Source organism: Oncorhynchus tshawytscha, linkage group LG10, assembly GCF_018296145.1.
Source record: "Oncorhynchus tshawytscha isolate Ot180627B linkage group LG10, Otsh_v2.0, whole genome shotgun sequence".
Taxonomy (NCBI): Eukaryota; Metazoa; Chordata; class Actinopteri; order Salmoniformes; family Salmonidae; genus Oncorhynchus; species Oncorhynchus tshawytscha.
The window spans coordinates 45011047-45131511 of record NC_056438.1 but is presented as its reverse complement, the minus strand read 5'-3'; the positions used below and the strand labels follow the sequence as shown (position 1 = coordinate 45131511).

The following is a 120465-nucleotide window of genomic DNA, read 5'->3' as shown; positions in this document are numbered from 1 at the left end:
CTTCTTCCTTGCTGAGCGGCCTTTCAGGTTATGTCGATGTAGGACTCGTTTTACTGTGGATTTAGATACTTTTGTACCGGTTTACTCAAGCATCTTCACAAGGTCCTTTGCGGTTGTTCTGGGATTGATTTGCACTTTTCGCACCAAAGTATGTTCATCTCTAGGAGACAGAATGCGTCTCCTTCCTGAGCGATATGACGGCTGCGTTGTCCCATGGTGTTTATACTTGCGTACTGGTGTTTATACTTGCGTAATATTGTTTGTACAGATGAACGTGGTACCTGCAGGCGTTTGGAAATTTCTCCCAAGGATGAATCAGACTTGTGGTCTACAATTTCATTTCTTTTGATTTTCAAATGATGTCAAGCAAAGAGGCACTGAGTTTGAAGGTGGGCCTTGAAATACATCCACAGGTACACCTCCAATTGCCTCAGATGATGTCAATTAGCCTATCAGAAGCTTCTAAAGCCATGACAATTTTCAGAAATTTTCCAAGCTGTTTAAAAGCAGTCAACTTAGTGCATGTAAACTTCTGACCCACATGAATTGTGATAGAATGAATTAAGTGAAATAATCTGTAAACAATTGTTGGAAAGTTTCTTGTGTCATGCACAAAGTAGATGTCCTAACCAACTTGCCAAAACTATAGTTTGTTAACAAGAAATTTGTGGAGTGGTTGAAAAACACGTTTTAATGACTCCAACCTAAGTGTATGTAAACTTCCGACTTCAACTGTATGCCATTTAGCAGATGCTTTTATCCAGAGTTCTTATTCACCGCACCAGTGTCTGTGAAATCAGCATGTTTCTACAAAAAGATGACAGAGAATGACTCCTGATGATGTCACATGGTGAAGTGCCCCTTTAATAACGTGAGAACACAAGCCATGTTTAGTTTGTACTGCCTGCCTACCATCCCAACATCACAATTTACCTCAGGAGATTCAATCTCCCTTTTATAATCCACTGTGGGAAAAAAATTCTTTTCTTTTTTGTACTTCTGCTGTCTCAAAGTCTGGGCTAGGGCTTGATTAATTAAGGGCTGTTCTAGTGCTCCGGCACTGCAGTCACTGTGGCTGGGCTGAGTTACAGAGATGATCTGATCAGTGTCTGTGTTAGTAGGCCATCAATAGAAGAACAGGAACTGGCATTAGCAGCACCAGCAGTTAGCAGTGCACACATGGGTTAGGTAAAGTTAGTCTTACATGATAACCATAGAAACATAAATGAAAATTTTTTGCAATTTAATGATCCTAAGGGGATTATAAAGAAATGATAATAATCTGGGATAAAAAAAAAACCTGTCATATATATAAAAAAAATGTTTTGGAGAAATGCAACAAGTTAATGAGTTTACAGCAGCAAAACAATGGATTTGGGGGCACTTTGGGTTCAATAGTGGCCCAATGATAGAAAACATGATATATTGACAATAAAAGCACTCAAATGAAATGGTCTCTTGCCAATCTAGAGAAAATAACAAAAGCTGAGAGAAAAATGCACAAATGGCTCGCTCATTAACCAAATATGAAGTCCTCTTAAAATAAAATAACCGTTTGAGCTAGATGTATTGAAATGAGTAATATGTACAGCAGCTGAATTGTCTTCTTCCATAGTTTAATTACATCATGTGTAAACACTTCACATTCCACCTAGCAATAATCCAACTGGGTCATAGAGTCTGAAAACAAGTAAATAAGTACAGTATAAAACACTGAATAGTAGTACCACAGTCGTGAACAGGGTGTATCAGTCACCCAAGTCTATGGAGGCCACAGAATTTAGATTTTGTAAAAACGTCTTCAATTCATATTGATAAACTCCAAGATAACATTGTAGTCGACTTTTAATTTTAGACGGTTACATCATTTGAACACATAAAAAGTGGGACGACAATGTTCCCATAGACGATGACAGTAAAGTAGAATGAAAATACAAATAAAATGCAAACAAACAGAACAAGCCAATAAAAACCTGCCCTCTGGACGGAAAATACAAATCATGTGACCAGAAGTAAATGGACATGGCCAGCTGCCAAGTAGACTCATCTCCTGCCATGTGTCTGTCAAGCAAATCACTCCTGTGAACTTTCACCTGGAAGGAGAAAGGTAGTCCTGGAACTTAGATGCTGGTGGGAACATGCCCTATTGGCACTCTTGCACCAGGAAGAGGCAGCTTCCTGGTTCTGTCGGCTACTATGGAGGCGGAGGAGTCAGTGAAGCGGGCGACATTCAGAAACTGCTAACAACGTCTAACACAGACAGTTCCACAGATCCACTGATGATCTTAGGTTTTCCTCCTCTCCTCTGTCCTCTCCCCAGTGTGTGTGACTACGGCATGAAGCCTAGAGGAATGGTCCATCTTTCATGTGCGCTAGTTAGTTTTTGGGGTAGATCTTCTCGTAGAAGAAGTTCTGAGCCAGCAGGTAGAGTTCCCCGTCCTTCTCCCGGACTGCGTGAGCCCGGACAAACTGGAACTGCTCCAGGGCAAACTCGTAGAACTCATTTTCCATCTTCCAGATGGCGGACTGCTGCAGCTTGGCGCTGGATTCCTTGGTGGGCGGCTTCTTTTCACTTGTCTTCCTCAGGTGGGATTTCTTCCCTGTTGGGTAAGGAACATATAGTTTAGTTAAAGATGGTATGTAGAAATTGTCCAATATAATGAGCTGTTAGAGCTGTGAAAAAAAGGCGAGAATTGGTCTCTCACAGAGCAGCAACAAGTGAAAAGGTGGTTTTGTTTACACACTTAAAATCACCTCTCCTGTGACAAAAGCTGTACATCTACTGTACGTGCTTCAACATATTCAAAAGCAGGTATGTCGTCATTCTACATACAATCGGCTGACACTAAAATAAATGTAAAAAGCTGGAAAAAGACTTAAATCAATCTCACCTTTGTGATAAATAGTCCTGAATAAAGTCCTATTCTAAAACGTCCTCTCAGTAGGAAGTAGACATTGGTAGCGTACCCGTTTTGTAGAGCTCAGTGGCGCCCCTGAAGAAGCGCGGCAGCGCCGCCTCGAGCATCATCACAAAGTCCTCCAGCTCCTCAGTTACCCCTACCAGCAGGTACTCATTGACCAGGTTATACTTGGCCTGCTCCAAGGCCCAGTGGCTGCCCACGTTCCTATGGGGGGGGGGGAAGATTGATTGACTGTCTATAAAATGTATTTAGACGGCCCTTTTTAACACCGGCTGTACCTGAGATGTTCAGATTTACGTATAGGATGATTTCACGTTGGATACATTGGCAGCTCCGAGCTGAATTGCAGTACACAGCACAAGTATGGGAAAACAAATACAAAACATCAATAAACTGCATTTACAATCAAGCAAATGGGCTAGTCTCGCATTCTCGACATGGGGCAGAAAGACAGGGGGTAAATGATACAGATCACAAGAGAGGAAAAGCATGCATTTATTTATTTTACCTTTATTTAACTAGGCAAGTCAGTTAAGAACAAATTCTTATTTTCAATGACAGCCTAGGAACAGTGGGTTAACTGCCTGTTCAGGGGCAGAACAACAGATTTGTACCTTGTCAGCTCGGGGGTTTGAACTTGCAACCTTCCGGTTACTAGTCCAACGCTCTAACCACTAGGCCACCCTGGCAGGTATAATGGAGGTTAAAGGGGTTCAACTGTCCATATCCCAGCCCATTAAAGAAATGTGTTATAGGTTAAGAATGCAGGGTATGGATGTCACGTAAGGAGGGGTACATACCAGCATTCAGAGTAGTGACCACAGAAAAAGGGGATCTGCAGCCACAGCTTTTCCGGGGCGCAGTCGGAGCCACCCGCCGACACGCACTCATCAAAGGTCTGAATCACATCAACAAAAAATGTAATGTAGCATTACCTATGGAAGCGTGTTTTACGGTTCAAATACATTGTATATATTACTGCTAATAAATCAAATAATTCTAAGTGGAACCTTAAAGACGGAATCCGCATTAGGCGGAAACAGTCCTACTGTCCGCCCCAGCACCTTTGTTATCGTTTTTGTTTTGTGGACGAAGTGGAGGGGAGGTGCCTCGAGCAGTAGGCAGGGGGGCAAAAAAACAATGGCAGTAGATATTTCGCTGTTCTCCCGCGCACAAAAAAAGATGTACTGTGGGACTGACCTTCTTATCCCCCTGTTTCCGGCGCCGCAGGCCGGGCCGGTAGTCGTCCCCAAAACGCAGGAAGTAGTAGTAGGACACCAGGCGCTCGATGGGGTCGCGGATCACATTGATGTAGACGGGCTTCTTCTTTACTCCAAACCTGCGTCAAAACAGAGAGCTCGTGTTAGAATACAATTGTATCGTGACGTCCAACCCGACCCGAATATTACACATATATTGTCTAAGATCACCTATGAACAGACAATGTCTTAATATCGCGGGCCTGTTCAATAGGAGATGGTGTTGTCATTTATTGTATAAGGACTTCCGTCGAGCATAGAGATGCTAGAAATTGCATGTCTAAAGTGACCTATGAACACATCACAAGTTGCAAAATCTAGGCCCTGTTCAATAGAACAGTGTTGCCTTCAACTTGCCATTACGACAGCCCTTTTCATATGATTTAAAGCCGCATCCCTTCGATAGAACCCAACTCTTATCTGTGACGGTCTGAATGTTGCGCAATAGTGATGTGGTATTCTATAAGGCCACAAGGGGGAGACTGCAGCAAAAGTCTATCTGGTAGGATGTGTGCTGTAGTGTGAGGGGTTCTCACTTTGTAAAGTCCAGGAAGGAGACGTGGCCGTGGTAGAACGCCGGCTTCATCTCCCCCCACTCTGTCACGTTCTTCACAAACCGCACCTGAGCATGTGGACAACGGCAATTAATACATGACATGTGCCTATCCCCCTCCTCAAGCTCTCCCTCCCTCGCTTCCACTCTCCCCTCGCATTCACTCTTGCCGATTTTTTAAAGTGACACCAGCTGCCACTCGTCGCCCACTGTTTACATGCTGCCAGAATTATAATGTAGCAATGTTCTGACCTCTGGAAGAGTGAGAGAGGTATAGAGTCACTCTATACCTCTCTCACTCTTCCACAGAGGTCAAAACATTGCTACATTCAAATTCTGGCAGCATGTAAACAGTGGGCGACGAGTGGCAGCTGGTGTCACTTTAAAAAAATAATTTTTTAAACAAAAAACAAAAAACATCGGCGTATGGCCTCATTGCAAAGGTTGGAGTGGATTATGGAAGAAACCATGTGTGTGGAGCCTTTATATTCATTCCATTCCAGCCATTACAAAGAGCTACTCCTCTGAGCTCTCCCTCCATCAGCATCCACTGTATGTAATATTTTCCTCCAATCAGCTACATATAGAGGGACGTTAAACCCTTGACCTTTCTGGCCTCACTCGCTCACCTGGTCCTGCATGGACATGACCGGGTTGTTCTTGGTGGTGTTGATGTGCAGCACGTGGTAACGGTTCTTGCCACACAGGTCGTAGGCGATGTTAGTGAAGGAGGTGCTGGCCGTCTTGGGCACGCGGTTGTAGATGACCACCACGTCCTCACTGCCGGCCGCCGAGGGGGCCTCCCGCTCCCGCAGGCCTTCCTGCGTGTGCCTCTCCTCGATCTCGTGCACCTCGTGCCTGGCGATGGCCCGCTCTGCCCAGAAGAAGAGGAGTTAAAGGGTTAGTCCACCATATTATAGACAATTTTTTCACTTAAAAAATGTATGCCAAACAAAAACCATCGACTTCAAAGTTTTACTAGAAGAAGAACGGTGCAGATGCAAAGTCTGGCAACAGAATTTTGGTAAAGTCTCGTATTTCAAAAACTCTTAAAATATCTGCTCAAAATGAAAGATTCACAGATGTCTGCAGAAAGAATGGTGTGTCGGCTATGACGTGACACCTTGAGTTTAATTTTAAAAAATATATATTTTGGTTATCGAACCACAGTAAGTGAATTGAATTTACACGCGGTAGAATAATTGTTTTAATTGAATTTCATCTTCGGGCCCTGATCTGTACTACACAGAAATGCATAATTCTGGATATGAATGTCATTCTCTTCATGGCGATGTGTCCTAAATTTGCTGCACAAAAAATAAATAAATAAATAAAAAGTAGAAATATGCAAAATCCTCCTTTGCATATTTGGGTATTATTACACACACTTGCTATTTTAAAATGAGCTCCATCAACAAACAAGGCCAAAGTCGGTTGGTCCGCATCAGATCAAATCTGAACAAATATTTTTTATTCATTTAGCAGATGCTCTTATCTAGAGCGACTTACAGGAGCAATTAGGGTTAAGTGCCTTGCTCAAGGGCACATCAACAGAGCCTTGTCGGCTCTGGGATTAAAACCAGCAACCTTTCAGTTACTGGCCCAACGCTCTAACCACTAGGCTCCTTGCTACCCAATCATAGATGTACGTCTATGTTTCACAAGTTTGAACATCAAAGTAGAGCTCGGTAGAGTACAATATAGCACAAAACTGTACAGTACAGTCAAGCAGAGTATAATTCAGTACATTATACTGCCCTACCAAGCAAAATTGGCAGTAATTGCTCATTTGGTCGAAAATGAACGAGTCCTTTTTGCTACATTAAATACATGCTTCATCATGTGGACAGATATCCTGCCTCTATTTTATTGTGTTTTGGAAAAAATGGGGGTCATGTTAGCAGTAACTGCAAAAAGTTACTGTGAAACCAAGGTATATAAAAAGCCATTTTTTTCAGTTCCACGCTATGAGCAGTTACTGCCTTTTTGCTTGGTAGGGCAGTATAGTGTACTCAACTCTAGTGTGCTCTGTGTACTTTACTCTATTGAACTATACTCTACCTTTCTTTACTCTACTGTGCTGTCCAAACGTGTGCAACATAGAAGCCTATGATTGGTTCAGATTTGGTCCGGTCCAAATCTGAACCAATCATTGACGTCTACGTTTAGGCCAAATGAAGACCGGTCCAGATGTCTGTAGATGTTGAAATCAAGGCCAGGGTAGAATGATAAAATGTCAATGTCCACAGAAGTCTTGTGCTCAGTGGGTGAGGAGACCACCAGACGACAGAAAGAAAACAGGTATGAGCTGAGCATAACAGTATGCCAGTGGAAGGGAAGACCGTAGCAGGTGACCCAACTGTGGTTTGTGACTACGATTTCCCATTGTATCATATTTAATTGCAGAAATTCCGTTACAGATTTTTCTGAAATTCTGTTACCAATTTGGTAACAGAATTTCAAGTGTTAATCACTTCATTCAAAATGAATATCAGTTAAAACACTAACTAATAGATAGGGTCTACCTTTCATTATCCTCCCTAATGAGGGAATGAAAAGAGAAAATATCTAAAAGATGTGGGCAGGGGTCTTCACTTCAACATTGTGTATTGATGCATTTCTAATAAAGTTTAAGACTTTCTGGTAGATGTTTTCTTTGAAAATAAATCAATGCCTTTCCTTATTTCCTCATTTGTAGGACATGTATATGCGCCTTAATTCCTCAAAAATGTAGACTCTGATTTCATTTAACACCCAATTTGATATGCTCCTATTCACAAGGAAATGACCAGTAGCAAAATATATATATAAAAAAATATATATATATGTTTTTTAACTCTACGGGTCCATAGGACACTTTCTATTTAGGTAAACTATCCCTTTAAAAAAGGGACTTCAGCACCTACTATAAAAACAATTGTGTGACTAAAACAAAAATAGGCTTCTGTGTCAAATCAGTCTCAGATTGACTGGTGGTGACAATGGCTCAGATCAGTGCTGGAACACAAAAACACTCCAGCACCTAATACTCGTGGGAACGCAGAGCCAAGTCGAGCCCAGGTCATGCCTATCCATGTAGACACGCTGGCACCTGGTAGAGGGGAAATTAAGATGTAATCTGTGATCACTCTGCTTCCTCCCCTGCCATTCCCACATACACCCCCCCCTTCCCAGGCATCTGCTTATATCCCACTGATCAAAGCTAGCGCTAACCAACCGCGCTAACAACTGGTGCTAGCCACGATACTGGGCTGTGACAGGTGGCTGTCTATGGTCGTCTGTCATCATGACCATCGATAAATATGGTCATGAGTAACACCCAAAATAGCTAAGTGACACACACACCCCCCACCTAAAGCACATAGCCATAAAAGAGCTGTTATCGGACCGTTACAATTTCATAAATCAGGGCCCGTATCCACAATAGGAGTGCTGATCTAAGATCAGTTTAGCCTTGTGGATCAACATTTATGTGATTATATGGACAGTTGGGTAGCTGATCCTAGATCAGCACTCTCACTCGGAGATGCTATGTATGTGGATTTGAACTCAGATCTCTAGGCCTAGAACCGGGGTGAACAAAAAGCAGCCCGCGGGCAAAATCCATCCAGTGTGACATTTTTGGGACCTCCAAAGTTGTCCATTTTTTTGGGGGTAAACGCAGAGGAATTATCAGGAATTCAACCCCCTCCGAAAAATAAAATGACAGTGCCTTCAGAAACTATTCATACCCCTTGATTTATTCCACGTTGTGTGTTACAGCCTAAATTCAAAATGTATTTGATTTTCTCACCCACCTATACACAATACCCCATAATGACATGAAAACATGGTTTAGACATTTTTGCAATTTTATTGAAAATGCAGAAATACAAGTATTCCCACCAGTCAATTCATGTTAGAATCACCTTTGGTAGCAATTACAGCTGTCTTTATGGGTAAGTCTCAAAGAGCTTTGCACATCTGGATTGTACAATATTTGCACATTATAATTTGTCAATTTAAGTGCTGTGAAGTTGGTTGTTGATCCTTGCTAGACAGCCATTTTCAAGCCTTACCATATATTTTCAAGATGATTTAAGTCAAAAATGTAACTAGGCGACTGAGGAACATTCAATGTTGTCTTGGTAAGCAACTCCAGTGCATATTTGGCCTTGTGTTTTAGGTTATTGTCCTGCTGAAAAGTGAATTCATCTCCCAGTGTCTGTTGGAAAGCAGACTGAACCAGGTTTCTCTAGGATTTTGCCTGTGCTTATCTCCATTCTGTTTATTTTTGTATCCTGAAAAACTCCCAAGTCCTTGCCGATGACAAGCATACCCATAACATGACGCAGCCACCACCACGCTTGAAAATACAAAAGAGTAGTACTCAGTGATGTGTTGGATTTTCTCCAAACATAATACTTTGTATTCAGGTCATGAAGCTCATTTCTTGCAGTTTTACTTCAGTGCCTTATTGCAAACAGGATGCATGTTTGGGTAATTTAAAAAATTCTGTACAGGCTGCCTTCTTTTTGCTCTCTCAACTATGTTCGTTTTTTGGAGTAACATCCTCAGTTTTCTGTAACGGTTGTAAAGTCACCATTGGCCTCGTGGTGAAATCCCGGAGTGGTATCCTTCCTCTCTGACAGTGAAGTTAGTCATCCTTCCTATCTAGTGACTGGGAGTATTGATACACCCTCCAAAGTGTAATTATTAACTCCACCATGCTCAAAGGGATAGTCAATGTCACATTTTTTACCAATAGGTGCCCTTCTTTGTGAGGCATTGGAAAAACTCCCTGTTCTTTGTGGTTGAATCTGTTTGAAATGTACTGCTCAGCTCAGGGATATGTATGTGTGGGGTACAGAGGTTGTTATTCAATTTTTTGTTGTTAAAAAAAAAAAAAATCACTATTATTGCATATTGAGTGAGTCCATGCAACTTGACACATTTTTACTCCCAAACTTATTTAGGCTTACCATAACAAAGGGGTTGAATATTTGACTGAAGATAGTGTTCATTTGTAATTATACTGTACAAAAACAAAAAGGCAACCACTTCAATGATTTTACTGACAGTTACAGTTCATATAAAAGGAAAATCAGTCAATTGAAATAAAGTCATTAGGCCCTAATCTATTGATTTTACATGACTGGGCATAAGCCCACCCATTGGGGAGCCAGGCCCAGCCAATCATAATGAGTTTTTCCAAACAAAAGGGCTTTATTACAGACAAACACTCCTCAGTTTCATCAGCTGTCCGGGTGGTTGGTCTCATGATCCTGGAGGTGAAGAAGCCGTATGTGGAGGTCCTGGGCTGGCATGGTTACACGTGGTCTGCGTTTGTGAGGCTGGTTGGACGTACTGCCAAATTCTCTAAAAACGACATTGGAGACAATTTCTCTACAATAGACTAACATTAAATTCTCTGGCAACAACTCTGGTGGGCATTCTTGCAGTCAGCATGCCAATTGCACGCTCCCTCAAAACATCTGTGACAAAACCGCACATTTTAGTGGCTTTTTATTGTGCCCAGCACAAGTTGCACCTGTGTAATGCTCATTCTTGATATGCCACACCAGTCACGTGGATGGATTATCTTGGCAAAGGAGAAATGCTCAATAACAGGGATATAAAACAAATGTGCACAAAATGAGAGAAATAAGATTTGTGCATGTGGTACATTTCTGGGATCTTCCATTTCAGCTCTTGAAACCAACACTTCACATGTTGCGTTTATATTCTTGTTCAGTATAATTGGAGAAAAATTGTAAAAACATAATTACACTTTGACATTATGGGTATTGTGTGTAGGCCAGTGGCAACCTCATTTTAATCACGCTGTAACAACAAAAATGTGGCAAAAGCCAAGGGGTGCGAATACTCTGACGGCACTGTATGTGATCATGTCACAATGTAATCAAAAGCATGAAATGATTGAAAATAACAAACAATTTATTTTTGGGCTTAGTTGTGATCAATTTGCAGTGTGTACATTTATCAAATTATGTTCGGCTCACCCGCCGCTCTGAATAAAAATGGTCCGCGGGCTGAATCTAAATCTAGTTACCTACCACAGGCCTGAGCCTATTCCCATGGCATGTCCTAATATTGAAGACTACTCACCCTCTAACAACTGAATCAAGATCAGCTCTCCCTAGCACTAAAGCATAATGAGCTGAACTTAAAAAAAAAAAAACAGGCCTCAAACCAAAAGGGCATGGTGTTCAGTACCAACAACAAAGCATGAGTTACAGTCTTGTTGTAGTCCATGGTGTTGAACAAGCTTTGGGTAGAAACCCACTGTATCGGAGCAGAGGGCGCCAGACACTTTAATGGTCGACTCTGAGGTAATTTAATTACTGGACAAAGGCCCGCTCTTAAAAGAATAATCACTCTGGCCACACAGTGCGCTTCCATTCAGTTCCCATCTCCGTTGGTTCCCCCTCCTCTCCATACAATTCCAGCTAATTAATGACCTATGGCAGCAACACAGTCTTAAAAACACTAAACCAATACCCATTATTCTGAACACATTCTAAAACACCGGCCGAGATCGCAATAGGCTATTTACTACAATTTCAAGCTTAATTTGAATTTTCAAATCAATCATACTCGGCGGGAAATCCGCAAATATGACAGTTTGTCATATATTAAAAAACAGGGACGATTAACGTTTCTCCAGGCAGCTCATACATCCATCATACTCCACGGCTATTCATCCTTGTTAGCCCCCCGAGCCAAAGTCTAGGCAAAGGGGGTAATAGAGATTCAGGCTGGCGATAGCCTGAGAGGTAGATGCCTTGTATTGTTCTGCTTCAATAGCGCTGGATTGCAAAATCAAATGGAGTATGACAAGGAGGCGATCTAGGTTGCAGCTGTTAAAAAAAATGTCCCCCCCAACATTAGCTTTGCCCTGTGTTTCCTGGTGGATTATTAGGAGTGTGACAAATTTTCGCACATGCATTATTTGTTTACCCGTAGTACATATACAGCCAGGAGTGAATAAAATTGTGTGAGTAGTTGAGGCGCAAGATGAGAGAAACGCTCAGTTTCTATTAAAGACCTGCATAGACGTTATTCATGAAATGTCAAGCATATTGTATGAGGGACCCATGTGCTATCTTTACACAGCAACTCGAAATTTACAGGAGCCTGATCAACTAAACGCTTCAATGACTGTAGAGAACTCCAGTTTCAAACAAATGCATGACAAAACACAGACCAATAAAAACATCAGAATCTTGCAGTGTTTGTGAAGAAATGACAGTAAGTGAATGAGTTAAAGCAATTAAATTGTAAGTGCTCTTTTTTAGGCCAGATTACCGTAGCTGGGGGGGATTTTCCTGGCTTGGAGACAACTGCAGCTTTGATGGCCCATGAAAGCTCTCATTCACATCTAGCCTGGCAGTGGAGGTCTAGACATCGGAGAGAGTCAAGGGAGAGAGTCAACGAGAAACTACAAAAATCGGCTGGCTTGTACAGCCGAGCCCAAGCAAGTGCAGATATTTCTCTGGTGTCAGAGTTGAGGTGGCAACCGTGTAACCAAGCGCTCAGATGCCCCATTTCCACATGCCAATACAAATCTGGTATGTGGAAGTAGCCTATTTCTTGGTGGAAAGGTATCTTGTTAAGCGGCCTATTTTCCTCATGGGAGTTCACACAAGCCTCTACTGTCAGTGAAGCGAGACAATACAAACAATCTGTTGTCAGCAGACAAAACCATGCCCTTTTCAGTTAGAGAAGGGCAGAAGGCAACCCCTTTTCAGGCAGTTGAGGGAAGTTGTTTGGGGAAAAAAAGGTCTTGTGATGGTATGATTCTAGCCTTATGACGGGGTAAAACAATTTTGTTTTTAAAAAAGGTTACATTACATGTCGGGATATTATTTTTGACTATGTCGCAATATTTTTGCGCCAGTTGGCTGTGTCAGCGGCAAAATGCCAGTATTTTTCATCCTACAGCTTGTTCTCCATCTTCTTTTTAAAATGGTAAGACAATCTGTTGTCAGCACTTTTATTTCCATGAATATTCAAAGCTCATTTTCTCATGGCTCTCATCCCTCTGCTGCAGACATGCAGTGAGAAATACATGTATAGAACATCGAATCGCAATATCGACATGCCTTCATGTTTAAAAAAAAACAAAAAAAACATTAGATTTGCAATACATATTGTACCGCACATACGTACAGTTGAAGTCAGAAGTTTACATATACCTTAGCCAAATACATTTAAACTAAGTTTCACAATTCCTGACATTTAATCCTAGTAAAATTTCCCCGTCTTAGGTCAGTTAGGATCACCACCATTTTAAGAATGTGAAATGTCAGAAAAAGAGAATTATTTAAGCTTTTATTTCTTTCATCACATTCCCAGTGGGTCAGAAGTTTACATGCTACCAAACACTAAGTGAGTGTATTGCCTTTAAAATTGTTTCACTTTGATGAAATGTTTTGGGTAGCCTTCCACAAGCTTCCTACAATAAGTTGGGTGAATTTTCACTCATTCCTCCTGACAGAGCTTGCGTAACTGAGTCAGGTTCAGGCCTTCTTGCTCGCACATGCTTTTTCAGTTCTGGCCACAAATTTCCTATAGGATTGAGGTCAGGGCTTTGTGATATCCACCCCAATACCTTGACGCTGTTGTCCTTAAGCCATTTTGCCACAACTTTGGAAGTAGCTTGGGGTCATGGTCCATTTGGAAGACCCATTTGCGACCAAGCTTTAACTTCCTGACTGATGTCTTGAGATGTGGATATATTGAAGCAACATCATTTTCCTTCTCATGATGCCATCTATTTTGTGAGCACCCCCACAACATGATACTGCCACTCCCACGCTTCACAGTTGGGATGGTGTTCTACGGCTTGCAAGCTTCCACCTTTTTCCTTCAAACGTAACGGTGGTATTATGGCCAAAGTTCTATTTTTGTTTCATCAGACATTTCTCCAAAAAGTACGATGTGCAGTTGCAAACCATAGTCTGGCTTGTTTATGGCGGTTTTGGAGCAGTGGCTTCTTCTTTGCGGAGCAGCCTTTCAGGGTATGACGATATAGGACTTGTTTTACTGTGGATATAGATACTTTTATACCCGTTTCCTCCAGCATCTTTACAAGGACCTTCTCTGTTCTGGGATTGAGTTGAATGTATTTTGGTGAAAAAGTGCATCTCTAGGAGACAGAAGATGTCTCCTCCCTGAGCGGAATGACAGCTGCGTGGTCCCATGGTGTTTATACTTACGTACTATTGTTTGTAAAGATGAACGTGGTACCTTCAGGCGTTTGGAAATTGCTCCCAAGGATGAACCAGACATGGAGGTCTACAATTATTTTGAAGTCTTGGCTGATTTCTTTTGATTTTCCCATGATGTCAAGCAAAGAGGCACTGAGTTTGAAGGTAGGCCTTGAAATACATCCACAGGTACACCTCCAAATGATGTCAATTAGCTTATCAGAAGCTTTAAAGCCATGACATCATTTTCTGGTATTTGCCAAGCTGTTTAAAAAGGCACAGTCAACTTCTGACCCACTAGATTTGTGATAGTGAATTTTAATTGAAATAATCTGTCTGTAAAGAATTGTTGGAAAAATGTACTTGTGTCATGCACAAAGTAGATGTCATAACAGACTTGCCAAAACTATAGTTTGTTAACAAGAAATTTGTGGAGTGGTTGAAAAAAAAAAAAAGCAGCATTTTAATGACGCCAAGTATGTAAACTTCAACGTCAACTGTATCGTGACAATATCGTATTGTGAGGTCCCTTACAGTATCATTACAGGTATTCACAATGGAGATCTTTCAACCTAGCTGGCCTTAAAATCTGTTAGAAAAGATGGAGACCTTAAAGATGAGCATCACTAGCAGTCTGTTCTTTAGCCAACTCCTCTTTATGTTAGGCCCAAGTCTTCCATGTAGTTCAGTGTTTAACCTCCGGTCCGTGGGATGCTGCAGATCACATCCCTGAGATGGTTCTGCTAATTTAGTCAGCTCTAGTCTACATACAGTAAGCAGCCCATCAAGGAAGAACAACAAAAAAGGCCGCTTGCTGCCAGCACTTGACTCAAGAGGGAGCATAGCTTGCCAGTCCCTAGTACAAAGAAGAAAAAAATAATAATTATTGAGAATGATAAACAAGTTCATTGTTTTTTTTAACCACTGGTTAGGCTGTGGCCCAACACTGGTCTCTAGGATACTAGTCCCGCAGATGGTTAGCGTAGCGGACAAGGATTTAACACGTTGTGTTTCTTAACCACTGGTTAAGCTGTGGCCCAACACTGGTCTCTAGGATACTAGTCCCTCAGATGGTTAGCGTAGCAGACAAGGATTTAATCCGTTCTTAAGTGCTAGTTTTAAATTTAAGCGATCCTCCTCCTCCAAAAAAAAAAGGAAGTAACATAGCATGTCTAGAGTCTACAGTACATAAAGTATGGTACCAGGCTACTATATCACTGCAAGCTTAACAGACACTTCTAAGGGTACAAATCATAGTTGACAGTATGAGCTTACCTTGTCAGTTTAGGGAAGAAAAAAAGAAAAATAAAGCTTCCATCACATCAACACCCCCCCCAAAAAAACTGCCAGTTACACAAGAATATAGAGCAATTTACACAGACGGCAGGCCATAGAGACTAATAATTCAATGCCTTAATGGCTGCTCTGTGGAGTGGACAATTGATTTGACTGGATCTCTTTGCAGGACTCGTCATTAACTAAGCAGGGGAATATCTTCTCAATAACAGCAGAGATTTTTCCATGGCCACCACCGCTTAAGAGATGGTAAGGCAAACTGATCATGTGGGAAACCACACTAGCGTCCGCTGTCCAAATAAGTTGTTTAAACCCCAGAAGAAAAAAAACTGTTTATATAAAAATGCAGCTGTACAGTGCCATGGAAAAATATTTGCACCCTTTCTGATTCTCTATTTATACATAATTCAGTGTAAAAAAAAAAAACATTTTATTTTATTTTATCAGATCTTAAACCAAAACTTAATATTAGATAAATGGAACCAGAGTGAACATTAACATAATTATTTATCAACATTAAGAGGTCATGCAACACCCAATGCCTGTGCGAAAAGTAAATTGTCCCTTACACTCAACTGGTTGTGCCACCTTTAGCTCCAATGTCTGTAACCAAACACTTCCTGTAGTTGAGGAGACAGCCTACAGGAGAGGTCAGTGCCAGGACAACAATCTCCCCCTCAAAGTCAGACCAAGGAGCCAATTGTGGACTACAGGAAACGGGGGGCGAGTACACCCCCGTCCACAGGGCTGCAGTGGAGCGGGTTGTGAGCTAAGTTCCTCTGTTTCCAAATCACTAAGGACTTAAAAAAATAAAAAAAAGTACACTCAGTCGTGAAGGCGCGACAGCACCTCCTCAGGAAGTTGAAAAGTTTTGGCATAGGTCCACAATTCCTTAAAAAGTTGCACCATTGAGAGCATCTTGATTGGCTGCTTGGTATGGCAACAGTACTGCCCTCAAATCGCATGGCGCTACAGAGGGTGGTGCGCACAGCCCAGTACATCACTGGGGCCAAGCTCCCTGCAATCCAGGCCCTCTACATTGGACGGTTTGAAAGGAAGGCCCGGAAAAGCCATAGTCTGTTCTCTCTAATCCACACGGCAAGCGGTACTAGGCTCCTGAACAGCTTCTATCCCCAAGCCATTTAACCACCTTCTTGCCGGGATAAGCCTTTTAGATCTCCCGTGCCCATGGCGGCAAGTTTAGGAGTGGCAGTAAGTCTGTCTATTTTAATAAATCCATTGAATATACATCACAATGAAATCCTTTATTACATTTGTTATAGGCAAGTCCTAAGAAATATAAAAGACTCATAAAAATGTATTTTTTCAAAAGAATCGAATGGCATATTGAGATTAAATGTTTGGTCTGTGCAGTTTATAGGGTACATGGCTGTGCCATACACATGAACTCAATAGTTGTTTTGTTCATAAAAATAGAAGACACATTTAGCCTATCCTGATCAGTCAACACACATACTGTATAATTTTCTAGTAGGCCATATGAAATAACAGAAAATACAAAATAAACATTTTCCAACACAACTTGCGTTTCAGGCAACGTGTGGAACCGCCGTCATATAAATGTGAGATTTTTAAAAATAAATAATTTAAAACAGTTTGTCTTGCCCTCCCGCCGCTTTGTTAGGGAGACAGCGTAGGGTCTTACATTGAGAGCATCTTCATGATACCGATTGCCATTTTCAATGTCTACTTTCAAAAGCATGCAGTGTCTGAGTGTCTGCAGGTCTTTGCTCTTCCCTTGTACTTGATGAATTAAGGTCAGTAATTAGTAAGGAACTCCCCACACCTTGTTGTCTAGAGCTTAACTGAAAGGAAAAATACCTGCAGACACTAGGCCTCCATGGAATGAATTTGACACCCCTGCTATACACGCCCGAGCAAAACGAAGACCCGCACTTGATTTAGGCTACATTAAAGCATGTTAAGACGCATCTGATCAGTGATAGATGAGCAAAATGTACACAAACGCCACTTACTTGCCCAGATAGAGAATTAACCAGATATACAGCTGGAGATTCAGTAAATCAAAAATCACACTGATTGAGTAAGACGAGTCACCCAAGCGTGTCAGGAGTAGTGGATCATTTCCCTTTACTCACAAAGCGTTTAGTAGGCCCAGCCAAAGCCTACTATCAGAACATTTTTGCCAGCAAATTATGATCAGTGCTAACAAATGAGCCAACGAGACGAGATGATCATGTGCAGCACTCACCTTGTCGAACACTTCCACAGCCTAATTGTAGCCTAACCCGTCTCCATTTGGATATATCGATTTTTCCTAGACGAGTCCCCACGCTTGCCTCAAAGCAGCGTGAAAAAGGTGCTGAAATAGTTGACCACACGCACGGGTAAGCTATTGCTTGCTGAAACTTGTATTATAACAAGTTTAAGCAAGCAACAATGATGCCTTCAATTGCATTAGCCTACTTTATCATAATATTTGTCAGTGATATTTAGTCACAGTCATTCTTTATGGATCCATCCAGTTGTGGTTAAGAACACAGTGCATGTAGTAGCCAAGTTGAAGACAGTAACTATCCTAGGATGTATTTTTAAACCTACGCTGCCTAGCAACCATTAAGAGCTTGAGAGTAGTGCGCATAGATGCAAAGCAGGGTTCTATCATATATCCTGACACCTAGTCAACCTCATGCACTGTATGTGTCGGCCTTCGGAAAGTATTCAGACCCCTTGACTTTTTCCACATTTTGTTATGCTAAAGCCTTATTCTGAAATTGATTTTTTTTTTTTTTTAAGTGTGCAAGCTACACACGATACCCCATAATGACAAAGCAAAAAACAGGTTTTTAGAAACTTGATAATTTATAGAACTATAATGTGACATTTACATAGGTACTCAGAAACTTTACTCAGTACTTTGAAGCACCTTTGGCATCGTCTACAGCCTTGAGTCTTTTTGGGTATGATCAGTTTGGCACACCTGTATTTGGAGAGTTGCTCTCATTCTTCTCTTAAGATCCTCTAAAGCTCTGTCAGGTTTAATGGGGAGCGTCATTGCATTGCTATTTTCAGGTCTCTCCAGAGATGTTCATCGGGTTTAAGTCCGGGCTCTGGCTGGGCCACTCAGACATTCAGAGACTTGTCCCGAAGCCACTCCTGCGTTGTCTTGGCTGTGCGCCTAGAGTCATCCTATTGGAAGGTGAACCTTCTCCCCAGTCTGAGGTCCTGAGTGCTCTACAGCAGGGTTTCATCAAGGATCTCTGTACTTTGCTCCGTTCATCTTTCCTTCAATCCTGACTAGCCTCCCAGTCCCTGCAGCTGAAAGACATCCCCCCCCCAACACAATGCTGCCACCATGCGTCGCCGTAGGGACGGTGCCAGGTTTCCTCCAGATGTGATGCTTGGTATTCAGGTCAAAAAGTTAAATCTTGGTTTCAGACCAGAGAATCTTGTTTCTCATGGTCAGAGTCTTTAGGTGCTTTTTGGCAAACTTCAAGCGGGCTGTCATGTGCCTTTTACAGAGGAATGGTTTCTGTCTGGCCACTCTTCCATAAAGGCCTGATTGGTGGAGTGCTGCAGAGATGGTTGTCCTTCTTAAAAAAGGTTCTCCCATCTCCACAGAGGAGCTCTTGGTCACCTCCCTGACCAAGGCCCTTCACCTCCAATTGCTCAGTTTGGCTGGGCAGCCAGCTCTAGGAAGAGTCTTGTTGTTCCATACTTCTTCCATTTAAGAATGGAGGAAACTGTTCTTCACACCCTTCCTCAGATCTGTGCAGACACAATCCTGTCTCGGAGATCTACAGACAATTCCATTGGCCCACTGTGCCATAAATAAATTCTTTAACTCAACAACACTTGTGGATTTAAGCATTAACTGCTTGTTTCAAGTCCTGCCACAACATCTGAGTTTAGGTCTAGACTTTGACTAGGCTATTACAATTATTATTTTTGGTTGCTTTTCAGCCATTCTGACGTAAACTTGCTTGTGTGTTTTGGATCAATGTCTTGCTGCAATACTCGGCTGGACTTCAGCTCACAAACGGATGACCCGACATTCTTATTAGAATGATCTGCATACAGAGCAGAATTCAGGGATCCGTCAATGATGGCAAGTCATCCAGATCCTAAGGCAGGAAAGCATCCCCAAACCGTCACACTACCACCTAGGGATGGTCATGAGTGAGAGTACTCAAAACCGACATCAAAACTTAATTTTTTAAATATAAAAAGGAGCAATCAGTTGCTACATAACTTTAATTTCTAAGCCAAAAAAGTTATGTTCTTCAATAATCTATGGGTACATAACTTTTAAATGCCTCAAGCTTAGTTCAACTGTCGTACACAAACAGAACCAAAATATAACCTTGGTTTCACTCCATGTTTGTAAACAAACACTTTATAGCCTCAAAACATGCTAAAACTTATTTTGATGTCATGGATGGTCAGTCCTTGAATCCATAGCTCGGTCTATGAATTTGAGAGGGTCCTCTCCAGCCCCATCCCTCAGTTTTACTGAACCAGGGAGGCAGCGTTGCTATCGTTTCTACTGCAGTTTGCCGCATATATATATATATAATGTTTATTTTTAATTTTTATAAAACTGTAAAACTATTTGGTGGACTGTGCTTTGTGGCTCTGAATGGGCAAGTGAAATTGTCTTGAAGACAATGTTCATTTGCTTTGACTCTATTCTCCTATTTGTACATTTGCCGGGCACAACCAAGCTGAGCACCAAACCATTCTTCTCCCCAAATTCCCTTTCCCCTCAGTGTCTCGTTCACTCAATTGCATTCCTACCACTCCCTCCACACAAGTCTATTTTTCCTCTTAAGCTACTTTGCAAACTGCTAGTGCAGACCGGTTCCACACTGAACATATGCAAGAAGATTATTTTTTAAACTAAGTGTATTTTCATCAGAAGCATATGCCTACCCACCAGATGTTGTGGCTGTAATTCATCAACATGCAGTGTTCAACGTGGGATTGTTCATCCATTTAATTTTTTTTTTAAACTCCAAAACAGGAAGAATACACTAAATGTCTGTATATTGAAAATAAAATGTTTTTGGTTTGTAACCCTGAAAAACATGGTCTTGCCAAATTGAGCCACGTCTCAAAATTATCCTTGAGAATAACTGTTCCAGGCACGAATTGTGCATCACGTCACACTGGCAACTTTTTTCATTTGCAAAAAATATTCTGTTATGTTTTTGAAAAATTACTATAAAATAGGTGTCTTGACTGTGAGAAGGGCTCGTCTGCTAAATTAACAAAACTCTGCCATTGCACAGACATAGGCTTCTACAAGAAAGCGCAACGGCTGAGGTTACTGCCTTTTTGAAGATTGTGTTCCACCATATAATATAACGGTTTCAATAAATTAATCTTAAAATGGCACTTGCTTTTTTTAATTCACTGAATATATTGTACATGGGGCAATTTAGCAATTAGGATTTGTTATCTGTAATAGTTATGATAAATTAGGCATTGTTGCGATCTCTTGCCTAGTTCAAAATAAACACATGAAGTGTAGCGAAGCTGAAAGACCCCAGACTTTCTTCATATGCACAGTTTATTTTTCGCAAAGTTGTGCACAATTATTTTTACATCCCTGTTAGTGAGCATTTCTCCTTTGCCAAGAAAATCCATCCACCTTCAGGTGTGGCATATCAAGGAGTTGATTAAACATCATGGTCATTACACAGGTGCACCTTGTGCTGGGGACCACAGTGCCACTCTAAGATGTGCAGTTGTCACACAACAATGCCACAGATGTCTCAAGTTGAGGGAGCGTGCAATTGGCATGCTGACTGCAGGAATGTTCACCAGAGCGGTTGCCAGAGAATGTAATGTTTGTTTATCGCAGAGAAAGTGTCACCAACGTCATTTTAGAGAATTTGACAGTACATCCAACCAGCCTCACAACCACAGACCACACCCAGGAGCTCCACATCATGCGGGATGGTCAAAGACTAGCCATCCAGACAGCTGAGGAAACTGTGGGTTTGCACAACTGAATAATTTCTGCACAAACGGTCTCAGGGAAGCTCATCTGTGTGCTCGTCATCCTCACCAGGGTCTTGACCGGACTACAGCTCAGCGTCGTAACCGACTTCAGTGGGAAAATGCTCACCTTAGATCACCACTGGCACAGTGGGGAAGTGTCCTTCACAGATGAATACCGGTTTCAACTGTACCGGGCAGATAGCAAACCCGCACAACGCCATACATGCTGATGTCGACGTTGTCAGAGTGCCCCGTGGTGGAGTTGTGTCATTCAACCGCCACCGTCACCTCATGTTTCAGCATGTTAATGTATGGCCCCATGTCACAAGGATCTGTACACAATTCCTGGAAGCTGTCCAGTTCTTCTATGGCCTGCATACTCAGACATGTCACCCATTGAGCATGTTTGGGATGCTCTGGATCATCATGTAAGACGGAATGCTCCAGTTCCCGCAACCATTGAAGAGTGGAACAACATTCCATAGGTCACTATCAATTGCCTGATCAACTCTATGCGAAAGAGATGTTGTGCTGCATGAAGCAAATGGTGGTTATACCAGATACTGACCGTTTCTCTGATCCATGCCCTAACTTTTTTTAAAGGTATCTGTGACCAACAGATGCATATCTGTATTCCCAGTCATGTGAAATCCATTGATTAGGGCCTAATGCATGTATTTAAAATTTGACTGATTTCTTTACATGAACTGTAACTCAGTAAAATCTTTGAAATTGTTGCAAGTTGCGAGAGAGAGAGATATAACTTCAGTCTGGATAAACGCACACAATTTTTCCCAGCACAGGCCTCGTGTTCTAAATTATAAAAATGTTTCTCCCTTTTGGGTATGGGCAACAACAAAAAATGAATGTGAGTACTCAAACAGTCAAAAGCACATCCTTATTACCACCACAATGCTTGACTGTCATTCTTACTGTGGAATTCAGTGTTTGGTTTTTCACCGTGATTCATGTCGTCCAAAAAAATTGATTCAAGCCGAAAAGTGCCTAGGGGCACCTGAATTATCGTAAAGACTCCTGGAAGAATGTTCTATAGACAGATGAGTCAAAGAGAAACTTTTTGGACGACATGGTTCCCATTATGTCTGGCAAAAAAAAATAAAAAAAAAAAAAAAAAAATGCATTCCACAGTAAGAACCTCATACCAATTGTCAAGCATGGTAGTTTTGGTTAAACCAGACTGAACACTGCACACTATTGTGAAGTGAAACAATGACAAGCATCCCATTTAGTCTGGTTTAACCAGGCTACATGAATAGCAGCAGCAGCTAATGAATTGACAGAGATCATTCAGGAACATCTTGAGTGTTCCAACTGGCCTTTCTATGACACACCACTTCTGTGGTAAGAGGCTGTCCCTAGGCAGTTTCGTGACAATGTACCAGACTGGCTGCACTCACAGTACACTGCAATTCTGAGGAGAAAGTCTGCCAGAGCAGTAGAGAAACTCAGTTCGCCCTAGAGCTGAGTGGGATTCAGTTGCTGTATAGAAGGTGGAAATATGCAAGGCAGGAGGAAAGCAGTGGAACAGTTCTGCCAGACTGCCTTATCCTACTATTCTCTGATAAAATTGGTTGTAAAACGCTGCAGACATGTGTCTCTCCCCTCCTTTTGTTAAGGCTTACGATGAGTGCTACCAGGGGTTTAACTATTTTTGTGTTGAGATGAAAATGTAATCCCCCCCCTTTTGATACAACTATAAGCTCTGAAGCAGGAGATAGAAGTCTGAAATTGGGAGAGACCTATCCAAAGGCTGTTTGGCCACAGGGGATTATAATCTTGCACTGCGGTAGCATCCCAGACTCCAGAAAAAAAATAAAAAGGTAATTTATGGTTATTGACTAGCAAAGGAAGGTCTCCGCTGAAAAGTAATACGATTAGCCGTTATGACAGTTCCGGTCTACAGAAGCTGTTGTTTCAGCTGGGTCTCTCATAGGGATGTTGAGCAGTGTTATAAAAAGGGACAGTCAACCGCCTCGAATAAACGACACCTGCTCCCCCCCTCATGCTTAACCACACCGGCCCCGCGTCGCTCGTCAAACCCCTTGGAAACCGACAAGGGAACAACATGCGCGCGAGGAGAGCGGTCTCAACTACACTCCGGGTTGCGAAACAGTTCACAGCACCGTGATTAGCCTGTCAGTCATCGGGTCACAACTGTGCACAAAATGTAGCGCAGAAGTTCACGGGAAGACATTCTTCTTTAATGTCGAAGCCAATGTCCATAAATACACCAATCAGGGCCCTAACTGCTCGAGACTAGGGCCATTAGCACTCTGCCTACAACAAATCCATTCCTGACACCTGCATTTCCACAAATCGGATCCAATCCATTAGGCACTCAAGTGGCATGTTTCAGACTGGTGAGGGTGAGACTTAGAAATGTACAGTAGCCACTGTAGTGACTGCCAGCCAATTAACATGACTCAGGCCTTTTTATAACCCCGAGAGGCTAAAAACGGCTCCATGGTGTCAAAAGGAGTCGGAGTGCGCTGGATAATGGCGATAGAGAGCGAGCAAGCACAGAGTTGAACTTGGAGAGGAGTCAAGTTCGCCGCTCCTCAATTAACAAGGCTAAATTAAATGATCCAACCAGGCCTCGACCAGAGCCATATATTTGCATACACAGCTCTGGCCTATCCTATACAAAAAGGCTATATTTTCAGACTCTTGATACCTGTGTGTAATTGACTGTTGACACCAATGAACGAGTTGGTGTTAGAGTAACAGTTTGTGTTATGCAACCTCACTTCAGTTACAATGTGATAAAAACAATTCAATCAAGCTCTGGCCAGCCAACCAACCACACGCACTGGCTCTAACATTACTTGGTGACTAACTTAGCTCATTGCTCCTCAGGGAACATATGGGGACCATAGTGGAGATGGGTGTAGGAGTTAAACTTCGATACAGAGCCTAGTTAGTGACATGTGACATGAGGTGACAGGTTTATAAACAGAGTTTCTATTTACGAGGCTCTCAGCAAGCATAGCATGACTCCCCTCTAGAGTTACGGCCATTGGGGAAAGCATCCAGTCAGCCCCCCCGCCCCACGTGCTAATGCACTTTACGTTTCTACAAAATATCTGTGCCAACCTTACCTGGCATAAGAGGACGCTAAGAATATGTTACCAGATAACACCGATGACGCTAGCCACAGGATACACAGATCGTTAAAGGCAGAGCTACCAAGCCACTAACAATATACCTGGAAGACAATCTAAATAATAGGAAAAGTGATTCAACCTCTGAGTAAAGTAACAAGATTTGAATGACACAGGGAGCAAAAAGCAGATCAGAAAATTAGTTGTGAATGGGTCATATTTGAGTGTGCAATAAAAATGGGCCATATAAATATACAAAACCTGCTTTCACAATGTAGACAGAAGAAATGCATCAAAACCTGGTTAGACAGCCAGGGGTGTCCATCATGTTGCCCTGCCTCAAACCATTTGACTATGCAACACAGTGCAGTGCTTCAGTGTACAGAGACGTTTGATCTGTGGACGGAACAATCAGACATATTGCCAAGTCAACAAATTATTGGAGTGCGCCGTAACGCTGGCCTACTAGGCAGAGTTCCTCTGTTCAGTGTCTGTTCTTTTGCGCATCTCAATCCCTTTTTATTGGCCAGTCTGAGATATGGCTTTTTCTTTGCAACTCTGCCTAGAAGGACAGCATCCCAGACTCGCCTTGTCACTGTTGACGTGTGCAAAGCAGTCAAGACAAAAGGGTGGCCATTTGAAGATTCTCAAATATAATTGGATTTGTTTAACACTTTTGGTAACTACATGATTCCATGTTTTAGGTCATAGTTTTGATGTCTTCCTTATTATTCTACATGTAGAAAATAGTAAAAATAAAGAAAACCCTTGAATGAGTAAGTGTTCTCTGTCAGAGTGACCATTGGGTTCTTTGTCACCTCCCTGACCAAGGCCCTTCTCCTCCGATTGCGCAGTTTTGCCTGGCAGCCAGCTCTAGGAAGAGTTGATGGTTCCAAACTTCTCCCATTTAAGAATGATGGAGACCTTCAACGTAGCAGAAATTCTTTGCTATCCTTCCCCAGATCTGTGCCTCGACACAATCCTGTCTCGGAGCTCTACTGACAACTGCGTCGACGTCATGCTTTGTTTTAGCTCTGACATGCACTGTCAACTGTGGGACCTTATATAGACAGACGCGTGCCTTGCCAAATCCTAACCAATCAATTGAATTTACCACAGGTGGACTCCAATCAAGTTGTAGAAACATTTCAAGGATGATCAATGGAAACAGGATGCACCTGAGCTCAATTTCAAGTCTCATAGCAAAGGGTCTGAATACTTATGTAAATATGCCATTTCTAAAAACCTGTTTTCACTTTGTCATTATGGGGTATTGTCTGTAGATTGATGAGGATTTTTATTTAGTTAATCCATTATAGAATAAGGCTGTAACGTAACAAAATGTGGAAAAAGTCAAGGGGTCTGAATTCTTTCCGAAAGCACTGTATATTATGACTACATTGTGACGTTTGTTTGGTTTTGGACACAGGCCGTTTGGGGGGGGGACACAATTTTTCCCTCGAGGCAAGCCGAAGTCGGTAGCCGAAGCCCCCTCATCGGCGATTGGTCAACAGTAGGGTTTGATCAATGAAGTGCCTGTCGTTAATCAATGAGAGACGAGAGGCTCGAACTCGGGGGAACAGAAATGGAGTCCCTGGAGATGGCGGAAACAAGATGGTGGTTAGGAATAGTGCAGTATTATGAAGAGACGTGTACTTGGAAAAAAAGAGAGGGTGAGAAGGTCTAAGAGAGAGAGAAGAGGGTGAGCTTGAGTCAGGTAAGAAATGGTGGAAAAAAGGGAGATGGTTTGTTAAAGGGAAGAAAGTATAAGCAGAGGGTGCTGAAGACAGGAGGAGAAATGGAAGTAAATGAGGGTGAAGTATCGGAGGTAGTAGGTGTGGTGAAGTTATCGGAGACCGAGTCTTGCACCGAGGGTCAGGATAAAGAAGAGTCTGACAGTAGAATTGAAGTTTATGGAGAAAGTGGACTCTTGCCTGATCCATTTGTGGTTTCACGGTGGGGGTCTTTTTTTTACATTTATTTAAAAATAAGTTAGGTACTGTGGAATCAGTGAAGGTAACCAGAATGGGTCGTGATAATTGTTAATGTTTCTGCTGGTCAGAGGGAGAAGGCGCTCGGAGTAAAAAACATAAAATGGGGGCAAGACAAGTGAATTGTTTCGCTTTCAAGAAAAGGGTGCCAATGAAAGGAGTGATAACTGGGGTAGCAGTAAATATAAAACTTGACCAGTTGAACTGAAAGATTCCCAGTGTATGTGATGCGACGCAGAAAGAGTGGCGAGAGTGGGGAAACAGAAGAGCCGTTGTCTGTTCTTTTGACTTTTGAAATTGAGCCTTTGCCCGCCAAAGTGAAGCTAAGATAGACAGTTGAAGTCGGAAGTTCCTAACTGTATGTGTTGGAGTCATTAAACTCATTTTTCAACCACTCCGCAAATTTCTTGTTACAAACTATAGTTTTGGCAAGTCAGTAAGGACTTCTACTTCATGCATTACAAGTAATTTTTCCAACAATTGTTTACAGACAGACTTCACTATCACAATTCCAGTGGGTCAGAAGTTTGCATACACCAAGTTGACAGTGCCTTTAAAACAACTTGGGAAATTCCAGAAAATGATGTCACGGCTTTAGAAGCTTCCAATAAGCTAATTGACATCATTTGAGTCAATTAGAGGTGTACCTGTGAATGCATTTCAAGGCCTACCTTCAAACTCAGTGCCTCTTTGCTTGACATCATGGGAAAATCAAAAGAAATCAGCAAAGACCTCAGAAAAAAAATTGTGGACCTCCACAAGTCTGGTTCATCCTTGGAAGCAATTTCCAAATGCCTGAAGGTACTACGTTCATCTGTACAAACAATAGTACGCAAGTATAAACACCATGGGACCACTCAGCAGTCATACCGCTCAGGAAGGAAATGCATTCTGTCTCCTAGAGATGAATGTACTTTGGTGCAAAATGTGCAAATCAATCCCAGAACAACAAAAGGTCCGTGTGAAGATGCTGGGGGAAACAGGTACAAAAGTATCGACATAACCCGAAAGGCCACTCAGCAAGGAAGCCATTGCTCCAAAACCTCCATAAAAAAGCCAGACTACAGTTTGCAACTGCACATGGGGACAAATATCATACTTTTTGGAGAAATAGCCTCTGGTCTGATGAAATAAAAATAGAACGGTTTGGCCATAATGAAGGGTTAGGGTTGCCAAACGACCATATTTCCAAGTTACAGCACTTGTTTACGTGACAAACAGATGGAAGACCGAATGGACTACCTGTGCTAATTACCTGTGTGTTAAGACAGACATCACAAATGCATCGTCACTGAAACTGTCAGCTGCAACTGTTAACAGTGTACAGTAAGTGTGTATTTGACATTTGTTCAATGATTTTGATGTGATAAAGTAGAGGGCTATATGTTTCCAGAACCGTACAGCAATTGAGAATCAGTTCACATTTCAAATAGAGTATTTGGCCGTTTTAGCTCCCAGAGCCAATTCACACTTTAAACAGAATATGTAAGGTCCTTGGACTGAGTAACCTTAGGCTCCTTTAGTCCAATATTGGGCTAAATGTAACCATGACTGCGTCCGGACATCAGTGCAGTTTAGTGTAAACAGCGTAAGTGTATGGTCGGTATCTTCTGGCAAAAACACAATCCGACTGTAAATTGGATATGTAAATAGATAGATATCACACACTCACACCTGGGTTTGCCCTCAAAATGCCAGTTTGTCACCTCACAGGCAGAATTGTCACAAGATAACCCTAAATTTACAACCATGCTGACAAACGCTTAGCAATGATTCAACCCCTATTGGATGTCAGACTAATTTTCCTTGTTGTATTACCGGCTGCGTGCAGCATGATTAACGTGGATAGTTTGAACGCAGTCTTACCTAGCTTCACCCGAGACTCCTCCAGCTTCTGGATTTGGTTCTCCAAGAAGAACATGGCCACTGCGAATGCCAAAAGCGCCAGAAGCTGAAACTTTGGCGGCATCATGGTCCTTAGAAGCCCCATCAAACAATCCAGTGAAAACAGGTCATTCCTTGTTTAGAAAATACAACATAAAAGGAAGTGGAACGTTGTCAATCACAGCGCGAATTTGTCTGTATGGCCCTGTGCATTTGAGTTGTTCTTGTCCAGTGTTTACATCCCTGGTTGTTCAATAGGGAACACACTCAGATCCAAATGATTTGTTTCATAGGATAATGTACACTCATAAAAGAGAACTGCATGAAACCTCAATACCGTCTTGACGTTGAGATGCCCCCCCCCTCACAAGGGTGTCAACAGAAACGGCCTTGTGTTCCTCGGTGTCTGCGATTCTCACTCTCTAGAAGCTGTGTCCCGTTCAGTTCACTCCGCACGCCTATCTTCGTCGGATGATTTATATTAGTTACAAAATCCCTATTGGTGGAACCAACAGTCCACTAAATTGGATAGGCTTTTCATTGGTCAACAGTCAAGTCTGTTGTAACGGGATTGGACACATTTTAAGCAGTTCTTGAATTTGGCTACAGGGGGCGGTGTCCACGTGCGAATGGAATGTAACTGTGTCTGATCAAAGAAGAAAAGTCAAAGGTGCCTTCCTTGTTAGCCATATGAAAAGAGGAAGATAAATTACAAATCACAACTTTTAGACAGATAATGATAAACAATCATATATTATTATTGCGAATATAAAATCACAGTGTGTTGAATGTAAAGAGAACCCAAAAAGCGTGTATATTGCAATTTACAGGACATCAGGCAGTTGGCAGTACTACTTCCTACATTTAATGGGTCCTCAATTTCCTTCCCTAACAAAGCAATCTCCAAAATGTCTGGGGAGGTGTATCTCCTGTGGCTTCTTTCTCTCATACAAACGGTAGGGTTATCAACAAAAATAAGAATATCCACACGTATACATAGCACAGCGTTTATCGGATGGCAGATTTTCTTTTGTTACACTCGATTTATACCCACTCCTTTGCCGCGACAGTGTAGTTATCTTGAAACGAATGATGTGGCTTATCAAAATCGCACCGGTTTACTAAAGTTGATTCGTTCACCAGCTAACGTTAGCTACAAATGACAAGACATCTCAAACCCTTACATACTGCACTTTAACGCAAACCCGATTTAACGCGAGTTGTGATAGATGAAAGACTGAAGTGACAAAGGGAAGAGCCAACCATGGCAAGACAGTCAGCAGCTAAGATTATGCAAACATTCTACCTAGCTAACCTCATTGTTGTACTTCTGTGAAGATGAACGCGATAATTTAAACGGGTTACATGCACACGACCCAATGATGTGTATATAAATTAATGTTTATGACCGGAATTTCCACAACACTATTTTGTGTTAGTAATGGATGCTCAATGAAAGGAACTGTCATGATTTGTCGTAGAAGCTTGCTAAAAAACTTGAGCAAGCCTTCCTTCATGAGCTGGTCTCTGTAAAATGGTATAGAATCAGCTTGATCCCCTCTGTCGAAGACACTTGGACCTTTTTTGACATTTTTCAGTGGTATTGTTACCAAACACGCCCCTATAAAGAAAATGAGAATTAAAAACAGGTTTACACACCTGGTTCAACCGTGATCTTGCAGAGTTACTCCACCTCAAGAATTGCATTTGGTGAAAGGCTCAGCACACACATACTCAGGCTGACTGGCTCTCGTTTAGGTAAATGAGAAATAAGTGCACTCAGGCTGTCCGGTAGGCCAAAGTTAGTTACTTTAAGGAGCAGTTCTCTCTCTGGGTCTAACCCCAAGAAGTTCTGGATAACTGTTAAAGACCTGGAGAATAAAACCTCCTCACAGCTGCCCATGTCCCTTAAAGTTGATGTGGTTGTTACTGACACGAAGCACATGGCTGAGCTCTTTAATCACCACTTCATTAAGTCAGGATTCCTATTTGACTCAGCCATGCCTTCTTGCCCGTCCAACATTTCCTCATCTCCCACCCCTTCTAATGTGACTAGCCACGGTGCACCTCCCTCTATTTCCCCTGCCCCTCTACAAAGTTTCTCCCTGCAGGTGTTCACTGAGTCCAAGGTGCTGAAGGAGCTCCTGAAACTTGACCCCAAAACAACATCAGGGTCACATGGTTTAGACCCTTTCTTCTTTAAAACCTCTTATGGGCAGGTGGGACGGTAGGGTCCCACCTGGCCAACATCTGGTGAAATTGCAGAGCGCCAAATTCAAAATACAGAAATAGTCCAATTAAACATTCATAAAAATACAAGTGTTATATATCAGTTTAAAGATTAACTTCTTGTTAATCCAGCCGCTGTGTCAGATTTCAAAAAGGCTTTACGGCGAAAGCATACCATGCGATTATCTGAGGACAGTGCCCCGCTTACAAAAGCATAGAAACATTTTAAAACCAAGTAAAGGAATTAATCCTCGGGTTGTCTATTGTCTAAGTAACCGATAATATTACAACCAGACAATAGTGTCTTCAATAGAAAGGAAAAATAGAAAGGAAAAACAACGAACGGTCAAACGCTCAAAACGGCTCTGGTTCATTCTAGAGTCCACTGAAAGAATGGTCTCATTCTTCCTCATTATTCAGAATACAAGCCTGAAACAATGTCTAAAGACTGTAGATCTAGTGGAAGCCATAGGAACTGCAATTTGGGTCCAATCCAAATACATACTGAATTTAATAGTAAAGTACCCACATCAAAAATATCCCACTTCCTGGATGGATTTTCCTCAGGTTTCCGCCTGCCATATCAGTTCTGTTATACTCACAGACATTATTTTAACAGTTTTGGAAACCTTAGAGTGTTTTCTATCCAATACTACTATGCATATCCTAGCTTCTGGGCCTGAGTAACAGGCAGTTTACATTGTGCACCTCATTCATCCAAAATTCAAAATACTGCCACCTACCCAAGAGAGGTTAATGTTGCTGTCTCTATCATCGCCAAGCCTATCTCAGACCTTTTTAACTTGTCTCTCCTCTCTGGGGAGGTTCTCATTGCTTGGAAGGCAGCCACAGTTTGTCATTTATTTAAAGGGGGGAGATCAAGCTGATCCTAACTGTTATCAGCCTATTTCTATTTTGCCCTGTTTATCAAAAGCGAAAACTTAAAAATAGTAAACTGACTGGCTTTCTTGATGTCTATAGTATTCTCTCTGTTATGCAATCTGGTTTCCGCTCAGGTTATGGATGTGTTAGTGCAACCTTCTAGGTCCTCAATGATGTCACCATTGTCCTTTGATTCTAAGAAATGTTGTGCTGCTATTTTATTGACTTGGCCAAAGCTTTTGATACAGTAGACCATTCCATTCTTGTGGGTCGGCTAAGGAGTATTGGTGTCTCTCTGAGGGGTCTTTGGCCTGGTTTGCTAACTACCTCTTTCAAAGAGTGCAGTGTATAAAGTCAGAACATCTGCTGTCTCAGCCACTGCCTGTCACCAAGGGAGTACCCCAAGGCTCAATCCTAGGCCCCATACTCTTCTCAATTTACATCAACAACATAGCTCAGGCAGTAGGATGCTCTCTCATCCATTTATATGCAGATGATGCAGTCTTATACTCAGCTGGCCCCTCCCCAGATTTTGGGATAAACTCTCAACAACAAAGCTTTCTTAGTGTCCAAAATGCTTTTTCTGCCCTTAACCTTGTTCTGAACACCTCCTAAACAAAGGTCATGTGGTCTGGTAAGAAGAATACCTCTCTCCCTGCAGGTGTGATTATTACCTCTGAGGGTTCTGAGCTCGAGGTAATCAACTCCTACAAGTACTTGGGAGTATGGCTAGACGGTACACTGTCCTTCGCTCAGCACATATCAAAGCTGGAGGCTTAAGTTAAATCTAGACTTGGTTTCCTCTGTCGTAATTGCTCCTCTTTCAACTCAGCTGACAAACTAACCCTGATTCAGATGACCATGCTAGATTACGGAGACGTAATTTATAGATCGGCAGGTAAGGGTGCTCTCGAGTAGATGCTGTGAAATTGTTTGATTACTTGTTAGATATTACTGCACGGTCGGAACTAGAAGCACAAGCATTTCGCTACTCTCGCATTAACATCTGCTAACCATGTGTATGTGACCAATACAATTTGATTTGATTTACCATTCGGCCATCAGATTTGCCACCAATACCCCTTATAAGGCACATCACTGCACTCTATACTCCTCTGTAAACTGGTCATCTCTGTATACCTGTTGCAAGACCCACTAGTTGTTGCTTATTTCTAAACACTCTTAGGCCTCACTCCCCCCTATCTGAGATATCTACTGCAGCCCTCATCTTCCACTTATAACACCTAGTCTGCCAGTCACATGACTGGAACGAGCTGCAACAAACACTCAAACTGGACCGTTTTATCTCAATCTCTTCATTCAAAGACTCAATCATGGACACTCTTACTGACAGCTGTGGCTGCTTTGCGTGATGTATTGTTGTCTCTACCTTCTTGCCCTTTGTGCTGTTGTCTGTGTCCAACGATGTTTGTACCCTGTTTTGTGCTGCTACCATGTTGTGTTGCTGCCATGTTGTTGTTGTGTTGCTGCCAGGCTATGTTGTTTTAGGTCTCTCTTTATGTTGTTGTCTCGCTTGTCGTGATGTGTGTTTTGTCCATTATTTATTAGTTGTTGTTTTTTATCCCAGCCCCCATCGCCACAGGAGGCCTTTTGGTAGGCCTATCCATTGTAAATAAGAATGTGTTCTTAACTGACTTACCTAGTTAAATAAATTAAAAATACATGTGAGATTCCTCCACATTACTGATTGGTATGCCAACCCATACTTTATCTTGTGACACTGTTGTGGCTAACTGGAAATGTACTTAAGAATAAGTGATGTAACAACCAATCCAATGTTTCCCATTGTCTCCTGCTCAGCTGTCGGCATATGGAGCCAACTTGTCCTCAGAGTCATGCAGGGAGCTGGGCTTTTCCAGCAACCTCCTGTGCAGCTCCTGTGACCTGCTGGGGGAGTTCAGCCTGAGCTCGATCCAGCCTGTCTGCAAACAGTGCTGCCAGCAGGAGGTCCATATGGAGTCCAGGAAGGTAAGACATTAGGCTGCATTTAGACTATCTATGGGTATATCAATTGTTGTTGTTTCTGTCCATTCATCTGCACTTATTGGAAAATCATTTTCAGGTGAAAATAATGTGCTGGAAGCTCATCAATAGCCTGAGTTTCACCCGGTTAGTCCTTGATTTTATTTTTTTTTGCATTTAGGGTTTACAAAGTGGGATTAAGATGGACTTAGTTGTTTTTTTTGTCAATGATCTACACAAAATACTCTGTCAAAGTTGAAGAACAATTCGAGCATTTGAAGAAGAAAAAAAAGATAAATAACTATCTTGTATTCAACCCCCTGAGTCAATACATGTTAGAATCATCTTTGGCAGCTGTGACTAAGTCTGGTTAAGGCTCTAAGAGCTTTCCACACCTGGATTGTGCAGCATTTGCCCCTTTTATTCGTTTAAAAAAAAAATCAAGCTCTGTCGAATTGGTTGTTGATCATTGCTAGACAACCATTTTCAAGTCTTGCTATAGATTTTCAAGCAGATTTAAGTCAAAACGTTAACTCGGACACTCAGGAACATTCACTGTCTCTTGGTAAGCAACTCCAGTGTAGATTTGCCCTTGTGTTTTAGGTTATTGACCTGCTGAAAGGTCCAAATCAAATTGTGTTAGTCACATGCACCGAATACAACAGATGTATTACAGATGACCTTACAGTGAAATGCTTACTTACAAGCCCCTAATCAACAATGCAGTTTACAAAATACGAATAAGAATAACAAATAAAAGTTACAAGTAGTTAAAGAGCAGCAGTAAAATAACAATAGCGAGACTACACAGGGGGTACCAGTACAGAGTCAATGTGTGGGGGCACCTGTTAGACTAGTTAATTGAGGTAATATGTACATGAAGGAAGAGTTATTAAAGTGAGTGTGCATAGATAACAGAGTAGCAGTGGTGGAAAATAATGGGGGGGCAATGCATTTGATTAGATGTTCAGGAGTCTTAAGGCTTGGGGGTAGAAGCTGTTAAGAAACCTTTTGGACCTAAACTTAGTGCTCCGGTACCTCTTGCCGTGCGGTAGCAGAGAGAACAGTCTATGACTAGGGTGGCTGGAGTCTTTGAGAATTTTTAGGGCCTTCCTCTGACACCACCTGTTATTGAGGTCTTGGATGGCAGGAAGCTTGGCCCCAGTAATGTACTGGGCCGTACGCACTACCCTCTGTTGTGCCTTTTGGTCGGAGGCCACGCAGTTGCTATACCAGGCCGTGACGCAACCAGTGCTCTCTTTGGTGCAGCTGTATAACTTTTGGGGATCTGTGGACCCATGCCAAATCTTTTCAGTCTCCTGAGGGGGAATAGGTTTTGTCCTGCCCGCTTCACGACTGTCATGGTGTGCTTGGACCATTCTAGTTTGTTGTTGATGTGGACACCAAGGAACTTGAACGTCTCAACATGCTCCACTGTAGCCCCATCGATGAGAATGGGGGTGTGCTCGGTTCTCTTTTTCCTGTAGTCTACAATCATCTCCTTTGTCCGGGTCACGTTGAGGGAGAGGTTATTGTCCTGGCACCACACGGCCAGGTCTCTGACTTCCTCCCTATAGACTGTCTTGTTGTTGTCAGTGATCAGGCCTACCACTGTTGTTATCGGCAAATGTAATGATGGTTTTGGAGTTGTGCCTGGCCGTGCAGTCATGAGTGAACAGGGAGTACAGGAGTGGGCTGAGCACGCACCCCTGAGGGGCCCCTGTGTTGAGGATCAGCGTGGCGGATGTGTTGTTACCTACCCTTACCACCTGGGGGCGGCCCGTCAGGAAGTCTAGGATCCAGTTGCAGAGGGAGGTGTTTAGTCCCAGGGTCCTTATCTTATTGATGAGCTTTGAGGGCACTGTGGTGTTGAACGCTGAGCTGTAGTCAATGAATAGCATTGAAATCATCTCCCAGTGTCTGGTGGAAAGCTGACTGAACCAGGGTTTTGCCTGTGCTTAGCTTCATTCCATTTTATTTATTTCTATCCTGAAAAACTCCCCAGTCCTTAACGATTGCATACCCATAACATGATGCAGCCACCACTATGCTTGAAAATATATAGTGGTACTCAGTAATGTATTAGATTTGCCCCAAACATAACACTTTGTATTCTGGATTTAAAAAAAAAAATGTTTGCAGTGTTACTTTAGCTTTTTGTTGTAATCAGGATGCATGTTTTGGAATATTTGTCTTCTGTACAGGCTTCCTTTTCACTCTGTCAATTAGGTTAGTATTGTGCAGTAACTACAATGTTGCTCCATTCTCAGTTTTCTCTTATCACAACCATTAAACTCTAACTGTTTTGAAGTCAAATCAAATCAAATCAAATTTTATTTGTCACATACACATGGTTAGCAGATGTTAATGCGAGTGTAGCGAAATGCTTGTGCTTCTAGTTCCGACAATGCAGTAATAACGAACAAGTAATCTAACTAACAATTCCCCAAAAAAACTACTGTCTTATACACAGTGTAAGGGGATAAAGAATATGTACATAAGGATATATGAATGAGTGATGGTACAGAGCAGCATAGGCAAGATACAGTAGATGATATCGAGTACAGTATATACATATGAGATGAGTATGTAAACCAAGTGGCATAGTTAAAGTGGCTAGTGATACATGTATTACATAAGGATGCAGTCGATGATATAGAGTACAGTATCTACGTATGCATATGAGATGAATAATGTAGGGTAAGTAACATTATATAAGGTAGCATTGTTTAAAGTGGCTAGTGATATATTTACATCATTTCCCATCAATTCCCATTATTAAAGTGGCTGGAGTAGAGTCAGTGTCATTGACAGTGTGTTGGCAGTAGCCACTCAATGTTAGTGGTGGCTGTTTAACAGTCTGATGGCCTTGAGATAGAAGCTGTTTTTCAGTCTCTCGGTCCCAGCTTTGATGCACCTGTACTGACCTCGCCTTCTGGATGACAGCGGGGTGAACAGGCAGTGGCTCGGGTGGTTGATGTCCTTGATGATCTTTATGGCCTTCCTGTAGCATCGGGTGGTGTAGGTGTCCTGGAGGGCAGGTAGTTTGCCCCGGTGATGCTTTGTGCAGACCTCACTACCCTCTGGAGAGCCTTACGGTTGAGGGCGGTGCAGTTGCCATACCAGGCGGTGATACAGCCCGCCAGGATGCTCTTGATTGTGAATCTGTAGAAGTTTGTGAGTGCTTTTGGTGACAAGCCGAATTTCTTCAGCCTCCTGAGGTTGAAGAGGCGCTGCTGCGCCTTCCTCACGATGCTGTCTGTGTGAGTGGACCAATTCAGTTTGTCTGTGATGTGTATGCCGAGGAACTTAAAACTTGCTACCCTCTCCACTACTGTTCCATCAATGTGGATAGGGGGGTGTTCCCTCTGCTGTTTCCTGAAGTCCACAATCATATCCTTAGTTTTGTTGACGTTGAGTGTGAGGTTATTTTCCTGACACCACACTCCGAGGGCCCTCACCTCCTCCCTGTAGGCCGTCTCGTCGTTGTTGGTAATCAAGCCTACCACTGTTGTGTCGTCCGCAAACTTGATGATTGAGTTGGAGGTGTGCGTGGCCACGCAGTCGTGGGTGAACAGGGAGTACAGGAGAGGGCTCAGAACGCACCCTTGTGGGGCCCCAGTGTTGAGGATCAGCGGGGAGGAGATGTTGTTGCCTACCCTCACCACCTGGGGCGGCCCGTCAGGAAGTCCAGAACCCAGTTGCACAGGGCGGGGTCGAGACCCAGGGTCTCGAGCTTGATGACGAGCTTGGAGGGTACTATGGTGTTGAATGCCGAGCTGTAGTCGATGAACAGCATTCTCACATAGGTATTCCTCTTGTCCAGATGGGTTAGGGCAGTGTGCAGTGTGGTTGAGATTGCATCGTCTGTGGACCTATTTGGGCGGTAAGCAAATTGGAGTGGGTCTAGGGTGTCAGGTAGGGTGGAGGTGATATGGTCCTTGACTAGTCTCTCAAAGCACTTCATGATGACGGATGTGAGTGCTACGGGGCGGTAGTCGTTTAGCTCAGTTACCTTAGCTTTCTTGGGAACAGGAACAATGGTGGCCCTCTTGAAGCATGTGGGAACAGCAGACTGGTATAGGGATTGATTGAATATGTCCGTAAACACACCGGCCAGCTGGTCTGCGCATGCTCTGAGGTCGCGGCTGGGGATGCCGTCTGGGCCTGCAGCCTTGCGAGGGTTAACACGTTTAAATGTCTTACTCACTTCGGCTGCAGTGAAGGAGAGACCGCATGTTTCCGTTGCAGGCCGTGTCAGTGGCACTGTATTGTCCTCAAAGCGGGCAAAAAAGTTATTTAGTCTGCCTGGGAGCAAGACATCCTGGTCCGTGACTGGGCTGGGTTTCTTCCTGTAGTCCGTGATTGACTGTAGACCCTGCCACATGCCTCTTGTGTCTGAGCCGTTGAATTGAGATTCTACTTTGTCTCTGTACTGGCGCTTAGCTTGTTTGATACCTTGCGGAGGGAATAGCTGCACTGTTTGTATTCAGTCATGTTACCAGACACCTTGCCCTGATTAAAAGCAGTGGTTCGTGCCTTCAGTTTCACACGAATGCTGCCATCAATCCACGGTTTCTGGTTAGGGAATGTTTTAATCGTTGCTATGGGAATGACATCTTCAACGCACGTTCTAATGAACTCGCACACCGAATCAGCGTATTCGTCAATGTTGTTGTCTGACGCAATACGAAACATCTCCCAGTCCACGTGATGGAAGCAGTCTTGGAGTGTGGAGTCCGTTTGGTCAGACCAGCGTTGGACAGACCTCAGCGTGGGAGCTTCTTGTTTTAGTTTCTGTCTGTAGGCAGGGATCAACAAAATGGAGTCGTGGTGAAATCCCTGAGCGGTTTCCTTTCTCTCCAGCAATTGGGTTAGGAAGGACCCCTATATCTTTGTAGTGACTGGGTGTATAGGTACACCATATAAAGTGTAAGAACTTCACCATGCTCAAAGGGATATTAAATGTCTGCTTTTCTTTGCAAGACATTGGAAACCTCCCTGATGTTTGTGGTTGAATCTGTCTGATATGTACTGCTCAACTGAGGGACCGGACCTTACAATTATCTGTATGTGTGGGGTACAGAGATGAGGTAGTCATTCAATCATTATAAACACTATTGAACATAGTGAGTCCATGCAACTTATTATGTGACTTGTTAAGCAAATATTTACTCCTGAACTTATTTAGGCTTTCCATAACAAAAGGGGTTAAATACTTAATGACTCAAGACATTTCAGATTTTCTTTATTAATTGTAAAAATGTTGAAAAACGTAATTCTACTTTGACATTATGGGGTATTGTGTATATGTGTAGACCAGTGACCAAAAAAAAAAAAAGTTTAATTAATTTTAAATTCAGGCAGTAACACAACATTTTTTGAAATAGTCAAGGTGTGAATACTTTCTGAATTCACTGTATATCAGCACATACCTGGCTCCACGATGGGGCAAAAGGGGGCGTAGCTCCCTCAGTTGAAACTTGTGCCCCCTCAGTTTTATGTCTTTGTATAAAAATATTTAAAAAGTTAAAATGATTGACTGACAGGTTAGTGAAGAGAATACAGATTTTGCGCCGTCAGCACAATGGACAGAGCGCCCCACAATGTGTGTAGGGGTGCTATGGAAAGCCACTGGGGCATAGAGTTTCCGTTAGCAGGTAATTGTTGGCTTTTGGCCAATAAAATAAATTGTCTGGGGCTGCTCTGCTGCTGAGGAGAGAGCGAAAGCGAGAGAGGAGCCTTTGCCTAGGCTAGTGTTGATTGCAAAGATGGAGCCCGTTTTCATTGAAGTGAAACAAAAGTTAGTGTATGCATATAGTGAAAAGCCTACAAGGCAGGGTTCCAGACTACAACCCTTTAGTCCTGTTTTGTGACCTTTTGACAACCAATTAATTGGTCGCATTTGTGTGGGCTGTACATTCACCTCACTAAAAACGGCCTATTTTTTTTCCCGGAGGCTAAAACCATGATTTAGTCCAACAGTAAACTACTTTATCATCGTGATTCCTGTAATGAAAGTGTCTGCCTGCCCATGTACCTGTTTCGCCGGAGCCTGCTGCTGTGTCGAGAGAGTCACACTCTCTCATTTCCCAGAGAGACAAATGCTCCTTAAGTGTTATGATTGAGTAACATTTTAAAATCCAATTGCTGGGGAAACGCAGCTATCCTCTTGTCACAGCTGGAAAGAGGATGCTCTCAGCTTTCTGTAGGTTTACTTTTAATTACTCAGCTCTTAGTTGGATAGCAAATGTACTGTTAGATTCATACATTGCTACTGTGTGTGGGTTTTATCTTTTAATTTGTGACCTACAGTGCATTCGGAAAGTATAGTACCACCAAGAGATTCAGTTATATGGATTTTTGTCTATATTGCTCAGCCCTTTTTATTATTAGTTCGCTGTAGTCTATGATTGCTGGGAAGATCATCTTTGGGTCTTTTCACCATTATCAGCTGACCAGTGGAGGCTTCTCAGAGGAATTTCCTAACAATTGTGAAAACATTTAAAGTCATCCTTTTTAGATAAAACTATACCAAATATATTCAATACACCAAATAATTGATTAAAACACACTGTTTTTGCAATGGTCTACTAGAGGTCGACCGATTAATCGGAATGGCTGATTAATTAGGGCCGATTTCAAGTTTCCATAATAATCGGAAATCGGTATTTTTGGACACAGGTTTAGCCGATTTTAAATATATATATATTTAATATTTTACACTGTTTATTTAACTGGGCAAGTCAAGATCTCATTCTTATTTTCAATGATGGCCTAGGAACGGTGGGTTAACTGCCTTATTCAGGGGCAGAACGACAGATTTTCACCTTGTCAGCTCGGGGATTCAATCTTGCAACCTTACTGTTAACCTCTCTAGGGTACGTGGGGCGCTAGCATCCCATCTGTCCAACATCCAGTGAGATTGCAGAGCCAAATTCAATTACAGAAATGCTCATTATAAAAATTCAGAAAACAAAACATATTTTACATAGGTTTAACTTCTTCGATATAGGGGGCGCTCTTTTCATTTTTGGATAAAAAAACATTCCCGTTTTAAACAAGATATTTTGTCACGAAAAGATGCTTGACTATGCATATAATTGACAGCTTTGGAAAGAAAACACTTTGACGTTTCCAAAACTGCAAAGATATTATCTGTGAGTGCCACAGAACTGATGCTACAGGTGAAACCAAGATGAAATTTCAAACAGGAAATGCCCCAGATTTTGAAGGCGCTGTGTTCCAATGTCTCCTTATATGGCTGTGAATGCGCCAGGAATGAGCTTACACTTTCTGTCGTTTCCCTAAGGTGTCTGCAGCATTGTGACTTATTTGTAGGCATATCATTGGAAGATTGACCATTTTACACTACATCTACCAGGTGCTCGCTTGGTGTCCTCCGTCGCAATTATTGCGAAATCTCCAGCTGCGTGTATTTTTCCATTTGCTTCCGAGGAGAAACCCAACTGCCACGAATGATTTATCAGCGAATAGATATGTGAAAAACACCTTGAGGATTGATTCTAAACAACGTTTGCCATGTTTCTGTCGATATTATGGAGTTCATTTGGAAAAAAGTTTGGCGTTGTAATGACTGAATTTTCATTTTTTTTTCTTAGCCAAACGTGATGAACAAAACGGAGCAATTTCTCCTACACAAATAATCTTTTTGGAAAAACTGAACATTTGCTATCTAACTGAGAGTCTCCTCATTTAAAACATCCGAGGTTCTTCAAAGGTAAATTATTTTATTTGAATGCTTTTCTTGTTTTTTGAAAATGTTGCCTGCTGAATGCTAGGCTTAATGCTATGCTAGCTATCAATACTCTTACACAAATGCTTGTGTAGCTATGGTTGAAAAGCATATTTTGAAAATCTGAGATGACAGTGTTGTTAACAAAAGGCTAAGCTTGTGAGTGAATATATTTCTTTCATTTCATCTGCGATTTTCATGAATAGTTAACGTTGCATTATGGTAATGAGCTTGAGGCTATGATTACGCTCCCGGATATGGGATTGCTCGACGCAAGAAGTTAAAGATTAACTTCTTGTTAAACCAACCACAGTGTCATATTTATCAAATGCTTTTCGGCGAAAGCATACCTAGCCCAGAACATACATAGCCCAGTTGACAAATTATTACAAACAGTAACCGGCCAAGCAGAAGCGTTACAAAACTCAGAAAGAGAAAATTAATCCCTTACCTTTGATCTTAATATGGTGGCAATCAGAAGACATTAATTTACTCAATAAATGTTCCTTTTGTTCGATGAAAGTCTCTTTATATCCAAAAACCTCCGTTTTGTTAGCTCATTTTCTTCAGTAATCCACAGGCTCAAACGCAGTCAAAACAATCAGACAAAAAATCCAAATTGTATCCGTAAAGTTCATAGAAACATGTCAAACAATGTTTATATTCAATCCTCAGGTTGTTTTTTAGCCTAAATGATCTATAATATTTAAACCGGACAATAACGTCGTCAACATAAAAGGTAAACGAGAAATGCACATGCGCATGAAAAAGCTCTGCGACACGGTAGGGTCCACTCGTTCAGACTGGTCTTACTCCCTCATTTATAAGAATACAAGCCTGAAACGATTTCTAAAGACTGTTGATATCTAGTTGAAGGCATAGGAACTGCAAATGGAGTCCTAAGTCAATGGATACTGTAATGGCATTGAATAGAAAAATAAAAAATAAAATAAACTTCCCGAATTGATTTTTCTTGGGTATTGCCTGCTAAATCAGTTCTGTTATACTCATAGATACTATTTTAACCGTTTTGGAAACTTTAGTGTTTTCTATCCAAATCTACCAGTTATATGCATATCATATATTCTGGGCCTGAGTAGCAGGCCGTTTAATTTGGGCATGCTTTTCATACAAAATTCCAAATGCTGCCCCCTACCCTAGAGAGGTTAACTAGTCCAGCGCTCTAACCACCTGCCTCTCTTTGCACTCCACGAGGAGCCTGCCTATTACGCGAATGCAGTAAGAAGCCAAGGTAAGTTGCTAGCTAGCATTAAACTTATCTTATAAAAAAACAATCAATCATAATCACTAGTTAACTACACATGGTTGATGATATTACTAGTTTATTTAGCGTGTCCTGCGTTGCATATAATCGATGCGGTGCGCATTCGTGAAAAAGGTACCTAACCATAAACATCAATGCCTTTCTTAAAATCAATACACAAGTATAATTTTTTAAACCTGCATATTTAGTTAATATTGCCTGCTAACATGAATTTCTTTCTGTCACTTCTCTTGCAACAGAGTCGGGTATATGCAACCGTTTGGGCCGCCTGGCTCGTTGCGAACTAATTTGCCAGAATTTTACATAATTATGACATATTATTGAAGGTTGTGCAATGTAACAGGATTATTTAGATTTATGAGATGATAGTTTCCGGATTCGACCATATTAATGACCTAAGGCTCGTATTTCTGTGTGTTATTATGTTATAATTAAGTCTATGATTTGATAGAGCAGTCCGACTGAGCGACGGTAGACACCAGCAGGCTCGTAAGCATTCATTCAAACAGCACTTTTGTGTGTGTTGCCAGCAGCTCTGCTGTTTATGACTTCAAGTTTATCAACTCCCGAGATTAGTTAGCGGGGTGTGTGCTAATAGCGTTTCAAATGTCACTCGCTCTGAGACTTGGAGTAGTTGTTCCCCTTGCTCTGCATGGGTAACGCTGCTTCTTGGGTGGCTGTTGTCGATGTGTTCCTCGTTCGAGCCCAGGTAGGAGCGAGAAGAGGGGCGGAAGCTATACTGTTACACTGGCAATACTAAAGTGCCTATAAGAACATACAATAGTCAAAGGTATATGAAATACAAATGGTATAGAGGGAAATAGTCCTATAATCCCTATAATAACTACAACCTAAAACTTCTTACCTGGGAATATTGAAGACTCATGTTAAAAGGAACCACCAGCTTTCATATGTTCTGAGCAAGGAACTGAAACGTTAGCTTTCTTACATAGAACATATAGCACTTTTACTTTCTTCTCCAACACTTTTTTTTGCATTACTTAAACCAAATTGAACATGTTTCATTATTTACTTGAGGCTAAATTGATTTTATTGATTTATTATATTAAGTTAAAATGAGTGTTCATTCAGTATTGTTGTAATTGTCATTGTTACAAAAAAAAAAAAGAAATTGGCCGATTAATCGATATCGGCTTTTTTCTGGTCCTCCAATAATCGGTATCGTTGTTGAAAAACCATTATCGGTTGACCTCTAGTCTGTAGACCTCTAGTCAGTAGTCTCCGCGGCACTCTGTAGGGTATCACCGTGGTGTAGCCGGAGGACAGCTAGCTTCTGTTCTCCTTCGGGTATATTGACTCTAATACAAAACCTAGGAGGATCATGGTTCTCACCCCCTTCCATAGACTTGCACAGTAATTATGACAACTTCCGGAGGACATTCTCCAACCTCAGAGATCTTGCAGCATAAACTGACATGTTGTCCACCCAATCAAAGGATCAGAGAATTAATCTAGTGTTGAAAGCATAAGCTACAGCTAGTTAGCACTGCATAGAATGTAGTGAGTAGTTGACTCAGAAAGCAAGAGAGACTATAGTTGGAAAGTTTTGAACAAATTCATTTAGAGATTTAAAAATATACACTGCTCAAAAAAATAAAGGGAACACTTAAACAACACAATGTAACTCCAAGTCAATCACACTTCTGTGAAATCAAACTGTCCACTTAGGAAGCAACATGGAATAGAAAACAGGTGGAAATTATAGGCAATTAGCAAGACACCCCCAATAAAGGAGTGGTTCTGCAGGTGGGGACCACAGACCACTTCTCAGTTACTATGCTTCCTGGCTGATGTTTTGGTCACTTTTGAATGCTGGCGGTGCTTTCACTCTAGTGGTAGCATGAGACGGAGTCTACAACCCACACAAGTGGCTCAGGTAGTGCAGCTCATCCAGGATGGGACATCACTGCAAGCTGTGGCAAGAAGATTTGCTGTGTCTGTCAGTGTAGTGTCCAGAGCATGGAGGCGCTACCAGGAGACAGGCCAGTACATCAGGAGACGTGGAGGAGGCCGTAGGAGGGCAACAACCCAGCAGCAGGACCGCTACCTCTACCTTTGTGCAAGGAGGAGCACTGCCAGAGCCCTGCAAAATGACCTCCAGCAGGCCACAAATGTGCATGCGTCTGCTCAAACGGTCAGAAACAGACTCCATGATGGTGGTATGAGGACCCGACGTCCACAGGTGGGAGTTGTGCTTACAGCACGTGACAGACGTGACCGAGTCTGGAGACGCCGTGGAGAACGTTCTGCTGCCTGCAACATCCTCCAGCATGACCGGTTTGGCGGTGGGTCAGTCATGGTGTGGGGTGGCATTTCTTTGGGGGGCCGCACAGCCCTCCATGTGCTCGCCAGAGGTAGCCTGACTGCCATTAGGTACCGAGATGAGATCCTCAGACCCCTTGTGAGACCACATGCTGGTGCGGTTGGCCCTGGGTTCCTCCTAATGCAAGACAATGCTAGACCTCATGTGGCTGGAGTGTGTCAGCAGTTCCTGCAAGAGGAAGGCATTGATGCTATGGACTGGCCCGCCCGTTCCCCAGACCTGAATCCAATTGAGCACATCTGGGACATCATGTCTCGCTCCATCCACCAACGCCACGTTGCACCACAGACTGTCCAGGAGTTGGCGGATGCTTTAGTCCAGGTCTGGGAGGACCTGCCGCCTCATCAGGAGCATGCCCAGGCGTTGTAGGGAGGTCATACAGGCACGTGGAGGCCACACACACTACTGAGCCTCGTTTTGACTTGTTTTAAGGACATTACATCAAAGTTGGATCAGCCTGTAGTGTGGTTTTCTTTAATTTGGAGTGTGACTCCAAATCCAGACCTCCATGGGTTGATACATTTGATTTCCATTGATAATTTTTGTGTGATTTGTTGTCAGCACATTCAACTATGTAAAGAAAAAAGTATTTAATAAGAATATTTCATTCATTCAGATCTAGGATGTGTTACTTTAGTGTTCCCTTTATTTTTTTGAGCAGTGTATATATATATATATATATATATATATATATATACTTTTTGCTAGTGAATGCAGCTAGCTAGTTTTGCCTACTCAAACACCAGAATCAGAGGGATGCTTTTGGTTTTATAAATATATTGCCATCGTTTCCCGCGGGTTTAACATGCTGTAACGGGTTTACTAATGTCTTCTAGTATGTTGACTATGACATGACAACAATGTAGGCTGTGTGTAGCAGTTAGCGGTTATGATATAAAGGTTTGGCTTGGAAAGTTGTTTTTGTCTGGTCACAGAAAGCTGATGTGCTGTGCACTGAAGTCCACAAGTGACAGCAGAAGGTGAGAGGAGGAGGATGCGTAGATAGTTGTGAGAAGGCATTATATACAATGAGCAAAGTGATCTTGGTGTTTTTATGTGGCTGCTATGAAAGTGAACTGTGTTTTGCGTGTGATCGGGTGAATTCATTCTGCCGATTTTGTTCACAAACTTTGCATGAACGGAAGCAAACGAAACGGGGATAAACATTTTTCGAATAGAAACTCTCATTTGCAACTGTTGGACTGATTACACCCTAGATCAACTAGATGTGGGCAAGAGTGCAAGGCGTATTAAATGTGTCACTGTCACTTTGATTACTCAAAATTCTCTCGACCTATGTTGTGTCATGACTGTCCTGTGAGGATCACAATGGGTCAGATCAGCTTGGCAATGGTTGACAATAACCGGACCTTCTCACCCACAGAAGATGGGAGGAGGGAGCTGTTGGGAAACCTCACGCCCTTTTGTAAATTTAAGTAGAAGAAGACTCTCTTTCCCGCTTCAGTATTTAACCAAGGAATGTTCTTTGTTAAGACTTTTCCCGCCAAAACTCTAACATGGTAAACCGTGAATAATGGAACAATCATTGGAAAACTATGGGGAAAAAAGCTATGGAAAACAAATTTTAATATTGGTTTTCATTTTGTGATGTCATTAACTGTATGAACAAAATACTTTATCTTGGAAAGTATATCCCCTTTATCTGTCAAGTTTCCATCAATACGTTGTGCATATGATATGAAAATGATGAAAGTGTTTTTGTTAAGATAGGAATGTGATTTTAGGAGGTATAATTGAATCTATCTCCTATAAACTGTACATAAGTAAGTAGCAACGCCCGACAAAGTCAGAGAGCTTGTCATGCTGAGGAACCGTCCCCTACGCTTCAAACTATACCATCATACTACGAGTCTCAAATCACCATATTCGCTGACTATCATCATCAATGGGAACCGTCAACACGGTTGTGTTGTGACAAGGTAGGGGTGGTATACAGAAGAGAGCCCTATTTGGTAAAAGACAAAGTCCATATTATGGAAAGATCAGCTCAAATAAGCAAAGAGAAACGACAGTCCATTACTTTAAGACATGAAGATTTGAAAGACAAGAAGATTGAAAGTTTCTTCAAGTGCAGTGGCAAAAACCATCAGGCGCTATGATGAAACTGGCTCTCATGAGGACCGCCACAGGAAAGGAAGACTCAGAGTTAACTCTGCTGCAGAGGGTAAGTTCATTAGAGTTACCAGCCTCCAGAAATTGCAGACCAATTAAATGTTCAAGTAACAGACACATCTCAACATCAAGTGTTTAGTGGAGACTGCTGAATCAGGCCTTCATGGTCGAATTGCTTCAAAAAACCCCTACTAAAAGACACCAATAAGAAGAAGCATTCCAGGTGAAGCGGGTTGAAAGAATGTGAAGAGTGTACAAAGCTGTCATCAAGGCAAAGGGTGAAGAATCTCAAATATAAAATAGATTTAGATTTGTTTAACACTTTTTTTTTTTTTGGTTACTACATGGTTTTATGTATTTCTTAGTTTTGATGTATTCACTGTTTTTCTTTTGAATGAGTAGGTGAAAACTTTTGACTGACTGGTAGTGGTTCATTTTCAGCAAAACTCATGTTGTAAAGATAAGCAATGTGAATATTAACAGTTGAGAAATAAATATAGTAGGCATAGCTTATAGAAAGATGATGGGATCCTCTTTCTAATAGAGGCCATTTAACTTGGTTTTCTCACGCAATCATAGCCTATAATTGTTGTGCAAATGACCTCGTGGGCTCTCTTTTACATGACATTTGCTTTGATGTCAAATTAGATAGACAATAGTGAAAGCAGGTTTGGTAGGCAAATCAACATTTTGCATTTGTGACTAAACAGACACGTTGAATTTCACTGCCATCATGACTCATGACCGCCGGTGGGCAGTCACTTTTGAACAGCCCTACTCCCTCATCTTAAACGGCAACGACCACCACTGCAGCTTACGTGCCCCAGTGTTTGAAACTTGGTAAAATGTTGCAGTTAAAGCAGTAGCACCACACTACCAACAGTGCCACTCTATTCTTAACAAGCCTTCGACTACTCAAATAGACTAAAAGCTGATTCAGGTGGTGGAGTACAAAACAACTGTCATTTCTGCTTGATTAAACTAAGCCCACGTGCTGTGGTATCCTAGCAACACTACTTAGGAGAGCAAGCCTACAGAGAGCAGTGTGAGGCAGCAGCACACCTCATGTCACTTCTTGATTATTACCTCAGTCCTGTGATGTATAATTATATGCCACTTGGCAAACACTTTTCCTAAAGTGACTTACAGTAAGTGCATACGTTTATACCCTGTATGGGAACCTTCAAGAGCGCCACCCTCTTGTCAACTGTGCCACAAAGGACAACATGTACTGTAAGGCTGTGGTTGCCATTTTCCATGTTGAGCTAAAAACATCACATTTCTGCCCCTCTTCTTGATCCGTAGGAGACCCGGGAGATGGCACTACTACATTCTGCTGCATTATTAATATTTGCGAACGGACTTTGTATTGTTTTAATGAGCCTCAACGAGCATAGAGGACATTTTGTCAATTAAATCTCTCTGTTTGCTCAGAAAATATCCTTCAGTTGCACCTACGGCCCTGCTGCCTCTCTGCCGGCTAATATTACTGTCGCTCCAGTTCCATTAGAGGAGCAAGCCAGCAATGGCCTTTTGGGTTTTGGCCCATTCTAATGAGTTTTTACTCAAAGCATTATAGAAAATGCCCCAAAAAATGGGCATGACATTAGGGATGGGTATGGTTATTTCAATATGGTACTACTACTACTATGGTACTTCCACTTATACCATGGTATAGTCTGACTCATGAAAATGTACCATGGTTTTAGCCTTGAAGTATGGTGGTAGTGCCATGCACAATAATAATGTTATTGCTTAATTTATACCATGGTAGTTGTGGATCATGGAAATTCCATGGTTTTAACCTGCATTATACATTCTGCCATGGTAATGCACAATTATGGAAAATGGTACCAATAATTATCATATGGTACCATCTTTTATTAATTGTGCGTTACCAAAGCACAATGGCAGTATAATGCATTAAATAAATAACCCCCCTCCCACAGGTCAAAATGGTTGGTATTGTATTGATTCATTTATATAATAGTATGGGCACATTTCAGATGAAGTCAGAGGCAGGCTACTATTGTTGGTCCTAGTTTGTCTGTAACATCAAAGAAAAAGGTCAATAGTTGCTGTGAAAAGGGGGTAGTAACTTCTGTATTAATAGTATTAATTATTGTATTAACTGTTTTTGCTCATGTTTGGGTTTCCTGTGGAGGGAGGGAGAGACCAAATATTTGAGCAGTTTGTAATTTACAGTATCTATAGTAAAGGGGCGTTGTGCCTGTTTTGGCCCGCAGAGGGAGCCGCTCCCTCTAGGCGTTGCATCACGCACTCTCATGCTAACCTGCCTAGTAAGTGAGTCAGTTGAATGAGAGCCAACTGAGAATTGTGTTGAAGAGGGAAGCACCAGATAAACTATTTCCTCACGGACCCTTGTAAGCGCAGAACGGAACACAGCTATATTCAAGCCTCGCGCCTTTACATCGCTCAAGACCGTGTACCTCTAGATAAAATTATTTGAAGGTTATGCCCAATATTACAGAACTCTTTTTTTTTTCTGCCGTGGATTTGTGCGCATGTCGTGGACCATTTTTGTAACTTTTTAATTTTTTTTATTAAACTAGACAAGTCACTTAACCTCCTCTAGGGTACGTGGGACGGTAGCATCCCACCTCGTCAACAGCCAGTGAAACTGCAGAGCGCCAAATTCAAAACAGAAATCCCATAATTAAAATTCCTCAAACATACATGTATTTTACACCATTTTAAAGATACACTTGTTGTAAATCCAGCCACAGTGTCCGATTTCAAAAAGGCTTTACGACGAAAGCAAACCAAACGATTGTTAGGTGAGTGCCTATTCACAGAATAACAGCCATTTTTTCCAGCCAAAGAGAGGATTCACAAAAAGCAGAAATGGAGATAAAATGAATCACTAACCTTTTGATGATCTTCATCAGATGACACTCATAGGACATCATGTTACACAATACATGTATGTTTTCTTCGGTAAAGTTCATATTTATATCCATAAATCTGAGTTTACATTGGTGCGTTGTGGTCAGAAATGCATCGTCTCAAACAAACATCCTGTGAAAGTGCAGAGAGCCACATAAAATGACAGAAATACTCATCATAAACATTGATAAACTATACAAGTGTTTTCATGGAAATATAGATAAACTTCTCCTTAACCTGTTGCGACGAGCAATCCCGTATCCGGGAGCGTAATTATAGCCTCAAGCTCATTACCATAACGCAACTATTACTATTCATGAAAATCGCAAATGAAATGAAATAAATATATTGGCTCACAAGCTTAGCCTTTTGTTAACAACACTGTCATCTCAGATTTTCAAAAAATGTTTTTCAACCATAGCTACACAAGCATTTGTGTAAGAGTATTGATAGCTAGCATAGCATTAAGCCTAGCATTCAGCAGGCAACATTTTCACAAAAACAAGAAAAGCATTCAAATAAAATCATTTACCTTTGAAGAACTTTGGATGTTTTCAATGAGGAGACTCTCAGTTAGATAGCAAATGTTCAGTTTTTTCAAAAAGATTATTTGTGTAGGAGAAATCGCTCTGTTTTGTTCATCACGTTTGGCTAAGAAAAAACCCAGAAAATTCAGTCATTACAACGCAAACCTTTTTCCAAATTAACTCCATAATATCGACAGAAACATGGCAAACGTTGTTTAGAATCAATCCTCAAGGTGTTTTTCACATATCTATTCGATGATAAATCACTCCTGGCAGTTTGGTTTCTCCTCTGTTCAAAATGGAAAAATGCACGCACCTGGAGATTACGCAATAGTTTCGACGAAGGACACCGAGCGGACACCTGGTAAATGTAGTCTCTTTTGGTCAATTTTCCAATGATATGCCTACAAATACGTCACAATGCTGCAAACACCTTGGGGAAACGACAGAAAGTGTAGGCTCATTCCTTGCGCATTCACAGCCATATAAGGAGACATTGGAACACAGCGCATTCAAAATCTGGCTCACTTCCTGTATGAAATTTCATCTTGGTTTCGCCTGTAGCATTAGTTCTGTGGCACTCACAGACAATATCTTTGCAGTTTTGGAAACTTGAGTGTTTTCTTTCCAAAGCTGTCAATTATATGCATAGTCGAGCATCTTTTCGTGACAAAATATCTTGTTTAAAACGGGAACGTTTTTCATCCAAAAATGAAATACTGCCCCCAGAGGTTCAAGAGGTTAATGCAACCGCTGTGTCAGATTTCAAAAACGCTTTACGGCGAAAGCACACTTTGCGATTATGTTAGCTAGCCACAGAAACGCATACAGCCATTTTCCAGCCAAGGAGTGTCACAAAAGTCAGAAATGGCATTAAAATTAATCACATACCTTTGATGAACTTCATCCGGTGGCACTCCCAGTTCTCCATGTTAGACAATAAATGTTTGTTTTGTTCGATAATGTCCCTCTTTATGAGCAAAAACCTCCTTTTTGTGCGCACGTTTCGTCCGTAATCCGAATGCAGAAGGCGCGTGCACTAATTCCAGGACAAAGTTTTTTTTAAAGTACAATAAAAGTTAGTAGAAACATGCCAAACGATGTTTAAAATCAATCCTCCGGTTGTTTTTGTCATAAATAATCAATAATATTTCAACCGGACAAAAGCTTCGTCAATAGGAAAGGAGAAACAGGAAAGGCGAGTTCACGATCAGGGCGCATGGCTGATGAATGGAAATTTCCATTGGTCACTGATTGAAAGTGCTGTATCGCCCTTATTTTTCAGAGTAAAAGCCTGAAACAATGCCTAGAGACTGGCCGCATGTAGAGGAAGGCACAGAGCTCGTGAACTGGGTCCTATATATATTTTTTCTATTGAATGCCTATATTGTATACGCATCCAATAGAAAAGTACCCACATCAAAAATAGCCCACTTCCTGGATGGATTTTCCTCAGGTTTTCGCCTGCCATATCAATTATGTTATATTCACAGACATTATTTTAACAGTTTTGGAAACTTTAGTGTTTTCTATCCAAATCTACTAATTATATGCATATCCTATATTCTGGGACTGAGTAGCAGACAGTTTAATTTGGGCATGCTTTTCATCCAAAATTCCCGAATGTTGCCCCCTACCCTAGTGACGTTAAGAACAAATTCTTATTTACAATTATGGCCTACCAAAAGGCCACCTGCGGGGACGGGGGCTGGGATAAAAAATAAAATAAAAATATAGGACAAAACGCACATCACGATAAGAAAGCCAACACAACACTACATAGAAACCTAAGATGACAAAGCATAGCATGGCAGGAACACATGACAACACAGTATGGTAGCAACACAACATGGTAGCAGAACAAAACATGGTACAAACATTATTGGGCACAGACAACAGCACAAAGGGCAAGAAGATAGACAAAAACACATCACGCAAAGCAGCGACAATTGTCAGTATGAGTGTCCATGATTGAGTCTTTGAATGGAGATTGAGATAAAACGGTCCAGTTTGAGTGTTTGTTGCAGCTCGTTCCAGTCGCTAGCTGCCGCGAACTGAAAAGACGAGCCACCCAGGGATGTGTGTGCTTTGGGGACCTTTAACAGAATGTGACTGGCAGAGCGTGTGGAGGATGAGAGCTGCAGTACGTATCTCAGATAAGGGGCAGTGAGGTCTAAGAGGGTTTTATATATAAGCTTCAACCAGTGGGTCTTGCGACAGTTATACAGAGATGACGAGTTTACAGAGGAGTATAAAGTGCAGTGATGTGTCTTTATAAGAAGCATTGGTGGCTAATTTGATGGCTGAATGGTAAAGAACATCTAGCCGCTCGAGAGCACCCTTACCTGCCGATCTATCAATTACGTCTCCGTAATTTAGCATGGGTAGGACGGTCATGTGAATCAGGGTTAGTTTGGCAGCTGGGGTGAAAAAGGACGATTACGATAGAGGAAACCAATTCTAGATTTAACTTTAGCCTGCAGCTTTGATATGTGCTGAGTACACTGTCCTTCGCTATCTAGCCATACTGCCAAGTACTTGTAGGAGGTGACTACCTCAAGCTCTAAGCCCTCAGAGGTAGTAATCACACATGTGGGGAGAGGACCATTCTTCTTACAGTGCCTTGCGAAAGTATTCGGCCCCCTTGAACTTTGCGACCTTTTGCCACATTTCAGGCTTCAAACATAAAGATATAAAACTGTATTTTTTTGTGAAGAATCAACAACAAGTGGGACACAATCATGAAGTGGAACGACATTTATTGGATATTTCAAACTTTTTAACAAATCAAAAACTGAAAAATTGGGCGTGCAAAATTATTCAGCCCCTTTACTTTCAGTGCAGCAAACTCTCTCCAGAAGTTCAGTGAGGATCTCTGAATGATCCAATGTTGACCTAAATGACTAATGATGATAAATACAATCCACCTGTGTGTAATCAAGTCTCCGTATAAATGCACCTGCACTGTGATAGTCTCAGAGGTCCGTTAAAAGCGCAGAGAGCATCATGAAGAACAAGGAACACACCAGGCAGGTCCGAGATACTGTTGTGAAGAAGTTTAAAGCTGGATTTGGATACAAAAAGATTTACCAAGCTTTAAACATCCCAAGGAGCACTGTGCAAGCGATAATATTGAAATGGAAGGAGTATCAGACCACTGCAAATCTACCAAGACCGGGCCGTCCCTCTAAACTTTCAGCTCATACAAGGAGAAGACTGATCAGAGATGCAGCCAAGAGGCCCATGATCACTCTGGATGAACTGCAGAGATCTACAGCTGAGGTGGGAGACTCTGTCCATAGGACAACAATCAGTCGTATATTGCACAAATCTGGCCTTTATGGAAGAGTGGCAAGAAGAAAGCCATTTCTTAAAGATATCCATAAAAAGTGTTGTTTAAAGTTTGCCACAAGCCACCTGGGAGACACACCAAACATGTGGAAGAAGGTGCAGTGGTCAGATGAAACCAAAATTGAACTTTTTGGCAACAATGCAAAACGTTATGTTTGGCGTAAAAGCAACACAGCTCATCACCCTGAACACACCATCCCCACTGTCAAACATGGTGGTGGCAGCATCATGGTTTGGGCCTGCTTTTCTTCAGCAGGGACAGGGAAGATGGTTAAAATTGATGGGAAGATGGATGGAGCCAAATACAGGACCATTCTGGAAAAAAACCTGATGGAGTCTGCAAAAGACCTGAGACTGGGACGGAGATTTGTCTTCCAACAAGACAATGATCCAAAACATAAAGCAAAATCTACAATGGAATGGTTCAAAAATAAACATATCCAGGTGTTAGAATGGCCAAGTCAAAGTCCAGACCTGAATCCAATCGAGAATCTGTGGAAAGAACTGAAAACTGCTGTTCACAAATGCTCTCCATCCAACCTCACTGAGCTCGAGCTTTTTGCAAGGAGGAATGGGAAAAAAATTCAGTCTCTCGATGTGCAAAACTGATAGAGACATACCCCAAGCGACTTACAGCTGTAATCGCAGCAAAAGGTGGCGCTACAAAGTATTAACTTAAGGGGGCTGAATAATTTTGCACGCCCAATTTTTCAGTTTTTGATTTGTTAAAAAAGTTTGAAATATCCAATAAATGTCGTTCCACTTCATGATTGTGTCCCACTTGTTGTTGATTCTTCACAAAAAAATACAGTTTTATATCTTTATGTTTGAAGCCTGAAATGTGGAAAACGGTCGCAAAGTTCAAGGGGGCCGAATACTTTCGCAAGGCACTGTACCAGACCACATGACCTTTTATTTTGGAGGTGTTCAGAACAAAGTTAAGGGCAGAGAAAGTTTATTGGACACTAAGAAAGTTCTGTTGTAGAGCATTTAACCCAAAATCTGGGGAGGGGCCAGCTGAGTAGAAGACTGTATCTGCATATAAATGGATGAGAGCGTCCTACTGCCTGAGCTATGTTGTTGATGTAAATTGAGAGGTGTGGGGCCTAGGATCGAGCCTTGGGGTACTCCCTTGTTGACAGACAGTGGCTGAGACAGCAGATGTTCTGTCTTTATACGCTGCACTCTTTGAGAGAGGTAGTTAGCAAACCAGACCTAAGTCTCCTCAGAGAGACACCAATACTCCTTAGCCGGCCCACAAGAATCGAATGGTCTACCGCTGGGGTGAAAGGTAACAGAAAGAAAGGTAACAGAACGACATTTTAAAACCACACACAAAAGCCCAGGAAAGTGATTTTCCAGCAAAGACTGAATTACGATTAAGAAAGGTACAAGAACAAAACAACCAACAACCAATCAACTGGCAGCGCAGAAGTCAGTTTTCACAAGGCCTGTGACCAAAGGGAAGGAGGCAACCATAGCATCTTGTCGGGTTCTTTCTAAGCATAAAAAAATGTTCAAAGATGGGGAGATGATCAAGGAAGCAGTTATTGAGGCTGCAGACTCGCTGTTTGGGGATTTTAAGAATAAGACTGAAATTATGGCTGCCATCAATGACATTCAATTGTCCAGAAATACGGTGACAAGAAGATTGGGGAATAGCGAAGAACCTCAAGGATCAACTGAAGAAGGATATTGACAACTGCCAGTGTTATTCCCTCCAGTTTGATGAGTCCACGGATATGGTAGATGTGGCACAGTTATGCATTTTTATCAGAATGTTATTTGACATGAGTACAAAGGAGGAACTACTCACCATTTTGCCACTGAAAGGACATACAAGGGGCGAAGATATTTTTCAAGCTTTTCTGGAGTTTGTTAACAAATTCCAACTGCCCTTTTGTCAGCTTGTCTCCATTACTACCGATGGGGCACCCGCTATGGTAGGTTGGTTCGTTGCATTGTGCAAACGAGATGATTCTTTCCCGGACTTTCTTCGTTTTCCCTGCGTAATCCATCAGCAAGTTTTGTGCGGGAAGATGTTAAACATGAAGGTGATGGATGTAGCGATGAAGATTGTGTGTTTTTATTCGAGCAAAAAGCCTCCAGCGGAGGCTAATTCCGTGCTCACTTAGAAGAGACTGAAGCGGAGCACACAGGCCTGCTGCTGCACATGAATGTGCGGTGGCTGAGCCGAGGTACATTTTTAGGGGGATTCAGTGAGTTGTTGCCTGAAATCGATGAGTTTCTCAAGTTCTCCAATGCAGAATATGCACAGCTGGAGGACACACGGTGGCTTCTGGATTTAGCTTTTCTCACTGACCTAACTTGCATGCTTTAATGAATTGAATGTAGGGCTGCAAGGAAAAGGCAAACGTGTAATCAACATGATCAGCTCTGTGAAACACTTTTTAAATGCCAACTACAACTGCTCACAAGAAAGCTGCAACGTAAGGACCTGCACTTTCAACACATGCATTCAGAACTTGAGCGTCAGGGCAAGGATACAGCTTGACAGTGCACGTTAACTGGAAGTCCCAGAGCATCTCATCTGAGTTTGACAGTCGTTTCACTGACTTTGCGTCACGTGAGTCTATTGCCACTTAAAATGTGCTTGCCGTTTGGCACAGACATAAGTGTGGAAGTCAGTGCCTCAAATGGGATCACTTTTTCAGTTGGACACAGCTATAGCAGAAACTGAAATTCTGACCCTTCAAAATGACATTCAGCTGAAATCCAGGGAAACCACTGAGATGAAGGAAGATTTCTGGGAGCTACTGCTAGAGGAGAAGTATCCCAACATTAGAAGATGTGCTCTCAACCTACCTCTGTGAGTCTGCATTTTCTCATATGAAGATAAAGTCCAAGTCCAGATCTACTATGACTGATGACCACCTTGTGGCCTGCAGGAGACCTGCAACAAGCTGCTACAGCCCTGACTATGAAAAACTACTTGCCTCCACCCAATGCCAAAAGTCACACTAAGGTAGGAAATTAAATTAGTTGCACTTACCAGAGATAATACTGTAGACATCAAGAAAGCCAGTCAGGTAATTATCAGAAGTGTTGGGAAAACGTGTCAATAAACAGGGCAAAATAGAAATAGGCCTATAACAGTTATGATCAGCTTGATCTCCCCCTTTTAAATAAAGGACGAACCATGGCTGCCTTCCAAGCAATGGGAACCTCCCCAGAGAGAAAAGACCAGTTAAAAAGGTCAGAGATAAGCTTGTTGACGATATGGGCAGAAACCTTAAAGAAGAAAGGGACTAAACCATCTGACCCAAATGTTTTTTTGAGGTCAAGTTTAAGGAGCTCCTTTAGAACCACCTTGGACTCAGTGACCGCCTGCAGGGAGCAACTTCGTATCGGGGCATGGGAAGAAAGGGGAGGCGCATCAGGGCTAGTCGTATAAGAAGGTGTGGGAGATGAGGAAATGTTGGGCGGGCAAGGAGGCATGGCTGAGTCACATAGGAAATCTGACTTAATGAAGTGGTGATTAAAGAGCTCAGCCATGCTCTTCTTGTCAGGAACAACCACATCAACTTTAAGGGGCATGGGCAGCTAAGCTGCTATTTTTTGGTTTGATAACAAATGACATTTTTAGCTAGTCATGTTACCCAGCCTAGTCAGTGGTAGCTAGCTAGGTACAATTTTTGGATGGTACAGGAACTGAAAAGGAATAGGCTACTCAAAGAGATGCTTCAAAGGTAGGCTGCATATGCAAGAGTGTGTGTGTGTGGGAGTAAGAGAGAGCAAGGGTGTGGGAGGGAGAGTGTGTAGGCCTATGTTTGTAAAGTTATTTGAACAGTATAGATGGTTAGTGTTTTCATAACATTGTTGACAAGTTATGTTTATTTTTATTTGTTTATTTTCCCTATAGTCACATTTAGAATGCCTGAAGCATGAACTACTGATGACGTTTAAACGCGTGCGCACACCTTTAAGAACATTGATAGGGACTAGGCCTACTTGGACATTTTAAAGCTGCAATATGTAACTTTTTGGCCGACCCGACCCAATTAACATAGAAATGTGTTACAGATCTGTCATTCTCATTGAAAGCAAGTCTAAGAAGCGGTAGATCTGTGCTTCCTGTTCTTAAGTTTAGTTTTTGCGTCTTTTACTTACGGTTTTGTACACAAGCTTCAAACAGCTGAAAATACAATTCTTGGTTACTGAAAATATATTTAACAGTAGTTTAGGTGGTACAATGATTCTCTACACTATACATTGCTATTTGAAATTATTCAAAATTTCGCTGCCAGGAAATGGCAGAGGGATTTCTGCATATTGCACCTTTTTTAATAGCTGTATGTTAGGGATGTTTGTGTTTATGGTGAAAATGCTATAAAAAAAATCTGATGTAGATCATTTTGTTTTCACCCCTTACAATCAAAGCATAGTATGCCTGTAACTCAATGCCGTGCTTTTTAAATAGAATAATCTTTCTTTAGTGTCAAATTTGAGCAAACTTCTTTTTTTTGAATGATTTACTAATACTTTCCAAGTGGGAAACTCGGCCCTCGTCTTTCTACAAGTTTCCAATTCTGAAATGTTTGTCTGAGTTCCGACTTGTCTTGAAGGACTGATCTCTTGTATGTCGTCACTTATAAGTCACTTGTAAACTTGACGCTCTTAAAGTGTAAAATGTTCAATGTAATGCATCTCAATAGGTAGTATGTAGAAACCTAATGACAAATGTTTTTTTTAATCATGTTTGCTTTTTGTAACAAACAAATGTCTTTACAGGGTTAAATATTAGTTTACAGGGCACATGTGATTTCAAACATAGCTAAAAATGTATATAGGCTAAATCTCAATCAATTTAGAAATCCTATTTTCTGGTGCTCCTAAACATTGTGTTGTGCTCACAACTTTAAAAAGTTAGGAGCACAGTTATACCAATGAAATTTTTTAATTTAGAGCTCTGTCTGTGTCCAAGCCTTTGTTGATATGCACCCATAATCAACAAAACTGTGACTTCCTCCCATGCAGTGTGTTGTGAGAATACATTTTGCTGTCCTGGCTTAAGGAAGCTTGCTGGTGTAATTGAATTTGTGTTCCCAGTAACAGCGTGCCTGTGAAATACTGCTGTGACACTCCAATTTCCGCTAAGTTATTGTGTTTTGGTGTGGAGCTTTGATTACCAGCAGGCCACAAAGCTGCCATCCGTCAGAACCCTTCCATATGCAGAGGCTCACAGTTTAATGACCCTGATGAAGAGCCTGTCTACCACGTTTATGAATCAGACTGCCCAGAATCACATTATCTCGACTCACCGCCAGGAGCTTCACTGTGGGTGGGCATCAGTTGTATATAAAAATGACAAGTCAGGAAGGTAGTTGGATTGTTTATTGGCCAAAGGATTGCGAAGATAAATCTCAGCATTGGTTTAGGACAAAGGTGCTCCAATTCTCGAGGGCCGTAGTCCTGCTGTTTTTTTTCTTTGTTCTTCGTTTCTCCCTGGCAATTAGTGAATGAATTAATATCGTTGACTGACCACTGATTGCTAGTTACCACGGCGTAATCAAGTATGTTTAAAAAGGCAAGGAGGAGAACTAGCTTGTGGCCCTTGACGTCTGGTGTCATTTTGCTGGTTTTAGTGATGAGCTGATATTAGTCAAGTTTCTTCTTTTTTATTTTTTATTGATGTGAGCTGAGCTCCCAGGTCTTAGTCTTCCTCCAGTAGAACAACATGGACATCCTGAGCCGCACCCTGACCATCCGCACACTACAGGACTTAACACAGTGCTTTCCCCTCCACAGCTCTACCCTGGGGCCATCCTGGAAGTGTGTGGATGAAAATTGGGGAGGTTCCCTCAAGTCCAAGGTGAGTTGTGTCAACATGTTGTCGCGGGACCACCCATCTTGTAACTCTTATTGGTGTCCGTTGTCATCTTGGTGTCCGTTTGCTGTGAAGGGTCTGTTATTGTAGCCTGCCTTTGTGTGGGGTAGAGCCTCGGAGCTCTCTGCCTTACGGCACCGTTTGTGCCTCGGACAGCTGTACGCTCGCGTTCACAACTGTGGTCCCTTTTAACTTGATTACCCGAATAATGTTTTCCCAACGGTTTCTGTTTACAAGCTTTGTGCAAAAAAATAAAAATAGAGCTTTCCATCAATTGATTAATTCATTAGACCTTTTGATATTGTTGACCTTTTGTGTCCACAGCTTTTGTCAGGTCTGACAAGCCGAAGATGTTCAAGGGTCTTCAAATTAAGGTACAACAAGAATTGTAGATACTCTTGCCTGTTGCGTACAATTCATTAGTTGAGTTAAATACAATAAAGAAGTGGTTGTTTCTCTGGCGGCTTTTTATACAACTTTGGAATGAAAATAACCACATAATCTCCTGTCATTATGGAATGAACCCTATGCCACACCATGATGTTTCAATATTGCACCTTATTATAGGGAGTTATTATCTTATAGGCATTACAATGGCTACTTTGTTTGGCTGTAGTCCTGATAGTCCTGTGTTTTTTATTCAGTATGTGAGAGGCGCAGACCCTATACTAAAGCTGCTGGACGATAACGGGAACATTGCTGAAGAACTCAGCATCCTCAAGTGGAACACGGATAGTGTGGAAGAATTCCTGAGCGAGAAGTTGGAAGTATATAATACCGATTTGTAGTACTCACCATTTTTTTGTGCACTGTTTTTGGATTTTATTGTTTAAAGGTACTGCACTATTGTATTTTTATTTTTTGTAGTACCTGAAAATCATGAACTTCGTCCGTAGATTTTGTGAACTGACATTATGTGCCAGGATGTTAAACGGCTGTTTTATAGATTTGTAAAGTACCTGAACTTACCTGCAAAATACCTGGCATTAACATCAAAATTGGAATGAAGTAGCCAAAGAAAGACTAAAGATGTTCACTGCTTGTTACCTTTTTTGTTCTCCCATCTGTCAGTTGTCTCTGTGGTTTAAAAAAATATATATTACTTGTGGGATCTTTGGGTGGGTGGGGTCCAAGTCGTTCGCTTCATGCAGATGTTTCGGGGAGGAACACATTAGTGAAGGCCTCACAGTAAACCACATTTTGGGATGTGAGACCCGATGTCCCTGTGTGTCACTCTGGGCATCTTGCAGTGGAGAGAGACTGGATTCCCCAGTGTGTGATTTAGAATTGGGGAGGAAAAACACTGCAATGAATAAATGGAAAAATGCATTTATGGGTTGTGTCATCTGTTCGCACACACGCTGCATTTAATTAATTGTGCTGTGTTGCATATTTCTGGTAGTCTGACAATCACGAAAACCAAAAAGGAAAGAAAGGCATATGTCTGACATGGAGGGTAGCTTTGATTTGCCAAAAGGTGTAACATTCATGCCATCTAGTGGAAGAAAATAGTATCACATGTTGATAATTTCCAGGTACGGTATGAGTACATTCTACTACTCAGTTTAACTCAAATGTTATGGTAGGCCATTTGAAATGCAGAAAATACGCTTTTGATACATAGAGGGGTTTTAAAGATTTATTTGGTTCATTACATTGTACAAATGAAAGCTTCATCAATAAACCAAGCTTGAAACGAATGGTTATTGCCAGTATAAAAATGGAGCCCACTTTCAACCACAACAGAACACATTTTTAAATAACATGCAGTAAAATGTATGAAAACTCTTCTATTGAATCTAGCACTATATTCGAGCAACATTTAAAGACCTACCCCTATCCTTAATGCAGAATATAACAAGAATTATACATTTTTGGTTGTCTCTCTTCCCAGCCTCTGGATGGTGGTGATTATTGACTGGCCTGTTGTGTGTGGTGTGGTGGGGGGGGCTTTGTAAGGGACTCCTGTTTTACTGTGGGAAAAAGTATTCACAAAATGTATATTTTTACATACTGAAAACCTAGAAAATTAGGAAAGATTTAGAGCTAACGTTGACTTGTCTGGTTGCAGTCCCCTGAAGGCCACACACTTCGGAATCCCACCCAATAACAGAAAGCTGCACCTGTCCAGGCAACAAAGAGGGCGGAGCCAAACGTGGCACAGAGAAGAAGCACAGTCAGGAATTAACTCGCCTGTCTATAGAGAGACCCTGACTCACCTGTCTATACCAAAACCCTGACCAAATATGGAAATACAGATACACGACATCCACTCTTACCTCTGCATCATATTCCCTCCTCCCATCCCCTTTCCAATCCCTCCTCTGTAGTTGGGGTTGTAGGCGGTCATCGTGAAACTGGCCACTATCGGGTTGACATAGATGGAAGCTCCAGCAATGGCACAAATACCTGAGAGGGGAAGAGAGGAGAATTGATCCGATCAGTGGCAATAGGAGTGTTTAACAAAGGCACGCTGCTAAAATTGGAATTGTACATTTATTTTAACAATTGATGTAGTGAGGACTTGGGTGGTTACACATAAATCGCCAAAGAAATTCAGAGAGAGAGATAGAAATAACTAATTGAATTGCTGTTCTCCAAGCAACATGCATTGATAAATAAACCTTTCTTGTCCCCCTACCTGCAATGATGAATGTGACCCCTGCAGTAAGGGTCATCTTGGCTTTGCAGGAATCCTCCATGCTGCCCATTTTATAGCAATTGAGCGAGAACAGGGCTATCATCGCCCCAATAACACCCAGGACTATGCCCACTACCGTCAGTGCCCTCACTGCCTGAAATGTACCTGGAAGGCCACACAAATCACACCAGATCAACATCAATAACAAGCTGCGATATCTTCTTCAGAACAGAAACATAATTTAGTCAGTGAATATGGTCAACTATGTATATTACTGAATATGAGCCACATAAATGTAGGAGTTTACCAGTCAAATTACTAGGGATCAAGGTTCCAATATGAATAACACACTGAAATGTATTCTGTTGGGATTTGAATCTGATTCTCTGTTATGTGTTTTGCCTGTGATAGTGGTGTTGACTGAACATGAGCCTGGCAAAGAACCATGACACACAATTGCATACTGATAGGAGCAGGTCAGGGCAAAGCGCGGGAGAGGACAAACTAAAAAGCAGAATGACTCAACTTTGAGGAACTGAATTGCTCTCCATACACTGAATCATGGCCACCCCAATTGGACCAGAGGCCCTCTTACAAGTCAATGTGTAATTAGAACCCTGAAAGACTGTCTCGGTAAAGCCACCACACCAACCTAAATGTAGACATGTTGGCATGCATCACCCAGGTGGGCTCTACTACACATTGATGGTGAGTGAATTCCCCCAACCTTACAATGTAAATCAGTTGGAAAAGGCTTTAAATGCTGTCTACACACGCAGGCCAATTTGGATCTATTGCCCAATTACTGGCAAAAGAGCTGATCTTCTCATTGGTCAAAAGACCAATTTGTGGGGAAACATGAGAATTGGGCTGCCTGTGTAAACGGGCATAAATCCCAAGTAATTTACCTGAGAAGCCCAGGATTCTGTAGAGGGGCTGGCACTCGGTGAAGCCTGAGGTGCCCGTCTCACAATTCTGCCACAGTCCCTTCTAAGTGTAGACCGAAGTCACCACCACATGCCCCTGGCGGTCCTTGACGCTCCAGTTGTTCATCCCCGTGGCAGCGATGATGGCGGCAGCGCCTATCAGGCCAGGACAAATCCACCAGTCTGGAGTGCTGTGGCCATACTCTCCGCCTGCTATAAAGGTCTAGAAATCCTGGATGACAGGAAGCTTGGCCTGATGTACTGGGCTATACGCACTACCCTCTGTAGTGCCTTGCGGTCGGAGGTCGAGCAGCTGCCATACCAGGCAGTGATGCAACCAATCAGGATGCGCTCGATGGTGCAGCTGTAGAACCTTTTGAGGATCTGAGGACCCATGCCAAATCTTTTCAGTCTCCTGAGGGCGAATAGGTTTTGTTGTGCCCTCGTCACTACTATCTTGGTGTGCTTGAACCATGTTCATTTGTTGCCGATGTGGACAACAAGGCACTTCAAGCTCTCAACCCGCTCCTCCACTACAGACCTGTCGATGAGAAAGGGGGCGTGCTTGGTCCTCTTTTTCCTGTAGTCCACAATCATCTCCTTTTTCTTGATCGTGTTAAGGGAGAGGTTGTTGTCCTTGCACCACACGGCCAGGTCTCTAACCTCTTCCCTATAGGCTGTCTCGTCGTTGTCGGTGATCAGGCCTACCACTGTTGTGTCATCGGCAAACTTAAGGATGGTGTTGGAGTTCAGGCCAAAGAGTTCAGTCTTGGTTTCATCAGACCAGAGCATCTTGTTTCTCATGGTCTGAGTGTCCTTTAGGTGCCTTTTGGGAAACACCAAGCAGGCTGTCATGTGCCTTTTACGGAGGAGTTGCTTCCGTCTGGCCACTCTACCATAAAGGCCTGATTGGTGGAGTGCTGCAGAGATGGTTATCCTTCTGGAAGATTCTCCCATCTCCGCAGAGGAAATCTGGAGCTCTGTCAGGGTGACCATCAGGTTCGTGGTCACCTCCCTGACCAAGGCCCTTCTCCCCTGATCCCTCAGTTTGGCCGGGCGGCCAGCTTTAGGAAGAATCTTGGTGGTTCCAAACTTCTTCCATTTAAGAATGGTGGAAGCTTCTGTGTTTATGGGGACCATCAATGCTGCAGAAATCTTTTCGTACCCTTCCTCAGATCTGTGCCTCGACACAATCCTGTCTTGGAGCTCTAGGGACAGTTTCTTCGACCTCATGACTTGGTTTTTGCTCCAACATGCACTGTCAACTGTGGGACCTTAGATAGACAGGTGTGTGCCTTTCCAAATCATGTCCAATCAATTGAATTTACCACAGGTGGACACAAGAGCGTTAGTGAGCTCGGGCACTGATGTTGGGCAATTAGGCCTGGCTCGCAGTCGGCGTTCCAATTAATCTCAAAGGTGTTCGATAGGGTTGAGGTCAGGGCTCTGTGCAGGCCAGTCAAGTTCTTCCACGCCGATCTCGACAAACCATTTCTGTATGGACCTCGATTTGTGCACAGGGGCATAGTCATGGTTAATTAGGAGAGGGCCTTCCCAAAATATTAGGAGAGGGCCTTCCCAAAATCGTCTAGAATGACATTGTATGCTGTGGCGTTAAGATTTCCCTTCACTGGAACTGAGGCCTAGCCGGAACCATGAAAAACAGCCCCAGACCATTATTCATCTTCCACCAAACTTTACAGTTGGCACTATGCATTGGGGCAGGTAGCATTCTCCTGGCAACCGCCAGGAGAAGCAACACAACAGATTGTGAATAGAAGCAATATTAACGTTAGTGTAAAGTATTCATAGGTTGCATCCCCGGGCAAGTAGCTAGCAATGCTAAAGTTGGCTAAAGTTGGCTAGCTGCAGGCTGCAATTTCGTCTTGGCGTGAACGTGCAGAGGAGTATGAATTGCGCGAGACTAATTGGACATTCATTTTGCACGATTCATATTTTGCATGCGACTGGTATGGACCTTTCATAATATTGGTTTGAATTGTAGAAGCAATTCTTAGCGCATCCCTGTTACTGGCAGGACATCTTTCAGTTGGCCAGGGGGCTCATTTGGACTCATGCTGATTTGTTAGCGACTCACCTAAACGCCTGCACCATTGGGCGACCAAAGAGCTGTTGATATAGGTGATATTGTATTGCTATTTGTAACCCCTATAATTGCACAACGGTGAATCACCGGCTAAGCGCAGCCTCGGCACCGCACTCTGGTTCACATTATCAAAGACCCAGGTTCAAACATTTATTGTCTGGCTAGTTATGGTTAGCTAAACAAATAACACAGTGGGTGATAATCATAAGACTAAACAGAAATATGGAGGAGCACAGTCCCATCCTATCTTTACACCACCAAATTGAAAAACTTTGTTCTGGAAACACCTTGTGTTCCTACGCTTTAGGCCCAGATAACGAAATTGAAAGTTCAAAGTTGGCTGCACCTTGGGGGGCTATCGCCACTGCCTGCCTAGCTTATTTATAGTACCGATGCTCAGAGATTAATTTGGTCCTAGCCATGAATCAGGGGAGTCCGTTTGCACTACTCCAAACACTCACCCTAAACTCTAAGAAAACATATCTAAAAAAGTTGTAATTTTAAAAAAAATAATTGCTGCTCCAAATTGTGTTGAGGCAAAAATATCACATGACGCAATTGCTAGAGTGAGCTCCCCTCGACCTTGACTTCATGGAGTTTATATGATCCCAAGAGTATGAAGTGTTAATTTCCATCGCAAGGCAAATTGAGATTCCCCTGGAAGTGCCCTTAGTGTGTTACATTGTTTGGTCACCAATTTCAATCAAGCTGCAGAAGAACACACTGTTGTTGAATTTGAGGAGACTACGTATCCCGACTCCTTTGCTTGTCCTTGCCCGTCCCATGTATTGCAAAGCTGTTGGGGGTATCCTTAAAAACAGTACACAGGCGCATGACAGAATGGGGACTCTCGTGAGAGCATTGTATAGCCCAGAGGTTCCCAAACTTGGGCTCGCGACCCCATTTGGGGTCACCTGATATGAAAATGTATATTGTCTTTGTATCACAAAATCCTTGTAAGGCGGTTAACCTTAAAAATCTAAATGAAAATGATTCAAATCTAAAAGATCAAATTCAATCAGAGAGTGCCCTTAGATCATGGGAAAAGGCCGCACTTGACCATTGCACTTGAATCATTCCCACGGTGAATGGCTAGGCCTGTTACGCTATGAAAGAAACCACACACACTATTGCAGAGACTTTGATATTACCGTCCGCAATTGATATGGTGAAAACATTGTGTGGGGAAGCTGAGGCACAGAAACTCACATCAGTACCTTTGTCAGATAACACTGTTAAACAAAGAATGCATGCTATTGCTAGCAATCAAGAGGAAACTAACTGAATGATTTCCCCAGCTTACGCTCTCCAAATGGAAGTTAGCTGTGAGGGCCGAGATGCAATCTAGTCACAGAGCATTTCGTATTATTCTGAACGTATATCCGAGACATTTTGTATGGTACGTAGTAATTTGTGGATGCCCATCACCGATTTCGTATGATATGTTACGAATTTGCGAAATGTACAAAATGTTATAAAATTGGAAAATGTACAATATATTATGAATTTCCAAAACGTATGATATGTTCAGAATTCTAACTAGGTGGCTAAGGTTAGCTATGCTAAGGGTTAGGGTTAAGTTTAGGAATTAGGTTAAAGCTTAGGTTAAGTTTGGGGGAAGGGTTATCTAACATGCTACGTAGTTGCAAAGTAGCTAAAAAGTAGTAAGTAGTTGAAAAGGTGCTTAATTAGCTAAAATGCAAAAGTTGTCCATGAAGAGATTTGAACTCGCAACCTTTAGGTTGCTAGACATTCGTGTTATATGCCCACCCAACATATCACCCTACTTTTTGCATTAAGTAACCACCGGTCTTATGTAACCATACCAAACGTGACATACTGTATCATAGTTATGAATGTGTCTCTGTCTGCCATATAGATGCATTATATGATACACCTGTCACACCCTGATCTGTTTCACCAGTCCTTGTGATTGTCTCCACCCCCTCCAGGTGTCGCTTATTTTTCCTAGTGTATTTATCCCTGTGTTTCCTGTCTCTCTGTGCCAGTTAGTCTTGTATGTTTTTAAGTCAACCAGTGTGTTTTCCTGTGCTCATTTTCTATTCTCTTTTTGCTAGTCCTCCCGGTTTTGACCCTTGCCTATTTTCTGGGCTCCATTCCCGCCTGCCTGACCGTTCTGCCCGCCCTGACCTCGAGCCTGTCTGCCCTTCGGTACCTCCTGGAGTCTGAACTGGTTTTGAACTTTTGCCTGTACACAACCATTATTTTGCCTGTACACGACCATTCTTTTGCCTAACCATTTTTTGATTTATTAAACTTCAAAGACTCCAACCATCTGCCTCCTGTGTTTGCATCTGGGTCTTACCTTGTGCCTTTATAGTACAAACTGGACATGACAGACCCAGCAGACTTGGACCAGCTCCGCCACGCTGTCTCCCTGCATTGGGAGACATGAGGAGCTGTTCCAGGACTTTCTGGAAGGGCTCCGTTCCTTGACGGAACACCACAACCAAGGGTTTTAGGCTATAATGGAGCAAATCAGGGAGTTAGCTCAGAGGCAGCCTGCCACCTCTGAGAAACCAACCAGTAACCTTTTCCCTATTTGTGGTGAGTTTGTACGGGCTCCCCGAGAACCCCACTTACCTCCTCTGGAGCGATATTCTGGGGATCCTGGTACCTGCCAGGGTTTTCCTTTTCAGTGCTCTCTTATTTTTGAGCTTCAGCCATCTTCGTTTCCTTCAGACCGATCGAAGATAGGGTATATTATCACTCTAATGCCAGGAAGGGCGCTGTCCTGGGCTACAGCAGTTTGGGAGCAACAATCCACCATTTGTTGTCATCTGGAGGATTTCATGGCAAAGGTGAGGAAGGTATTCGAGTCTCCTGTATCCGGGAGAGAGGAGGCCAGTAAACTTCTTGAATTACGTCAAAACTCCTGTAGTGTGGCAGACTACGTGGCTAATTTTCACACGTTGGCCTCCGAGAGTGCCTGGAATCCGGAGTTTCTTTTCGATACCTTTCTTTGTGGATTATCTGAGGTGGTAAAATATCAGCTAGCTGCTCGGGAATTGCCGGAGGACCTCGACTCCCTCATCGCCCTAACCATTAGAATTGTTGTGAGAGGAGGTCTGTCCTCAGGCACACTCGTTCATCTGCTATGGCTCACTCACCTTCAAAGAAATCCGGAAGTTCCCGAAGGCAGTTTTTCAGAGAGGATCCGAAGACACCCGAGTTCCCTCGTGAATCATCAACGACGGGTGAGTTGGATACTCCTGAGCCTATTCAATTGGGAAGAGCTAGGTTATTGGTTGGGGAATGCTCACTTAGGCTGACTTCTAACTGTTGTCTGTGCTGTGGAGGGGAAGGACATTATATAGCTACCTGCCCTGTAAGGAATCCCTGGTCTCTGGTGGGTACAAGTACTCTGGTGAGCCAGACTGGGAGTTCCCTAATTCCCATCACCCGCAAACCTTTTTTTGTGTTTTTGCTGTGGGTTGACCAATCTAAGTCTCCCCGAGTGCTCATTGACTCTGGGGCTGATGAAAGTTTTATGGATGCTACGAGCCCATTCCAGGACCCGGTTCACATGGATGCTAGGATTTGTAATGAATTTATTTGCAAATTATGGTGGAAAATAAGTATTTAGGGAAAAAAATACAATGCTGGGGGAAAAGGCCCAAAAAAACGATACAGACAATGCCTTCATCAAACAACACCATTTCACGATGCATCAGTGACATGGCAGGAGATGTTTTCAAGCAATTACTGCTTTGCATACAAGCCAGTGAATTCTATGCGTTACAGCTGGAGAGTCAACAGACGTGGTGGGCCTGGCACAGCTCCTGGTATATGTCCGTTACGGTTATGGGGGGTCAATTAAGGAAGACATCCTCCAGGACAACAGGAGAGGATATTTTAAAAGTATTGGACAGCTTTGTGACATCAAATGGACTTTGGTGGTCAAGATGTATCTGTACTGATGGCGCAAAAGCCATGATAGGGAGACATAATGGAGTGGTAACGCACGTGCAAGCAGTTAGTCCCGAGGCTACTTGGGTACACTGCAGCATCCACCGAGAGGCTCTTGCTGCCAAGTGAATGCCTGACAGCTTGAAAGACATTTTGGACACTACAGTGAAAATGGTTAACTTTGTTCAAGCAAGGCCCCTTATCCTACCTCATTTGCACACACTGTATATAGACTTTTTCTATTGAATTATTGACTGAATGTTTTTTTTATTCCATGTGTAACTCTGTGTTGTTGTTTGTGTCGCACTGCTTTGCTTTATCTTGGCCAGGTCACAGTTGTAAATGAGAACTTGTTCTCAACTAGCCTACCAGGTTAAATAAAGGTGAAATAAAATAAAAAAAAGATTCAGATCAAATTTTATGACCAATTTATGCAGAAATCCAGGTAATTCCAAAGGGTTCACATACTTTTTCTTGCCACTGTATAAAAGTGAATCCAGCAGAACTACAGTAATCTTTTAGCCAGATGTGTAATGCCAGTAGGCTGCTGAATCATTCACACACGTGGCCCAATTATGGTACTGGACCTGAAATGATTGGCCTCACTGTCTGATGAGGGTGGGAGCTCTGAGGATCTGAACCTGAGGTAGCAGCCACCGGAGAGGGAGATAGAACAGAGGACGAAGCCGCAGGTACCTCCAGATGCGATCTTGAATGGGAAGCCAAGAAGGAGGAAGGCGCCGGAACCTCTGGATCCAGGGCGGCAAAGCCGTTTCTGGTCTGTGTCAGGTCCAGGCTTAACATCTCTAAGGACACCCCCATTGCCAGAGTAAGCTTTCTTTGATTTCCACGGCGAGTGACGTATCTCCATGGCTGGTTGGTTGGGTCAAGAACGGCTCCATTCTCCAGGGAAGGGGGAGACCCTTTCAGGGATGAATCCCTGCTGAGCACCGGCCAGTCGGCTGTGGCGAGCTGACACGTCGGCATCACTTCTTCCAGACCAGAGCGGGGTCCGCCTACTGGGGTGGAAGAACAATAAAAAGTAGGCAGACGTGGATTCCCCAGTAGCTATTGTAGGTTTGCTACTTGCTTGCTAAGAGTAGCCACTTCACCCCTGTAGTCCTCCGCAAGGAAGCAGTTGCTACATTGAAAGTCAGCGTGGTCCACATTATCCCTGAACAAAGCAAAGTAAACACAGCTCCTGCAACGCTGGAAACGTTCAATAGCGACCTCCATTTGAGACCGCCGAGCCAACTAGGCTAGCTGGGTATCCATGTCTCTCCATCATTATATCATCATATAATCTGGCAGAATCCCGGGACAGAAAACAGAGCTCACATTAACTAAGCCCAACAGAGCCCCAGGATCCAAAATAAAATAAACTTTTATTTTATAGAATAAAAGAAACACTTTCACCTTTACAAAAAAACAATAAACCGAGATCTCTCGTTCAGCTTTCAGCGTCAGACAAAGGTTTGATTCTGTAACTCACACATGCAAGTGAAAGTTGCGCCCCTGTCCAGATCACTTGATTGACATATGATTTGCAACTGGTTGCATGCATCCACCGCCATATCTTCTTCAGAACTGTGGCCTCTTTCCCCTTCAACTCTCTTCACTGCCTCCACATAGGACATTTGCTGTACAGACACGATCCTTGACACCTCAACCTTTTTCACCCTGACAGTGCACTCAGGTAATACGATCCCCACCACAGTTGCAACATTTTACATTCACAGACTCTTCAATAACATATTAATTTTGTCTGCAAACACTTGACAAACTTTTTACACTTCTTGCATTGCATCGGGTTTTGCACAGAATGCTCTTACGGCGTATCTTACATATCCAAACTTTACACACGGTGGTAGATAATCTTCATTAAACATCAATAATACAGATCAACTTTGCTCATTTTTCCCCATTCTCCATAGGGGTCATGCGACATGCATTAACTACCCCTGGAATGTTTTGCCTAAGATATTGATTATCAATCTCTAACGGAATGCCAGAGGTATCACCTTTTACCTTTGCCCTGCTCCGAAAATCAAAGCTGTCCACTTCAAGGGCCGATAACTTCGCGCCACAATGCACACTCCTTTTGCTCTTTAGATACACATGATAAAACACCATAACCACTCCTTGTTACTTTGACTGCATCCACTTTTCCCAACGCCTTCTCCACCATCCGTGTGACTTTAAAATGGTTTCCCAAATGAGCATCCTTATCCAAAAAAACATACTCCATCCAGCTACGATTCAGACTCATTTTCCACAACAAATACCTGTTTTTGTTCCATTCTTTGACTTCACTGTTGTCCAATCATCTTTCACACTAACTGTCCTCGAGACGCTTTCATCTTCAAGCAACACTTCTGCTTTCGCCTTCTCAACTTCCTCCTGTCAAGCGCACGCTACAGCTCCACCAGAGCCTATCGTTTCCAATGGGAGCAAATGAATCGTAGTGGGCAAAACAAGTAAAGAGGTGGGCAGAGCCCAGCATGAGCTAGTGAGATCCTATTGGCGCGTTCTAGCATTTATTTGCACATTTCCGTTAGGGAACTCCTATGTGAAGTGGGCGTGTGCAGTAACTCAATTTACCTTTGCACTCCTCGAAACAATGCCATTTTTTGAAACTTTAGCAAAGAGTGAAGTCTACAAAACGCAGTCCACTCTGTGTATTACAGATACTAGTTTTGGAAAAAGAGAACGGTATATGGCGATCAAATGTTTCGTTGATGAGAAAATGTGCAGAATGTCAGCCAAAATCCATCTCACTCCATCTTCTCACACTGCCGGCCAATGGGCTTCCTCTCATCACCATATTTGGTAGTGAGTGGAAACGCCAACCGGATGCTTCACATTTATACATCCGGTGAAATATCTGGCTCATTGTTCTATTTCTGGCAGAGCTGTTGTGAAGTGTTCTTCTTCTTCTTTGGTGCCATGGCGATTTTGTTTGTGCATGCCGCCACCTACTGTGCGGCAGTGTGTGGTCAATCACTTTACATTTTGTGATACAAAATTTAAAAAGTAGGGGATAGGAAAAAAATTGCACCACCAACTAACCCTACACCACTATTCCAGCGTGAAAAACCCAACGGTGTTGCAGTTCTTGACACAAACCGGTGAGCCTGTCACCTGCTACCAAACCCTGTTCAAAATGGCACACATACACAATCCTTGTCTCAATTATCGCAAGGCTTAAAATTCCTTCGTTAACCTGTTTCCTCCCCTTCATCTACACTGATCGAAGTGGATTTAACAAGTGACATCATTAAGGGATCATAGCTTTCCCCTGGATTCTCCTGGTCAATCTAGTGTCCAGATCATGGAAAGAGCAGGTGTTCATAATCCTCTGTACGCTCAGTGTATAAAGGCAACTTTTTTCATTTGTCGTGTTTTATTGAACCTGAGCATTAAAAGAATACAAAGGGATTAATTTCACAAATAAACAGTAAACAGAAGCTACAGTATGTAAGAGTGAGAATTATGTTCACAGTTACATAAAGTGTATTTACCCTTGTTACCCATACTGTCATCATAACAATAATAATGCATTTAAATTGAAGCATAAATAATAGACACTAAACTGATCGAAAACTACCAATGAACAGTACTCCATAGTAATTCCGCGTTCACATGCTAGTCGGAACTAGGAAACTCACAAATGTTCGACTTGCTAACTGATGATTGTAGTTCTACACTTGCCACATTCAATGAATTAGCAAATCAGACATTTCTGAGGACCCTAGTTCCGATTAGAATGTTGTAACAGTTTCAACTTGAGGTTATTGTTTGTTAGGGGTGCCAGGTAGGTTGTGCCTACCAGAGAAAATATTGATTTCTCCTTTTTGTTTGTGAGGGAATGAGTCCCGTCTGGTCCGTCAAGTCAAAACCAATACAAAGTACTCATGTAAAAGTCAGTATGGAAATACAATTTTCATAAACCTTTAAAACATTGGAAATAACTTCAAAACCACTGTTCTTTTGCGTTTGTTGTATTATCACAATAATCACACAATCAATATAATAACAACAACAGCCCAAAAATAATAACAACCTTGGTTCACTGGTAAGTGTCCCATACCTAAAAATAAAATAAAAATCCAGCCCGGGATTTAAAAAAAATTCAGCCCGGTAAATCAGTGCAGCGAACCCAAGTCAAGCATGTGATGCATGAAACCGGTCTCAATCAGCACAATAAGATTGCAATAAACTCCAGCTCCACAAACAATAAAGAGTATCGGATATCTCAGTAATCTTCAAATACAACTGAACACATAATCCAACACAGTATAAATCACACTAAAACAAATGAAATACCATATGCAAAAAAGTTGGAGTCAGTCGGTCAGTCAGACAATCAAATCCGCCAACAGATCTCCAGCGGAGAAAGGCCACGGAAAACAGAGGGAGACCAACATAGGTCGGTAGTCCAACAATAGTAGATCTGATACTGGTTGATCTTGCGCAGTGGTGATTTTAGCATGTAAATCTTGGTAGGGCAAGAAAAAAAATGCGGGATGCATGCCAACAAAGCCACTACACAACTCAACACTAAACAATATATTAATTGCACTAAAACGGGCCTCCATAAAGCTGTCCCTGCAGCAGTCCACCACTGCTACACCTGACTATCAGCGGAGCCTTGTCTGGCACCAAAACAGTTCATTCAGCCTCATTTACTATCTTTAAAAAAAACATAGCTGATATGGCTGACTTGCTTAAACAAATGTGGTTTCGAATGACAATTGAGATGTACAAACTATGGCATAAGGGGACGACAAGCGGATTAGAGGCAATCCGCATGTACAGTAAACTTGATAACAAGTGTCTTTGATTGAAATCCAGCCTTAGGGCTCAATTCAATCCGTATTGCCAAAGTTCAGCACTATAAAAATTGAATTTTAAAGGGAATGTTTACGAAGACTGAGTTCACTGTAAACGCTGTATGTCGGCTCAAATTGGCGCTACGGATTGAATCGAGCCCTTAGTGACATAATCTGCCTTAATGTCTTTTAGAAACTAGTGGGTGGTATTCTTGCAGCTAACAGCTCATAGCATGCATTGCCAGTCGGCCTTCCCTTTCTGGGGACTGGTTTGCACAAAATGATTTTAAAAAAAATAAGACCTTCCATAACCATGGCAAGTACCTCCTAATCATTGACAAGACCCATCCTAGATCTTCTTGATCAGGTGTTGGGTCATTGTTGGATCTAGCTGATGTCCTGTTGCTGTCATGTGGCTGCGTATCTGTTGGTGTAGGCCTATCTCTTATTCGTCTCCGAATTGCATTCTCTTGCATTAAATTGTTTGTCATTTTGAACAGCTCAGAGCTGTAACATTCGCCATTGTTTTCTGCTACCATCTCATCTATTCTCTCTAGTAGATTCCTGACCTGCTGTTTGTTGGTCGCAGCTTCATTGTTAAAGACACAGTACCTGCCACCACACATCTCAACCATTTGTTTTAGATCCTCGTTTGCCTGTATTTTTCCTTCGATTGGTTGGTTTTTGAGTTTATCACCATGAGTGAAAAGAACCATTGCATATTTCATAGCATCAGCATTAAATAGCTTTTCAAGTAGACGAAGCATGTCAGCATCATTGCTTGTTACCCTCCCAATCTCAAACACAAAGACAAAGGCATGTGGCCCTTGTGCAGAGAGCAAAAAACCCTTCATCATCTCATCAAATAAATGCTCAGCAGAGTGTCTCTCATCAGAAAGACCAGGTGTATCTATCACAGTCACTTCCCTTCCTGCTACCGGTGCTGTTTTGGCCTCACTATGTGTGGTTACGGAGCCAAAGCAACAGTCAGACTTAAACTGTTCAGACCTTCTCAGATCCAGAATGGTGTTCCCTGATGCACTCTTCCCAACTCCACTTCTACCCAGCAACACGATTCTTCTGTCTTCTGTGTTTTCTGGGACACCTGTTGGATAACCATAGACACCCATGAAAAATACCCTTACTATAGATATAAGACGGTCAGCTTACCATTTGGTATGCACCCATGGACCTAGGTGTTGATAAACATGTAACTTTCTCTGGAGAATATGTACCCTACATTAATCTTAGATTCTAATTGCCTTGTGGTTTATCATATCAATCACTATTTTTCAGTTAACAAAAGGTCCCAAACAGTCAAAATCATGTTTTTCATGAAATTGGATGATATTTGTATGAAACCAGATCAAAGTCAGACAAATGACGGTTGCTTCTAAATTGACAAAGTTTGATAAAAAATGACTGGTCCCCTCCCCCAATGTCAAACGTGGATTTAATGAAATGTAAAGTTTCACCAAGAAAGACCCTTGAGTAAACCTCTTTTGCAAAGATGACCTGACAAATAATAAGATACTTACTCGATGTCAGGTATCCCGACTTGGTCAGAAGCTCCTCAACCTGATCTTGACTTCCAGTGTCATTGTTGAACACATGGTATTTTGCACCAAATCTCCGAACAACTTTTGGGAGCACACCCTCTTCATCTTCAAAAATGAAATCCTCTATTTTCATGCCTTTGAGAGCATCACCATTTGTGAACAGAATGTAACTCTTGTCTATTCCTTTATCACCCAAGATCTTCTCAATTTTCTTCACTATTTTCTGATCCTCCTCGGTGAACCTGTCTACCTTGAGTACTACCAGAAACAGACAGGGAATGGATGATTCAAGGGCATGTTGACACTCTGATTTAATTTGCTCTTCTTCAATTTGCTCTTCTTCAGTACTGGTAATTCCTGGTGTGTCGACCACCCAGATTTGTCTTCCAGAGACTTTATCAGTCTGCTCTGTACATGTTTTTGTCACAGCCTTGAAGCTTAATTTTGATTCAAAAGCTGACCTTCCCAGGATGGTGTTTCCTGATAAACTTTTCCCAGCTCCTGACTTGCCCAACAGGACAATCCTGAGGGATGATGTGTCCATCCTGGTTTACTATTAAGTCACTGGGAAAATGGAAGGAAAGTTATTGCAGCCTAGGTAACTGGTTTGAACATAACCTTGCTGTGTAATTGTAAGCTAAATCTCTAAGGTGAGTAGAGGTTAAAACACAATCAATCGGAGTGTGTTAATCTAATGCCTATTTTAAATGTAATATTTAGGGTAATTACACAAACCAACAGGAATCAAAGTTGACTATATACTAGTCTACCTACACTGCAAATTCACATAACTGAAGTGTAGCATTAAAATATATATAGAATGACATGAGACATAAAATGCATAGCTCTAGCTGCAAGAGACGATATAACGTCTTGATTCACATTTGTTTGCTAATTGGCATATTTCGCTCATTCCTGAGCTTTTAATCAAGATTGCACTATGCAAAAGAATCTGCTATATTTACAAGTGTTCTGGTAATTTCAATAAATTACTGATCATTTCAACAAATAACTGATCATTACTTAACCTTAACACATTCATGCATTTTATTTTATATTCTATTTCGGCTTAGCCTCCAGAACAGCACGACCATTTTACTTTGTTTTACTTTCACATGATATCGAAACTTAACAAAAGTGGATCGAATTTGTACTGAAATATTGATTGATGGTTTTAAACAGTCATTGTGTAGTCTAATAAATCGGATTTTGTGGGGAAAAAAAACAGTAATTTGTCTGGCATTACACACTTTAGCCTAGGCCTATATGCCTATCCGTCAACAACATGGTTTGATCTATACTCACCGTCTGTTGATTGAGAAGATTCCACTGATCATTTAATTTAGAAGAAAATCCGTGATTTTACCATTCCTGAACATAGCTTAATTCTCCGGTTAAAAACTGAAATTCTCTCAATTTCTTAAACTTGTCAAACGTCGTCAACAGGCTATTGCGCACGAGCTCAAGGGGAAGTCTGGGTTGTATTCGTCAGTGTAGCCGACACCGTATTAAAACGTAGCAAAACGTTCTGCAACGGAAAATTTAAAATGTTTCTTATTCGATAAGAGTTAACCGATTTAAACAGTGAGGGACTACGTTTTCTTCAATTTGGTAACTCTTTGGGTGCCTAGCGAATACAGCCCGTGGTGTATAAGAGACTACAGTAGCTTCCAGTGTACAGTAAAACAGGCGTTGAAGAGTTACACAAAAAAATATCATAAAGGACAAATATGTCCAAATAGATGATCCAAATGACTGATGAAATGAACACTCTAGGCACATCAAATACGTTTTAATGGTGACCAAAAAAATAGACAACACTTGGATTATAACATTTTATAAAAATGTATCAACAAGGCAACAATGATTTTTTCTTAGACTTAGGTTACAGAATTGCCATTTGCTTTAGAAAAATGAGAAACATGCCTACCAAATGTACACATATCATTTGTGATTCTGCTATTATTTAAAGATCATTCAAATTTACAGTCGGCCCTATCATCACGTTGTGCTACAAAGTAGTTTACCAGCGCATCAATTGTGCATTCACTGCAAATTACCACTACTTGGCCTATACAGTAGTTAGTTCCATTTTAAGGACAGGGTCTCTGGGTATTGCCCAACAATGTCATCAAAGTCCTCCGTGTCTGGCACTTGCTCTACAACATATCGCGTTCTCTTCTTTAAACCATCATAAAATCTCTTTGTCTCTTGAATGTGATTGTCCCTTCTCTTCAGAGTTCTCTCACGCTGTCTGTTTCTGCCCTCCTTTTCAGCCCCTTTTAGAGTCAGGTTTTCTGCCAGCAGTGCACACAGAGCTTCATCATATTTTGATTGAAGTGCCTCAACTTCTTCTTGCAGTTTCTTCTCATATACCTCCTTGAGCTTTGACTCTCTCTCCTCAAGCATTTTGGAAACTCTTTGGTATGTGTAGTTCGAGTAGAAGGCCCCATTGTTGTTAGCCACCATGCCATCAATCTTTTCAAACAGCTCACAGACTTGGGTACGGTCATTTGTTTTCATGTTATTGAAGATGTGGTACCTATTCCCGAATGTATTCAAAATCAGTTTGAGATCTTCACCAGCTTCCTCCACACATTTTTCAATGCCCCCTTTAACTTTGTCTCCATGGGTGAAAAGGATCATGGTGTATTTTTTAGCATCTTTCCCAAATATCTCCTCAACCTTTTTCACTGCACTTCTCTCCTCCTCTGTGAAGGTACCTACTTTAATCACAACTATGATGGCGTGTGGACCTGGTGCTGACATGTTGACACATTTAGCTATCTCTCTCTTTACTGTCTCCTCAGAGAGAGAAGTATCGAACAGGCCAGGTGTGTCCACTATGGTGACCTCTCGGTCCCCCACCTCCCCTGTCTCTTTAGAACATTCTCTGGTGACAGAGGACCCACTGACAGCTGATCTGAAGGCATCTCTCCCCAGGATTGTGTTGGCTGATGAACTCTTCCCAGAGCCAGTCTTCCCCACCAGCGCAATTCTGGACATGGACACTGAAAGGAAGTAAATGCAACCTTTCAGTATTGTGATTTGGAATTGTTTGAAATAGTAGTTTTCGGATTGTTGGATATTGTAGCGACCTTAACCCAAGACCTAGCAACCTCATCAAGAGTGCTTGGTACAATGGTTAAGGTGTTGGCTTGATGGTCACTGAACCCAGGTTTGAGTCCCGGTTGGAGCTATCCCCCAAATATCAGTCAGTTCATTCATAATATGATTTGGTGAACAAAATAAAACAAGACCTACTACGAAATAGCAAAAAATAATAGTAAACCAATAAATAGTTATTTAAATCATTATAACTTTGTCATTGAAAAGGAATGGTTCTAGGCTACTACTGATAGCTTTTATAAATATTGCAGTATTTCCTGTAGGCTATAGATAAAGTCATTCTTACTATTGGGACGTCTACCATCAATGCTGGACCTTCTCTGCCATGCTTTCAGCGGATAATCTTCTGCAGAAGAGAAACAGGTTTAGTCATGGAAATAATTGTTTTTGATAAGGAAAACTTTGATAGAGGTGGCATTTTAATTGCAATCTCGACCAAGTTTAAACATGTGCAGTCAATGACTGATCCAAATATGACATAGCTGATGCTGAGAAGCGAGAATGAGTGAATAGAGAACAGAACAAGGAATTCGGCTACTCAACCTCACGCAAAATGATGCAATGGGTAGGCCTAGCTATTAAGTAAAACTGTACGATCGCTTTACTTAGGCTTTACTTTCACTTCATATCTTAGGCTTTACTTTCGCTTCATATTGAATCGAAATGTAACAGCAATCTAGCGAATTTGTAGTCAAAAGGCCAGTTTGAACCAGACTGTAGAGCCTAATAAACCTAATGAGGAATTGCATGAGATAAAACAAAGACAGTCACTGACATAACAATCAACAACAATGTGTCATGGTTCTCCAACCCTGTTACTGGAGAGCTAACCTGATTTAACTAACCTGATTCCGTTTATCAACCAGCTAATTATAACAATTATGTACGCTAGATTAGGGTTGGATTGAACATTTACAGGATGGTAGTTTTCCAGGAACAAGGTTGGACAGGCGACGGTAGGCTATGCTCCAAATAAACCAGAAACATGAACATGCCAGTTTAAAGAAGAAATAGTCGCATTGTTTGATACTCACCATCTGTCGATTTAGAAGATGCCATTGATAATTTAAATAACAAATATCTGTGATTTTACCATCCCATCGGATCCTCTGAATAAATGGAGATTGAGGAAATAAAATGCTTAATTACTCGGCGTACCGCGGGAGTTCTGTTTGGCACGTACCCAGATAGGAAGGCAAGCTTCAGTGAGTGGGAAGATCACACAGCATGTAGCCTCCGCAGTGGCGACCCGTCATTCAGGACAGGTGGGGCTTTTTGAGCACCATAATTAAAATGTTTGGACTTGCCTGTTTTGCATGTTATGTTGGTATTAATACGAGTCACATATCAGTTTTAGTAAGGCAGCTCCAAAATGCATGTTTCAGTTTAGCTCATTGCTTTCCGTGGTAATGGGGCAAGCCAGCAGAAAATAAGAGCACTGCACCGTGATTGGCTCAGTGTTCTGTCACTCCTTGGGACACTACGTCATCGCCAAGTCTATGTCCTTAGTTAGGGTAGACATCGAACATTTAAGCCCTTTGGATCCTGCCATAGAGTTACATTATAAGTGCCCTTCCAAGAAGGCTCAAGGTCATTGGCCACAGATAAAATGAAGTCAAATCACGTTATATGTACAGTAGCTTTGATTGGACTGATCATGTCAACATCTTACTTTCAAAATCTTAGCTAGCAGTCATCATCGTGAATCTACTGGCAAATCCTTTTTAATCATTGTCATATGAAGAGAAATAATGAAGAGAAATTATAGATAAAACATATTGGTGCTCATCTGCCATTGGACATAAACATTACACAACAAGTTGGACATCGCAAATTCAACAATGAGTGGTTTGGAAGGAATCGGTGACAGTGGCTAACTGCAAGCATTGCAACTGGGAAGTTGGGAATAAATGAGCTCAAACTGGGAAAATACGTTTTAAACGGTCATTCAACTCGGAATTGTAAATCCGGCCTCTTTCTCAAAATCTGCCCACGATGGACCGTCATGCCACCTTCCTGTTCAAGTGAGCACATCACAAAAAGGAAAAAAATGTCTTATATGCTGCTGCATACATTATGTAATATGCCAGGGAGATAGGTATACTGTAGCTAAGAAAGTAATACTAAGTGTATGTTGTGTAGTAAGCTGTTAGTAACCCATGTGTCCCACCCTAATAATTTGGTATATTTCCACCTCTTAATTTAGACTACTGTTCTGACTTGGTGGTGCACATGTAGCCTAAAACCTGTTTTTGAGAAATGTAATCATTGAATATTGTAAGAGCTTTCATTGTTTGCTTGTATGCCCCCTTTATTTATCCTACGGTTCTGACTAGGTGTACTGAGAGTACACTGTAAGAACGGCCCATGTTCTGAATTCTGTCACTGTACATTTCAAAAGTGCTGAACAAATAGTTATATTGACTATGTCCGTCCTAGCTTTCTTATTAACATCTTAATCGAAATTGTGGATTGCCTCTTATCTGCTTGTCGTCCCCTTATGCCATATTTTGTACATCTCAATAGTCAGTAGAAACCACATTTGTTTATGCAAGTCAGCCATATGAGCTATGTTTTTTTTAAAGTAAATGAGGCTGAATGAACTGTTTTGCTGCCAGACAAGGCTCCGCTGATAGCCAGGTGTAGCAGTTGTAAGGTGTTGGGACTGCTTTTGGGACAGCTTTGTGTAGGCCCTAACAGTTTGTGGGCACCGTTTGTCACCGTTATAGTGACATTAATGTATTGATTAGTGTTGTGTTATGAAGTGGCTTTGCTGGAAGTCCATGCAGTCCATGCTGTCATACTTCTAGCCCGTCACAGAGCAGAACAGAGCTAAAGATTTGGATAACTAACCCAAGACACAGATAGAACAATGAGACAGATATTTCACCAGACGCAGAAATGGGAAGCATCCGGTTGGGGTTTCCACTATGGTAGTGAGTGGCCAGCAGTGGGAGAAGATGGAACGACAAGGATTTTGGCTGACATTCTGATAAATTACTCATCAAGGACACATTTGATCTCAATACAGTTTTCTGTTCCTAAAACCACAATCTGTTACAAACAAAGTTGACTACGTTTTGTAGACTTTACCCTTTGCCAAAGTGCAAAGGCGAATTGAGTTATTGCATACCCGCACTTCACTGAGTAGGCGTTCCCCAACGGAAATATGCAAAAACATGCTAGAACAACCAATACGATCTCGCTAGCGTGTGCTTGGCTCTGCCCATCTCTTTGCTTGTTCTGCCCATTCTGGCTTATTTGTTCCCATTTGAAACGACAGGCTGTGGTCTATCTTGGTTTAGTTTAAAAAATCTTTGCCCAAGATAGACCAGAGCCCGTCTTCTTCTTCTTTGGTATAATCACGTTTGCAACATTTATATGTGCATTCCGCCACCTACTGTACAGGTGATTAATAAAGATCTCAATAAGGAAATAATGCGAGATGAAAAAAATAAACAATAAATATATATAAAACAAATTCCATACAAACTATCAATAACGAAATGTCAATTAAACTAAATCAGCCTGCTTTTCTGTTCTAATCAAGTCCCTACACAGGCTCAGAAGGATCTTGTGAGGGCGGGACATTTTCTGGCGACAGTAGTGTCACGCCCTGGTCGAAGTATTTTGTGTTTATCTTCATTTATTTGGTCAGGCCAGGGTGTGGCATGGGTTTTTGTATGTGGTGTGTATGTATTGGGATTGTAGCTAGTGGGGTGTTCTAGTTAAGTCTATGGCTGTCTGAAGTGGTTCTCAATCAGAGGCAGCTGTTTATCGTTGTCTCTGATTGGGAACCATATTTAGGCAGCCATATTCTTTGAATTTTTTGTGGGTGAGTTTTTCATGGGCTCTGCAAGGAGCTGCCAGTCTGCAAGGAGCTGCCAGTCTGCAAGGAGCTGCCAGTCTGCAAGGAGCTGCCAGTCTAAGGAGCCGCCAGTCAGCGTGGAGCAGCCAGAGCCGCCAGTCAGCGTGGAGCAGCCAGAACCGCCAGTCAGCATGGAGCAGCCAGATCTTTCAGTCTGGCAGGATCCGCCAGTCAGCCAGACTCTTCCAGATCTGCCAGTCAGCCAGACTCTTCCAGATCCGCCAGTCAGCCAGACTCTTCCAGATCAGCCAGACTCTTCCAGATCCGCCAGTCAACCAGACTCTTCCAGATCCGCCAGTCAAACAGACTCTTCCAGATCCGCCAGTCAGCCAGACTCTTCCAGATCCGCCAGTCAGCCAGACTCTTCCAGATCTGCCAGTCAACCAGACTCTTCCATATCTGCCAGTCAGCCAGACTCTTCCAGATCCGCCAGTCAGCCAGACTCTTCCAGATCCGCCAGTCAGCCAGACTCTTCTAGATCCGCCAGTCAACCAGACTCTTCCAGATCTGCCAGTCAACCAGACTCTTCCAGATCCGCCAGTCAGCCAGACTCTTCCAGATCTGCCAGTCAACCAGACTCTTCCATATCTGCCAGTCAGCCAGACTCTTCCAGATCCGCCAGTCAGCCAGACTCTTCCAGATCCGCCAGTCAACCAGACTCTTCCAGATCTGCCAGTCAACCAGACTCTTCCAGATCTGCCAGTCAACCAGACTCTTCCAGATCTGCCAGTCAGCCGGGATCTGCCAGAACCGCCAGTCGGCCAGGATCCGCCAGTCGGCCAGGATCCGCCAGTCGGCCAGGGTCAGCCAGGATCTGCCAGATCTGCCAGTCAGCCGGGATCTGCCAGTCAGCCGGGATCTGCCAGTCAGCCGGGATCTGCCGAAACCACCAGCCAGCCAGGATCTGGTAGATCCATCAACCTGCCTGAGCTTCCTCTCACTCCCGAGCTTCCTCTCACTCCCGAGCTTCCTCTCACTCCCGAGCTTCCTCTCACTCCCGAGCTTCCTCTCACTCCCGAGCTTCCTCTCACTCCCGAGCTTCCTCTCACTCCCGAGCTGCCTCAGTGCTGATCTGCTCCTCAGTCCAGTGGGGTTCTGGGTGAGGACTACTAGGCCATGGTCGGCGGCGAGGGCGGACTATCCAAGGACGCGAGGAGAGGGGACTAAGACATTGATTGAGTGGGGTCCACGTCCCGCGCCGGAGCCGCCACCGTGGACAGACGCCCACCCGGACCCTCCCTATTGTTTCGAGGTGCGTTCGGGAGTCCGCACCTTTGGGGGGGGGGTTCTGTCACGCCCTGGTCGAAGTATTTTGTGTTTATCTTCATTTATTTGGTCAGGCCAGGGTGTGGCATGGGTTTTTGTATGTGATGTATTGGGATTGTAGCTAGTGGGGTGTTCTAGTTAAGTCTATGGCTGTCTGAAGTGGTTCTCAATCAGAGGCAGGTGTTTATCGTTGTCTCTGATTGGGAACCATATTTAGGCAGCCATATTCTTTGAGTTTTTCGTGGGTGATTGTCCTTAGTGTCTTGATGTCCTTGTTCTGTGTGTATGTGCACCAGTATTAGGCTGTTTTGGTTTTCGTTACGTTTATTGTTTTGTAGTGTTTGTATTTAGATTCGTGTTACGTTTGTTCATTAAACATGGATTGCAATCTACACGCTGCATTTTGGTCCGACTCTCCTTCACCACATGAAAACCGTTACAAGTAGTCCTTGCAGTGCCTCTGCAGTGCCTCTGCAGTGAAGTCTTGGAGGCCCAAAATCTTATCAAAGCTTCTTTGAATTTTTGGACACTTGTGCAGTACAATTAATAATGGTGGCTATAAATATTACAAACTCACCTCCACAATAAGTGTATCCAGATATAAGGGTGCAACTTTGGTTTTAGAAGTGGGGGGGGAATAACTTGTTTAAATGTTTGGGCATCTCAAGCTAATTTCCTGCATTTCTACACAATCTAATATGACTCATGACCCTTCTAGCAGTTTCTATTTAGAACAAAATGTAAGCAAAAATGCCCACAGTCATCAAGCTAGGTAAGAGATCATTATTAAATATGTTTAAGTGATAAGACTGAACTAGATCAATGATAATTCAATAATCAATATTGTGTTAAACCTGTAACCAATAGCCTAACAAATGAACTAGAGGTCAAAGGATTGATTTTAACACACCGATACCGATTATTGGAGGACCAAAAAAAATCTGATACAGATTAATCGGCCAATATTTATATATATTTGTAATGGATCTCGTCCTCCTCTTCTGAGGAGGAGTATCAAGAAGGATCGGAGGACCAATGCGCAGCAAGTGTCCATAATGTTTAATCAAACAGAACACTGGAACAAAACAATAAACGTAAATAAACAAAACAGTCCCGTGTGGTAACAAACACTGACACGGAAGACAAACACCCACAACTCAAAAGTGAAACCAGGCTACCTAAGTATGATTCTCAATCAGGGACAACGATTGACAGCTGCCTCTGATTGAGAACCATACTAGGCCGAACACGGAAATCCCAAATTATAGAAAAATGAACATAGACAACCCACCCAACTCACGCCCTGACCATACTAAAACAAAGACATAACAAAGGAACTAAGGTCAGAACGTGACAATATTTGTAATAATGACATTTACAACAATCCCGAATGAACAATTAACCCTTTTATTTGAACTTAATATAATACATAAATAACATGTACCTATGATGAACATTACAGGCCTCTCTCATCTTTTTAAGTGGGAGAACTTGCACAATTGGTGGCTGACTAAATACTTTTTTGCCCCACTGTAGGTGCTTCTTTTGCCATTTCTTGCATAAATAATTTTACTGACACAAAAGATACCACCTTGTCTAGCGTATGTTGTTTTGTCGACATTTTGAAAGTAAGTTTATCAACAAATTTGCTGTTTCCATCAGGCCATGTACTTCATGTGCGTTAAAAGGTTGGCTGATGGAAACCTGGTTCCTGAAACCCTATAATGACAACATACATTTCACGGATGTGAAAAATCACTCACTACCATTATGTCACATTTGTACACAGTATTAGGGCACTGTTTGTTTTTTTCACCACCAGCAGAGAATGTATTCTGAATTTAGATACTCATCTCATCTGGATTACTGTGGCCTCCATGGTCCTGAAATGACAACTAAATGCAAGAGGTGTCATGACATGTCTTGGGCTCCCGAGTGGCACAGCGGTCTAAGGCACTGCATCTCAGTACTAGAGACAGCACTGCATCTCAGTACTAGAGATGTCACTACAGACACCATGGTTTGAATCCAGGCTGTATCACAACTGGCTGTGATTGGGAGTCCCATAGGGTGGTGCACAATTGACAGGAAACATTGCTAAGGAAAGTGTAACCTTGTTTATATCACCTGCCAAAATAACAGTAAGGCCACATTAGTAGGTGACTGCCACGTCTTTTCAGGTAGCCTACCAAACATAAAACAATTATTACTTATGCCCACACTTTCCACAGTTCTCAAACTGCCCTTAAAAGATGACAGGCTCATAGAAACGCTTAACTGCACCCTCAATTGACATAATATGTGTAATTGTGTCTCACCTGACCCAGCCACCATTCCTATCCCAGTGTAATCAATAATAATCACAGAAATAATTCCATAGTCCTTGATGATTCTATTTATTTTGAAATGCTGGTAAATACTATCCCTTATCTGATCAAATGTATATTTACACTATTTTCCTTGATATTGAAATTACATTGATAGGACGGGGCAAAATGCCTGAATGTCCTGGGGGGGAGCAGATTTGTACACAACACAGAAACATTTATATTAGGATTAAACTTTCTAAAAATCTGGTCCCACGAGGGACACCTTTTTGAGGGGATAAGGGAAATACACCCCTCTTCGGGGGTGCCTCAATAGAAGTGGAAGACCCTAGTTCATTTGACAAAACCCTAAACACTTGAACCAAACAGATTATCACCATGACAAATCAAATCAAATGTATTTATATAGCCCTTCGTATATCAGCTGATATCTCAAAGTGCTGTACAGAAACCCAGCCTAAAACCCCAAACAGCAAGCAATGCAGGTGTAGAAGCACGGTGGCTAGGAAAAACTCCCTAGAAAGGCCAAAACCTAGGAAGAAACCTAGAGAGGAACCAGGCTATGTGGGGTGGACAGTCCTCTTCTGGCTGTGCCGGGTGGAGATTATAACAGAACATAGCCAAGATGTTCAAATGTTCATAAATGACCAGCATGGTCGTATAATAATAAGACAGAACAGTTGAAACTGGAGAAGCAGCACGGTCAGATGGACTGGGGACAGCAAGGAGTCATCATGTCAGGTAGTCCTGGGGCATGGTCCTAGGGCTCAGGTCCTCCGAGAGAGAGAAAAAAAAAGAGAATTAGAGAGAGCATATGTGGGGTGGCCAGGCCTCTTCTGGCTGTGCCGGGTGGAGATTATAACAGAACATGGCCAAGATGTTCAAATGTTCATAAATGACCAGCATGTTCGAATAATAAGAAGGCAGGACAGTTGAAACTGGAGCAGACAGATTATTATTTTATTTTTTACCCTGATAGACTTGGTACCAGTGGATCAGAGTTGGGAGTGGAGGGTATAATGACACTTAAACCAGAGTGGAGGCCTTCTTTATTTGAATCCAGCGCCAACCTAACATGGTTAACTCAACTCTATACATCAGTGGCACTGCAGGGCCACTTTAAAGACAGAAAAATTGATACTGGGGCAGAGGTTCTAAAGACGTTATTAAACCACGTGAAGGGTCCAAACTAGGCTTCCCCCGGGGACTGTGTGGATAAACTGCCTGGCAGCAGGGGTCAGTGGATCCACAGTAACCCCACAGCCACGTTATCTATCTGCTGTGGTGAGTTCAGTTCAGAGCTTCAGACACAGGAGGTGTTGACCATACAGCGAGGCTGATTGCTTCTCCAGAACAGGGTAATAAATCCTGTTTGTTTTTGCTTTAGGAAGGCAGCAGTTTGAAGGAATCAGTGAATGGATTAAAATAACAAAGTGTGTAAACACAAATTCAGGTAGTGTCACGCCCTGACCTTAGTTATCTTTGTTTTCTTTATTATTTTGGTTAGGTCAGGGTGTGACTAGGGTGGGTACGTTAGTTTTGTATTGTCTAGGGTTTTTGTATTCTAGGTGATTTGTATGTCTATGGTGGCCTGATATGGTTCCCAATCAGAGGCAGCTGTTTATCGTTGTCTCTGATTGGGGACCATATTTAGGTAGCCATTTTCCCTTTTGATTTTTTTTGAGGTACTTGTCTATGTGTAGTTGCCTGTCAGCAATCGTTTATATAGCGTCACATTTTGTTAGTTTGTTCAGTGGACACACACATATGTAAATAGTGCCAGACATGCACTCAAACCTGTACAGTTGGCCTTGCTGTTATGATTTTAGTCATCTTTGATGTCCTTTGTTTTTTTTGCATACTTTTCTGTTTTCTTTTGTCTTTTTTCTCATGAGTTCATTGTCTTAGTTGTTAGTGCATTGGGGGGGTTCTTGGGGGTGGGGAATGGAAAACATTTTATTTTTAATATATGTTATCTTGGGGGTTTGACTGTGGGAGGGGTCTCGGATTGTCGAGGGACAGCTATGGGGAACTGTGGGGGTATCTTGGAGGATTCTCGTCCCTGTTTTTTTTTTTTTTTGGGGGGGGCTTGTAGGAGATCTATCGACATGCCCTTGAGCAGGGCGTTGATCCTGGATGCTTCTGTGTGTCGCTCTGAAAGGTAGTCTGTTGGATGACTGATGTGGTTGTTGAGCGGCTTCACTGCAAGTATATGGTATGTTTTGGATATTCAATCAAATAAAATAAAATAATAATATAAAATAAATTATGCTGTCATCCAAAATTATTTATGCTGTATGAGGAAAGCTCTGAGAAATGTAACTACATGATGGCAGTGTTATGTGTTGTTTTCTGTACAGTCTGTTTGTGTAAGTGTTTGGTGTGACTATGTTCTGTGAGGACGGCATTTCCTCTCTAAAATTCGACAAAACCTTGGGTAAATAAGAAACTGCCAGAAGCACAAAATGGCAGACATGATCTGGTTACCATCCGGGCTCTGAAGATACTGGTCCTCGGGAGTCTATCTTTTTCTTGTTATGTCAAAACTGTCCCCCATTCACTCAGGTAGATTAAGAAGTCACGCTTTTGAGAGAAATTGACAGGTACAAAAGACCTGGGGGAAGAAAGTAAACGAAAGAGAAGAATAAAGAAGTTGGGGTAGCTGTACCTCAGGGCACCAAGAACTTTCTATTCGATAAAAGGCAAAAAACAGGTAACCACAGAGTTCAAAAAGTAAACAAGCCCTGCTAATTTTGAGTTAAATACTTGCTGCTCTATTCTGTTGATATTAACTACTAACAACTGGCATGTATCCCAATGGGCACACACTGGTTGAATCAACATTGTTTCAAACTAATTTGTCAATGTATTGTGACGTGGAATCAACGTGGAAAGTACATTGGATTTGGAAAAAAGTAATCAACCAGTAGACTGCTGTTTTCATCTCATTTCAACCTGCGTTGTAAACATTCGCTTTCACTTGGATTCACCTGGTCAGTCTACGTCATGAAAAGAGCAGGTGTCTTAACGTTTAATGGGTGATTGAAATTATACTGAATTACATATTTGATTAGATATATTTCATCAGCTTCCAAGCTCATTTGCGTAGACTACCTAAATAACATTAAATAGTTGAAAGTAACTCTAACTATTCTTACACAAGCTGTATGTGAAAGTAAATTCGGAGTGAGGTTGGATTTACATAGGCTACATTGACATCTGATTTTCCCAAAGGACACCATAATTTCAATGTGTAGAGATGGATGAATGAATGATAGTATACATGGTTGATTGGATCTTTGGAAGTTTAGAAGTAGTTACCATTAGCCCTATAAATAGGATGCCATATTCATGATATTAATGGATATTGCATTTTATAAATGTTATTTCTTCATAATGTTCACTGTGTGTACAAAACATTAGGAACACCTACACATGAACGATTGATATGCTGGATTCAAGTCTGCATCGCAACCAAAAAAAATCTCAGTTAGGGTTAGCACTTTAAATGCATTTCAAATAAAGTTTGATTTGATTTAATCCTTTTCTTCAACTTTGATTTTTGGTTGAGATGGAGATGTGAATCCAACATATTAATAACTTGTAATGAAATCAACCAACCATCCTTCATTGGGGTGGCAGGGTAGCCTAGTGGTTAGAGCGTTGGACTAGTAACTGGAAGGTTGCAAGTTCAAACCTCTGAGCTGACAAGGTACAACTCTGTCACTCTACCCCTGAACAGGCAGTTAACCCACTGTTCCTAGGCTGTCATTGAAAATAAGGTAGATTGTTCTTAACTGACTTGCCTAGGTAAAATATATATCGAAAGCTATTATTAATATCATGAATTTGGCATCCTATTTACAGGGCTAATGGTAACTACTTTCAACAATCCAATCAACCATGGATGAATGACAGTATACCTAGCTACATAATGGTGTCCTTTGTCTGGCAAATCAGATGTCAATGCAGCCTATATAAACCTAACCTCACTCTGAATTTACTTTCACATACAACTTGTTGAAGAAAAGTTAGAGGGCTTACTTTTAACTATTCAATGTTATTTAGGTAGTCTGCAGAAATTAGTATTTGAGCTGATCAATAGCTCAATGTGTTCACGTAATAGCTCAGCTGAAACCAACGCAGCTTGTTTCGAAAACCAAGAGTTCATGGACTTCACACATTGGACACATTGGAACATTGGACACATTGGAAAGAATGGTCCAAAAAACAGAGCAAACTAGAATGCTATTTGTCACTAAACAGAGAGTACACAGTGGCAGAATACCTGACCACTGTGACTGACCCAAACTTAAGGAAAGCTTTGACTATGTACAGACTCAGTGAGCATAGCCTTGCTGTTGAGATAGTCTGCCTACGGCGGCCTATGTCGTCGTTCTGCCCTTGAGCAAGGCAGATAATAACCCACTGTTCCACGGATAGTGGAGACTATCAACAACAAAAAAATCCCTTCCCCGGGTATTTCTTTTTAACATTCAACCTCCAGCTGCGCAAAAGGGTCAGCGCACTCTCAAATGTTGTTTTTTGCCATCACTGTAAGCCTGCTACACACGCACGCACGCACACACACTATACGATACATTTATTAAACATAAGAATGAGTGTGAGTTTTTTGTCACAACCCGACTCGTGGGAAGTGACAAAGAGCTCTTATAGAACCAAGGCACAATTAATCATGCGGGATAGATTTAAAATGTCTTGCAGTAAATTTAGTGCTGCTTGAAAGTGAAAGGTGTCGGCTATGCGGAGCGATGCTTTCCTTTTTAAATGGCAGAGTGGTTAAGGGCGTGAGAGTGCTCCCCAGTTGGATTAGCTTCAAATTCACTCCAGTTCATTTCTTATCCTCCTTGGTGAGCGTTCGGTTGGGGCACTCGACATCGGAGCGAACGAAAGCGTCACAACTCTTGACCATGATTCATGACTTTCAAACTAGCACAACTGATATCAACGTTAGTTGATTTAATATCCACCACAAATTACTCCTCATATTAAAAACAAAAAACAAAGTAGGTTGTGAATATGATATTGATCTTTCTCATGAACGCTATCAGTTTTGTGATAGGTCATCCTTCACCAACTCCATCATTTATGAACTACGGCATTTGAAACAGGGACCTACCAAGGGATAAGGTAAAGAGACACATGTTTTACATACAGAGTGACTTGTCCTCTTTTGTTGCAATACAGTTGTTTTCAATTGCTAACATGCATAGGTCAAAATTGAAGTCACATTGTCAAAACTCTTCACACAGTCAGCGAACAATCACAGACTGGTTTGCTGCATATCCCAGGATGTCAGTACTATACTTGCCTCCATACTCCCCCTTCCTAAACCCCATAGAAGAGTGACCGCCATCCATATGTCCTTAGTGTGTGTGTGTGTGAGAGAGAGAGAGAGAGAGAGAGAGAGAGAGACAGAGAGAGAGACAGACAGAGAGAGAGATAGACAGAGAGAGAGAGAGAGAGAGAGAGAGACCAAGGAGGGCCTACAGCAGGACCTAGATCTTCTGCACAGATTATGCCAGACCTGGGCCATGACAGTAAATCTCAGTAAGACCAAAATAATGGTGTTCCAAAAAAGGTCCAGTGGCCAGGAATACAAATTCCATCTAGACACCGTTGTCCTAGAGCACACAAAAAAACAAAACATACCTTGGCCTTATATCAGTGCCACAGGTAATTACCACAAAGCTGTGAGCGATCTGAGAGACAAGGCAAGAAGGGCATTCTGTGCCATCAAAAGGAACATAACATTCTTCATACCAATTAGGATCTGGCTAAAAATACTTGAATCAGTTATAGAACCCATTGCCCTTTATGGTTGTGAGGTCTCATCAAGAATTCACAAAATGGGACAAACACTAAATTGAGACTCTGCATGCAGAATTCTGCAAAAATATCCTCTGTATACAACATAGAACAACAAATAATGCATGAAGAGCAGAATTAGGCCGATACCTGCTAATTATCAAAATGCAGAAAAGAGACTTAAATTCTACAACCACCTAAAAGAAAGCGATTCCCAAACCTTCCATAACAAAGCCATCACCTACAGAGAGATGAACCTGGAGAAGAGTCCCCTAAGCAAGCTGGTCCTGGGGCTCTGTTCACAAACACACCGCACAGAGCCCCTGGACAGCAACACAATTAGACCCAACCAAATCATGAGAAAACAAAAGGATAATTACTTGACATATTGGAAAGAATGATCCAAAAAACAGAGCAAACTAGAATGCTATTTGTCACTAAACAGAGAGTACACAGTGGCAGAATACCTGACCACTGTGACTGACCCAAACTTAAGGAAAGCTTTGACTATGTACAGACTCAGTGAGCATAGCCTTGCTGTTGAGATAGGCCGCCGTAGGCAGACTTGGCTCTCAAGAGAAGACACACTGCCCACAAAATGAGGTGGAAACTGAGCTGCACTTCCTAACCTCCTGCCCACTGTATGACCATATTAGAGACACATATTTCCCTCAGATTACTCAGATCCACAAAGAATTTGAAAACAATCCCGATTTTGATAAACTCCCATATCTACTGGGTGAAATACCACACACAGTGTGCCATCACAGCAGCAAGATTTGTGACCTGTTGCCACAAGGAAAGGTCAACCAGTGAAGAACAAACACCATTGTAAATACAACCCATAGAAATGCTTATTTATTTTCCCTTTTGTACTTTAACCATTTGTACATAGTTACAACACTGTATATATACATAATATGACATTTTTAATGTCTTTATTATTTTATAAATTCTGTGAGTGTAGTGTTTACTGTTCATTTTATTGTTTATTTCCCTGTTGACAGAGCCATTGTGCCCGTTTCTGAGGTGGGCTGGATAGAGCTCAGCAATATTTTATTTTTTATTTCACCTTTATTTAAGCAGGTAGGCTAGTTGAGAACAAGTTCTCATTTGCAACTGCGACCTGGCCAAGATAAAGCATAGCAGTGTGAACAGACAACAACAAAGTTACACATGGAGTAAACAATTAACAAGTCAATAACACAGTAGAAAAGAAAAAGGGGGAGTCTATATACATTGTGTGCAAAAGGCATGAGGAGGTAGGCGAATAATTACAATTTTGCAGATTAACACTGGAGTGATAAATGATCAGATGGTCATGTACAGGTAGAGATATTGGTGTGCAAAAGAGCAGAAAAGTAAATAAATAAAAACAGTATGGGGATGAGGTAGGTAAAAATGGGTGGACTATTTACCGATAGACTATGTACAGCTGCAGCGATCGGTTAGCTGCTCAATACACAACACAGACAAAAGATAAGGGACTGGAAAATCTTGGTAATCCTCCTCTTTATCAAAACGTTCCTTATGAATGTGCCTCGTTGTTGTGTTTCTCTGAAGCATATTTCTTGCATTTCCCCCTGATTCCATAGTAAACACTGAGCAATGATGACCAAGACAGGAGACATGATAAAAAACACTAAGACACGACAGAAAGCCAATCTGAAAACAAATCCCAATGGCATGATTGGAGAAGCATCTAGATTTAGTGCAAGTTGGAGAAGCATACCAAGAAAAATCAATGCACACACTGAGGTTAGTGCTGACAATAACATGACATGTGCTTCTACATTTGCATTGTGTGCTGTTTGGGGTTTTAGGCTGGGTTTCTGTAAAGCATTTTGTGACATCGGCAGATGTAAAATGGTCTTTAAAAATACATTTGTTTGATTGATTGATTGATTGATTGATGTAAGGTGTAAAGGACCAGCAGCAGGCATTTACCAAGCAAAAAGGGAGTAACTGTTCATAGCGTGGAACTGAGAAAAATTGCTTTTTATATACCTTGGTTTCACAGTAACTTTATGCAGTTACTGCTAACATGACCCCCATTTTCTCAAAAACACAATAAAATAGAGGCAGGATATCTGTCCACATGACGAAGCATGTATTTAAGGTTGCAAAAATGACATGAACTCATTTTCGACCAAATGAGCAGTTACTGCCTTTTTGCTTGGTAGGGCAGATTAGGCCTACAGGTCATTTGTTGAAACTGCCAACGATTGCAGTACTGAAGAAGGCCAGAAGAGATCAGTTATAACAACAGTCATTCATTGGGCTATAATTCAGCAAGTAAGCTGTACATTTTTTTTGTCAACATTTGCAAATAGGTAAACGTGAGGTTAGATCCATCCCTGTGTTATTTCTGAGACAAGACATTTTCAAGTGTGATTAGGCCTACTTTCAGTCTTAGAGGTCACGGCTGGCAACATAATTAGTTAAGCCACCTATAAAAACACATTCCAGATCAAGATGCATTCATGGACAGACGATGCGAACGTTAGAGGGAAGAACAGTTTATGATAATTGGCCTGGCTACAACATACCGAAAATGTTGAATAAAATGTGAGGACTACGGTGGCAAAAAACGGGCTCGTCCGGGATTTGAACCCGGGACCTCTCGCACCCAAAGCGAGAATCATACCCCTAGACCAACAAGCCACTTGCGACACTTGCCGATGTTGATATATTACTACCAAGAGCATGACACTGTTTTTCGATGAATTTGTCTTCATCGTTGTTGTCTATACATTTATCCGGATGTTACCGGTAAATTAATAGCTTGGAAAACACAGACTTTCCTATTTTTTTTATTATGAAGAAAACCCTGGCTTACGTACCTCAATTTCACCCAACTTGCCTTAATATCTTGTAAAAAATGTTTTGTACACAAATTCTACCTCCGAAGTTTCACGAGCACTGATGTTGTTGATTCATTTCCTCATTACCGCGAGAAAGCTTGCTACATTGTTACGCTGGCTACAGAAGATGAGATACGTAAGTACACCTGAGCAGTGTTCGAATACCCATACGGTATACTACACACTTAATGAGTACATACTATTAGTTCATTTTAGTATACTGTAAACGAACGGTATCGTTTCAGTTGAGCACACTAGCGCTTCGCCTGTCTACCGGAAGTTGATGCTGTAACGGATTACAAAAACGGAAACTGTAATCCGTAACATTACCAGCAAAAATATTGTAATCAGATTACCGATACTTTTGAAAAACTAGATGATTACATCAAGGATTACTTTTAAATTCAGAAATAATGTTTTTGCAAAAAAAAAATCTGTGACACTTCTGTGTTTTCGCAATGACATTCAAATCACCATTGAAAAAAGGAGCACATTTAAGTTTGTTCCACCTCAGCAAGTCTGAACACAAGTCAGAGACCACTATGATGACACACCAAATATGTTTGATGGATCGCGGGAAAAGAGCAGGAATGGGTTTTTGTAGGCAACAGTACAAGCTATGTCTTCCAATGGTGCGACTGCTGTCGGCATCCAAAGATTATCCAATTTGAAAAAACGCTTGAAGGTAAGTATGACAGTAGTAGTGTAGTCTACGGTGATACGGGTATCATTTATTATTGATATCTCCATAGCGCAATGATGTGAATCACACTGCTGCTCTGTCATTTAGCTATTTTCGCCTTACGGATTGTGGTTGTGGATGGCTGTTCACAAATCTAAATGTACATTTGAAACCAAATATGGTTGAATTCAAGAATTTTAATCTGCCTATCAACAATTGTTTTTGAAACCAGTGGACAGACTGAAAAATGCAATCTTGCAACAGCTGCATAGTGCGGATCCCAGCCTATGGAATAAAAGTGGAGTTTTTATTGCTCGATCTAATTCGTGCTGATAAAAAAAAATCCATAGGCCTAATGGACATGTTCAAACTTGCACACTTTTGATAGACTTAAAGTGGCAATCTGTAGTTGCTACATCCATTTTTGGACTTATAAATTATTTTTATATATAAATTATATATATATATATGTATATATATCCATTGATTCTTGAAGAATATAACTTATAAATGCCTCACAAGTTTAGTTCAACTGTCACACTCCATGAGAACCCACAATATAAGCTTGTTTTTCTCAAAATTTTGTAAACATTGTAAATGTAAACAAACACTGTATAGCCTCATTTGATATCATGGATGGTCAGTCCTTGCAGCCATAGCTCTGTCAATTACAGTTTATTTTTAATTTTTACAATCGCTAGGACCCATTTCCTAATACTTAGGTCACTTTTTCAAAACTCTTCACACAGTTCTCCTAACCAACTTTCAGCTTGGCACAGCAGTTACTTTCACATCCAAAATGCACTAAAACTACCAAAACACTTCATACATGTCTCAAATCAGCTCATTCTTCCATAACACTAGCAAAGGTTGTCACCCAACATGCACACTTTGTCACTCATAAAACAATTACCTAAAAAACACTAACAACAGGCAGTGTACTTATTTTCCACCATAATTTGCAAATAAATTCATTAAAAATCCTACAATGTGATTTTCGGGAATTTTTTTTCTCATTTTGTCTGTCATAGTTGAAGTGTACCTATGATGAAAATTACAGGCCTCTCTCATCTTTTTAAGTGGGAGAACTTGCACAATTGGTGGCGGACTAAATACTTTTTTGCCCCACTGTATTTTTAAATAATGGGCTAGTATTATTATTAGTAGGCCCATAATCAATCCTATTAGATATCATAGTAGAAAAACTATACAGTTTTATTCTAACTTTAGGGACCTCTTCAAAATCAGGAGGCTGAAGAAATTTAGCTTGGCAACTAAAACACTCAAACTTTTACAGATGCACAACTGAGAGCATCCTGTCGGGCTGTATCACCGACTGGTACGGCAACTGCACCGCCCTCAACCACAGGGCTCTCCAGAGGGTGGTGCGGTCTGCCCAACGCATCACCGGGGGCAAACTACCAGCCCTCCAGGACACCTACAGCACCCGATGCCACAGGAAGGCCAAAAGATAATCAAGGACAACAACCACCTGAGCCACTGCCTGTTCACCCTGCTAGAAGGCGAGGTCAGTACAGGTGCATCAAAGCTGGGACCGAGAAACTCAAAAACAGCTCCTATCTCAAGCCCATCAGACTATTAAATAGCCATCCCTAGCACATTAGAGGCTGCTGCACTTTATACATAGACTTGAAATCACTGGCCACTTTAATAATGGAACACTAGTCACTTTAATAATGTTTACATATTTTGCATTACTCATCTCATATGTATGCATGTACTGTATTTTATTCTATTCTACTGTATCTCAGTCTATGCCGCTCTGATATTGCTCGTCCAAATATATATATATATATATATATTTAATATTGTGTTATTGACTGTACGTTTGTTCATGTGTACCTCTGTGTTGTTGTTTTTGTCGCACTGCTTTGCTTTATCTTGGCTAGGTCGCAGTTGTAAATGAGAACTTGTTCTCAACTGGCCTACCTGGTTAAATAAAATAAAGGTGAAATATATATATTATTTGTTATTAAAAAATATATTTATATATTCTCAATCCCATTCCTTTACTTTATATTTGTGTATATTGTTGTGAAATTGTTAGATATTTCTTGTTAGATATTACTGCACTGTTGGCACTAGAAACACAAGCATTTCACTACACTCGCAATAACATCTGCTAAACATGTGTATGTGACCAATAAAATTTGATTTGATTTGACTTGAAATTTCTTCTACCTCAGATGGGCAACTGGTGGTCCGCACCCCATTTTGCACCCCACCTCCAGAACAAATTTTATTTAAAAGAATTGGAACTCAGTCATGGTTCCAACTTACTGGTGCGAGTTAGAATAGTAGAATACACAAGGTCAAATGTAGAAATTTGGTTATCATGGTTAGACCGTCTGGAGGGCCCCCATTGATTTTGTCGTCAGTCTCACTCGGATATCATATTAAAAATTGCAAACATTTTTCACCACCCAATGGCAAATGTGTAGAATTGCAGGACATTATCTGTAACAAAGCTAATTTTCCTCTCTGTCCCATGGCACAACCTGTTCTCAGAGTATTTCGTATTATTCTGTAAGTAAAACCAGAATAGTCCTTTTATTACGCTTTGTTATGTTTCGTATGGTTTGTATTCATTTGTGGATGTCCGTCATCCATTCCGTAAGATATGTTACAAGTTGCAATTCATATAATATGTAATGAATTGCAATTTCGTACAATATGTTGCGAATTAGAAAAGCAAACAATAAGTTAAGAATTTGCAAATCGTATGATGTTACAATTCAAATTTGTTGCTAAAGTTAGCTAGGCTAGGTGTTAGGGTTGAGGTTAGGAGTTAGGTTAAAGTGTTAAGGTTAGCTAAAATGATTAAGGTTAGGGGAAGGGTTAGCTAACAAGCTAAGTAGTTGAAAAGTAGCAAGTAGTTGCAAAGTTTCTAATTAGCTCAAATGCAAACGTTGTCCGTGTTACACACTCATCCTCCCATCTTCCTTTTGTTTTGCCTTCAGTAACCTGTCTTAAGAAACCATATCAAAATGAACATGTCATACTTTTGTATGTTCTGTATTTACATGTCATGTCTAGTGTATGAGAACTGGATTTACTTTACTATGTAACATCTAGTGTATGAGTCCAGGTTGCATGGCAAAATTAGTATAATTATGTGAAATGAGTTATACATTCGCAAAATCTTCTTTCCACCCCATGGCAAAATGTATAGAATTTCTGCAAACATGCTTTAAAATTGCAACATCTTCTCTACACCGCATGGCAAAATGTGTAGAATTGCACGAAATTAATTCTCAAAGAGAAAAATGTGTTTATCTCTCTGCTGTCAGGTTTTGCTCGCAATGTGGTGGGGATGGATGTCGGTATGTAAGCAGTTGAGCCACTCATGATGAGTTTAGATTTTTTAAACTCTGTGATGATGATGGTTGGCGATGACGATGGTGGTGATGAATAGCGGTTGCATTACAAATTGTAAAGAAAATCGTTGGTAGTAGAATGACATGTGTTCAATTTTATTGATAAGAAAAATCAATGCATTATAAGAGGACCAATTTGAGGACAGTCAACGCCCAATGCATTCTGGTCCCTGTGCTGAAGAAGATCCGAAATTTGAGGTGTTGTTCGCCAGTCCGGCCTCCAAACCAATGACTGTATATATGCACCCAACCCACACGGTTTTCTTTCAGTGACAATCAAAACGGTAAATATTGTATTTATTAGCAATATTCATGACATTTTAAACTGTCTCGTTGAATAAGATACGTTGCTTTAACTTTCTACCTCTTCCCAAATAGCTTGTTAGCAAAGTAGCTAGCTACTTGCTAATTAGTTGGCTAGTTTTCAATGCTTGCGTTTAGACACCTCGTCGGTTTAATAGTCAGTGTTGGCTAGCTACCATTTGAAACCCTGTGATACAGAATCAATTTACAGTTTGTCTACACGGCCCGGTTTGAAATACTTGTTTGCCAGCTAGCTTGAAGGTGTTGATAAGATCATGTTTTGTGATATTATTAGCGTTAAATTAACTAGGCATATTTAATGTAACTGCAATGTTTAGTTGTATTTAATTCTTTGGGACAGCGCTTTCAAAACCTAACGCTAGTTTTTTTTATTTCAGACTTCCACTGCTCGGCGTTGAACAAATAAAAGTTCAGAGAGCAGTTAATGCGCTAACTAACTGTAGGAACTTTTGTTATCGCTTCAAGATTTTTATTTTTAGGTATACTGTAATAGAAAAGGCACTAACTCACTAAATAAAAGAACAGAATGGAAAGTTGAATTCAAGTTAAAAACCGACTTGTGTACATGCATATGTGAAGTGAAAGCGCGTAACAACATCTTTGGAAGGTAAGGCTGTCAGTTATTTGAGGTTAGATAATTCTTTCGGAAAGTCATTATTGAGCAGAAAGCAGACTTCCTGTCTCACGGTCCACTAAATCATGTAGGTAGGCTATCCTCCATTTTGTTAGTGTACACTCGTCATTCTCTTCCAAGTTATAGCTAGGCCTATTGATATAGTATTTGCATGCTCTGCTAACAAAACAAAAAAACAGGAGTACGTTACAGTTGACATGTAATGTTCTCTGTTCTCTGGCAGGTTGAAAGAGTGCAAAATGTCTCAGGCTGAAAAAATTAAGGTACGTTCCCGACCCAGCATAAGAGGATGCTGCTTCCTCTCCCTTTATTTAATCTAAGTAATACTGTCAGGCTGTCCAATAATGATTTCAGAGGGAGCTTATTTTGATTAGGCCTATATAAACCGGATGTGAATCTGCTTTGGGAAAATCAGGATTTATTAGAATTAAATTAGAATTAAACCATTGTTTAAAAAAACAACAACAATTGAGCATAGAGGATGCAAATATTGTGTATAATCATCTTACCAGAGACAGACTTAATTACAGAATGCATGGTCACGCTAGCAGATGCTTCCAGGCAGCTGCTTTCTTCATGACTCACTGTTGTGCCTTGACCTGGGTTGAAATGAGAACACTCCAATGTATGAGCTTAGCCTAGCTAGCCTAGCTATTTTATAGTGACAATTTTTTTGTCACATACACCACGTGCAGTAAAATGTTGTTTTGCAGGGGCAGCCATAGTAGTATGGCACCCCTGGAGTAAATTAGGCTTAAGTGCCTTGCTTGATATATTGATATATTTTTCACGGTCTGCTCAGGTATTCGAACCAGCAACCTTTTGGTTACTGGCCACTAGGCTATCTGCCACTCTAGATGTAATGTAATATATGCTCCTTCCTTACATCTGTTTATAAGCTGAATAGATAGGTTTAGGCATAACTTTGAAACACTTTGGTTAGACTGCATATTCTCCCTGGTTACGTACAGGCCTGTTAGAATGCAGGAAATAATGTTTTTGCAAAGAGATGGCAGAGACAAGACAGTCACCTCACCCAAAGGTCATTCGTGGACAGCTGTTTTGAGTAGTGGCCTAATTGCTGGTTTTAATCTTTGCTGCTGTGATTTACACAGCCCATGACAACATTTAAATTATGGTATTCCTGAGTTGAATGACTCAGATGCTCATGTTGTTGTCTCATGTATTACAGCAGGGTCAGTTCACCAACCCAGAGACCCCGGGGTATGTGGGCTTTGCCAACCTGCCCAACCAGGTGCACCGCAAGTCGGTCAAAAAGGGCTTTGAGTTCACCCTCATGGTAGTTGGTGAGTGTCATGATATTTGGAACTTAAGAAATGTCTGGTGTTTTTGTTTTGAGAGTATTCTATTGTTCGTATGTAGTATCGAGCCTTAGACAGAACGTCTACACCAGTTGTTTGAGCTTTGCATAAAACCACTTTGTGTCTTTGCTTGTCGGTGAGTGTCAGCCATTTTCTTGTTGCAGTTTTTTTCTCACTTCAGTAGAGATGAGTTTTGGCCTTCAAAGGGGAATGTGTGCCAAAATGATAATGTTCACACAGCTTTGTCAGATCATAACCATTTTAGGAATATAACAGCAAGCAATGCATATTAATAGGGTTGTCACGATACCAGTATCACAATACTATGATACCAGATTTTCCATGGCAAAAAAATAAAACCAGAATTAGACTAAACTCTATGGTCCTATAAAAACCTACTTTATGGAAAATTGTGAGTGCTATAGCTTGCAAAATAAACATGTGACAAAATAATGGTGCTTGTTTCTAATATCAGGACTGTTTTCCTCAAGAAATTAAATCGGCTTCATGTTTTGTTTCTTTGCCACGATACCTCAGAATATCGCAATACTGGTCTCGTGACAACCCACTATGCATTTCCTTGATTCATTTTGAGTTGGAAGGATAGCTTTTTTTCTTTGCCAAACATTCTATATATCTTTTTAACAGAAACAACTGTTTGTTCTAAGCATTTAAGCTATCACTTCATGCTGTCGACAGAATGGAATGTGACTTATTTGACCATGTGCCCGGACAGTTAGCTAGTTGACATTTCCTTTTCCCATAGCCTCTCCTCACAAATAACATTACCCCCCTAAAAAATGTGTCATTAAGCACTGTTCCAAATCGCCTCACTTCCTTTTAGAGGTTTTAACGTGAGTTTATGCATGTCCAGCATACGTGTGTGCCAGAGTGTTTGTGTCTGAGTGGGATATGTGTAGGATCATGTCAGAGGCCCCTGTTTAGGTCACTGTTGTGAGTTCAGCCTCTATATAAACGGGTGGAGGCTGGGCGTCTCTGGGTCCTCTGATTTAACTGTGTGAAATGGTTGTCCTTTCTCTCTTCTCCCTCCATGTCTGCCTTAAAATAAACCAGAGTGGAATGTGTGCCTGAGGGGCAGCACCGGACAGGGCTCTGCTGAATAGAGAACAGAATAACAAATAAAATTATGAATAAAAACCACAAGAACTACGATGACGGTTAAATACATGAGAATGCAAGTATATACAGCGCATTTGGAAAGTATTCAGACCCCTTCACTTTTTTACTTTACAGCCTTATTAAAAAATGTGTTTTTAAATTATTATTTTTCTCAATCTACGCACAATACCCCATAATGACAAAGCAGAAACGGGTTTAGAAATGTTTGCTAATTTATTGAAAATAAATTGAAATCACATTTACATAAGTATTCAGACCCTTTACTCAGTACTTTATTGAAGCACCTTTTGGCAGCGATTACAGCCTCGAGTCTTGTGTATGACGCTACAAGTTTGGCACACCTGTATTTGGGGAGTTTCTCCAATTCTTCTCTAACAATCCTCTCAAGCTCTGTCAGGTTGGATGGGGAGCATTGCTTCACAAGTATTTTCAGGTCTCTCCAGAGATGTTCGATCGGGTTCAAGCTCTGGCTGGGCCACTCAAGGACATTCAGAGACTTGTCCTGAAGCCACTCCTGTGTTGTCTTGGCTGTGTGCTTAGGGTTGTTGTCCTGTTGGAAGGTGAATCTTTGCCCCAGTCTGAGGTCCTGAGCACTCTGGAGCAGGATTTCATCAAGAATCTCTCTGTACTTTGCTCCATTCATCTTTCCCTTGATCCTGACTAGTCTCTCAGTCCCTAAAAAACATCCCCACAGCATGATGTTGCCTCCACCATGCTTCACCGTAGGGATGGTGCCAGGTTTCCTCCAGACGTAACGCTTGGCATTCACTCCAAAGAGCTCAATCTTGGCTTCATCAGATCAGAGAATCTTGTTTTTCATGGTCTGAGTCTTTAGGTGCCTTTTGGCAAACTCCAAGTGGGCTGCCATGTTCCTTTTACTGAGGATTGGCTTCCGTCTGGCCGTTCTACCATAAAGGTCTGATTGGTGTAGTGCTGCAGAGATGGTTGTCCTTCTGGAAGGTTCTCCCATCTCCACAGAGAAACTCTACAGTTCATTGCGTTCCTGGTCACCTCCCCAATCAAGGCCTTTCTGCCCTGATTGCTCTGTTTGGCCAGGCGGCCAGCTCTAGGCAGAGTCTTGAAGGGTCCAAAATTTTTCCATTTTAAGAATGATTGAGGCCACTGTTCCAGACATTTGTTGGTACCCTTACCCAGATCTGTGCCTTGACACAGTCCTGTCTCGGAGCTCTAGGGACAATTCCTTTGACCTCGTGGCTTGGTTTTAAACGTTTTTATTCTTTAACTTATTGGTGATTTCGTAGATCTCTTTTTTAAAGTTTTTTTGAATGTTTTCACTAAATAGGCCAAAGATTTGTTACACAATTAAAGATCAATACACTGTATTTCAAACAGCTGGAATAATCTAAAGAATTAAGGGCTTGTAAAATATAAACCATCAACCTTAAGACTCACTAAAAATAATGAAATAATATCAAAATAGTTTTACCTGCTTTTTTGCTTGTCCAATGAAAGTTACATTTTGTTTTGACTGAACCATGCACAACCACTAATAATGACCAACTTCTGGTAGCAGGCACTGTTTATGAGACCTGTGTTAATATTCTAATCTGTCTAGCCTTTCGTCGTGACTCTCAGTTCCATTACATTAGTCATTGGACGAAGGCGTCTTGTGTAGAGGGGAGTTTTTTTTTACATTAACACGCAACGCTTGCAATACGGTTTTGCATAAGGATCATATCTTTCATATCGGCGAGAAATCATTTACAGTTAACAAAATGTTAAATTTATACACAGCTTTTTATAGGGTTAGGGTTCCCACATGGCCATATTTCTATATTACAGTGCTTGTTTCCGTAAAACAGATGGAAGACAGTGGGCTACCTGTGCGAGTGGACTTGTTGGCTATCTGTGTTTCCGAACACCTGTGTAAACGGAAGACTCCAGAAATACTGTATGTTGTCACTGAAAAATACTGTCTGCTACAACTGTGTTAACCGTGAACTATAAGTGTGTATTTTGCATTTGTGAAATTAATTTGATATGAAAGTGAAGGGATTTATGTTTCTAGAACCGTACAGCAATTGAGAATCGATTCACATTTAATGTAGTGGCTTCCAGAGCCTGTTCACTTTTTCAACATTGAAACACAGGTGGCCAACTAGCATAGGTAGTCCACTGTCTGGATAAGAAGATGCTTATTTCTCAGAATGAGAGTTCCTTATATAAATGTGTCTTTATGCTCATTGCACATTTATAAAACACACACTAGACAGCTAGCACATTAGTCTGGCTAAAATGCTGCTAGCGGTACTGCAATGCTGCGCATGACAAACTGAGCATTCATTGTCCACAATTATGTTCATTGATACTCCCATCTTATTAGGCTCTGCAGTGTTTTACATTTTGGGAGTTGAGACATAAAAAGGCTATTGTTATAAAGGTTGTTCTCCTCTATTACAGTAAAATGTCTCTGTGTATAGGTGTCTATATGACCGATTTTTATGTTTGACCAAACCTCAAATGCAGTAGCGAGTTGAAATGGCTTGTCAGAGATGACAATGCTCTTTCGTCGTGGTTGTGAGCTGCAGGGGGAGGGGCTTGGTGTCTGTGTGCGAGTACTAAGGTGCACAGAAGGAGCAAATGATACGAGACCAAAAAGACACACTCATGTATTCAAACCTAGATTCTTCCAATACATGGGTTTGGAACATTGCGCTAAAACATATATTGAATTAATTTGAATGTATATCGCTCAGCCCTACATGTAAACAGGAGCAATAGTGACCAGTAGCAGGATATATACTAAAGGTAATCTATGAACAGTAATGCATCTAATCAATAATCATTTTCGTAGCAGTGTAGGTTGTCTGAGTGGGTTGAGACCTGTGGATAGTCTGTGGGAGATCAGTTGTTAGCACTTTAACAGTCTTCTGAACAGCTTCTATCCCCTGGCCATGAGTCTGTTTGTCTGAGTCTTGATTCACCAGGACTGCCTGCCAGACGGAAGCATGGAGAACAGTCCATGTCTCAGGTGGCTGTAGTCTTTGGCAATTTTCCAGACCTGTCTCAGACAGCACCTGGTATGTATGTCCTGAATGGCTGGGAGCTCACCCCCGGTGATGCGCTGGGCTGTCTGCACCGCCCTCTATAGGGTCTTTCTGTTGCAGACGGTGCAGTTGCCGTGCCATCTGAGGGGCCATGCCAAATCGTTTCCGCCTCCTGAGGGCGAAGATGCATTGCTGTGCCTTCACGACTGTTCTGGTGTGAGAGGACCATGTTAAGTCCTCAGTGATATGGACACAGGAACTTGAAGCTCTTGACCCTCCACTGTGGCATGTAGATGGGGGTGTGCACCCCCCTGTTTTTTGTGGTCCATCATCCTGTTGCCCTGGCACCACACTGCCAGTTTTCTCACCTCCCTGAAGGCTGTCTTAACGTTGTTGATCAGGCCTACCACCATGTCATCAGCAAACTTGATGATAGATTTGGAGTTGTGCGTGTCCACAGTCGTGGTTAAACACCCCTGAGGGGGCCCCCGTGTTGAGGGTCAGCCTACTCTCACCACCAGAGGACAGCCTGTCCAGGATCCAGTTGCAGATGGTGTTCAGTCTCAGGGTCCCGAGCTTGGAGTGTATAGTGTTATAGTGTTGCACTGTAGTCGTTGAAAATAAAAGAGCCGCACACTCTAGGAGCTCAGATGCAATAATTTAATTACCAACGTTTCGACAGCCAAGCTGTCTTCATCAGGGTATAATCACAAACACTGCGGGATGACTTGTTTATATAGTGTCAAAAGACACAGGTGTCTGTAATCATGGCCAAGAGTGGCCTAATATCATTGGTTAATAATCAAATATTAAAATGTCATACAAAGAACAGCATACAAACAAATGGATAACATACAATCAGATTAATTTGACTACACAAGCTTACAAACAATTACAATGGCAAAGTCACAATCACAAGATTGGCTTCAGATCAAAGTCTACGTTGAGACTGAAGGGCGCAAGGGTCTTTAAATTAAAGAGTTGGAAAAAAATAAATAAAAGATGTATTGTTAAAACGAGAGGCCGCCCGGATCTTTAATTTAAAGACCCTTGCGCCCTTCGGTCTCAACGTAGACTTTTGATCTGAAGCCATTCTTGTGATTCTTGTGACTTTGCCATTGTAATTGTTTGTAAGCTTGTGTAGTCCAATTAATCTGATTGTATGTTATCCATTTGTTTGTATGCTGTTCTTTGTATGACATTTTAATATTTGATTATTAACCAATGATATTCGGCCACTCTTGGCCATGATTACAGACACCTGTGTCTTTTGACACTATATAAACAAGTCATCCCGCAGTGTTTGTGATTATACCCTGATGAAAACAGCTTGGCTGTTGAATCGTTGGTAATTAAATGATAGCATCTGAGCTCCTAGAGTGTGCGGCTCTTATTTTCAAGTTTTCTACTCCGCTAGCCAGCACCTCCGCCTTAATAGGTGTGCGTTTCTTTTTCTTCTAGATCGCACTGTAGTCGGTGAACAGCATTCTCACATAGGTATTCCTCTTCTCTAGGTGGGAGAGCGCAGAGTGCAATTGAGATCGTATCGTCTGTAGATCTGTTGGGGTGGTAGGAGAGTTTGAAGATGCCTGCCAGCTGGACATCGAATGCTCTGAGTACGTGCCCTGGAATATTGTCTGGCCCCATAGCTTTGGGAGTGTTAAACCTTGGTGATCTCGCTCTCCAAGGGCAACATGACTAAGTCCTCTAGGACGGCAGGGGCCCTTTGGTGTTTTTTTTGTCACAGTGCATAAAATTCATTGAGTTTGTCTGGTAGAGGCATCGTTGAATAAATCACAACTAGTCTGTAGCCCCTGCTATATGCATTGAGTGTCAGAGTAATAGGTTTTTAACCTTGTTCCTAAATTGACCTTTTGTGTGCGGTAGCTCTGTCCTTTAGTTTAGCACGTACCTCTGTGTTAATCCAGGGCTTTTGATTGGGGAAGCAGCGGCTCTTAGAGCTTGTTGCATTTTGGACTAAGGAAAATGTTTGTCTTGTTTTACTGTGAGGTTAATGCTTTTCCCACGCAATGAAAGGCCTAATGTGTAGGAAGCTGCTTGGCTGCAAATGTAGTGTGCCCATTACCCAGGCTATATTGGGTATTTTGTGGAAAAAGGTTCACCCTGCACATCTAATTGTAGATTTTTGTAGTATTTGTGGTTCGTAGACTCAAAGGTAGTTGGTTATGAACTAATGTATTGGGTATATTGCCTTACAGGCACAATAGTCTGTTCTATTTGATTTTCTCTTTTTTTTTTTATGGTGGGATGTTTTTTTGAAATATATTGATTCTGTGCGTTCTGTTTAGGTGAGTCTGGTCTGGGGAAGTCCACCCTCATCAACAGTCTGTTCCTTACGGATCTCTACCCAGAGAGAGTGATCCCCGGAGCAGCAGGTAATGGTTATACACAAAGGCCAAACTTTCTGCTAACTATCAAAACCTAATGGGAGTCATTTTAAACAGATTACACCAAATCGCCCCTCGTTTAGTCAGTGGCCTCAAGAGTATCTCAAAAGTAGAAAAATGAAATAAAAAATAAACTTTTCCTCTCCCCCTGGTCTCCTTTTCATTTTGTCCCACAGAGAAGATTGAGCGCACGGTTCAGATCGAGGCATCTACGGTTGAGATCGAGGAGAGAGGGGTGAAGCTCCGCCTCACCGTGGTGGACACACCCGGATACGGCGACGCCATCAACAGCCAGGACTGGTATGCCACTGCCCACGACTTCTTTTGTCCAACATGGAAATTGTTGTTATTGTTGGAATATAGTTGAACTAACATTTTTATCGTTGTAAAAATATATTTTTCTAAAATTTGAAGGGATAGTTCACTTTTTAAAAGTTTAAGCTTAGTTTTACATGAGTTTCTGGATGACACCCCTGTATCTAAAATGTCATTCCCCATTGCTCTACTCATGTCATACGGTGTTATATTGGTTGGCTTTTCTAATAGCAGCTGCTTCTCGTTTCTCCAGTTTCAGCACCATCATCGCCTACATCGACGACCAGTTTGAGCGCTATCTCCACGACGAGAGCGGTCTGAACCGACGGCACATCGTGGACAACCGTGTTCACTGCTGCTTCTACTTCATCTCCCCATTAGGCCACGGGTATACACACATTTTCAACATGTACTTGTTAATCCCCCCCCCAGTTCTTACGCGCTCTCCCTTTCTCTCTCTCAGGCTGAAGCCTCTGGATGTACAGTTCATGAAGGCCATCCACAACAAAGTCAACGTGGTCCCTGTCATCGCCAAGGCCGACACACTCACCCTGAGAGAGAGGGAGAGGCTCAAGCGCAGGGTAGGAGACGTTATAGCTCAACCAGACTCTAAAAAGTATACAATGGGAACTTTTTTTTATTTTTAAATTTGTAATTAAAAGAAATTAAGCCGTCTCACACAAGGGATGTAGATGTAGTGATCTTCCTTTCATATGATACAACTGCACCCATGTACTGCCTGTATTTGAATAATCCCTCTGGATTAATAAAGTACTATATATTCAATTTAATAGTTAAAGCGCAGCTAAAGTAACTAGCCCACATTATGTCTATATCCTCCATATTCCTGTGTGTGGCTGTAGATTCTGGATGAGATTGATGAGCACGGCATCAAGATATACCACCTCCCCGACGCGGAGTCTGACGAGGACGAAGACTTCAAGGAGCAGACAAGGATTCTCAAAGTAATCCCCACCTCCTTTTCTAGACTCGGTCCTGCCTCCATAAGGATTCTGAACCCCATTTGTCATTTCAGCATATGGTGGTGTCTGAAAGTATTGCAATCGTTGATAAAGATGAGCAATAAAATTATTTATTTGATAGTTATTAATACGGATCTATATTGTATGCACATAAAAAAAATCTCAAATTACATTTTATACTAGTACAATTGTTCAGAGAAAGAAGTTTTGTTTTTAATAAGTAATTTTTTCTTTCAAAAAGGTAGGTGTCAATTGACACCCCTAAAGATTCTTATAAAGAAAGTAGTCAAAAGTTTATTATTTGGTCCAGTATTCCTAGCACTTGACTACATCAAGCTTGTGACGCTTTGTAGTTCTTCTTGGTTATGTTTCAGTTATTTTGCGCCGAATAGATATGAATGATAAATAATCTATTGTCATTTTGTGGTCACTTTAATTGTAATTAAGAATGGAATGTTTCTAAACTCTTGTACATTAATTTTGATCCTACTATGATTACAAATAATCTTAAATGAGAAAGTTAGAGGGTCAACAATTATACCCCCAAGACATGCTTAACTCCTCCTGTCATCTTTTATCTAGGGTGTCAATCATTTTGGCGACCGGAATTGAAATTGAGCATGGTTTCTTTGAGACTTTTACTACTGTTCCTGAAAGTTACTAGCAAATTTAAAAGAAAAAGAAAACATACAACTTTACAAATAAGCTCAGAATGGTATGCAATTGCCACCATCGCAAACATGCTATCTGTTTTGACCGTCAGCACCTGCTCTCTCTCCTCCCTCCAGGCCAGTATTCCCTTTGCGGTGGTTGGCTCCAACCAGCAGATCGAGGCCAAGGGGAAGAAGGTGCGGGGTCGCCTGTATCCCTGGGGTGTGGTGGAGGTGGAGAACCCCGAGCACAACGACTTCCTCAAGCTACGCACCATGCTCATGTGAGTGGGTGGGAGAGCGAGGGCCTGCACTGGGTCATCCCCGGAGGGGCTCGCTCTGGTTTCTTCATATATTAAACTTGAATAGCAGCTTGAAGCAGCATTGAATAGCAGCTTGAGAATCCAAACTTGAAATAGTGGCTTATGGCTATTTATTTATTTATTAAAACATTTTTTTTTTAAATAAATATAGTGTTTTTTTATGGTTGATTTGGCTTATACTACAAAAGCTGTGTCAGTTGTATAATATGTTGTCAACCCATTAAATGTCAGTCATGAGCAGTGGCTGTCCCGTCTCACATACTGCTTGGTGTTTCGCTTATGACAATCTTGAGTTGAGTAGTTGGTTTAGTGCTTGATTGATCCACTGACACCTATCCATCTACAGCACCCACATGCAGGACCTGCAGGAGGTGACCCAGGACCTACACTACGAGAATTTCCGTTCGGAGCGCCTCAAACGAGGCGGCAGGTTGTCCTCTCATGGTTACGTTCTGTCTCCTGCGTACGTACCGTTCTGTCTGCTTGCCTTTCTGTACCCTGCCTGCCCCCAAAACTTCCCATACGCAGTAATATAATATACAACCAAAGACACAGAAAGGCTTAATATAACAGAGCAGGTTGGTAGTGTTGAGACATTTGTAACACAAGACTCATGTGTCTTGACTTTCTTGGATTTGAATGACTTATCTGGCTAAGACAATTGATGGGTAACTAATAGTGTCTCAGTCGGCCAGTTCCACTTATCTTGTGTTAATGTCTATCATGAAGTGATTAGGCGATAGTCAGCATTGAAAGTCAATCTCCATGTTTTCATTAATATTACATGGTTGAAAAAACGAAAACATTTTAAGTTAAGTTAAACTATAATTTTGGATGTACATTCTACAGCAATTTGACCTTGGTAGTGGGTTTGAGTTAGGCAGGTATAGTCTGTGGGCAATTTTTTTATCTTTATGGTTTTATTTTTTTAGTGGTCTATGGGGTTTTTAACCAGTATATAGGTTGTATTTGTAGTAGTATGGGTATCATTTAACTCTAGGGGTGTGGACCCTTTGGATTCTTTGAGACCTTCCTCTATAGCCAATCCAGGAGAAGGGAGTGATTTTACTGCCTTCCTATTGGCTCACCATCAGCCCAATGATGGTCTGGTCTGTCCAATCCTCTGAGTGGACTGTTGGAGGTACTGTTTTCAATGGGGGAGGTACCACTATCCTCCCTGTCTCTCAACCTTGCTGCTCTCTTGCTTATGCAGCTTGCCCTCTTTTACTTTAACACCCAGCTTTCTACTTTTCTACCCCACCCAATCTGTTCTTTCTCTCTCTCACTAATTTACCTCTGGCTCTTTCTACTTTCTATGTGTTGCTTTCGTCACGTCTGCTTAAATACTAGAAAGCTAGAATCTGCACCACACACAACCACCAGACGTGGGGATTTACCAAACTGTCTTCCGGAGACCCCCTATGCACATGAGTTTTCACTCCACCTTTCTGCTGATTCTATGAATGACAATGATATGCTTTTGAATACTGCATTTTCTTCTGAATGCACAAACTATGTAATAACTGGAAATGTATGAGATTTCCAGTGTTCATTTATGTGGATATTTATGGCAGGTCTCCCCAATGATTGTGCCTTGAGCCTAACTCAACAAATCTGTGTCCGTGTTACAGGAAGGGACCGGAGCCGGAGGAAATGGACAAGGACATGATCCTGCAGGAGAAGGAGGCTGAGGTGGGATAGCTAAGCATTCATATCCCTCTCTCACCACCCTTATACTGTATACTTCCATTCAAATATCACTATTTTGAATAGCCCACCCACATTACCTCTTATATCCTCACTCTTAGTTGGACTGCAATAAGTTTATTTCATGTGATACGGTTGGTTGTTTTGTGGAAGGGGGGTTTAGCCAGGTACTCAGTGTTCTATGTTTTGGTATTAATGTTATGTTTATTTTGTTCTGTGCAGCTGAGGAGAATGCAGGAGATGATTACCAAGATGCAGGCCCAGATGCAGATTAAGCCTGATGGAGCGGGAGACGGCCAGCATGTGTGACACTCACCACGGTAAGAACAACACGTCCATTTTGACACTAAACACAGCAAACCCGTGTTATGAAAACTCAAATGTACACTATGGTATATTGTGGACCTGTATGGCTCAGTTGGTAAGCATATGCAATGCCATAGTTGTGGGTTCAACACCTGTTGTAATCAAAATACACACAAAGATGATTTGAACTCGCTCTACGGTGAATCTCTTTGGATTAACTTCTTGACGCACCCATCACGTTAGCGGGATCATTTTCATCAACACCCGCTGAATTGCAGTGTGCCGAATTCAAATTAAATTACTAAAAATGTTTAATTTTCATGAAATCACAAGTGCAATATAGCAAAACACAGCTTAGCTTGTTAATCCACCTGGCGTGTCAGATTTCAATACAGCTTTTCGGCGAAAGCATAACAAGAGTTTATGTAAGAACATCTCTCAGTAGACAAAATATTACAAACACTAGCAGCCAAGTAGATTGGTCAGAAAAATAATAAATTAAATCGCTTACCTTTGATCTTTGGATGTTTGCACTGACGAGACTCCTAGTTACACAATAAATGTTCCTTTTTTTCCATAAAGATTATTTTGTATATCCAAAATACCTCCATTTGTTTGGCGCGTTATGTTCAGAAATCCACAGACTCGAGCGGTCACGACATTGCAGGCAAATTCCAAATAGTATCCGTAGTGTCCACAGAAACATGTCAAATGTTTTTTATAATCAATCCTCAGGTTGTTTTTACAATATATAATCGATAATATACCGGGACTGTAGCTTTTTCAATAGGAGAGGGAGAGACAATATCTGCCCCACTCTGTTGCGGAAGCAAAACTCTGCGAACACCCAGCTATCCACTGACGCGATGTGATCTTTCTCGCTCATTTTTCAAAATAAAAGCCTGAAACTATGTCTAAAGACTGACACCTTGAGGAAGCCATAGGAAAAGGAATCTGGTTGATATCCCTTTAAATGAAGGCAAGGCATCCAATGGAACAGAGAGCTTTCAGGAAAAACAGCACTTCCTTGTGGATTTTCCTCAGGTTTTCGCCTGCAATATCAGTTCTGTTATACTCAGACAATATTTTGACAGTTTTGGAAACTTTAGATTGTTTTCTATCCTAATCTGACAATTACATGCATATTCTAGTTTCTGGGCCAGAGAAATTTCAAATGGTGTTTTTTTTTTTTTTTTGCCAAAAATGAAAATTCTGCCCCCTACACTCAAGAAGTTTTAAAGGGTCTGCTAGGTGGTATTTTTTTTTATTACTATACTGAACAAAAATATAAATGCATTATGCAAAACATTCAGATTTTACTGAGTTAGAAGGAAATCATTTAAATCGATTAATTAGGCCCTAATCTATGGATTTCACATGACTGAGAATACAGATATGTAACTGTTGGTCACATACCGTAAAAATAAAAGTAGCGGCGTGGATCAGAAAACCACAGTATCTGGTGTGACCACCATTTGCCTCATGCAGTGCGACACATCTCCTTTGCATAGAGTTGATCATGCTGTTGATTGTGGAATGTTGACCCACTCCTCTTCAATGACTGTGTGAAGTTGCTGGATATTGGCGGGAACTGGAACATGCTGTCATACATGTCGATCCAGAGAATCCTAAACATGCTCAATGGGTGACAGGTCTGGTGAGTATGCAAGCCATGGAAGAACTGGGACATTTTCAGCTTCCAGGAATTGTGTACAGATCCTTGCGACATGGGGCTGTGCATTGTCATGCTGAAACATGAGGTGATGGCGGCGGATGAACAGCACGACAATGGGCCTCAGGATCTCATCACAGTATCCCTGTGCATTCAAATTGCCATCGATAAAGGCAATTGTGTTCGTTCTCTGTAGCTTATGCCTGCCCGTACCATAACCCCACCGCCACCATGGGACACTCTCTTCACAACGTTGACATCAGCAAACCGCCCACTCACACAATACCATACACGTGGTCTGCGGTTGTGAGGCCGGTTGGACATACTGTCAAATTCTCTAAAACGACATTGGAAGCAGCTTATGGTAGAGAAATGAATATTAAATTCTCTGGCAACAGCTCTGAACATTCCTGCAGTCAGCATGCCAATTGCACGCTCCCTCAACTTGAGACATCTGTGGCATCATGGTGTGACAACTGCACAGATCGCAATTTGCTGGGGTGGTTATCAAACTTATTTTTGGGTGGGGGGGTGTGTATTGTTTTTTGTTGTTGGTCATGGCAGGGTAGTGTTTATTTTTGGGGCGGTTAACATTTTCTCTTGCAGCTTTTACTAGACTTAACAAAAATAGGAACACAACATGCAGTAATTTCAAAGATTACAGTTCAGTCGTCCCCCGGCCCCCCCTTAGGCTGGCGTGATTACACGTGGTCTGCGGTTGTGAGGCCGGTTGGATATACCCATGTAATGTTGTTTAATCATCTTCTTGATATGCCACACCTATCAGGTGGCTGGATTATCTTGACAAAGGAGAAATGCTCACTAACAAGTTTGCACAAAATTTGAGATTATTTTTGTACATATGGAAAATGTCTTGCAACTTTTATTTCACTCCTGAAACATGGGACCGACGCTACGGTTTGCATTTTATATTTTTGTTCATTGCCCAAGGAAAGTATTCAGACTCTTTTTCCACATTTTGTTACGTTACAGCCTTATTCTAAAATGGATTTTAAAGTTTTTTTGAAATGTTTGCAAATGTACTAAAAATAAAAAATAGACCTTATGTATTTAAACCGTTTTCAGACCCTTTGCTATGAGACTCTAAATTGAGCTCCGGTGCATCCTGTTTCCATTGATCATCCTTAAGCTGTTTCTACAACTTGGTTGGAATTGGTAAATTCAATTGATTGGACATGATTTGGAAAGGCCCACGGCTGTCTGTCTAAGGTCCCACAGTTGAAAGTGCATGTCAGAGCAAAAACCGAGCCATGAGGTCGAAGGAACTGTCCCTAAACTATTTTTAATACATTTTTGAATAAGGCTGTAACCTAACAAAATGTGGAAAAAGGGGTCTGAATACTTTCCGATGGCATCAGATATATACTCCATCAGAATTATTGGTCCCTTTTTAGTCTGAATTCATATAAATGGAACATTAGGAAGTACAAGTCCTTATGTATCACTTTTGTCTTTCCCTGCAGGTTTTCAAGCTGTTATTTGAGCTTGACCAGAGATGGAGGGATTGCAGAAGAGAAGGGAGCGAAAACAAGAGCAAGATAACTGGTCCTTGTCTCATTCTGCTTGCTACTATATTTAGTTTATTTCAGTCCTACTTGGGATCATTTTGAATTCTTTATTTTTTGTATCGAAGCAGTATTACATTTTTATATTTACACACTTTCTTTCTAATATTCCAAATGGCTCATTCATTTGTTCCATTCTATTGGAATGGACCATGCCAGTTAGTCATCAAATGAACAATAACTCTTTTAACCAGGGAAATGCTTTCATTATAGAACCATTGTTCTTTATTAAAACATTTTGCTGTTGAGAAAGCCAGAAGTTGCTGCTGCTCCTCAGTACTGTCATAGCCAAGTCTTTACACTCGGCCTCCGCTAAAACCACTCAGGAACGGTCGTTCGTGTTACTTACTGTGGCTCCGCATTACGAGTGGGAAAGGCCAGCTTACTGTGAAAGTTAGCAACGCTCTTCTCTTTCGTGGAGCCATACAGCATTTTTTTTCCTCTCCTCTAGTGGTTGTCATGCCAATGTTAAAATATCTTTAAACAATAGTCTTTGAAAAGCAGCATAAAGATGTTTCCTTATTGCTAGGATTCGTTGACCGTGTTCTCGTTCTCCTACTCCCTCGCATGCAGCTCTTAACCCAGTCTGAAGTGTCGTTGTGTTGAAACGACTGGTTATGACTGAAATACATGACACTGTGACTGACCTTTCCAGTCATCCTGTAGCCCTGAACCAATGAAGGAGACATACCTTGGTGTTTTTTACTGCATGTGCCTCTATGAATACTGGGCCTGTAAAGTGTCTCAGAGTAGGAGTGGCAGTCTAGGATCAGTTAAGCCTTTTAGATCATAATGAATATGGTTATATAGACTGGGGGGACCCAATCCTAGATCAGCACTCCTACTCGGAGATGCTTTATGACAGCCCCAAGATTTTAACATATTGCAAAGTGAATTGATGTTTTAGGCAAAAGTCCTAGCGAACTAAAAGTAAATTGAATTACTGTGATGTTCGGACCAGGCCTATGCATCGAAAAGGACTTTGCTTTTCCTCATGGCCCCCAGTAATATTGATTGTTGAATTAAGTGCATCCAGAGGGTTGTGGAGTTCGTGCTGTAAAGCTCATGCTGTACTTGGTGTAATATGATATCCATATCCTTCTATTCTTTATGGCTGAGTGTCAATGGGTTAAGACTGAAAAGTGACTGACGTTTGGATGTTGGACAGGCCCAGTTAGTTGCTATGACTGCTTGCCTGGTCATTGTGATGACCTAGTTCGATTGTGTCACTATCCTATGCAAGCCAAGTCAGAGTTATTAACATTCCTGTTTCTGCTGTTTTATCCATTGACTATCAAATAAAACCTTTGACGTATGCTATCTTGTAATAAAGTTTATATTAAAGCTAGATTCTAGTTTGCTTCATTTGTCTTTTTGCAAAAATAAATTCCCGATCCAATGTTCCTATATGTATCGTTAATATACACTGCTCAAAAAAATAAAGGGAACACTTAAACAACACAATGTAACTCCAAGTCCATCACACTTCTGTGAAATCAAACTGTCCACTTAGGAAGCAACACTGATTGACAATAAATTTCACATGCTGTTGTGCAAGTGGAATAGACAACAGGTGGAAATTATAGGCATTAGCAAGACACCCCCAATAAAGGAGTGGTTCTGCAGGTGGTGACCACAAACCACTTCTCAGTTCCTATGCTTCCTGGCTGATGTTTTGGTCACTTTTGAATGCTGGCGGTGCTTTCACTCTAGTGGTAGCATGAGACGGCATCTACAACCCACACAAATGGCTTAGGTAGTGCAGCTCATCCAGGATGGCACATCAATGCGAGCTGTGGCAAGAAGGTTTGCTGTGTCTGTCAGTGTAGTGTTCAGAGTATGGAGGCGCTACCAGGAGCCAGGCCAGTACATCAGGAGACATGGAGGCCGTAGGAGGGCAACAACCCAGCAGCAGGACCGCTACCTCCGCCTTTGTGCAAGGAGGAGCAGGAGGAGCACTGCCAGATCCCTGCAAAATGACCTCCAGCAGGCCACGAATGTGCATGTGCCTGCTCAAATGGTCAGAAACAGACTCCATGAGGGTGGTATGAGGGCCCGACGTCCACAGGTGGGGGTTGTGCTTTTACAGCCCAACACCGTGCAGGAAGTTTGGCATTTGCCAGAGAACACCAAGATTGGCAAATTCGCCACTGGCGCCCTGTGCTCTTCACAGATGAAAGCAGGTTCACACTGAGCACGTGACAGACGTGACAGTCTGGTGACGCCGTGGAGAACGTTCTGCTGCCTACAACATCCTCCAGCATGACCGGTTTGGCGGTGGGTCAATCATGGTGTGGGGTGGCATTTCTTTGGGGGGCTGCACAGCCCTCCATGTGCTCGCCAGAGGTAGCCTGACTGCCATTAGGTACCGAGATGAGATCCTCAGATCCCTTGTGAGACCATATGCTGGTGCGGTTGGCCCTGGGTTCCTCCTAATGCAAGACAATGCTAGACCTCATGTGGCTGGAGTGTGTCAGCAGTTCCTGCAAGAGGAAGGCATTGATGCTATGGACTGGCCTGCCTGTTCCCCAGACCTGAATCCAATTGAGCACATCTGGGACATCATGTCTCGCTCCATCCACCAACGCCACGTTGCAGCACAGACTGTCCAGGAGTTGGCAGATGCTTTAGTCTTGGTCTGGGAGGAGAACCCTCAGGAGACCATCCGCCACCTCATCAGGAGCATGCCCAGGCGTTATAGGGAGGTCATACAGGCACGTGGAGGCCACACACACTACAGAGCCTCATTTTGACTTGTTTTAAGGACATTAAATCAAAGTTGGATCAGCCTGTAGTGTGGTTTTCCACTTTAATTTGGAGTGTGACTAGCCACTTTAAACAAGGCTACCTTATATAATGTTACTTAACCTACATTATTCATCTCATATGCATACGTATATACTGTACTCTATATCATTGACTGCATCCTTATGTAATACATGTATCACTAGCCACTTTAACTATGCCACTTGGTTTACATACTCATCTCATATGTATATACTGTACTCGATATCATCTACTGTATCTTGCCTATGCTGCTCTGTACCATCACTCATTCATATATCCTTATGTACATATTCTTTATCCCCTTACACTGTGTATAAGACAGTAGTTTTTTGGAATTGTTAGTTAGATTACTTGTTCGTTATTACTGCATTGTCGGAACTAGAAGCACAAGCATTTCGCTACACTCGCATTAACATCTGCTAACCATGTGTATGTGACAAATAAAATTTGATTTGATTTGATTTGACTCCAAATCAGGTAGACTTGTGGGCATTCCTAATATTTTCCTCAACTTCCTCTTTTTGTATTGTAGTTTCCGTAGTGTAGTGGTTATCACGTTGGATGGGGGGTGTTCCCTCTGCTGTTTCCTGAAGTCCACAATCATCTCCTTAGTTTTGTTGACGTTGAGTGTGAGGTTATTTTCCTGACACCACACTCCGAGGGCCCTCACCTCCTCCCTGTAGGCCGTCTCGTCGTTGTTGGTAATCAAGCCTACCACTGTTGTGTCGTCCGCAAACTTGATGATTGAGTTGGAGCGTGCATGGCCACGCAGTCGTGGGTGAACAGGGAGTACAGGAGAGGGCTCAGAACGCACCCTTGTGGGGCCCCAGTGTTGAGGATCAGCGGGGAGGAGATGTTGTTGCCTACCCTCACCACCTGGGGGCGGCCCGTCAGGAAGTCCAGTACCCAGTTGCACAGGGCGGGGTCGAGACCCAGGGTCTCGAGCTTGATGACGAGCTTGGAGGGTACTATGGTGTTGAATGCCGAGCTGTAGTCGATGAACAGCATTCTCACATAGGTATTCCTCTTGTCCAGATGGGTTAGGGCAGTGTGCAGTGTGGTTGAGATTGCATCGTCTGTGGACCTATTTGGGCGGTAAGCAAATTGGAGTGGGTCAAGGGTGTCAGGTAGGGTGGAGGTGATATGGTCCTTGACTAGTCTCTCAAAGCACTTCATGATGACGGATGTGAGTGCTACGGGGCGGTAGTCGTTTAGCTCAGTTACCTTAGCTTTCTTGGGAACAGGAACAATGGTGGCCCTCTTGAAGCATGTGGGAACAGCAGACTGGTATAGGGATTGATTGAATATGTCCGTAAACACACCGGCCAGCTGGTCTGCGCATGCTCTGAGGGCGCGGCTGGGGATGCCGTCTGGGCCTGCAGCCTTGCGAGGGTTAACACGTTTAAATGTCTTACTCACTTCGGCTGCAGTGAAGGAGAGACCGCATGTTTCCGTTGCAGGCCGTGTCAGTGGCACTGTATTGTCCTCAAAGCGGGCAAAAAAGTTATTTAGTCTGCCTGGGAGCAAGACATCCTGGTCCGTGACTGGGCTGGGTTTCTTCCTGTAGTCCGTGATTGACTGTAGACCCTGCCACATACCTCTTGTGTCTGAGCCGTTGAATTGAGATTCTACTTTGTCTCTGTACTGGCGCTTAGCTTGTTTGATAGCCTTGCGGAGGAATAGCTGCACTGTTTGTATTCAGTCACCTTGCCTGATTAAAAGCAGTGGTTCGTGCCTTCAGTTTCACACGAATGCTGCCATCAATCCACGGTTTCTGGTTAGGGAATGTTTTAATCGTTGCTATGGGAACGACATCTTCAACGCACGTTCTAATGAACTCGCACACCGTATCAGCGTATTCGTCAATGTTGTTGTCTGACGCAATGTCGAAACATCTCCCAGTCACGTGATGGAAGCAGTCTTGGAGTGTGGAGTCAGCTTGGTCGGACCAGCGTTGGACAGACCTCAGCGTGGGAGCTTCTTGTTTTAGTTTCTGTCTGTAGGCAGGGATCAACAAAATGGAGTCGTGGTCAGCTTTTCCGAAAGGGGGCGGGGCAGGGCCTTATATGCGTCGCGGAAGTTAGAGTAACAATGATCCAGGGTCTTTCCACCCTGGTTGCGCAATCGATATGCTGATAAAATTTAGGGAGTCTTGTTTTCAGATTAGCCTTGTTAAAATCCCCAGCTACAATGAATGCAGCCTCCGGATAAATCGTTTCCAGTTTGCAGAGAGTTAAATAAAGTTCGTTCAGAGCCATCGATGTGTCTGCTTGGGGGGATATATACGGCTGTGATTATAATCGAAGAGAATTCTCTTGGTAGATAATGCGGTCTACATTTGATTGTGAGGAATTCTAAATCAGGTGAACAGAAGGATTTGAGTTCCTGTATGTTTCTTTCATCACACCATGTCACGTTGGCCATAAGACATACGCCCCCGCCCGTCTTCTTACCAGAAAGATGTTTGTTTC

The 120465-nt window shown here is 41.9% G+C and overlaps 6 protein-coding genes and 1 non-coding gene across 11 annotated transcripts; 2 read left to right on the top strand and 5 right to left on the bottom strand.

Annotated features, from left to right (window-relative positions):
• Positions 1–979: 979 nt before the first annotated feature.
• LOC112260266 (heparan sulfate 2-O-sulfotransferase 1) lies at positions 980–28702 on the bottom strand. The gene is made up of 8 exons (XM_024435234.2): positions 28564–28702; positions 28209–28360; positions 5363–5607; positions 4717–4802; positions 4122–4260; positions 3722–3819; positions 2968–3125; positions 980–2600 (listed from the first exon to the last, which is right to left on the bottom strand). Exons 2-8 carry the CDS (start codon positions 28330–28332, stop codon positions 2377–2379), a joined length of 1074 nt encoding a protein of 357 aa, XP_024291002.1. The 5' UTR covers positions 28333–28360; positions 28564–28702; the 3' UTR covers positions 980–2376.
• A 374-nt stretch (positions 28703–29076) lies between these two features.
• LOC112260264 (selenoprotein F-like) lies at positions 29077–60800 on the top strand. Its single transcript, XM_024435232.1, has 5 exons — positions 29077–29182; positions 33159–33326; positions 59393–59456; positions 59796–59845; positions 60116–60800. Exons 1-5 carry the CDS (start codon positions 29135–29137, stop codon positions 60257–60259), a joined length of 474 nt encoding a protein of 157 aa, XP_024291000.1. The 5' UTR covers positions 29077–29134; the 3' UTR covers positions 60260–60800.
• A 264-nt stretch (positions 60801–61064) lies between these two features.
• LOC112260265 (claudin-18-like) lies at positions 61065–63342 on the bottom strand. The gene is made up of 3 exons (XM_024435233.2): positions 62113–63342; positions 61751–61880; positions 61065–61594 (listed from the first exon to the last, which is right to left on the bottom strand). Exons 1-3 carry the CDS (start codon positions 62309–62311, stop codon positions 61501–61503), a joined length of 423 nt encoding a protein of 140 aa, XP_024291001.1. The 5' UTR covers positions 62312–63342; the 3' UTR covers positions 61065–61500.
• A 9670-nt stretch (positions 63343–73012) lies between these two features.
• On the bottom strand, positions 73013–76969 carry LOC112260263 (GTPase IMAP family member 8). Its single transcript, XM_024435230.2, has 3 exons — positions 76772–76969; positions 75446–76030; positions 73013–75012 (listed from the first exon to the last, which is right to left on the bottom strand). The coding sequence occupies exons 2-3, from the start codon at positions 76008–76010 to the stop codon at positions 74126–74128; spliced, it is 1452 nt and encodes a 483-aa protein (XP_024290998.1). The 5' UTR covers positions 76011–76030; positions 76772–76969; the 3' UTR covers positions 73013–74125.
• A 273-nt stretch (positions 76970–77242) lies between these two features.
• On the bottom strand, positions 77243–80045 carry LOC112260262 (GTPase IMAP family member 9). Of its 2 annotated transcripts, none has more exons than XM_024435229.2 (3): positions 79779–80045; positions 78882–78941; positions 77243–78477 (listed from the first exon to the last, which is right to left on the bottom strand). In XM_024435229.2, coding segments are annotated over exons 2-3 (930 nt in total). In that variant the 5' UTR covers positions 78883–78941; positions 79779–80045; the 3' UTR covers positions 77243–77548. The 2 variants fall into 2 exon arrangements, with proteins under 2 accessions (XP_024290997.1, XP_024290996.1); XM_024435228.2 differs by lacking the exon at positions 79779–80045 and adding an exon at positions 79630–79772.
• A 14432-nt stretch (positions 80046–94477) lies between these two features.
• trnap-ugg lies at positions 94478–94549 on the bottom strand. The gene has a single exon. It is a non-coding gene; the product is annotated as a tRNA-Pro (tRNA).
• A 4314-nt stretch (positions 94550–98863) lies between these two features.
• Positions 98864–116555, top strand: LOC112260261 (septin-2B). 4 transcript variants are annotated; one of them, XM_042328611.1, is made up of 14 exons: positions 98864–99113; positions 99531–99760; positions 100011–100050; positions 100980–101094; positions 107567–107653; positions 107842–107965; positions 108234–108368; positions 108444–108561; positions 108844–108945; positions 109752–109897; positions 110283–110399; positions 111568–111628; positions 111866–111963; positions 115106–116555. In XM_042328611.1, exons 3-13 carry the CDS (start codon positions 100027–100029, stop codon positions 111950–111952), a joined length of 1116 nt encoding a protein of 371 aa, XP_042184545.1. In that variant the 5' UTR covers positions 98864–99113; positions 99531–99760; positions 100011–100026; the 3' UTR covers positions 111953–111963; positions 115106–116555. The 4 variants fall into 4 exon arrangements, with proteins under 4 accessions (XP_042184545.1, XP_024290991.2, XP_024290993.2 ...); XM_024435223.2 differs by lacking the exon at positions 99531–99760 and having other exon boundaries at positions 98867–99113; XM_024435225.2 differs by lacking the exon at positions 99531–99760 and having other exon boundaries at positions 98871–99113; positions 110283–110366.
• The last annotated feature ends 3910 nt before the right edge of the window (positions 116556–120465 follow it).

What these genes read in the sequence shown, in the direction of transcription:
- LOC112260266 (XM_024435234.2), bottom strand. Translation starts at nt 28,332, where the DNA reads ATGGGGCTTCTAAGGACCATGATGCCGCCAAAGTTTCAGCTTCTGGCG. An exon ending in GGAGTCTCGGGTGAAGCTAG is followed by an intron (nt 5,608 to 28,208) that starts GTAAGACTGCGT and finishes TCTTCTGGGCAG; the next exon opens with AGCGGGCCATCGCCAGGCAC. An exon ending in GGAAACAGGGGGATAAGAAG is followed by an intron (nt 3,820 to 4,121) that starts GTCAGTCCCACA and finishes GATGTGATTCAG; the next exon opens with ACCTTTGATGAGTGCGTGTC.
- LOC112260265 (XM_024435233.2), bottom strand. Translation starts at nt 62,311, where the DNA reads ATGTTGATCTGGTGTGATTTGTGTGGCCTTCCAGGTACATTTCAGGCA. An exon ending in GGTCACATTCATCATTGCAG is followed by an intron (nt 61,881 to 62,112) that starts GTAGGGGGACAA and finishes TTCCCCTCTCAG; the next exon opens with GTATTTGTGCCATTGCTGGA. An exon ending in GGAGGGAATATGATGCAGAG is followed by an intron (nt 61,595 to 61,750) that starts GTAAGAGTGGAT and finishes TTGCCTGGACAG; the next exon opens with GTGCAGCTTTCTGTTATTGG.
- LOC112260263 (XM_024435230.2), bottom strand. Translation starts at nt 76,010, where the DNA reads ATGGACACATCATCCCTCAGGATTGTCCTGTTGGGCAAGTCAGGAGCT. An exon ending in GTCGGGATACCTGACATCGA is followed by an intron (nt 75,013 to 75,445) that starts GTAAGTATCTTA and finishes GTTATCCAACAG; the next exon opens with GTGTCCCAGAAAACACAGAA.
- LOC112260262 (XM_024435228.2), bottom strand. Translation starts at nt 79,654, where the DNA reads ATGGCATCTTCTAAATCGACAGATG. An exon ending in ATCTTCTAAATCGACAGATG is followed by an intron (nt 78,942 to 79,629) that starts GTGAGTATCAAA and finishes TCTCTTCTGCAG; the next exon opens with AAGATTATCCGCTGAAAGCA. An exon ending in TGATGGTAGACGTCCCAATA is followed by an intron (nt 78,478 to 78,881) that starts GTAAGAATGACT and finishes ACTTCCTTTCAG; the next exon opens with TGTCCATGTCCAGAATTGCG.
- LOC112260261 (XM_042328611.1), top strand. Translation starts at nt 100,027, where the DNA reads ATGTCTCAGGCTGAAAAAATTAAG. An exon ending in CTCAGGCTGAAAAAATTAAG is followed by an intron (nt 100,051 to 100,979) that starts GTACGTTCCCGA and finishes CATGTATTACAG; the next exon opens with CAGGGTCAGTTCACCAACCC. An exon ending in GGTTACGTTCTGTCTCCTGC is followed by an intron (nt 110,400 to 111,567) that starts GTACGTACCGTT and finishes TCCGTGTTACAG; the next exon opens with GAAGGGACCGGAGCCGGAGG.